The sequence below is a fragment of a genome, unplaced genomic scaffold (genome assembly GCF_019419815.1).
Source record: "Pyrus x bretschneideri cultivar Hongxiangsu unplaced genomic scaffold, Pyrus_bretschneideri_v1 Contig49, whole genome shotgun sequence".
NCBI classification, from domain to species: Eukaryota; Viridiplantae; Streptophyta; class Magnoliopsida; order Rosales; family Rosaceae; genus Pyrus; species Pyrus x bretschneideri.
Window position 1 is genome coordinate 143,583 of NW_025999786.1, and position 144,179 is coordinate 287,761.

The 144,179-nt window shown below is 37.1% G+C and overlaps 10 protein-coding genes, 1 long non-coding RNA gene and 2 pseudogenes across 12 annotated transcripts; 4 read left to right on the plus strand and 9 right to left on the minus strand.

Annotated features, from left to right (window-relative positions):
• Window positions 1-1,560: 1,560 nt before the first annotated feature.
• Window positions 1,561-12,456, minus strand: LOC103956128 (probable protein S-acyltransferase 23). Its single transcript, XM_048568724.1, has 13 exons — window positions 12,024-12,456; window positions 11,574-11,714; window positions 10,242-10,354; window positions 9,429-9,508; window positions 7,608-7,771; window positions 6,951-7,089; window positions 6,760-6,859; window positions 4,162-4,219; window positions 3,278-3,355; window positions 3,053-3,151; window positions 2,864-2,942; window positions 2,634-2,782; window positions 1,561-2,180 (listed from the first exon to the last, which is right to left on the minus strand). Exons 1-13 carry the CDS (start codon window positions 12,255-12,257, stop codon window positions 1,995-1,997), a joined length of 1,620 nt encoding a protein of 539 aa, XP_048424681.1. The 5' UTR covers window positions 12,258-12,456; the 3' UTR covers window positions 1,561-1,994.
• A 7,745-nt stretch (window positions 12,457-20,201) lies between these two features.
• LOC103956127 lies at window positions 20,202-22,698 on the minus strand. Its single transcript, XM_009368070.3, has 3 exons — window positions 22,359-22,698; window positions 21,500-21,659; window positions 20,202-20,691 (listed from the first exon to the last, which is right to left on the minus strand). Exons 1-3 carry the CDS (start codon window positions 22,494-22,496, stop codon window positions 20,504-20,506), a joined length of 486 nt encoding a protein of 161 aa, XP_009366345.2. The 5' UTR covers window positions 22,497-22,698; the 3' UTR covers window positions 20,202-20,503.
• A 230-nt stretch (window positions 22,699-22,928) lies between these two features.
• LOC103967977 (soluble inorganic pyrophosphatase 6, chloroplastic-like) lies at window positions 22,929-26,883 on the plus strand. The gene is made up of 6 exons (XM_009381307.3): window positions 22,929-23,336; window positions 23,800-23,960; window positions 24,327-24,427; window positions 24,529-24,710; window positions 25,000-25,098; window positions 26,559-26,883. The coding sequence occupies exons 1-6, from the start codon at window positions 23,073-23,075 to the stop codon at window positions 26,649-26,651; spliced, it is 900 nt and encodes a 299-aa protein (XP_009379582.2). The 5' UTR covers window positions 22,929-23,072; the 3' UTR covers window positions 26,652-26,883.
• Window positions 26,884-29,718: 2,835 nt separating this feature from the next.
• LOC103967978 (probable sphingolipid transporter spinster homolog 2) lies at window positions 29,719-39,583 on the minus strand. 2 transcript variants are annotated; one of them, XM_048568744.1, is made up of 16 exons: window positions 39,308-39,583; window positions 38,679-38,810; window positions 37,826-37,927; window positions 37,101-37,205; window positions 36,870-36,945; window positions 35,899-35,973; window positions 35,611-35,713; window positions 35,469-35,534; window positions 34,628-34,703; window positions 32,329-32,426; window positions 32,050-32,126; window positions 31,794-31,907; window positions 31,504-31,623; window positions 31,177-31,305; window positions 30,970-31,048; window positions 29,719-30,121 (listed from the first exon to the last, which is right to left on the minus strand). In XM_048568744.1, exons 1-16 carry the CDS (start codon window positions 39,418-39,420, stop codon window positions 29,985-29,987), a joined length of 1,602 nt encoding a protein of 533 aa, XP_048424701.1. In that variant the 5' UTR covers window positions 39,421-39,583; the 3' UTR covers window positions 29,719-29,984. The 2 variants fall into 2 exon arrangements, with proteins under 2 accessions (XP_048424701.1, XP_009379584.2); XM_009381309.3 differs by having other exon boundaries at window positions 35,454-35,534; window positions 39,308-39,581.
• A 5,093-nt stretch (window positions 39,584-44,676) lies between these two features.
• LOC103967986 (disease resistance protein RGA2-like) lies at window positions 44,677-47,706 on the minus strand. The gene has a single exon (XM_009381317.3). The coding sequence runs from the start codon at window positions 47,704-47,706 to the stop codon at window positions 44,677-44,679; it is 3,030 nt and encodes a 1,009-aa protein (XP_009379592.2).
• Window positions 47,707-52,690: 4,984 nt separating this feature from the next.
• On the plus strand, window positions 52,691-55,430 carry LOC125470139. Its single transcript, XR_007252382.1, has 2 exons — window positions 52,691-54,627; window positions 54,713-55,430. It is a non-coding gene; the product is annotated as an uncharacterized LOC125470139 (long non-coding RNA).
• Window positions 55,431-59,427: 3,997 nt separating this feature from the next.
• Window positions 59,428-71,020, minus strand: LOC103956123 (K(+) efflux antiporter 3, chloroplastic). The gene is made up of 19 exons (XM_048568720.1): window positions 70,657-71,020; window positions 69,838-70,221; window positions 69,637-69,738; window positions 68,598-68,678; window positions 67,734-67,835; window positions 66,745-66,822; window positions 65,446-65,514; window positions 65,221-65,271; window positions 64,476-64,589; window positions 64,295-64,396; window positions 64,073-64,207; window positions 63,409-63,611; window positions 63,170-63,305; window positions 62,772-62,843; window positions 62,547-62,648; window positions 61,670-61,831; window positions 60,780-60,869; window positions 60,519-60,677; window positions 59,428-60,023 (listed from the first exon to the last, which is right to left on the minus strand). The coding sequence occupies exons 1-19, from the start codon at window positions 70,690-70,692 to the stop codon at window positions 59,745-59,747; spliced, it is 2,457 nt and encodes an 818-aa protein (XP_048424677.1). The 5' UTR covers window positions 70,693-71,020; the 3' UTR covers window positions 59,428-59,744.
• Window positions 71,021-80,641: 9,621 nt separating this feature from the next.
• LOC108866729 lies at window positions 80,642-86,942 on the minus strand (annotated as a pseudogene).
• Window positions 86,943-89,981: 3,039 nt separating this feature from the next.
• LOC103956142 lies at window positions 89,982-97,146 on the minus strand (annotated as a pseudogene).
• Window positions 97,147-97,169: 23 nt separating this feature from the next.
• Window positions 97,170-102,159, plus strand: LOC103956122 (phosphoglycerate mutase-like protein 1). The gene is given in 12 exon segments (XM_048568706.1): window positions 97,170-97,305; window positions 97,420-97,513; window positions 98,851-98,918; window positions 99,065-99,172; window positions 99,325-99,404; window positions 100,244-100,406; window positions 100,865-100,939; window positions 101,097-101,185; window positions 101,405-101,484; window positions 101,487-101,523; window positions 101,653-101,697; window positions 101,779-102,159. Coding segments are annotated over 10 exon segments (855 nt in total). The 5' UTR covers window positions 97,170-97,305; window positions 97,420-97,513; window positions 98,851-98,858; the 3' UTR covers window positions 101,897-102,159.
• A 210-nt stretch (window positions 102,160-102,369) lies between these two features.
• Window positions 102,370-110,023, minus strand: LOC103956121 (fatty acid amide hydrolase). The gene is made up of 20 exons (XM_048568705.1): window positions 109,729-110,023; window positions 109,497-109,606; window positions 109,305-109,365; window positions 108,991-109,181; window positions 108,788-108,917; window positions 108,606-108,683; window positions 108,380-108,527; window positions 107,918-108,030; window positions 107,751-107,826; window positions 107,274-107,345; window positions 107,022-107,073; window positions 106,543-106,623; window positions 106,384-106,467; window positions 106,158-106,261; window positions 105,360-105,452; window positions 104,559-104,627; window positions 103,859-103,923; window positions 103,497-103,558; window positions 102,915-103,010; window positions 102,370-102,781 (listed from the first exon to the last, which is right to left on the minus strand). Exons 1-20 carry the CDS (start codon window positions 109,805-109,807, stop codon window positions 102,722-102,724), a joined length of 1,824 nt encoding a protein of 607 aa, XP_048424662.1. The 5' UTR covers window positions 109,808-110,023; the 3' UTR covers window positions 102,370-102,721.
• An 11,449-nt stretch (window positions 110,024-121,472) lies between these two features.
• Window positions 121,473-123,049, plus strand: LOC103940797. Its single transcript, XM_048568757.1, has one exon. The coding sequence runs from the start codon at window positions 121,564-121,566 to the stop codon at window positions 122,950-122,952; it is 1,389 nt and encodes a 462-aa protein (XP_048424714.1). The 5' UTR covers window positions 121,473-121,563; the 3' UTR covers window positions 122,953-123,049.
• Window positions 123,050-129,046: 5,997 nt separating this feature from the next.
• LOC103956120 (DNA-directed RNA polymerase subunit 10-like protein) lies at window positions 129,047-131,438 on the minus strand. Its single transcript, XM_009368062.3, has 4 exons — window positions 131,295-131,438; window positions 131,107-131,165; window positions 129,513-129,607; window positions 129,047-129,371 (listed from the first exon to the last, which is right to left on the minus strand). Exons 1-4 carry the CDS (start codon window positions 131,328-131,330, stop codon window positions 129,346-129,348), a joined length of 216 nt encoding a protein of 71 aa, XP_009366337.1. The 5' UTR covers window positions 131,331-131,438; the 3' UTR covers window positions 129,047-129,345.
• Between the last annotated feature and the right edge of the window lie 12,741 nt (window positions 131,439-144,179).

A 144,179-nucleotide genomic window follows, 5' to 3' on the forward strand; every position in this document is an offset into this window, starting at 1 on the left:
TTTATACATGTTGATTTTGATTTGATAATTGATGTTAAAGACTTTAACATCAGAATGAATGTTGTAAAACTGTGCTTGTTGTCAATATGGACAACAATTTGGGATAAAGAAAGAAAGAAAGAAAGAAAGAAAAAAAAAAAAAAAAAAAAAAAAACCGAACCGGACCGAAACCGAACCGAGAAAACCGAACCGAATACAAACCGAACCGAACCCAAACCGATAGAAAACCGAACCGAACCGAACCGAACAGTAATTTCGGTTCGGTTTCCGGTTTTCGCAAAAAACCAAACCGAACGGAACCGAACCCACCCCTAGTTGTTTTGGTCTAGATAATTTTTTTTTTTTTTTTTAAAAAAGGATTCATCTCTACTGCACAGCAGCAGAATCAGACCACCAGAACAAGGAGGGGGTGAAACCAGTCAAGTTTTCCGACAAGGGAAAGGGCTGAACGAGCACTCCAAGCTTGTTTTTCCGGCAAGGGCCACTCACGTGGCTTCGCCGTTGCTCTTAAGTACATAGGTTAGATAATTATATGAGTATAAAGTTATTATGTCCTCTAGATAGTTCATATTTTTGTACCTGTCACTTGACTAATTATAATGTCTTCTCGTTGTATATAAATCAAAATAGGCAAACACGATGTACAAATCAAGATATACTAAAATAAGTACCATTTAATTGAGTGGTTAGCAATTTTGAAATTGAGTGACTTCTTTTAACAATGATCTTTGAGGAGGAACTTAAAAACTAAATTACCTGTTTATGAAAATACACTACAGAGTGAGCCCTACAAAAGTACTCGTAATTAAGAGAACCATGTATATATTTCCATGTCAGGTTAAGCTATTTGTAATTGAGTTAACTTGCCCTATCTACTGAGTACTAAAGCTGGAATTAATTAATTTAAAATGACCCTTCGGAATTAGTTGGTTCTACAATTTGAAATGTACAATGTGTCAACATAGTTCAAACTCGTCATTCACATGAGTTAAACCACAAACCTTCCATGCACATACTAGTGAAAATGAATCCAACTACACAACAGTACCAGTGATAAGTTTGTGTCTTCTTTTCTTGTTTTCCAAGTGTTTAACCACAGAAAAATTATCTGTACTTCTGAAATACAAAGCCATTTACAAAGGAAACACATTAAAAAGCACGTAAGATTTGATAGGTTATTGTATATTTTATCACAAAATCGGCCAATGTCAGATATGAACTTAGCCAAGTCGGCTAAAGCAGTGTGAGCATCACTCTTGACCCAAGTCTAAATCCCTCTTCCCAAATTTCGGATGAATTCACCATAAATTACAGTATCGTCTATGAAAAAACAGAGGGAACTTAAATGAAAAATTCCCGATAATATTCACTTTAACGAAAAACCATATTTTTACACTAAAAAGTCAATCTTGGTACCATTCACTTTACCCTTTATTTTGTCCTTATCATTAAAACTCCAAGTTTTCAAACCATTTCCATTATTTTTTCTAAAAAAATACCACAACCCCACTTCGTGCAGATACAATCTCAAGTAAGCCTAAAGACAAAAACACCAGAAAGTGTAATCAGATGCAGTGTTTTCTATCAAATAACGCATAGCGTTCAACATTTATCTCATGATTTCAGGAAGAGGAAACTCTCCCTTGATATCGACTTCTCACAAACTTGAATGAATTACATTAATTGTACTTGTTCCCGAATTCCACACCAATAATAATCTGAAGCTGAGGAGAAAGACGATCCGTCTCAGAACATAACCATGTCAATCTGCCTCGGCACACAATCGCACGAAAAAAAGCTTTCATTTCTTTTGGATTTTATTGTTTCAATTGTACAGAGTGTCTCGTGTCTGAGAACTGGGTAACCTAGCTACGGTGGCAAACAGTACAAGCAACTACAGGTCGACCGCGAGATGCCAAGCATCATCCATGGCCAGGGACAACGGTCCTCGGCATCATCCATGGCCTGGACAACGGAGAGGACCAAATAATGTTCTAACTGGCAACCTGCTGCAATGGAGGCCAAGCCATTTCATCATCTGTGTGGCCCTGAATGAGAAAATCAGAACAATTTTTCCTGCACCCATGGTTATATGGGTTTCGGAACCGCCCATCTGGACCCCGAAGATACCCATAACGAATAGCATTCGCCAATTCGTTGGTGGTGATATTTCGAGCTATCTGTTTCAGAGATGCAACAACATCATCAGTATATTAAAGAAAATGAACTTTAACTATAAATTAAATAAAATAAAAAAAAGAGAACCAAATTTTGCAACATCCAATCCATTAATTAATCCACATCAGCGATTTCGTTTCTTTTGTCAGTATTCTCTTACAGGATGCGAAAAGGGGCATAACTTTCTTATCAATAGCTATCTCTGCTCCCACATTTTTTTCCCATTATTTAACAGGTTCTTCAATCGCTATTTATCTAGCCCCAAAGAAAAAATCTCAAGAAAGAAGGAAAAGGAGGTAAATAAAAGATAAATTGTATTCCAAATCAATGACCGTATGGGCTGGCTAATCCTTGAATGCAACTGAAAATTGTAGTTTTCACTTTTTCGGAGGAACACATGTTTTGTCTTTGCTAACTAAAGCTAAAATTTATGTAGTGAGGGTTCCATCAATTACCTGAGTTGCCTGTGCCATTGTCAGGGTTGTAACAGCAATCAAAATAATTACGTCCACAAACAGAAAAGCAACAATACTAGGATACTGAACTACCACACGACGAATCCATGACTCCTCTGTTCGCAATCCTGGCAATGCACCCCAAATCCCTGTCATCATGAAAAGACAGCTGTCATCTAGTAAAAAAATGAAGTTCATCACAAGGTTCATAATTTCTGCTACCCACATACTTTGAACTGCAACAGCAGTAGAAATGAGTGACGTCAAAGTTCCCAGGCAGATAAGTATAAAGAAATCTCGCTTGTTTCTCTGCAAGAAGAAAATTAAGAGATAGTGAAGCTGGTGGAAACAACCGTGACCTCATGTATTCATACCAAAGTTACATTGACTTGGACTGTGACGAAGTTAGCACTACTTACCTTTCCAACACAATTAGATATCCATGGACAATGATGGTCAAACTGTTCTATGCATCGGTTACATGAGGGGCAGTGTTTAGAGCGAACAGGTCTAATTATCTGACACAAAAGAATGTCAGAAATTCATGACATTAAACGATTCTACAAAAATTATATGCACCATAAAGATATCCCAAAATACTATTCTACTTAGCTCTTTGAAAGAAAATAGGTCATCAAGTTAACCTTGCAAGTGGGACAAAGTTGAGACCAATTTCCCATCCATACAGCAGAATTGTTCAAATCAACGTTCAACAAGGGATCCTGAAAAATGTTGGCGCACTGTTAGTAAGCTCAGTTACACAAGTTTACAAGTCAACAATATCCCATCTGGAACTGCATTTCTGAGCACCGCCATGTAGAGAGTACAAATGTTTTTACCACATATGCATGCATAATATGCAGGTTTAATACTCGAGCATGTGTTGTCACATCATCTATTTTTCAATTGCATTAGATGGGTCCCCTTTATTAACTGGTTACATAAATATTGCCGATGGAGACTGACTTTTCAGGCATAATTCCAAAATCAAGCGTTCTTTTGTTCCATCAGAATAGTTGATCTTTGAGTTTGGGGAAGAAGGTGAAAGTCTTCTGTAGTTGCAGAACGATTGCTAAGTTTTCAGTGGTGTGCTTGGAAACAAAATAAGGATCTATGAAAATTTTGATGGGGAGGATGTAGAGTTTTCTTTACATGACAATTCCTCGATTTTGGACCTCACTCAGTTTCGTTTCTTCCAAATTTTGTGATACATGATTTTTTTTTTTCTTTTTTTTTTTTTCTTTTTTACCTATGCACATGCGATGTTGTCACTAAAGATAAACTTAAAACATTTTTCCATCAGATGAGATTTAAACTATCAACCAAACTAAGTTCAAATTAAGTTTCATGCCTACCACCTTCTGTTTTACAGAAATTGATGGCTTCAGGAAAAAAACAAAAAAAAAAAAAAATATATATATATATATATGTATGTATGTATGTATGTATAAATTGTTATGGTTAATCATCAGAAAACTACTTATATTGAACGTAGAAATGATAAAGACTAATCGGAAACATTGCATACCTCCGCATTTGTAGGATTGCTTAAATCCCCTGCTCTTTTGATGTAACCTGGATCTTTACTGCAAGCAAATGTGGTAGATAATTGTTTAATGACATCACAATAACAAACTATAACAGAAGATTTGTGGTAGATGTATAAATGTGACAGCCCGTCCCGGATTTTCTAACCGTAGGGGTGAAATGACGTTTTTGCCCCTAGCATGGTTATTTCGTTGTGTGGTTGTTTTTAGGATTTTTGTTGGCAGGTTCTGGGCCACACACACACCCCCACACCTCCCTCACCCTTTCCCTGCCCTGCACCCCTATCCCGAGTCCCCTCTCCCCCATTTCTATCCTATACGTACAGACACAACCCAAAACCATCCCAACCTTCACAGATTGAGGGAATAAAGTACATATTCATGCTCGTGAGGTCCGTAGGAGTTCAACCATACCCATTTTAGGTAAGGATACCTTCGTTTTCACGTCGAACTCGGGATACCCCGATTTGGTCATTGTTCATGCACACATTAATTCTTGTGTTTTTGGGGATTTCAAGCTTGTAGGAAGCTTGGTGAGGTCCTTAGGAGGCTCGGGGTGGTTCGTTTGAAGGTTTTGGACGTCGGGATCGTGAGTTTCAAGGTTGGCCGGAGTTGGTGATGTTTTCCCGGCGAGATTCCGTGGATTTTAGTGCTTGAAAGTGGTATGGATTTGTTCCTTTCGTTGTAAGCTTCATTTTGGTACCAATTTTGTGAAATTTGGTTGAAAAACGAAGAAGATATGAAGTTTTAAAAATTTCCTGATTTTCCGGTGCCGTCGACGGCGCCGGGGCCTCGCCGGAGAAGACGACTGAATATTCCGTTAGTTTGGACAGAATATTCCTAACGGCGTTAACGGAAACTGTTAAAGTTAACGAAATATTCCTGACGGCGTTAAATGACGCCGTCAGTGTGCCAGGCACGTGCCTGCGCGTGGCCGGCGCGTGGGGGCACGAGCAGCGGTGGAAAATTTTTCTAAAAATATGAGGATGTGCCTGAGGTTGAGTAGATCACGTTGGTGTATTCATACACCCCATTTGAGCATTGTATGATAAGTTATTTCTAAAGGTTGGTTATGTGCTTTCAAATTAACGTTTTTATAGTTGTTTCGCATATAGGTGAGACCTATCCCGAGGACGAGCGCGGTCACTCGAGGCAAAGGGATTACGACCCTTCTACATACCAGTGAGTGGACTTTTGGTTTTCTGTATATACCTATATACTTATACTTTTCCCAGAAAGTGAATTGAAACGTTTATACATTTACATGCCATGTTTATTATTTGCCATTGAAATACGCATTATTTGTCGCACATGTATATATATATATGTTTGGTGCTGCGGACGCACAGGTAAGTGGCAGGTGAGTTATGATTTACGTTTATGTTCAGTAGTGATTTGAGATATATAGTGAGCTCATAACCTGCATCCCCGGTGTTAGTGCTCCCGCCCAGAGTTGGACACAGTCCTTCACGTGATGTTCACCTCCCGCACCACACACTCATCTTGGATCCAAGTTAGGTGCACAGTCCTGTCATACAGATCACTTTAGGTGATTCCGACTCGTAGGTGACCCGTGATTCGTCGCCCAGCCTTCACGTGATCGTAGCACTTGAGCGTACTTATTATACACCCAGTCCTGTCGTACAGACCACTTTAGGTGGTTCCGACTCATGTACAGGTACAGCTAGTGAGATGGAGATCTGAGCTCTAGATTCAGCTGTACAGGTCACGTTAGGTGACTCCAGCTGACAGTTTACATCGCATTGATTTGATATTCCTGAGCACTTGCATTCTATTTAGAGACATTTGGCATAGCATATTTCCGAGCATGACTTATATATATGTATATTCTATTTTTCTGAGAAGCATACAGGTTTTACGGCGAAGGGTTAGAATCTTGTATTTGAAATGGTTTTTGAAAAGCTTTGTTTTTGCCCACTCACACTTTTGTTTTGCACCCCTCCAGGTTCTAGTTGGCTAGCACTTTTGGTGGCTCCCTAGAGGATTTCCCCGACATATCTGACAGATTATCACCAGTGTAAGACCACCCTTGGGTGTGTTTACATATTGTTGTGTCTCGTGGACTGCATTAGGTCTTCGTGCTCTGAACTTTGTTTTCACACTTACGCTTGCACATGTATGTTCTTACGTTGTGTATAGCTGGATTTTATTTATTCGTACTTGTATTATTATTTTATTAGCTTCCGCACTGTGCACATGGTTACGTCACTCCCACGTGACGGCCAGCATGCCCTGATCTCGGTCGGGGTGTGTCAATAAAGCACATCTACTATTAAAGTATAAATTTGCCAGGCTAGTAATGTCACTTGACGATGTATCAGATATATTAGGTTCCCCCAAAAAAGGAATGGGTGGGGTTATCTGGTGGCCGTGGAAAAAAACAAACCCTAAGTGCTAAGTGACTACTAAATTGTCCAAACCAGAAGTTCAAGTATCAAGGCACATTCAAATTTTCTTACCGAAACTAATGCAAAATACCCATTTCAGAGAACTGGAGAAGATTAAAAAAAAAAAAAAATTAATTTGAGTTTAATTTCAGATTCTAGAAAAAGGAATACCTGCTGCACCTGTAGAACATAATCAAGGAACCCACTGCTAATGAAACGGCAGTCCATCCCCAGAGACCGACAGCAGCAGTAACCTTTGTCAGATTCGGAGCTAACATGGGTAAGTATGAAGTCAGTGAGGAATGACTAGCAAATGAAAATCTATCTGAAATCCAAGGGAAAACTGGAACAAGCTTTGCTACCTGCAAGGACTGAATTCATAAAGAGAACTGTCTGAAAGACTATTATACACAACAAGACAGGTGCGTAACCAATATCCGCCATCTTTCCACTGCAAAATTTGTCTCTCCAGTAGTTGCTATGAGCCCGATGCTGGTTAGCCTGCACAAGATACAAAATTACTCTTTTTCAACTAACATGATAATATTATAAACATTCCTATTCAATTAACAGTTAACAGAACATTGTAAAATATAATTTCCCCCTTCACATATACTTTTGTCATGAGAAGAATCGAAGGATATAAATAAGGATACATATGATATGACATCTATATTTACAATAACTCCTGCAAGTCTTCCAGAAAAGAGAACACATTCATGTTTGGCGAGGCATGTATGTAAGTTATGGAAAGTACATGAGAACCACTAACCAATTTGTTTACCTTATATATGTACTATACTTGACACTAAATTCTCAACAAAGAAAAGAAAATGTGAATAATAACAAACGCCAAATCTATGAGAAGAACCCACAAGTTATGCAACCATTGCAAAATATGGTCCAGTATAAAACCTCCACCCAAACTCAACCTCATATTCCCATATCTGCATTTCAAGTGCCGTTAGATTTGGTGATAAGAAAGCTACCAGAAGTGCTACAAATATAAAGTTACGTACAAGGAAAAGAGCGACACGCTGATGACCTTTATCAGATGCAATCTGAACAGGAGTAAAACCAGCATTGTCTTTCACCGTTAATTCCTGCTTAGTGCCAGCATAGACAAGCACTGTGCAAGCCTCCACGTTCCCACTTAAGGCTGCCCAGTGCAAAGGGGTACAACCTAATACAAATGGTATACTCAAATCATCAGACCACAAAGCAGAGCACCAAAAAGAAGAAATAAGCATGATTGAAATTCATCTTCTTCAATATAAAAGAGTATTATTTACAGGCTAAGGTAGCAACTTCATGATCACAGCTGTCCCGTATTGCATTATTTGATACCCATCACGAAACATGTTTAATCACTCTCTTCTACTTAGGCTAGGTTTGACATATTACATAAAAGGCTGATGTATAAGTTTTAGGGTGCCTTTATTGGCACCCAATTTTTAGTTAAGTTCACCCAATTAATTTAACAAATTATACTTCCAATTTTACTCTTATGGAATGACCAAAAAGGACATAAATCATTATCACTTTCTCGACCCCAAAACTGAAGTTTGAAAGCACTCAACCACAACACAGATGAATGAATAATTATCTGTTTTGTCCTCTCACCCATATGCATCGAACACTTTCTGAGATAATTGAGAAGGTATTCTAGTTAACATTATTAAAACAGAAATTAGCAAGTGGTTGTGCTTCTCGAGCATCGGTGGAGAAATAACTGTAAATTCCTTGATAAACCATTTCAGCCAGCTTTTTACTTGCATGATTTAAGCCGAGATCAAAGCTTTATATGAAGAAGATAGAAAGCCTTGGAAATATTTTTGTATTGTTGATTTTTTTTTTTTGGTAAAGGTGTTGTTCGCTTGATTTTCTGCAGCATGAGGGTCAAAATTGAAGGAATTGATGCATAAAATTCTGACCGACCCAAGCCACCGAACATGAATCTAAATATCCAGGCAACCAGGCCCGAACCATAAGGTTACACCAAACCTCAGATTTAAGTCGTTACTTTTTTGCATTGGTAATGGATGAGTTAACGGGAAATATTCAAGATGATATCGCTTGGTGTATGCTTTTCGCAAATGATATAGATGAAACGCAAGAGGTAGTAAATGCGAAGCTTAAACATTGGGGGGAGGCATTGGAATCTAAAGTCTTCACCCAAGTAGGTCAAAGACAAAGTATATGGAGTGCAAGTTTAGTGAGAATGAGGGTCCAAATGAGATAGGGGTGAGGACTAGAGATCAGGAAGTACCAAAGAATGCAAGCTTTCTTTATCTTCGATCTATGTTGCAAAAGAACGAAGAATTGGATGGAGATCTCAACCATAGAATACAAGTTGGATGGATGAAGTAGAAGAGTGCATCAGGTGTGTTGTACGACCGTCGTATGTCAATAAAGCTCACGGGAAAATTTTATAAGACGGTAATAAGGCCAACAGTGCTTTATGGCACAGAAATTTGGGCGATCAAGCATCAACACATGCAAAAAATGAGTGTAGCGGAGATGAGAATTCTTCATTGAATGGGTGGAAAGACAAGCCTTTTTGGTGTCTGAGTTCACCTCTGTTGTGGTGGGGGTGGAGATGGGTGAGTAGTTGCGATAGCTTTGGAATGTTAAATGTTTGTAAGTTCTTAAAGAAGATGGGTTAAACTTATTAATTTGGGTGGACTTAACTTAAAGTTGGGTGCCAATAAAGGCACCATAAATTTAATTGTACTCTTTTTTTTTTCTTTTTTTATTTTTTTTTTTTTTAAGAGTTTAATTGTACTCTTAAAATAACCAGAACACAACATATTTGGGTGAATAGTGCACACTTAGTGTACCTTCTTTATCTTGCCTCCCTTGGCATGCATCTCTAAACAGAAGTAATCTAACTGTATCTGCAAAACCTTTATATGCGGCCCTGGTTGAAAATACAATAAATTAAAATAATTTTCCTGTAGACAATCTCACAACAAAAACTTCCTGTTTCCACATACGTAAGACTGCTGCACAGAACATCACAATTTGATCAATGACCTCAAATCAGGAAAAACTTGTTTTGCCAATCAGATGAAGCCCTTTGGCCATTTAAAGGCTCAGCCAAAAATACAGATGACCAAAATAGACCAATCATATAATTAGAAAAGACAATCTAGACAAATCAAGGTATTACATGCATCCTGAAAATATTAACAAAAAGGCAAAGAAGTTGGATGCTAGTATTATGAACAAACCAAATCTAGAAAGAACTAATTCCGGTGCTATATATAGATGTACATAATGAACCACATCTGATAATGAAAGCTTTGTGGAGGGGTACAGACTGGTATTGCACCCCCGCAAGTCCTTACCAGACACCAAGAGTCCTTCCATGGTTCCAATACCAATCTGAATACCTCCACAAGGGGTCACACAGTTAGAAGGCAGGGATCAATTAGCTATTTCCATTTTCCGTAAAAGCAATAATAACTACTTCAATCGTCTATTCACTCATTCTTTACATGTGTGCACAAAACAACGTGGATATGAATAGATTTAATCCATGACAGACCATGCTGTGATGGAGAAAGTGAAAAAGCACGATGCCAATGTCACAGAATATCTATGAACACGTAAACCATGTCAATATGTCATAGTATAGCCTTTCAACATACCAATGAAGAGGACTCCTCCCCTCATTATCAGGTGCATCAAAATCAGCATGATATCTTGCAACAATGTGATTCAGAAAAGATGTTTGCCCATATTGAGCAGCAACGTGAACTGCCTGCAGTAGATTAAACAAATGTTGAGAAAAAAACTAGTGGCAACAAGCATCCTATGATCAAAATATAGGACTAACACCTAATTTTAAAGTATACATCAGCCAATCAAAATTAAATTCATACTACATATAAATCTACCTAAAACAATATGACTATAAATATAATAATCACTTTATAAAAGAAATAATGCTACACATGATAATCACCAGTAAGGCAGTAAAAGTTCCTAAATTTGTTATTAGTTATTACAAGCAATGCTAAGAACATATGTATCAGGGTAAGCATGTATACAGAAAGTTCTCCTCCTAGGAACTCTGGAAACCTAAGGTGCTTAATCTTGCTGAATCTGGACCATAGATCAGAGTGGTTCATTCCAAAATGTTTGGTCCAGATTAATTGCAAAGTAAACTTTTCTTTGTTTTCAGATCAGAGTACATTGCGATAAAGTATGGCAACACATTGCAGACAAGCTGCAGTGCCAAAACTGGTAATCCGCAATGCACCACACCAAAGAAAGTTTGTACATATGTACATCTCCATAACATAGTACGTATGCAGCTGGTATTGAAAACTGGGCTTCATTTTTGGTCGTTGGATTCAGCAGTTGGATACTTAATGGAAATGAAACTACCAAAAACTACTTGTGACCCATGAATAACAGACTTGCTTCCTTGCCTCTGGAATCTCATCCAGTCCCCAAACCACGCCACCTCTCCACTCTCAATTCTTCATCTCCACCCAAATACAATGGTGGACCATGGAATTAAGGCTTTAAAGGTCCACTAGAGTCTTAAAATGATCTCAATCTCAGAACTCAAACAATAGTTTTGGAAGAGAAAGAACATCAGCAACACATAAACAGATACAAGAATGAATAAAATTAGGAAGATCAATAGAACACACATGTCCCATAAAACAAATGCAAGAATGAATAAAATTAGGAAGATCAATAGAACACTCATGTCCATAAAACAGATATACAAGATCAGGGAAAAACTATGGGGAACTACTTTTAAGGAAATGGGAAGTTGGTCTTCATCATTAGCATCACAAAAATTGTATGCAACAAAAAATCATTGAATCCTAATTCTAAATCAAATACCTAGTTTATGTAATATATTTTTTTTTTTTTTTTTTTCCAAAATGGACAAACTCAGCCGAGAAAATTAAGGATGTTGGAAATAAACTGCATTAAAAAGAGAGAGGAAATGAGACAATTACCCGGTAGCCATGTATATCAGCCGCCTCAACCCTAGCTCCATTCTGCAAGAGCACATCCGCCACCGCAATTGCACCCTTCACAGCTGCCCAATGCAATGCTGTCTGCTGTACATTCTCAGTCGCATTGACATCTCCACCATGCTTTGAACACATCAATACCAAGTACATTAATACCAAACAAGCCAACCTCACCACAGAATGCAGCAACCCAATACCAAAAGTAGAACAAAATAAAAACAGACATATGCTTCTTCAACAGCAAACAAACCCACTGCAACTGTTCAACCACCCCCTGACACACACACAAAAAAATTCAAAATTTCCACACAAACCCACTGCAAAACTCAACCTTTCCTCACAAACCCACCACAGACATAGCTCAATCTGCATAAACCCACCACAGAAAACAAGCTAATTCACAGAAATAGAAAGGGTTTAGGGCATAGATACCTGAATTATGTAGTGGGAAATATCGGGGAAGTTATTGAGAGCAGCCCAATGGAGGGCGTAGTAGCCATGGACGTCTGGCTTGGAGAGAGAAGCACCGTCTTGCTCGACGAACTTTCTAAGTTTCTGAAGATCGCCATAAGCAGAGGCAGAGAAAACGTCGAACACGGGAACCTCGGCAGGGTTTTCCTGGGTTTTTGAGTCCGAAGACACCACCTCTATCTCTGAATAAGCCATTGCTACAGAGCTAAAAGCATTAGGGAGAGTAATCAATCACTGTAATGGAGAATTTGAAAGGATAGGTTTTCTCAAGCGAACTGGGTATTTCTTCCTTGATTTTGAATTGGGTATTCTACTTTCTTTGCCCCTGTAGTAATGGTGACTCGGTGACGGAGGTTTGGTTGCAAAATTGCATCACAAAGAGTGAGTCAAACTCACGACGGATATCTCAAACAGAATGTCTAATAAAACAATCATTGTGAAGCAAAATCGGAATTATCAATTTAATCATTTAATTAAAACAAAATATGAATAAGAAATATGGAATAAAAATGTAACTTCGTACAACTAAATTTTACTTTTTTTCCTTCAAAATATCATTTACGTGTAACCCTAACATATTTCTAATTAAAAAAAAAATGATGTGTGTGAGTTGACGGGACACAACAAGGGATTTTTAAAACCCAACAAAATACTTTTTTTAATTTTTATTGCCACTTGCATCAGTCAGTACATGCAAGCAATATCTCTGCACAAGGCAGATTTCAGTGTCCCAAAAGAACCCATGCAGTGGTGTACGTTGCGAAAGAAGAAAATTCCAAGTTTTGAATTTGTCTCAGGTATTTTTATACAATTTTGAACATAACTTGTCTGTTATAACTTTGAACTGAAATTCGTCTGCGGCCACGTGACAGTAAAAATGAGTACTACTCAAAAATAATAACATAAGAGTGGAAAAGTGAAATGAAGATTGAGGTCTACGTGGAAGGCCTACGTGGCATCTCAAGGGTGAGCGGGATTGAACTCATATCACACAAGTGATGACAGAGCATAGATAAATTGCAATAAAAGAAGAGAAATGACATTTATACTGAAATGAGGAGTCTCCTACATAATAGCTTTGACCAATAATCCTCGTAGTCACGAAACCTTTGGCACTAAAAATCATGGAGGGGTGAAAAATGAGGGTGAGTGGGCCTGAAAATAAAGTTTTGTAAAATCATTTCGAAAAGTGTAACCTCTCGCTGTAAAACAAGTACATGGTTTCCCAAAAATATTATAATAATAGTATGTAATAGGTACCTGCAACAGAAATAAGTCAAGATGTAGGGTACAACAACAAGTACCTCAACATTAAATCTCAACCCGTTATTATAAGAATTTAATGCTCATTAATTTATGTAGGCATATAGTCCACTGCAGAGATATTCAAACAACGAAACAGGCGGAGTGTAGGTATTACATTCTAATACTACATCATGTGAGTTACGCAAGTTGTATCATATACAAGTTCAAAACACCACACAAAAGGACAGCTAGCACCTAACTCTGAATCCAAAGTGAATGTAAACAGTGCATGTGAACTGCATGTGAAGCTAGTCCTTGGCTCAGGACAGTACAAATAACTAAGAGTGTGAAATCCTGTTTCCGGATTTCACTGTTATAATTTACGTATTTGTATTATTGAGATTTTATATTATTTTTGGAGAATTTATATTAGTTTATTTGAAATTAGATTTCAATTAACCAAGTTACATAGAGTGAAGTTTGGAAAATTATTATGTACTCGTTGACCTTTTGAGGTCACAAGTAACGTTTTCAAATAGGTCTCGAAGCCACGAGCGCATAGGCAAAAATCGTTTGTGAGTCCAGGTTATAACGGTATAAATACGAACGTTTGAAGTTGTGAAACTATAGATTGTGAGAATTATTTTAATTTCCACTTAAAGGTGAAAGGGCTCAAACACTTTTTCAGATGAAAATGACCGGCCATTTTAAGTGGAAAAGGGGCAAAAATTAGATGGGTGGATTTGTTTCCATTTGGCTAAATGGGCACCACAACACCACATTCCAAACTCAACCATCTTCCACCATATTTTCAGGTAATCTTCAACCATCCCACACCTGCCACATCTTCCATCTCCACCAAAAATCAAGGGTTTTAAGGCTTAATTCGGGTAGAACTCCAAGGGAGAAACTGGGGGTTCTCGACGACAAATTGTCGTTCCGGAGAGTATCACCATTCACCATCAACCTTAATCAACTTCTCTTGGACCCAGGAACTTGACCCAACAGGTTGTAGGGACGTTGGAACACCAAGGAAGTCGAATTGAAGAACACCCACCTTAGGGTTTCCAGTGGTTCGTGGCTAGTTTGAGGTGTTTTTCGGCCAAATTGGCCTTGACCGCAGGTATAAAGTTTACTCTACTTGTTGAGATCTTCATTCTTGTAAAATTTGAGAATTTTTTGAAAAAGTCAAATTTTTCAATATGTAACATTCGACTTATGAAATGTTGTTGGTTGAGCGTATTTTCGATAAGGTCCGCTACTTGAATATTCTAACAATTGACGATCTTACCATTGAATTGACTCCAAATTTTAGTATGCTATTATAGATATGGTTTACGGACCTTAGGGAATTACTAATGAAAATCTAGTGGGTCTATATTGGTTAGATAGCGACTTGAATATATGAAATATGATTATTATCTTAAATTTTTTTATATTGATATCATTTGTGAATATGAATTGGTCTTACAATTATGATTTCTATTGAAATGTGAATTTTATATATTTAGCCATAGACCTAGCTAATTAACTATGATTTGGCTTGTGTATTGATGATGTTTGTGATATAGATGTGTTTAATTAACTTTTTAATAAGGTGAATGATAATTATGATGAATGTTATAACAATTACGAGATCTAAATATTGTTTGATAATTATTTGGATATGCTTGCCAACTGAATACCTATTTGAACTTAGAATTATTACGTAGCATGAGATGGAGATGAAGTCAATAGATGAGTTGAGTACTTTATTAGATTTTTAGTAGAAATATTAATTAAGGGAATTCCTTGTGTTGTGCTTCATATGCCTAGATGCTGGTTGATATGTGGAATCGATAGCTTGTATGCGCATAATTATGTTTAATGTGTGATGATGAGATTGCACCACGTAGTAGTGGTACATGAATAATCCTGCTTGGTATATCCGCAATGGGTGATCATTGCATGCACGATAAGTTTATGCCTATGGTCCTGCTTGGTATATCTGCGATGGGGGACCATACGCATTCTAGAGGTGATGATGATTGGTTGTATATGGTACATTTTATAGGCGATTATATTTGGTTTGATTCCGTTGAGTGGTCCGGAACCCGAAGTTGTTAAATTTCGTGGAGTGGCCTAAAATCCCATTATTTAGAGAAGTGGGTTTGGCTTAACTGTGTCACTCTAGCTTTAGTTTTATATATATTTGTATCAATGATTTCGAGAGTCTTGTGAATTGAGTTAGAAAAGATGTTGGATGTCTGAGTGACTCCTTCGGGATTTCTATGATTTGATTATGATTTCATAAGGTATGAATTTAGAAGATATGAAAATGATTGTTATTACTTTGATCAAATTAATTAATTAATGCGGCTAGATAATGGTTTTGTGTTTCGTCGGCTCTTAAATATGATGTGTGTTGTGAATTGCAATATCATGATGAGACATAATGATTTATATGTTGGATGGGAGAGAAATCATATTTTCATGGGGATTGGTTATGTAGCATGAGTCCATGAATTACATGTTGTCCGGTTATAATAAATGATTGAGGAATGTTATGCTTTTCTGCTTGAACTTAGTGGAATAAACGTCTGATTTTGTGGTAGTGAACTACGAATGACTTGATCCCTATTGAGGGTACGTAAGCAATCTAACGAGGAGGTTAGATGTAGCCATAAGGTAATATATATATATATATATATATATATATATATCTATCTTTGCAATATGATTCTCGAATTGTGATTTGTCATATTCTTGAAACGGGGTATGTGAGATATATGAGTAATTGGGTGACGTCACGTGATGTCAGGATCAGGGCGTGACAAAGAGACACCATGCAAACATGTAATAATGAGCAAATAAAACGCAAGGATGTCATGCCACAAATTTATACTCACAAATAATATTAAAAACATAAAATGTACGAAAAGTCTATTTATAAAGCTAAACATGGCATGTCACATCATAATATATAAAAGCAGTTGTTGGGAAAATCACACACACACACACACACAAAGATATATATACACACACACACACACACACACACACACACATATACGTAAAAACAAAAGACCCACTCGCAGTACATACATGTCTTAACCGTTCGAGCTAGAAAAGCCAAAGTCTTCGATAGTAATTGCACCTAAGCATAATATTGGGTCTTATCAGTAAAACTCAACTAAAACGATTTAATTTGAAAAAATGGACGATGGATTCGAAATCAGCTAGTAGAAATACACTAAGAAGAGTCCCGAGCAAATTTTGTAAAAAGTCAACAGTCAACCTAAAAGTCAACCGAGACGCCCTGGTGGTTAACTATATTAAAACTTCAGAATTTTCCTAAATGGATGTCAAAAATGGACTCGAGACGTCAAAAATAGCCTAGAAGGATATCTGAAAATTTTTTGAAAAAGTCAACTAATGGTCAACAATTAACTTTAACGGAATAGAGGTTAACAGAATATTCCAAAAGAATATTCCCTCTAAATATCTGAAATGGACCTGGGCTAAGTATGGACTTAGGCCCTTTTTTTTTTTGGTACCAGAGCGGATCTAGGTTGGTGTTAACGGGTCGTGGGCTTGGACCGGTTCTTGGATTCAGTTTGGGCACTTTGTTTTTTGTTTCTTCTCCGGCTAGTTGCCGCTGCAATCCTTCGGAATTGACGATTTGGCTGGGAAATTTTAGATGATCATAACAGGTTCATTTCTCAACCAAATTTTGCCCATAATACACCAAAACAAAGCTAGAAAAGTGTAGAACAAGAAGTACCTGTTAGAGTTCAAAAAGTGGCTCGAAAGGGCCAGAAAATGGCCTAAAAGCCGACTGATCCGCGGGAAAATTAGGGAACTCGCTGGAAAAATGGAAAACTTTAAACGTCTATAACTTTATCAATACTCAACAAAATTGAATGATTCAAAAATGAAAATCATACCGTAGGATGAGACAAACAGATTGGTAACCTCCTTGATGGCTACTCGCTATGGTTTGGTCGAAAAATGGCTTGAAAGCCTCGAAGGTCGCCAAAAACTTTAAATGTCCATAACTTTAAACTTTCATAACTTCTTCCATACTCAACGAAATTGAGTGATTCAAAAACGAAAATCATACTTCTCAACGATATGAAGAGAATGATACCTTTCTCGATGGCTAAATCACGGTGGTTTGCCCGGACAATGGCCTGAATGTGACAGCCAGAGTTGAAGTTCTCTGTTTTTGTCGATTTCAAAGTGAATTTGGGCATGCAAACTCAAACCTTTGGCCTAGGGGTTGTGGAGAGTCATCCTACACCTTCAAACTTGACTAACCCAACAAGGTGTGGTCGGGTTTAGCTTGGAAAAATCCTACAACTCGCTGAAAATCATGGTGGGTTAGGAAATTGTCTATATGTTCATCGAAACATGCATGCATGCATGAAACCTCACTAGAACTTGAAGAAAACCTTGAGAAAGAGTTGAAGCTTACCAAGACGGAAGTAGTTTGGTTCGTCGGATTTCGTCAACATGCAAAATGAAAACTTTATATTTTTCCCCAAGTTAGTCACAGCCACAAGATTTTGAACGAGTTTCCTTGATGTTTTGAGTGTTTTTTGGTAGCCTTCATGAAGCTTGGAGGAGATGGTGATGCTTTGAGAATTTTTGGAGGTAGTTATGGTGGTGTTTTGATGTGCACCGAAAGGGAGAGAGTGATTAGAGCTATGGGAGAGAAAACTGGAAAAAAAAGGAGATAGTAGGGAAGAGAGAGAGAGAGAGAGAGAGAGAGAGGGGGAGAGAGAACCGGTTTTAAAAAAGAAAATGATGGTGATGTGTGAGTGATGATGAGAATTGATGATTGAGTGTGTAGGTACGGAGAGAGAGAAAGAAAGAGAGAGAGAGTGTGTGATCGGCTAAAAAAACAAATGAGGAAAACTAATAAAATGGGCTTGAAAATTTTGAGTTTTAACAATAAGGATAAAATAAAGGGTAAAATGAATAGTACTAGGATTGATTTTTTAGTATAAAAATGTTGTTTTTCTTTAAAATGAACAATACCTGAAGTTTTTCGTTAAAGTTCTCAATAAAAAAGAAGGTAAGAGGAAAAGTGGTGTGTGTTTTAATTGCCGCTTGCATCAGTCAGTACATGCAAGCAAAATCTCTGCACAAGGCAGATTTTAGTGTCCAAAAAGGGATTTGGATCCTCTCCGGAGCCCAAGGAGAGGATCCTCCTAACCAACACATGTGGGCTATTGGATTTTCATCCAACGGCTATAATTATTATAACTTTAAAGAGACATCCTTGTTTGTAGCCGCTGCATAAAAATCCAACGGCCCACATATGTTGGTCAGGAGGATCCTTTTCTTAGACTCTGGAGAGGATCCAAATCCTCCCAAAAGAACCCATGCAATGGTGCATGCTGCACAAGGAGAAAATTCCAACTTTTGAATTTGTTTCAGGTATTTCTATATAGTTTCGAACGTAACTTGTTCGTTATAACTCCGAATTGAGTTCCGTTTATGGCCATGTGTCTGTAAAAATGAGCACTACTTGAAAATAATAACATAAGAGTGGAAAAGTGAAAAGAAGATTGAGGTCCACGTGAAAGGCCTACGTGGCATCTCAAGGGAATTTTGATAATTTCACCACTATTAAGAATAAAATACACAAAATTTCGGGACGGGATGTCACAAATATGGACCGTTGGATGACATTCTTTTTGCAATCCAAGAGTTTAGATTGTGCCATGTGGATAACTAGTCTTTTTCAGATTTTTTTTTTAATATGGATTAACACGGACAATTGAATTTGGGAAATCCAACGATCCAAATTCGTAGCAATCCTTGAAGCCTGCAGCGCAGGGCCCACCACCTGCATCATGTCGATCCACTCGTGCTCACGCGAGCATGAAGAAGCCCACGCACTTGGCGCAATATATATAACGTGACTGACATCACCATGGCATCACACTCCCTCAACCTACTTCATTTTCACTGTAGCCCGATTGATTGGGCTTGGAGTATAGCGATTTTGTGCGTTTTGGGGTATTCGATCACCCAATTGCCAAGCAATTGGGAGGTGGACTTGCTCGTATTAGATGGATGGTTTAAATGTGAGATAAAATGCGGCATTTCTATCATCACTTATATTGTGGATCTTATCTTAAATTAATATAATCTAAAAAAAAAATTACCAAGTCATGTTAAGGCAATATTATAAGAGAAATGCCTATATTACACGGGGCACGGCGCATGGGGCACCATGTAATGTTTGAAGAAGGGGAATGAGTTCTCAAATCATGAATAGAGGATGATTTATTCACTCACATGATAATATGTGCCCTTGGGGCTTTTCTATTTGATTGTATCAAAAGGCTAATGAATTGGGCGAAATATACTATTTCACAAGTTTTATGTATTTTTATTAGGGGAACCGGCTTATTTGGTTTCGTTCATTACGATCTAGTTCCTACAAGTTGAACGGATATGTTTTCAATCATATGTCCTATAACAAAACATCAATATAAAACCAATCTCAATCTCTATGTGTTTCCATTATAAAAGAATTACGTATAATAAAACCAATATTAACAAAGTTTGTTTTACTTTTTCTTAGGATCATATAGAAATGGAATTATGATCATGAGATTCATTGTAGACAACTAATAAAATACCAAGTGCTAAGACAACCTTTATACGGTCTCAGCCCCATTAGCACATAAGAAATATGAACTCGATTTTGAACTAGTTTTTTCACAAACCGAACCAACTAGGACCGTTCTGAAAATAAAAATAATAACCGGATGGTTTACATCAGACCGGATAATACGATCCGAACCCACAGGTCCAAAGAGCTGCATGCCCACCCCTAGTTCCTACTTTTATTTTCAAGAAAATAATATACCGCAAGTAAAAATTCATCACCACGAGTGGCAAGGTGAAAATTAATTACTCCAATAAAGCAGATTTTTTATGAGTCTCAAAACAGGGAAAAAAATTATTGCAGATTTACATAATATTCACATTTCTTAAACTTGCTTTCAAGTTCTCAAATGAAAAACCATGGCAGGTGTCCTTAAAACTGAGCTAAAAGTAGAGCTCGAGAACTTGTAATCGACACAGATAACAAGCCGCTTGAAAGAACCATGTCGAAGGAACTCAGCAAAATGACCCCATAACTTCGGAAGAATGTCAGTAAGTGCAGCAACAACTATGAAGCGTAACAAGAGCTGTTAAGTAGATTTATCACTTTCTTGTTGAGATTTAGAATCTTTTGCCTTTTTCTCCATGACCTGCTGGATGCCTTCTTGGTACCCATGTATAAAACTTTGAAGAGCATCCCGATATGCAGAAGCTCTTGTCATGTACACGCGCTGTAGAGCAGGCTTTAGCGTCTCCATTCCTCCTCTTGCGGCCACAGCTATTTGTTTTTATTTCCAGAGAAAAAGCATTAAACATAATCAGATCTCAAACCATTTTAACTGAAAAGTTTATAGATTTCAAGGAAGCAACTGAAAATAAGTATTCTTTTGTTTTTATTAAGTATTCATAAAAAGTTGTCAGGTGTCCAAAGCTTTTTTCATTTGTTTTTTATGCTGTTAGAGAAGGGGGTGTTGAAATGAGAAAAGCTTATTACGACAGAAAAAAGAAAACAACACAGGGAAGAGAGAGCTAGGCCTATGAGTTTTGTCGCAACAGATTGGTAACAGTCATACAATCATAACCCAAAATTTATACAGAAATTTAGAAACACAGGCAATTGACAGATTAAAGTGAACCCACACACAAAACCAGCCAGAAAGAACTGCCTTACAAAAAAGCATATGTAGAAGTTTTTTTTTAAGCTGTTTGGATATACAAACAACTATTAAATCACTATTTTTCCTTTTTGAACAAACAACTACTAAATCATTATTAAAAAAGTAACTTTTTAACATATTGTCCTTCAAGCAGATTTGATGCATGTAAAACATTTGACAGAATCTAATGATCATGTAGCAGGATTCACTGATTATTATTTATTTATGCTAAACTCCAAAGTAAGAACATTGCAGGACACTAATGCAAACCAAATCAAAGAACAAAAAACAAAGATTTATTGGGCATCAATCATTATCTTCATAGTCATATGCATGCATACATTGTATAGAACAAGCAGGCTTTCCACTTAAGTTTTGTTAAAATGGCGACACTAATTGATGTGGCAGCATAATGTATAGATTACTTACCAAGATCCTCTAATGTTGAGGGTTCTTTCCCTTCAGCCGTTCTTTGTGCTCCACCAGGTCTATCTTCACTCTCCTCATTCTTATAATCATTAGGTCGCAGTTCAGGACCAACATCCCGCACCCAGCTGGCGGCATAAAGCCTAGAAGCCTCCTTCAAAACCTGACAACCAATAGAAGGTATAATACTATAAATTACCATCCTTCACGTTAACACCACACGCGTAAATGTACTAAAAGCTTTAACATATTCTAAGCATGAAAGCATAGTCAACATTCAATGAAAACAAGACATAAACTTATCAGAAACAGCCAAATATTATTTCTAGCTTAAATTATCAGAAACAAAATCAACTTTGATACTCAGAAGCTTGAATTTTAAAGCATCTATGGTTGAACAATTGACCTTATAATCAAAATTCATATCAGAATACGCCAAAGAAAGAACAAATGGTTACACCCACCAAAATCAAAGGCTCATATATACCCAACCCACACGTTCGATAAACACACAAACGCTTCTGCTCAATAGCACTTCTATGATTAGTACTTTTACCAAAAGCAATTAAGCACATAAAAATATTTTACTAATAACCCAAGTGTTTCCTGGAAAGCACCTATCCGTTACCTCAATACTACTTCTCCATGAAGGGCCATTTCAGACAATTGTTAAGAAATGTATTTTCTGATATCTGAAAGGTCAAAACAACTCCCCAAATCAACTTGCCAAAAGCATTTTAACAATCCAGTACTTGTAATTACTTCCATGATCCATGAGTGAGTTACATGAATCGGATATGAGCATGATTAACTACACAGCCTATATCTATATGTATAATGAAAATGAATGAAAAGGGCATACCAAGAACCGCTCATGCCAGGTGAGCTTACGACGCTTCTTTATATGAGGAGGGTCCGGTAGCGAAGATGGGAATGCAATCTCTTTCAGATCATAACGAATGTAATCACACACTTTCCGACACACCACCCTGACCTTCATTTCTGTGGCGCCGTTAACGTTTCTCACTTTGGACTGGCGGAGTTGCGTTAGACAGAGAGAGAGGTCTGCACTGCAGCCAGGGATTCTTACGGTGGTGTGTTCGGGCGGCGGGCGGCAGGAGGAGGGAGGAAGAGGGAGGAAGTGGGCGGGGATTTGTGTTTGCTGGGTTTTGCTTTTATCAAAACGGCCTCGTATTGATAGGTTTCAATTTCGCAATTTATTAAGTGAATGTACAGGTGGCAACAATTTAGCAAGGGTACAGAGGAGAGACAGAGGAAACGGGGAGATTTTTTAATATAACCAGAATACAAGTAATATATAACGAGTCGTATAGTAATAATAAAATATATTTATTCATAAAATAATAAATTAAATATTAAAATTTTCTGCTGTCCACGGAAAAACACACGTATTACTCGTGTGCTCGGATTAAATGAAAAAAATTTCGAGGAAACGGGGACGGAAGATTTGAAGTCCTTTCTTTCCTATAAAACTGGAGCGCACGCACAGAGACAGGAGCCAATCAAAGCATACCACTAACAAACTGCCACTCGTCCCTTCACCAGTCAGGGAGCCATGGCCACCGCGAGAGTGCTGACCGCCGCCAATACTTCCTGCTTGATCTCCAAGACGACGTCGTTCCCCACGAAGCTGAGTCCCTACAGCACTACCAGCCTTTGCTTCACCAGAAGAAGAGCAGTGTCGCTGTCGTTGTCGTCTTCTTCCAGGAGGCCCTTCAATTGCACAGCTATCTACAATCCCGAGGTTCAGATCAAGGAGGAAGGCCAGCCCGAAACACTAGATTACCGCCTTTTCTTCGTCGACCGTTCCGGTCAAAAGGTCTATGGTCTTTCCATTTTCTGTTGTGTTGTTTGTTTGGATTCTGAGAAAATGCAGGAAAAACTGGATAATGTGAAAGCTTCCTATAAATGTATCAAATGGGGTTATAATTCAGGAATTCGTATATTTCTTGTACACATATAAAATTTTTTGGTTATTATATGGCAGCTTCTGATGGGCAGGGAAATGTGTGAGTTGATGGCATATATCATTTGCTTCATTGAGGTCTCTCTGTTTCAAATTTGATTGAGTTTTCGGGATTCGATTTGTTTTCAGTGGGGAAATAGAACAACAACTCTGAGTATCCGTACTTCGAACTTGTGTTCAAAAGAGAAAATGTTTATATGCAATTCTAAAAGAAGATTCAAAATGCTGGGTTGTTGGAGACATGGTTGGGTTTCCACACGCCAATTAGTTCATTTTTGTTTCAATCTGCTATAACAACGTGTTGGTTTATACTTAGGTTTCTCCTTGGCATGATATACCTTTGCAAGTGGGTGACGGTGCATTCAACTTCGTGGTTGAAATACCCAAAGAATCGAGTGCAAAGATGGAGGTTGCTACTGATGAGCCACACACCCCGATAAAGCAGGATACAAAGAAGGGAAAACTTCGTTACTATCGGTAAGGTCTAATTTTACTTTTCTTAAGGTTATATTACAGTGTTTGTCCTTGTCTTGGTGCTTTATATGGTACCTGAATCAGTGTAATTTTTGGCTAAGGGTGCACCATGAATATATGTACGCCACTGTTGGTGCTGATTATCTTTATTTGTTTAGTTTCTTAGGTGCACGATTTTTTTTTTCCTGGGTGATAGATGCACGCAGAGAAGCACATGCACATATGAGTAACACTATAGCAAGAGTTTGATATTTAAGTTTAGTTGTTTGTCCTACAAACCATTAAGGTTATCTTATATGTTCCCTGCCCTTTAGTGTAAACGTATTGTTGTATCAAAAAAAGTTATCTTATGTTACCTATCCTTCTCAGCTACAATATTAATTGGAATTATGGGTTGCTCCCACAAACATGGGAAGACCCATCTCTTGCTAACAATGAAGTTGAAGGAGCATTTGGGGATAATGATCCAGGTCTGCTCACTTGTCTGTCTTTTATGTTGCCAACTTTTGCCCGAGGGAAGTACCAACTTTAGAAGGAAAACTAAAGCTCTTGTATTTTCAACAACTTTTAGTTGATGTTGTTGAGATAGGTGATAGTCGGAGAAAGATAGGTGAGATTCTGAAAGTAAAGCCATTGGCTGCTTTAGCTATGATTGATGAAGGGGAACTTGACTGGAAAATTGTTGCAATTTCATTGGATGATCCAAGGGCTTCTCTCGTTAATGACATTGATGATGTTGAGAAGCATTTCCCGGTATGTACTGCATTTTAACCAACCACTATCAGATTTCTGTAATTATGCACTCACCAACCATTGTCACCGTAATTAATGTATCTAAATATAGATGTTTTCAGTTTTTAAATTTATTGCTGTTACATGATATGATTACTGTACGAAAAATGGATAAAGTCTACCTAAACTCTTTTGAACAAAGTGGATGGTTATGATATACATTACTGTTTAGTTACAATTTATCTACCTTCATAAATTAGATCAACTAAGTACTAAGCTTTTTGAGGCTTAATCGTATGGTTTACTTCAGGGGACTCTCACTGCAATAAGGGACTGGTTTAGAGACTACAAGATACCTGATGGAAAGCCTGCTAACAAGTTTGGTCTTGGCAACAAAGCAGCCAACAAGGTAATTTTACAGTGGCCTTTTCAATTCTATCTGTGAATCCTTTTTTATTACTCTATTGGTTTTGTTCCTTTTTTTTTTTTTTTTTTTTTTTTTTTTTTTATCAATTTTATGGAGTGTTTCCTTTTTCTTCTTCCCATTATTCATTCCTTTATTGATTCAGTCACCAGCTTTCGATGGCACTCTGGCCTAGGAGCATAGTGCTCCTTGCAAAGTGCCAGTGTTGCAAGGAGACATGACAAGATCTAATTACAAAATTAGTTTAGGGGGAAGGGTGAAGGTCATCAAAGTATTACTCCTGTTTTATAGCCCAATTGTTTGTTCTAGTACACATACTGATGGGTTTAGAAAATGCATTCGTCCAAGTCAAATGTGATTTTCTGATTTGAAAGTGTTCAATAATTGCATACTTAAACTCATAATTCATGTAAGAATGTCTCTTTATGGTCATCGGACTTGAGTGTATAAAGAGTACTTCAAAACCAGGCAGTGGTATTGGGGGGCAGTGGAAGGGTTTAAGGTTAAGGGTGACATACCAGTTTTCTTTGCAGTTTATTTATTTCTAATCTTGATACGTTTGATACGTAGTATGGACTCAATATTCAGGAATAGGGCATGCTTTAAACAAATTGATGTCCTACAACATGAAGGCAGTCGAAACACGATTCATGATCTACCTTAGCTGGACAGTAATTACAAGTCTCTATTCATGCATCGTTATGAAATTAGTTAGTGGTCATGGCTTGCAGGAACATATACCTCCCATCATAAATAGCTAACTTGGCTCGGGTTCTAGTTACTTTAGGGTTTTAGTTGTTTCTTGTTTTTTTATTTGTTTTGTTTGAATTTCATGTTTTATTTGGTAAACTCCTTGTCTTTTTAATCAATCATCTGACAGTTGTGTGAGTCTAAAGTATTTGCATGCATCTTTTATCAACTTATCACAAACAATCAGATTTATGGTTCCTTTTGTTTTTTCTCTATGTTTTGTTTGTTTTTTTTTTTTAATTTTTTGGATAGGATTACATGATTATTTATTAAGAAATCAAGGGCTATGATTCGAGTTTTAAGTCTATAGAATTACTCTTTTAAGAGGCTTTGTGCATAGTTTTACGCAGCAAATTCAGAAATTTCTGAATATAAACTTCTCTCCCGGGTCTGTCACCTCTAAAACTTAATTATCGATGTTCTAACTTCGTGCGTATTGGTTGTTGATTATCTTTGTTCCTGTCTATTTACTGCTGGAAATTCTTTTCTGGTGTTGATTTGGTACTGTCCACTACACAGTAGCACACACTAATTGTCACACTTCACCTTCTTCTCTTGCTTTTCCTGTATAAGCATAGAATAATTACAATACCACAATCTGCAGAACATTACATATGAATTATACGACCTCTGTGCGCGCGTGCGCGCGACCTTTTTTTATATCTAATTATGGAAGCAATTCATATGATGAACAGGATTATGCTCTTAAGGTCATAACCGAAACCAATGAATCGTGGGCAAAGCTTGTCAAGAGATCAATTCCTGCTGGAGACCTCTCACTTGCATAGATATCAGTAGACTTTGAACTCCATGCGCTTAAATATATTTTGAGTTCCTGGTGATTCATTAGAGATAATTCCTTTTGACGAACCGGAGATGTTATTCATTAGAGATGATGCCCTGAATGCTTTCGCAAGTGAGTTTTTTAACACGTGACAAATTTAGTGAAGGTGGAGATGACCGCGCGATGTTACTAAAGGACTTGATTTTTTTCAGGTAAATTATGTTTGTTGTTTCACACACCCTTTGTTAATTTTTGTTATTTGATCATCTTCAATTAATTTGATCTAAGGGCCTGAGATTGAGAATTCGATGGCCTGAAATTGAGTAGTATGAAAAAGGAAAAAACGAGTGGATAGCACACAAAGAAGGGTGTGAAACCAAAAAAGGTGTGAAAATCAACTCCCAAGTGAAATTCAGGTTTACGTTTACTCGCGGCAAAGCTACATATTAAGCCAACTAGTTTTTTGTTGTATTTTAAATACAATTATATATTTACACTCAGAGTTTAAAAATACATTAGTATCTAATTTGTTATTCATGAAATTCTAACCAACTGATTTTTAGGGAAATTGTGTCCCCCCAGATAGGGATGGGCAACGGTTATGGTGGGTGGGTAACCCTGGTTATTTACTCATAACTGTTTATGCTCATACCCACATAACCATTTACCTGTTAGATAATTGCCTAAACAGTTATACTCATAACCGTTTATAAACAGTTAACCATACCTATAACTGCATACTCATTTAACCATAACCGTTTAATACCCATTTACCTTTTTAACCCGTTTATCTTTCTTTTTTTTTTTTTTTATAAGGAAAACTAAAGAAAATGACTTGAAAACTTTGAGTTTTAATGATAAGAACAAAATAAATGGTAAAAGGAATAGTATTAGGATTGACTTTTTAGTGTAAAAATGTGGTCTTTCGTTAAAGTGAACATTATCAGGAGTTTTTCGTTAAAAGTTCTATTTTTTTTTTTTACCATTACCTTTTTTTCACCCGTCTTCATGTTTTTTAACAACTTGAAAATTAAAAAAAAAATTTCATAATTTTCTTTTTTTTTGGATAATTAAACATCGTTATGAGTACATTTATCATACATTTCTGTATTTTAATTTTTTAAATCCTTATGCCATTCCAATAATTGAAATAATAATTTACAGACGATATTTTTAACTATTACCAATGAAGGTAATATAATATTGAAAACTTTAACAAAAAGCTCCCGTACTGTTCACTTTAACGAAAAACCACATTTTTACACTAAAAAATCAATCCTGGTACTATTCACTTTATCCTTTATTTTGTCATTCTCGTTCAAACTCAAAGTTTTCAAACCATTTTCATTAGTTTTCCTTATAATATTTGCCAAGTATTCTTGGGTTTAGAAAACTGTTTAAAAGACACTATTCTTGGGTTATTTAACCCATAATGTAAAGTATTAACATAATATATATATAATGAGCTACATTATATTATAATTAGCTATATAAACCATGCACTATAGTCAATAGCATTGATCTAAGTTTTGTCCGATAGAGAATATGGTTTATGTTAATTTTACATATATAAAATAAATTGGTAAACGGTTACCCATTTATAACGCGATTAATACCCATAACCACCCATTTAAATTTCCCGGGTAAACGGTTATATTTAGCTAAATGGTTACCCATAACCGTAATCGTGAAGTTTAAATAAGTGGATAACCGCAGGTACCCATAATCGCAGGTATTTTGCCCATCCCTACCCCCAACATCCCTTAAAAAAAAAAAAAAAAAAAAATTGTTATTCTATCATTGCGTTGGAGCGACGTTTGAACATGTCATGACACAGGGCGGGCCTTAACCAAGGCAAAAAGGAATTGAATTATATGTTGAATAAAGAATTAGCTGTGAAGGAACTTGTTAATGCAGGGTCCTTTTAAATCTTTAAAATATATATAGATGTGCTATTTGGAAGTGAGAGGTCTTGGGCTCAAATCTCATTTACAGTTAATTCAATACCAAATTAGGTTGCTTACTATATTGCTTAGCCAAACTTTCATTTCCTTTAAAGTAAAAATATCGATGTTCTCAAAATATATAACTCTCATCCTAGCCCACAAAGGTGGGCTTGTAGAAGGCACATGAAAAGAAAAGAAAATCAAAGAATTGGGCTTGTGAGCCAACACAGTGAAACCAGACGACTGGGCATCACAAGGATTGACGGCAACCGCTACAGACAACCGCCCACCGATATTGGTTTACTATTCACAAAGAAAATGAGCACCTATTCAAAAAGTACTTGCCGGACACTTAAAGACTATCGGCAAATTAACAACTTTACAACACAAAACCCTAGTGACATGCCTACTCAAACATCAACTCTGGACCATATGTTGACCATCAACAAGAGAAGAGGCCTATGAAGTGACATAAAGGTTGTCATACTAAGTTGGACAATGCTTCCTCAACCCCTTAGGGCCGAGCAAAGCACTCATTATGTGTTGGCCCATGAAGCCTTTCAACTAGCCCTGAGCAAAGGCAACTCCACGTGTCGATTGAGTACGGAAGGAGTAGGCAACAAGCTATGTCTACACATGTATTCATTTAATGTAAGAGCGGTGAGCCCAAGACTTTTGGAGCCTATATAAGAGGGACGAGTGCCTCTTATATGCGGTCGGAATCACAAAAGAAAAAAAAAAAAAATCTCGTTGAGCACTTTGTATTATTCACCTCACATATACTACAGTGGACATAAACTAGTTTTGATGATGAACCGCTTAAATCTTATAGTCAATAATCTAAACCTCTAGTCCAAGTCCATCAAGGGTTGACGATATTGGTCGTTATGGACCTCTCAATTTTGAACGTTAAAAGAACTTATTCTTCCAATCCCTATAAAAGTAGTCGGATTGAGAGAGAAGTTCCTCCATGGCTTAATACACTTTCTTCCTTCAACTTGAACAAGGTTTGCAAGTTACATCAAATTTTCAATGCAAGTTGAATCTATTGAGCAATTAAATCCAATACAATTCAGTATTAGACACCAAACGAGGCCGAAGGTTATTTACTTATAAGATAATAAATGGACAAGAGAATGTTTAGAGTTCAAATTATCGAATTGAAAATACATGCCAAAGGCAAGAAAATGGTCGGGTTATTAACATGCATTTTTGTACAACCTTAAAAAATTCAAAATGAAGAACAAATATGAACATATGCATTGGAAAGTAGAACTTTTAAAAGAAAATTACTGCACTTGAGACCGTATGTACAGAACTAAAACAACCTACTAAACAAGGCCTGGATATGTGACTGGTTGCAACGAAAGATAAAAGAAAAGTATCTTGTCTCATGGTTCAGCAACAGATTCAGTTGTTTCCATCTTCTTCCCTTCAAGCAATGGCGTTGTGCTTGACTTTTCGGTTTTGGTGGTGATCTGATGCTCACTTTCCTCGTTAAATCTATCCACGCTGTGCAGAAAGATTCCTGTGACGGTGGCCAAACGAGGATTACAAATCTAAGGGCTGATCTCGATTTCGGTCCATTAAATGTAATAATGATGGTCAATATTCCAATCAACTTCATCAAATTCACACCAGGTGTTGATCATAGTATAGAGTGTATGTATGAAAAGAACACTATTGGGTAAAGAAAAGAAAAAACACTTGCTCTTTTCCAAGAGGGATTTTTTCAAGTACCCAGTACACAAGTTGGTAATTCACATGTCATAATACAAGTGGAGAGAGGATATATTTTTCGGCATCACTCCACTTGTATTGTGACCCATGGACTACCGGCTTGTGCACCGGGTACTTGCAGAAAATTTTCCTTTTCCAGTTTTACTGATGTCACATCTATTTGGGAATTACTCAAAGGGAATTGTTATTAACACTCTAAAAATCTCATTCTACACTCCAAACTTTCTATATTAGGAAAGAAAAATGCACTTGTAAGGAGTGTAGAATGAGATTTTTGGAGTGCCAATAACACTTTCCTTACTCAAATATCCATGCACTTATTAAAATTCCTGACAAGTCATCAAATTCAGAAGTTCCACGATAAAATATCAGGGCCACTCCACAAGCCGGTAATTCACATGTCATAATACAAGTGGAGAGAGGATATATTTTTCAGTGTCACTCCACTTGTATTGTGACACGTGGAGTACCGGCTTGTGCACTGGGTACTTGCAGAAAATTTTCCTTTTCCAGTTTTACTGACGTGACATCTATTTGGGAATTACTCAAATATCCATGCACCTATTAAAATTCCTGACAAGTCGTCAAATTCAGAAGTTCCACGGTAAAATATCGGGGTAACGACAAGAATCTTACCTATAAACCATATTAGAGCTGATGGAAAGAAAACAGCTGTTAGAATAAGAGCAGTCTTCCTCCAGTTGTTAATGGCATCCTGCACAGTCAAAAATCAATCCAAAGCCAAAAGAAAGAAGAATACTCAGTTAGAATGTGCAACTAAGGATTTTTATGAGACCATTTGCAAGTTAAACAACATATAATGAAATAAAAAGGAAGGCAAACCTGGAGAACTCCAACAAGAGGTGCGGAAGGTACATCACCGAAGAGATGAATTGAAACAGTAGAAATAGCCATAGATAGCGGCCTCATACTAGGCTTAACACAGTGGAGACAAATGTAATTTACAGGACCCTGCAAAAGGGAAACATAGAAGACCAAGAGGAGTGAATATTCCATAGGTCTGGCACTAAATATCTATCATGCAAACAGTGTGATATTGTAATTATCTACTTTTTGAGCCATACAAAGTATTTCAGTGTTCGGCAGCATAGGCAAATTGAACAAAACCTAAAAAATAAATGGAGAAAATTTCATTGAATAGGAATGTACCTGAGTTGCAAAGACAAGTAGTTCACCGATTGCGAAAAGAGCTAGGAAAACATACATATTCTTGAAGCAAAAGGCACCGAAGCAAAAGGCACCACCAATTAACGTTACCGCTGAAAGAAGCTGCAATAGAATATAGTACTTAGAGACAAAGGCAAAGAAACAAAAAGGAACACGATGATTGGACAATGACTACACAAGGTATCCAAAGACAAACGGCAATATTGCATATAAACAACTTTGATTTTATAGATTTGTTAAATAATGGTATCAAGGAAAATATTCTAGATTACCTTAAAAGCATTAGAGATAGTGTTAGTCATATAATCCAGAAGAAAGCCTCCCGCTAGTGTGCCCAATATTCCGGACATGATTGTAATACCTCCAAATATCGTATCTGCATCATTCTGCCAAAAGAGCATGAATTTAAAGCAGGTTTTACCATGGAGCTATCTCCTAACTACTTAACATCAACTTTGACTACACGGAATTGGAAAGGAAAAAAATATTGAATGATACAAATCTATACAATCAAAGTAAAACGCTTACCATATGATATATATTATATCCCGCCTTAGGTCCCCAATATGAGTATGCACCTATGACAAAGTTGTATGCTATGTAACCTAAGAATGAAAATTTCACATTTACAGGGAATTAGTATATAGAGAAAGATGAAGGCCATGACGACTAAAATAGTACACCACTGAATGAGTTCTCAGGAAACTAGCCAGTGAAAGAACCATATAAAGAAACAACCATGAACCAAAGAAATCCATATATAAAACCTGGTAGGTAAAGCAGGTGGGGAAAGAAAAAGATAAGTACCTAGAACATTCACAACATAAACCTTATCCACCAACAGCACCTTCATATCATTCAAAAACCTTGATATTTGATTCTTTATGTTTGATGCAACCTTTGACCTGCCATAAAACAAATAGCACGTGACACAACATAGAAAGTTAAACGAAACAATAGTTTGGCGTGTAATGCTTTACTGTCATGCTCATGCAAGTGGAACCCACATATACTTCATTATACGAAACCAGCTATTTGTGCTATTCCTTGCAATGCCTAATGAGACCTCTCACAGTTGCTTTATTTGACACTTATAATGGAGGCTATTAATATGATAAATATGCGCATACCATTTAAACAAGAAGCTCAATTTACCCTCAAGGATATATTAGGAGGAGAAAACGGTGGTCAACATTAAAACACACCTGAGGAAGTTACACCAGCTTCATAGGCTGGTCCAGCTTACAATTAATCTTTCCAATTCTCATAAATGATTCACTTAAAAGTCCACCTGGTTACTGATTCGATGCCAATTAACGTCCAACATATTCAGTTTGATATGTAAATGTTCCATTTAAACGATATTTCATTAATACCCTTTTAATTCTTTCCAAATTTCTACGTTCCTTATGTAATTCAACTATTGTCTCTGAATGAACAGGGTGAGCATGGAAATAATTGACTACTTAAAACGATACAGAAACTCAAGTAGAGAATGAAGTTTATGGAGTATTTTTTAAGTTTCTTTTAGGTGTTTCATGGAATGCATGACCATGTTTCTTGGATCCTTTTGTTTTCTCTAACAAATCCTGTGTTTCTTATCCCTTAAAAAAAGGAGTGTCATTTAGTTAACTGGAACAGTGTTTCATGGACTCCAAGTCCACGTTTCTTGTATTCCTTGCATTTTCTCTAATAAATTTCGTGTTTCTTATCCCTTAAGAAAAAAAAAGGACTGTATTTATGATAGCTGGAATATTGTTTCAAGTTGAGCAAAGCTAACCAAAATTCAAGAACTTGTAAACTTAGTTAATTCTCACATGGTCCTTGAGATTTGCATAACTCCTCATTTTGGTCCCTAAGATTTTGAAATCGATAGAAGTGGTCCCCGAGTTTGTTCACCATCAATTATTTTGGACATTCCGTGAAAAATCTCCATTAAATAAGGATAAAATGACAAAAATACCCTCAAATTTTGTCAAATCATTTTGACCTATTGTTTATTAAATTGAGGGTAATTTTGTCCCTTTAATCTTTATTTAACATAACTATTCATCTATGTAGCATGGATACGGATGCGAATACGGTGATACAGCTATTTTCTAAATATTAGGATACAATACGGCATGGAGACGTTAATTAAAAATATGCATTAATATATATTAATAAATATATTAATAATTGTATATAAATATATACGGCATGGATGCTAAAAAATATGCATTATTTTGTAATATAAATATAAATATATATGGCATTATTTTCTCATAAAACAGAAACCCTGGTTTGAAAAGAAAATGTCACATGACTTCAAAAAATACCCTAAGTACCTAGCACAATAGAATATGCCGCCGTCACCTTCTTTCCAATTGCAGATCTCGCCGTTTCGACACTCTTCTACACAGAGCTCTCCCTCCCCCCTCTGAACCCTCTCCCCCCCTCCCCCTCTGAGCCCTTTCTCTCCCCCCTGGTTAGATCATTTGATGCTGAGCCGCTCACAACTAGATGGGTTATATCGTTGTGTATCCAAAAAGTTGGATTCGCTTATCAAAAGCGTATCAACGACGTATCCAAATGTCCATTGGTCAACGGATACGTTCAGATACGTATCCGGAGCGTGTCGGCACATATTGGGCGCGTATCGTATCCCAAACCGTATCTGATATGGGATACGCTCTTAAGCTGGCATGTCTATGCTTCGTAGCTATTCATGGAAGAACCAAAATGATTGATGGTGGACAATCTTAGAGACCACTTGTATTGATTTCAAATCTCAGGGACCATTTTGGCTAAAAAGCCAAAAGCTTATCCCCATCAAGGTGGTGGCTGTGTGTCTAGGTATATACAAAAACATACAAATTTTAGGTATTATATTACACAGAGGTAGCTTCAATTGAGGGACACCTGTTGTAGGCCCACTCCAGATTGTATTTCAAGAATCCAAATTGTGTAGTTTTTAGAGTTTTGATGAAACACTGTTTTCATCTAATTTTTTTGCTACAACTAGATGTCTTAATGATTTCGTATTTGTCTAATATTTTGCAAGACCTTTGATTGTAGAACTAAGAAATCTATTACATACATATGAGCTCAAGGATGAGTGACTCACTTGGAAGATTTTTGTAAGGTGGAATTTCTCATATCCTTCTTCATCGAATAGGAAGCACCTTTACCATTCGAAATACCTGAATTTGTGCAGAGTTTCAAAACAAAATTAGCAATGTCAAAGGAAAAGAGTAACTATAATACAGTTAACAGAACAGAAACCTTCACTATCCTGATAAAAATAAAAAGTTAATAATACATAATCAGCAGTACTTTCTGTTTCAAGAAAGAGAGGCAGAAACAAAGGAAAAGGCGATTAACTAACATAACAGAAGTTTTAAATTACATATTTTACAACTTCACATCGTAAGAATTTATGGTTCAAAAATTTGTTATTATGCCAAAGAGCACCGCTAACTAACGTGACACATAGCATCATTACTTTATAATGCATAGCACAATGTTCAGAATTTATTCAGAATCATGAGCTTTTGCTCCCTGAAAACTTAAGGAAATGAGGAAACCTACTAGTGAAGCAACTCCTCTTACAGGATAGGGGATTTAGAGATTTTTCATAAAAGTTTATTGGATGGACGTATCCTAACATAAATTTCCATGTCAACTCAACTCAACTTAGTTTTTATCCCAAAAGGAAAATCTGAGAAAAGTTATCATATAAATTAATAGAACTCCTAAAGAATGCAGTTATGCAGTATAAACTGACGGTAAAATCCTAAATCACAAAGTTATTTATCGATGAATGCTTCACATCCACATAGCCCATTAGAGAGGTTCCAATTAATCATAAGGTATTCTGCAGCTACTCAGAGAGAGGACATGGGTTTGTTTTTATAAAGGTCCATTATCTGTAGATACAGCTTCCACATTACCATAAGTATCAGCACCTTGAACTTCTTCAACAGCCGTTTCCACTGCTGTAACTGCTTTTTTAGATTCAGGATGAAAAAAACCTGTAATCACAAATTGCTTAGCAACGACCCTTAGAAATGTGGTGGAAGAAAAATGGATTGATGCCTCAAATCAGACCTTTCAGCTGCAAAGGCTTCATAACAAATCCTAGAATAGCAAATGGTAGCATAAGGATTGCTTCCCCCACAAATGCATAACGCCAATTGGTGTGACTTCCAACCTATGTAATATAAACAACAGACAACCAAAAAAGGATCAATGTGATTCGTGGAAACATGTGAGGACCCTCAAACTGTAAACAAACATGCACTTTTTATATAAAGAGTTCTATCTAGAAAATTTATTTGGGTCAAGACACCATATATCCCATGAAACTAACCCATGTTGCAATTAAGGATAACTTACCACCCCACCATAAACATAGCCAAGTGCATATCCACTTGGTATGCACATGTAGAATATAGCAAGCCACGCAGTTTTCTGAAATAATAGACAGCATAAATCACTTGACAGCAAATCTAAAAATATATATGATTTTAAATAATAAAATAAAAAAAGCAATGAGGTGTATACAACATCAAAAAGAATATCTACATGATTGGACAGGTGGTGGGTGTTAAAAGAAAACCTACTGCTAAGAACATATCGAAAAGCTATTGATAGTTTAGAAAAAGTCAACTACCACTGCAACTCTAACATATTTCTGACAGGGAATCGTACACGTTCCATGGCACACTACTGCAAAGTGATAACACATGGCATTCTAAGAATGAGGCAGCGACCAAGTTACGTTACAGTGGCTTTATATAGGGAAAGAAAAGAAAAAAAACAGGAAAACTACAACTCGACATAAAGTACAACTTGAACTTTTATAATCCGTTAGATGCCGTATTTTAAATGGGTTTGGTCACAATATTTTGCTTATATATTTTCTTTAGTTATAAAATTGAGATAACTACATGTGAAACGAAGGCCTACTGATGCCCTAGTTAGAAGATGCGATTATGGGACAAAGGTTCAAGGCTGAAGGGGTAGAGGAAGACCTAGGAAGACTTTGGAAGAGACTCTAAGGAAATACTTAAGAGTACTTGGATCTTACGGAAGACGTGACACAGAACCGAGCGCAATGGCATTATAGGATTCATACAGCCGACCCCACTTAGTGGGAAAAGCCTTTGTTGTTGTTGATGTTGTATAAAATTGAGATAACTACTTATCTTAAGGTAATGTAGTTTTTTCTTTCAAGTTATTTGCTTTTTTTAATAAGGTTCAAAATCTTCAAAAGTATATCCCACCGTCATTCTTTTGGAATGAAAATCATAATGAAACCAACAAATTTAAAATGTTAGGCAGCCGTGAAACAAAAGATACCATACCTGAGCAGCTGGGGCATTATCGTCAATGAATGGAGCTGCAAGACTAATAAATGAAGCTTCACCAACACCAACTAGCCTTTAGAGAACAGAAAAGTAATTAAAACAAGCAAAACAAACAAACATGATCAAACAATAACCCACATTACGGGATTGCTCAAAAATGAGCCATCAAGGAGCAACAAACTGGGGAAAAGATATATCAATAAAACAAGAAGGATATAAGTTACTTACATGCGGAAAATAGTAATGGACCAGAAACCCAATGAACAAGCACAACCAACTATCGCAAAGGTCCAAACTGATAATCCAACTCCAATGAGCCTAAAGGGACTTACACTGAAAAATTTAAAATTGCATAAATAAGAAATCCAAATGCTTCTGAATTTATACATATCTGCACGCGCACACACACAGAGACAAATATATATACACACACACATACATGTAGTACACTTCTTATAAGATAGTGTGTGCACAGAGGCGAGTCTTTTAAAACTAAATATAATTATTATCTTTGATTTAGTTATAATTATTTGTTTAACAAAGTATTCTATTTTATAAATATAATGATTATATAACATATATTAAAATTTTAGGTACCGTGAGGCTCGCCTCACGCCTAGGCGGGGCTATCCATGGGACGCCTTTGCCTTTTAATACATTGACCGCATCATAGACGGCACCCTATATCTCTCCAGAAACCCAAAGCCCGAGTGCTAAAATTTAAACCCACTTGTCAGAAGAATGGGGCAAAAACCAGCCTGATTTTCAAATGAAACAAGTCTGCATGTAGACTGTTTGCACTTGAAGCTTATCTATATGTGTGTATCCAATTATTCATAGATGTGCACATAAAGGGGTGTGCGCGAGTGCGCACAACAGAATTGTCTTCATAGACAGACATAAATGTATGACTGTTGTTTGATGTTTAGTCTATACTAACAGGTGACTGTTACCTCTTTGCTAATGATGCAAATACAGGAGAAGCAATAAGAAGTCCAACCATAAAAGCTGATGATAGAACTCCATCTTGAAAGTTGTTCAAGTGAAACTCCCCCCTACAAACAAAAAGAAATTAAGGATATTAGTACAGTCAAGGATGATTTCTATTTCTATGGAAAGTAAAACATTTATCAGAAAAGAGGAAAAAGAAAATGGAAAACAATTATCACATGCAGGACACATACAAGAAAAGGAAAAGCCCACGAGTAGCTTAAAAATAACCAAAACAATGGCATAGAATGTAAATGAAGTATAAAAGGTGACCTGGACAAAGCTTTTCAAACAATTGTTCGAAAGCATTTCTATGCAAATCGTATACCCAAGGAACTTGTGAGAAGGGTTAGACAAATATTATATTAGAAAGGAAGATACTTATCTCAAAAGACTGCATGTTGCAAGCACCGTGTAGTAAAAAGAAGAGAAATTGATTAAAAATGGATAAAATGCAGACAATCCACAACTGCCTCGACCTCAAAGTCTCAATACTGATGCAGACTGTAGTTGGTGGTATGTTTCACACACCACAGCTAAGTATATTAATAGGAGAACAATTTTGCACAACTTCTCAAATACAGTGCTCTTAGAAAACCAAATGACATTTTTTATATCAATAACAAATTGATACGGATACACACTTGTTTATTTCAGAAATCTCAATAACGTTTCTGTACCGTAGCACTTAGAACATGATTACAGGCAAAAACCTGAAAACTTTGTACATTCAAGTAAATCAAGCAATGCATAAAGACAACCAAATATGAAAACCAGAGAAATAAGGAAACCATCAGATAGTTCTTAGAATCTTACTGTATCCCAGTACCAGCCGTGCATATACCACTATCTGTACATGTTGTGCGGCTCCCATTGACACCATTGCTTGCTATTGTTCCTCGGTCCACATAATTTATCAAGTTAATCAAGCAAAAGATAACAAGTAACCTGCAATCAGAGCAGAAAGACATTTATTACTCACCGAACAAAAAAAGAGATAGTGAAGTGGTTCAAAAGTCTTGCAAAACCTTCATATGACATTTGACTCAACCCAGCTGAAAGCTCAAACTTATAAATATATTCTAACTCCACAGCATTCATTTACATGATACATCACCTCATCCTTTCAATTTCAAACTAGTTTAACTCATTAAGCATCCAACAATTCTCACAATTTTCCCCTTCCATCCATAATTTTCACAGAAAAAGCATTAGTGCCCACAATGGAGAAAAACCGAATTTCCAGTAAATCACCAAATTTCTGAAACCTACATACAAATACCGTGTATTTTCCAGACCCAAGCAACAAAAACAATCAAAAATCCAAAAAGATATAAAAAGGTCAAGACTTTCTCTTGATTTCCATATTTTCTCAGCAACCAAACAGACCCCAGAACAGAACCCAATAAAAAAAAACAACACAAAACTGTAAGAGAATCAATGACCTCTTGGGCGTGAACCAGGAAGGAGCGGGAGCTGCTGTTGAAGCAATAACCATGGCTGTCTCCGCCAGACGGGGCTTGGCTTCTTCGGAAGACTTTGTTGCCTTTTGAGCCATAGAGGTGGAGTAAAATATACTTTTAATACTCTTTAATCCGGTAAAAATTATCTTTAGTTAAAAAGTAATGTAAATGGTTTTATTTTTTCTGAGTTGAAAGTTGGAACTTGGAATGGTAGTTGTGTGGGAGATGTGTGCGTCTTTCAACCCTACTCCCTCCTCCCCGAAGGCTTCGTTTCTTGCGAGTTTTACAGTAAAGCTCCACGAACTTTAATGTTTGACCGCTTTTGGAGTTTGAGTTTGACAAAGTTTCATCAATGTTTCCAAAAATTATTATTCTCTTCACCACTGTTTAGCCAAAATGATTTTTGAAATTGTTATATTTTCCCTTTGGTCCCTGTCATTTAAAATTAAAAAAAATGATCCTTGGTATTATCCACCGTCAATTATTTTAATCATTCTATGAGAAATCTCCGTTAAATTGAATGTATTTTTATCAAATCAACTTCTCCCTTTGAACTGGTGGTTTGACAAAAATATCTTCAATTTAACAAATTTTTTTTTATAGAACAACCAAAATAATTAATGGTGAACAATCTCAATAACCACTCCTATTTATTTTAAGCCACAAAGACCAAAGTAAGATGACATAATCTTTAGGGACCATTTTGAATATAAAACCTTCTCCCCACTCGTATCTCCTTCCCAGAGAAATAAAACAAAATAAAGTCGGAGTAATTATCTGGATTTTGGAATCATATGTTGTTTGTGGGGATTTGGATTCTCTGTGTGTAGTTGCTTGGTTAAGTTGTGTATCTCATCTATTTAAAAGATGGCCTAAGTATTTCTGCGCTCATATAGTTCGGCATGAAAATCAATTATTTTATATCCGCATCTCCTAGCAGAATTGATTTTGTTGCACCAATCACTACTAAAGGTGCCCGTGATACTGGGCTCTAGCAAAAATATAGGGTCTACTAACTTTGAGGAGGTGGTTGACATGAGCATGGTATTGGTAGCAATGTTAGTTGGAGTGGTGGTGAGGTAATGGGGTGGAGATGGTGGTGCTGGTGGTTGTGATAGTGGTCGTAAAGGTAGAGGTGGTGATGGTCATGGTGGTGGGGGTAATGGGGTGGAAAATGTTATGATGGTGGTGGGACGTGGTGATTGATGGTGATGGAGGTTGTGGTGGTGGTCACAAGGGTGAAGGTGGTGATGGTCATTGGACGGGGGTGATGGATGATATGGTAGTTGGTGGTCTTAGTAGTAGTGGCGGGATGGGCAAAATACTTACGAGTATGAGTAACTGCAGTTACTCGTCAATTTTACGGTTATGAGTAACTGTTTAGATAAATAAACGATTATGGGTATAACCGTTTACCTGTAAAATTTAAATGAGTGGTTATTGGTATTACCCATGGTTATAACGGATACCCATTTATTTTAATATATGTAAAGAATTTTTTTTAAAAAAAATCTAAAGCATTAAAGTGTTTGAAAGTTTTGTTTTGAAATATTTTGGAGCTTTGAATTATCTAGCATTCAAGATAATGACTACGTTGAGTTTTTAAAAGTTTTATGATTATTGAAATGGTATAAGGACTTAAAAGATTAAAATACCGAAATAAATGCTAAATGTACCTATAACGATATTTAATTGTCAAAAAAAGAAATTTATGACAATTTTTTATTTTTTAAGTTGTTAAAATAAACATATAGACAGGTGAAAAAAAAGGTAAATGGGTAAAAAAAAAAGGGATGAACGGGTTAAGAAACTGGTAAACGGTTACGGTTACGGTTAAATGAGTATGCGGTTATGGATACGGTTAACCATTTATAAACGGTTAAACAATTACTCAATAGGTAAACGGTTATGCGAGTATAAACATAAACGGGTATGGGTAAATAACTGCGGTTACCTGTCCGTTGTAACTGCTGCCTATCCCTAGCTATGACCCATTATGTAAGTTATTATTATTTTTATTTCCAAAGGTGGAAAGTGACCGGTTGGAAGAGGATAGTGTTGACTTCGATCGACATTTTCGTTGTTACACCTATGACTTATCAAATTAACATATTCTTGTAGCATTCGGTGACATAAACGTGTGAACACAAGTAGAACGGACACATCCATGACCTCTGTTTTTTCTATAATTCAAACTCGACATGCCGACTCGAAGACTACGAAGCGGGGTTAGCTTTTCGGTGAGAATCCCGTCGTTTCTGGCAGAGGTAAGTCACGTGGCCCCCACCATTCTCTTCCTTATGTTGAGTAGGTTATGTTTCATGTATTGCACGTGAGGATTGATGTAGTAGATCCAAAGAGTATAGAACCTCATTCGGGCTACAACTTCCAGGCCGTTTTCAGGCAATCTTTGGCCACATTTTGGCCTCAGGTTAGGTGTAATCTTGTCACTCTAATTCCAAACTTCATTTTGGTATATACCACGTGAAAAGTGGTTGAGAAATGGTCGAAGAGGAGAAGTCTCTAGGTTTTCCGGAGAAAATACCTAGAATCCGGTGAGGATCCCAGCTTGCACAGCAGCAACTCGACGACCCAGTATAGACAGACAACCCGATCTGACCTGAATATTCTATTACTGATTACGGAATATTCCATTTACGGTAGCAAAATATTTTTTCCAGCAATGGAGTATTCCTTTTTTCGGCCACCACCTCAACCACCCACAGGTGGGGTCGTATGGTGGTGCATGGCGGCGATCACGGCTTTTTGGACACCGATTTTGGCAATTCGAGTCTCGTTTTTCAATAGTCTTCATAGTGTTCGATAAATTGCCGTAAAGGTTTCAAGCCCCATTGTTTGTTAATTGCATACAGTAGTGTTGAGTGTAGAAGAGCTCTAGTTTTTCTGCTGCAATAGCTTCACAAGGTTAGTGGTTATCTTTAACCCTATGTGAAAAGCACAAGAAATTGTCTTCTTTCTTTTGCAGAATACGAACTGGTTCGAGTCCATAAAGAAATAAATTATGGGCATGTATTAGCTAAAGCTCTTCTTGCTCATATGTTGTACAAAGAACTGAACACCAGTACTTGCGCTGAATATTGGAAACATAACCGATACTTATCTAAAGAAAATTACATTCATATTTTTTGGTTTTCAAGTGGCATAATGTTTTATACATTCTTGTTAGAATCCAACCATGTTTACTAACCGCAAAGGCATGTTGATATGACCATAGAAATTCAAACAAAACTATGATAGTATTATGATTAAGAAAAAGGTTCACGAGTTCTCTTCGATTCAAAAATGTAGAGACTTGTGACATAAGGTATTGGGGCATAAAGATTAAAGTTTTTTGCATGTTGTGTATTCAGTGATGAACCTCAATTCCATGAGCCTGAATACGGTGGAACCCTTAACTGGAGTTAATTATAAAATGTGGAAGCAAGATTTGGAGATAGTGCTTGGTGTGATGGACTAGGATCTAGCATTGAGAACTGAGGAACCATCGGTGCCTATTGATGGAAGCACAGCAAGCCTGAAATCCAAGCATGAGAAATGGGAAAGGTCCAACAGAATTTGCTTGATGATTATTAAGAGATCAATGACCGACGTGGTGCGTGATGATTTTCCAGAGACATCAATGGCAAATGACTTCTTGAAATCCATTCAAAAAAAGTACAAGGAGTCAGACAAGAGTGAAATCCGTTCATGGTTGGTAATGTTAGGAAGATCAAAATTTTAAATCTTAATGTGTCACCAATAGAAAATAATTACATTAATCAATGCTTAAGTAATAATTTAATCATCAATAACCATATCATGCGATTTATAAATTTAGTCTCCCTATCATTATCCGTTCACAGTATGCTAAAAACTCTCTAATTTTTTTAACAATTATTTGGGTCCAACTCCAAGGATCCAAATCCTCTCCGAATCTAAGGATCTTGAGCCTAGGGATCAATTGATCTGACCCATTGAAATTTAATCCAACAGTTACAAACAGGGAGTCTCACTAAAAGTTATAATAATTATAACTGTTGAATCAAATTTCAACTGACCGAATCAATTGATTCCTAGGCTCAGGATCCTTAGATCCAGAAAGAATCCTGATCCCAACTCCAACTACCAAATATAATTATAAATAAATAAAAATAGATTTAAATTAGTATTTTTTTTATTATCTCTCTTTCTTTCTTGCTTCCTCATTTTTTTCCTTTCGGATATAAAGACCTGGAAAATTTCACTGGTTCTCTCAAACCATGAAACCATCTTCTTCTTCTTCTTGAGAAAAGAAGGCGAAGAAAAAAGCGTTTGAGAATATTATCTTTAAGTTTCAATTGTAGAATTTCTGGATACCAATGTCTTTCCAAACTTTGATGAAAATTTGAGTAAAAACCAAAAGAAAGATGTTATAGGGAAAAGAAAAAAAAAAAAGGTTGCACCCTCTGTAAAAGCAAAGGTCAGTTTCCTTTTGCAACTTTTTACCCTGTAAATAAATAGAAAATCCAGGGAAAATTCTTTTTGTTTTTGCGTGTACCCTAAGTAATTTTATTTTATTTTCGTTAATATTTTATGCAAGGTTTTTAGGACTTTATGCCTCATTCGATAGGGAGAACTAATTTGGATAGAACTATTCATTACATTGAAGGCATTTTTGAAGGAGGAAAATGATCGATGAGAATTTTTATATTTTGTCCAAATCGAAGGATACGCATATAGAGATAGTCACCACAAGAATGGCAGAATTAAAAGAGACAATTTTTCATAATGAGTAATATTAAACTTAGACAAAATAGGAAAGTTGTATGCATTTCTCCCTTTAGACTGTCTTCAATATAGTGAATAGTCATCTTCATATATTAAACGAGGCTTAAATTTCAAATTACATCAATTTGGTGTTTAATTTTGTAAGTTTTCTGTAATCATAATTTTAGGTTGTACTAGATCATAATAAACACTGATTGTATCTTAGCAAAATTTACCTTATGCAACAAAGTGTAATTAACTGAGAGCAAAATCCTTTAATTTACCTAATTCCATTTAGGTGCAAAGTTTCAAGTTTAGTTTCTAGTTTGAAGGTTAATGCCTATCGGATACTCCAAACAAGGTTTAAACCCTCAACATGAAATGTAAAATGGCGACAATTTCAACAAAGTAGCAAGTTGATAAACAAGAAAGTTCTTAATCCCTGTTGACAACTTCATCCATATAAACAAAAACGTACGGGAAACACACACAACAACAACAACAATAACAACAGAGCCTTATCCCACCGAGAGGAATGACGATTATAACGATGATAGCACATTGATGATGATATGAAACACAAGTTTTGTTTACTGCACAGATGTTCAAAAAGAAGAGCTGCTGGATGTGCTTGCTTTGTCAGACTGCATGGCTTGATCAGGTGAGCCAATGTACTTGTGTGGGACATGAGCTATTTTCAACCAATCCTCACCACTGCCTTGTTTACATCTTTCTTCTAGCTCGGGACATTCCTGAATGGAGAGGTGCTGGAGTTCTTTGAGATACTTGAGGCCTGGTGGCAGAACTCTTGAATTAGGACAGTCTGATATAGTTAGTGATCTAAGTGAAGCAAGATTCTCCAACCAGTCTGGCAAAGCATCTAGGTTAGGGCAGCTACTAATTTCCAAGCAATGCAGCGTTTGAAGATTCATTAATCCAATAGGTAGAGTATCAAACCAAGGACAGTTCAAGATAGTGAAACTTCGAAGTGAAGAGAGGTGTTGCACGCCCTCTGGAAAAGAACCAAGCTTTGGACAATACATTATTGTCAAGTGCTCAAGAAATTTGAGATGCTCCAAACTCGATGACAAAAAAGTCAGATTGCTGCAGTTCTCAATAGACAAAGTTCGAAGAGAACTTAGACTTGCAATTCCACCATTTGGCATGGATATTAGACTATGACAGTCACTAATCTCCAGTGTCTCCAGACTCTTGAGGTTCTGCAAACTTTGTGGCAGATAGGACAACTCATCACACCAACTAATAGTCAGTGATTTCAAAGCAGTGAGGGTTCCAATCTCCAAAGGCATTGAACGAAGCTTGGGGCACGATAAGATCTTTAAAGAAGACAGACTAGCTGATGCAAAGAGCCCTTCTGGCAAAGAGAACAAGTTTGGAATTTTTTCTAGAACAAGCACAGAAAGCAAACTTAAACTTGATATGGACGTCATCGTTGGATTACAGTCCCGTAGCTCCAAATGCTCAAGGAACTGAGGTAATGGCATATGTGCTAACTTGGGACACCTTTTGACAGTTAATTTCTTCAATCTAGAGAATGCACTTCCACCATTTGCATTTGACCACTCTTCCAAGTTAGGAAAATCACTTATTAATAGTTCTTCGAGTGATGGAAACCATACGTCCGTACCATCACCATATAACTCTACACCAATTCTCTTCACACCATCCATTCTATGCAGAGAAAGAGTCTTGAGTAGCAGAAGATTCCCAAGGGCAGGAAGATGCTCACAATTTGTACAATTGGTGAAATTGACGGCTACAAGATTTGGGAGAGCCCACTGAGGAAATCTGATTCCTGGGTAGCCATCTATAATCAGCTTTTTCAGATTTTGGTGAGGTTCTAGACCTTCAAGAATTTTTTCCACAGTGTCACGTTGTCCTGTCACGGTCTGATATCCGAAAGAAAATGCTTCATGTCGGGCTTCAGGTTTCCCAAATGATTCTTGACCGTCTTCAAATCCACTACGTGGTCCCCAATATAACCCTAATGACTCAAGATTTTCTTTCAACTTCAATCCAGCTGACTCTGCATCGACTCCATGTCTTGCATTCTCCAAGCGGGTAACATTCAACTTTCCATAAAGATTTAAACGTTTCAGCGCACTAAGGGCCATTGGAATCCTGTTAACCACAAACAATGGCAGTGTTTGAAGTTTCTGTAATTTTCTAATCTCAAGAGGCATGGAAGCCAAACTTACACATCCAATTAGATTGAGATGTCTTAGGCTGATCATCTTTACCAAGCTTGGCAACCGTATAAGATTCTGACAACCAGATAGGTTCAAAGTTTGCAAAGAGCAGAGATGCCTTGTGCTGTGAGGTAACTCAAAAATAGGTGTGTATGATAGGTCAAGATACCTCAAGCATATCAAGCCACCTAATGATTCTGGCAAATCAAAAACACCACAACTGCTTAGGTCTAGTAGGCGCAAGTACCCAAAACTTGAAAACATTTTACTTCTGTTATTTAACAAGCCGGATTCCCCAATCAATAAGAGAGTTCGTAAATGTTTTGCTTCAAGTAGCTCCTTTGGAATTCCAATTGCCCTGTACTTGTAAACAACAGATGCATGGCGAATCTGTGCTGCACTATGTTCAAGCATCAAAGATTCGTTTCCTGCTACATATTGTGCAAGATCATGAATAACATCATTCATCTTGTATCCAACTAAGGCCCCACCATCACCCTTTACTTCTTGAAAGAAAGACAACCACAACAAACTGGCAAAGTATTCATCAGCAATGTCCTCTGGCCGCCGGCTCCCATCTTGTAGAATTAAGCCTGATGCCATCCACATATGAATTAATTTCTCCTTCTTGAATTCATAATTTTTTGGAAAAATTGAGCAAAACGAAAAGCATTCTCTAAGATGTGATGGTAGATGATGATAGCTCAGCATAAGGGCAGGCAAAACTTTATGCTGTTTTTCATCTAATTTCCAAAGTTCGCAATCTCGCATAGACAGCCATTGCTTTTCGTCTCTTTTCAAGCGCATTGAACTTCCCAAACTTTTTGCTGCTAATGGCACACCTCCACATTTTCTGACAATCTGTTTCCCAATCAGCGAAAGGTTCGGATAATTCTCTTCTTCTCCTCGTCCAAAAGCGCGTTGCTTGAACAAAGCCCAACAGTCATCATCCGTCAAACCACTCAAATACATTGGGGAATTTGGGAAGTCCATCATGAATGGGATCTTTTTACTGCGGGTAGTGACAATGATTTTGCATCCATCAACACCCTCTCTAAACAAGGGTCTTAGTTTGTCCCAATCATCCTGGTCTTCAGTCCAAACATCATCCAAAACGATCAGATATCTTTTGTTCTGCATCAATTGCCAAATCCGAGACTGAAGTAGTTCAATCTCCGACAACTTGCATTCATCATTCGTTATAGACGCAATAATTGTCTTCATGATCTTCTTGACATTGAAATCAGAAGAGACAAAAATCCACATCCTAACATCAAAGTGTTGAATAACCACCTTATCATTGTATGCTAATTGAGCAAGAGTGGTCTTACCAATTCCTCCAATACCGATGATGGGAATACACGATGCATACGTATATCCCTCATGGTAAACAGTATGAGAAGACATCAACAGTTGGACTAACATCTCTTTGTCATCATCTCTTCCATATATCCTCGAGTCGATGAAAGAGCTAGTCTCCCTTTTGTCCGATTATCGATCTGACCTTGGCTGAGTAGGCTCTCTAATCTTCAACTTAGAAGATCCTTCAGCTACAGTCACTTCTAGCTTCTGGAGTATCTTCCTGACTTTATCGGTAAGAACTGTATAGCTTTCTACTGTCTGCTTACCAAAGTCTTGGTCAATCATGGCAGTTTGTTTAGCAGTAAAGACGTTGAGAAGATCCTCAGCATCACAAACTGTATTCTTGAGATCAGCCAGCCAGAGTCTGACAGTTTTGTTGGTGAATTGTTGCACTTCTGCATCTTCAAGAGTAGCTTGAGCCCGCACCAGTGCATGCTGCAGGCTTTGGAAGATGTCAAAATTGAAACCCAGGATATCAGCAAGCCCTTGTAGGACTGGGGATGCCAGTCTGTCAAAAAGAACCTGCAAAGCCGGGGACAAAATGATGCCTACAACGACATCCATATCCAGGGGCAAAGAAAACCAGCTAAGCCAAAACGAGGATCAGATGAGAAACCATGTCAAACCGAACAATTTGATAACTTCAATCTCAAGTTTCAACTAAAAATCTCAAAACTCAAAACTGGTATACAACTTTGGCATGTTTAGCAAGGATAGCATTATTGCTAATTCATTGGTGGCCAGTGAGGTAGATGTGTGTTCCTATCTTTTGACCATTCTCCCCTTGACTTCCCCACCACCCACATCAGCTCCTTTCTCACTAGTACTCGGTTGTCGGTTCAAACTCTTCTGATTTTTTTTTTCTTTTTCCACTCAAATATTGGGTCCCTTCTTTTTACTAATTGGTCGAGAAGAGGACTATCTCCAACTCTTAGAGTAAAACCTAACATTTTTAGCCCAAAAAATTTAGGTTTTACCATATAAACAACTTTTCTGCTATAACCTTTCTGACCTAAAATTTTAGCTCCAGATTATTAAAGAATAAATTTAAGCTAATTTAATATATATATATATATATATATATATTCAGACTATTTTAAATTAATTTTATGAACTTTTTGATCTAAAAATATTTAAATTCCGATAACTATTGAAAAATTACTAAATCGACACATGAAACTCATGAAGCACTATGAAAGAATATGAGACACATGACAGAGATTGGAAGAATTGTAAATGGGAAGAAATGGTTTTGGAAGATGATAGAAAGAAAAATTGGAAGAATTGTAAGAGAAAAATGAGTTTTGTGTGGATGTTTGAACAAATACATAGATATTTATAGAGTTTTTAGGTGAATTTTGAGTTACATAATTTTTTTTAAAATTATTTTAGCCCGTTTGATTTAAATGTGAGTATTTAGGTCTTTTTTTTTTTTACAGTTAGATTTGATTATATTCGATCTTAACCATTTAATTCAATAAATATATAAATATAAAACTAAAAAAAAAAAGTTTGAATGTGGACCGTTGGGCTCAGTTACCCATCAGACATCAGGGTAGATAGTCCCATGTGGGTGGGCCATATTCTTTGGGCTCCACTAAGTTTTTTGGGCTAAATCTTAAGGGGAATTTGAGTTTTTTTTAGGTTTTAATACTTAATCCAATTTTAGAACACGGGTTGGAGAAAACTAGAGGAGGAATAGAAGGGAAAATTTAGAACTTACTTCAAGGGTTGGTGTTGGTCTTAATACAATTGTTTATTTTTGAACAATAAAATAGATAAATAAAAAAGAAAAAAGTGTCCCTGTTATTGGTTAGAGGACTTGTAATTTTATTGTTTCTTTGCAATACAAATTTGCTTCTTCTATAAAAAAAAATAAAAAAAAAAAAAAAAAAAAAAAAATCCTTCCAAGGTGGAAGGATAAGAATTGGAAGTTGATATCCTTTTCTTACTTCAATGCACATTGAATCTAGTTTGTTACTATTTGTCCACTCCAATCCAATATCACCCACCAAATTAACGAGCCCTTAATGAGTAATTAAAAATTTCAAACCACACGTTGCTGCACAATTGAAAATTGCATGAAAAATCATGCAACTTCATAATTTTCATAAAATAAATATAACAGAACTAGGTTGTTAACTTAAAAATATATATGAGATGATAGAATAACATACTTTTTAAGTGAGATTGCATGAATATTGCGAGTTAAGTGGAATAGTGTGATGTCATGAAAAAGAATATGATTTAAAAAACCTCACTTTAGAGGTTGAAAGTGTTGTTGCTGACCCCATGTTGGTCTTCTTTTTGAGTGTATTTCCTGCTCAAAGCTTTCCAAATCATGCTTTTGAATTGTTCCATTGGCGTACAGCGTATTCTTCCAACCTGTAATAGTCTCTGGCAAACGCGTTTTCAGATTTTTGTAAGCTTTTCTAGAAACACACTTACAAATTGCAGCGATGAGTACCTGTTGCAGCAATGAATCTAAATTAGTTTTTAAAATCGTAGTCAATCTAGCCTAAACCCAAGTTTTATCATTTTCCCCTGGACTTCCCCCACCCACATCCGCTCCCTTCTCAGTAGCACTCGGCTCCAACTCTCTTCTTTTTTTCTTTCTTGCACTCAAATATTGGGTCCCCTTTTTTTAGTAACTGGTAGAGAAGAGGACCCAAATCCTGTCCTATTTGTGTTTATTCTTCTTTAATACAATTGTTTCTTATCAACAATAAAATAGATAAATAAAAAAGAGAAAAGTGTCCATGTTATTGATTAGAGCCTTAGAAAACACCATGATCGACTAGGAAAGCAAAGAAGAATATTGACGCAGGAAAAACCAAGGAGTCTCTGGGGACGACGGGACTAGATACCCGGGAATCATTCAACAGGAGCAACAGAATCACTTGCGTCGTTAATCGTAGATTTGTTCGACACGATCAAGCCAAATACTTGTTTAGGAAGGAGAAAATCACTCTCTTCTTAGATTACTTTTTTTTAATTCGCTAATTGGCTACTTAATCTTACATATGGAGCCCTTTAAATAGGGAGATTACTATACATTGATAAGATAAATATTTAAGGGAATTGTTATTGGCACTCCAAAAATCTCATTCTATACTTCAAACTTTCTAATTTGGAAAGAAAAATACACTTACGATGAATGTAGAATGAGATTTTTGGAGTGCCAATAATACTTCTCATATTTAATACTAAAACTTATGGTTTCTAGACATCTAATTAAAACATGACTTTGAAAGATGAAAAGCCACTAACAACATGTTTAATACATAGACCATATTAGTTGTCTTGGGCTGCATCATACCCTCTTCTCGGAAAGAACTCGTCCTCGAGTTCGAATCGTTCTTTTTTCCTCGATCCTTTGGATGACATTTCAAATCTATCCCAGCATCCATACCAAAAGGAAATTCAGGGTTGTTAAAGATATTAAACCCACAAAACATACTCCACTTCAAATGGGGTCCTTGATTAATGACTCCATCCAAATACTTGGCAGCATCATAAACATCACAATCATGGTAGCTTTGAGGTGAATAACGAAGTGAAAAATGGTCACCTCGAAGCTTCCGAGAAGACTCTTGGCTTCCCACATAAATTGTAAAGGCGTCATCATCTACGCACTCATCATAAATTGGTGCGGAGTTCCAATCAACCAATCTATTCTTTTCAACCATTTCATATTCAAACGGATGAAAAATCTCACATACGATATTTTTTGTTGTTATAAAAGACACTCTTCTATAGTAACAATAATAAATTTAGTATGATATAAATAGAACAAAAGAGGTAATAGCAAAGAAACAAAAAGGTTATACAAGGCGATATACAAATCATCCATTTTTTTAATTTATTTCATTAATTGAATTTTATTTGTTGACTAGGGCGAAGTTTCGTAAAAACCCCCGCCCTTGTTGAAATATCATGAACAATTCTTGTAGGTTGAGCACCTCCAATACCCAACCAAAGGGCTACTACAGTACCAATCAAAAAGGTGATTGTCGCTATGGGACGACGAATAGCGGAAAACCTACTTTGATACCACTTGACGTAGTAGAGGACCAAGGGAGTCTCAAGGAAACGGGGGATATAGACCTACGAATCACTCAACCAGGAGCAACAGATTCACTCGGGGTTGCTCCGGGGATAGAACTTGAAAACCACTCAACCAGAGACAACGGAATCACTCACATTGATAATCGTGATTCACTCAACACGACCATGTCTAACACTTGGTTTGTGAAGGAGAAAACTCAATCTCTTCTTGGATTAACTATAATTCACTCAATTGACTACTTAATCTTATATATGGAGCCTTTTAAATAGGGAGATTACAATACATTGATAGGATAAATATTTAATAATAAAACTTATAGTTTCTAGACATCTAATTAAAAATGGCTTTGAAAAATGAAAAACCACCAACAACATGTTTAATACATAGACCATATTAATTGTCTTGGGCAGCTGGGCTGCATCAAATATGGATTAGTAATTTCCGAAACTTCTCCCTTTCATTCCTGCTACGATATCAGTTGGGTTTTACTCAGACATTGTTATTCTCTTATGGTAGAGAAAAATTGACATTGTTATCAGAAAATGAGAAGAAAATTAAGTGAGAATGTATAGTTTCAGCTATCTTTTGGATCATTTGGATAGAACGAAACAAACTTAATTTTGAAGACTACAAAGTCAATAAACTTTGGGACAAATTCAGTTATGATCATTTACGTGGGCATCGGTTACTACATAATTTAGAGAATTGTCTTTTTTAGAAATTTTGTGTAACTAGAATGCAGTTATTAGTTAGTTTTGTGTTGTTTTCATAGTTTCTAAGCGTCACGGCAATGTTGCTATATATTCTGTTTTGTTTGTGCTTTTGCGAACTTCATGTCCGCTCTTGTATTTTTATTATTTGTTTACAATAAAAAATCTTTTTTTTCTTTAAAAAAAAAAAAATCGTATCAAGGTGGAAGGATAAGAATTGGAAGTTGACATCCTTTTCTTACTTCAATGTATATTGAATCTACCCACTCCAATCCAATATCACCCACCAAATTAACCGGGCCTTGGTGACTATACCCTTGATAGACAAGATGCAGAGCACGAAATCATCTGTCTAAAAGATGGTTTGATGATCACATTCATTTTGCCTTATCAAGCATCACTTTATGTAAATACTGATTTGTCGAATCTTTCCTTGTGCAAATTGTCAACCCTTGGAAAGCCTCTGTAAAACTGTATAAATACTATGTACTGAGATCAATGTAAATTATCAAAAATTTAACCAAAAACCTGTGTCCTCTTGATGTTCTTTTCCGCAGTGCTTAATCTTCCATGGCATCAAAGCACTTGACTCATCGTCCAATTCTTCTCTGCTCTCATTGATGCTACTACCAACGCTCCTCTTCCACCGATTCTTCCACCTTCCCCAATGTCTTACCCTCTTTGGCTTGCTCAAATTGTACCCGGTCTCAAGGGTTGCCGCCTAAAGCATTTTATTAATGGTCTTCAGAATGGCCTGCCTCCTTTCTCAAGGATGATGCTAGCAACCTTACTATACTATCAATCTTGAATATGAAGACTGGATTCAGAAAGATCAATTGGTCCTTTCTTGGATAATGGGTCACCATTAAGCTAGAAGCTCTATATCTATCTATAATTTAAACAAATTGTGCAAACAATTATCTCCCTCTAGATCCTCCCAAAACATTTTTTCTACAAATTATCTCATGTAAATATATAACAATTTAAGCTAACAAGATGTTTGCACGTACATTCAGTGGATTCATATGGTCGAATTTCATTCTCGACTTTCTTGAGTACCCTCTTGAGCTTGCAGCAATACCTATGTATCCAATGTGTGTTTTTCGATTGCCGGACAAGGTGTGCAATGAAATTGATGCGGTGGTGGCGAGGTTTTGGTGTGCGGGGGCATACAAAGATCGGGGGATACATTGGATAAAATGGACGGACATGGGTCGCCCTAAGCGGGATGGAGGAATAGGGTTCCAAAACTTCAAAGATTTTAACATTGCCTTGCTAGCAAAACAATGTTGGCAGTTGATTCACGATCTTGATTCCTTGTGGGCTCGAGTATTAAAGGAGCGTTATTTTCCTAATGTCTCTTTTCTGGAGGCTAAGAAAGGTGGAAGGACCTCTTGGGCTTGGGCCAGAAGGGAGAGACCTCATCCTCATGGGAGCTAGATAGAAAATTTTGGGTGGGCACGAAGTTAGATTCTGGATGGATAATTGGGTCCCGAGCATTCTTGTGGGACACCCTTCCCCTCCCTTACATTCAGATATCTGCACGGAGTCAAAATGGCTGAGTTCCTTGATCCTGTATCGAGGAATTGAGATCTTGCTAATGTTTTTGACTATATTTCGGAGGCGGACCGTGTTGCCATTTTAAATATCCATGCCGAGCCGTATACGATTCCTGAGAAGCTAATCTGGCATTTTGAAAGGAATGGCTCCTATTCGATGAAGTCCAATCACTGTTGGTGCTATAACAATCATCCCCCACTTAGACATGATCACCCTACCTCATCTTGTACCATTGACCCTCGGGTGTGGGACTGGATTCAGAGATGTAAAGTGCCCTCCCCCCCCAAAAGCAGTTTCCTTTGGAGGGGTTTCTGTGATGCTTGCATAACCAAGTTCAATCTCTTTCAACGACGATGTGCTTCATCCTCATATGCGTTAAACATGATGAGACCATTGAGCATATCATTCTTCTTTGCCCGTGGGCTTCACAAGTGTGGTATGGGGCCCTTTGTGCCTTCAAATTAATCGGAGTTCTATCACCACTTTGGCAGATTGTTTTGCTCAGTTGTCAATTCAGTTCAGGGGAGAAAGTAAGACATGGACCGTGTTATTTCACTCTTGGCGTTTACTTGTTGGTTTATCTGGAGAGCCCGATGTGATGCAGTTTTCAATGCGACCAACCTTTCTCTCTACAGAACTATTCGGGTTATTGCCACTGCTCTGGATTCCTTTGTTATGGCCTTTACCCTTCTTCGTATGTCGGCCTTTACCAAGAGTTTTCCCTTATCAGGTTTTCCTCGTCCTTCTTTATGGTCTCCTCCCCCAGTTAACAAGATCAAGATTAACGTCGCTACTTGCTGGAAGAGGGATTCTCTATGCGGTTCCATCGGGGCAGTTGTCAGGGATTGTTCCTCGGTTTGTCGGGCGGTGCGTTGCATGAGGATTCATGCGGTAAATGCGACGATGGCGGAGGCTTTAGTAGTACTAGAAGGATTCATACTTGCAAAGAACCTTCAATTACATGAAGTGGTGATTGAGGCAGATGAGCAAGTTATTATTCAATCTCTTAACTCTTCCTCTTTGAGTTGTGATTGGGATCTCCTCCCTATCCTTAGCCTTGTAAGGAAGGTGAGGAAGACCTTTCAATCATGCTTCTGGTCATGGATTCCATAATCAGCAAATAAGGCGGCTGACTTTGTCGCAAGGAACTTGCCACCGGAGATGTGTGGCTTCGGTTGGGTTGTGAGACCTCTATCTCTTCTCTCATGGGGATTTTGAACAATGATGGTCTTCCGTGTCCTCCAATGTAGGGGTTGGGGGTTTTTTTTGCGTGGGTAAACGGGTTGACGCTGGTTTCCTTCTTGGAGGCGTCTTATGTGTCTTGTTTATCTTTTTCTTTTGGCCTCTAGGTTAGCCGATTGGCTTTCAGTGTTCTTTTGGCCTTGTGCACTGGGTTTCTTCTATGAATCCATGTTTCAACCCAAAAAAAAAAAAAAAAAAAAAAAGAACAACAGCTAAGCTTGTCTACAATGCACCAAGTAATTTCAATATCGATGAAGGTGTCAGGTCAAAATAGTTATAAAAATAACATTCATGCACATCCCAGCATAATTGATTTTGTCGCACCATTTACTACGAAAAGGTGCTCGTGATAGTCAGCTCTGGCAAAAGTATGGGTCTGCTAACATAGAATTTTCACAACAATATTTGATAAATTCTTTGAGTGTTTGATTTATATTTTGTGTGATGTATTTCTGGGATTGAAAGGAACAAGAACAAGAGAATTTCAGAGGAATGTGTAGTGCTAATTGTAGCAGCATAGCACAAATATTTCATTTAGGCCATCTCCAACTGATCCGACTAAAAGGCCATAGGCCAAAATATAGCCCGCTTTGACACAAATCCGTCTCCAATCGAGAGCAAGGTCAAAAGGCTTGCAAGACCCACTGGGCCATAAAATAGCCACGAGGCTTGCGGGCTGGCCAAAGGAAGCCAGCCAGCCAGCCCGATTTGAGGGGCCCAATCTGTCACAGCCCACTAGCTAGCTAATGTTAGCTAGTCATTAGATTTTGATTTTTTTAGGACGAAATTTAAAAAAAAAAAATTAAAATTTTTTTTTCTCTATAAATACCTAAGCTATTTCTACACAATTTCTCTCGGTATTTTTCCCCTTCCATACTATCTTACCTCATTTTATTTCAATTCTTCACACTCTTTAAACTCCAAATTTGTTGTAATTTTTAATTTCTAAGTTGTTGTAGTTTTAAAATGTAAAATGTTGTAATTCAATTAAATTGTGATCTTTGAATTAATGTCTAAGTTGTTAGCATGCAAGTAAAATTAAAATATTTAATAACATGAAACTTAAACAACATTTAGCGATACGTGTCACTCGAAATCATATTCGAAAAATTATTAAGATTATATAATTCAATTAACCAATAGATTCAAGAACAAACTTAAAATAATAAATTATTGAGGGGGCTGAAAAATAGTCCCCATCAGTTGGAGATGGGTTTTGTGTCAAAACGGGCTATATTTTGGCCTATAGCTCTTTGACCGGCTTGGTTGAAGATGGTATATAAATATAGTCTGACACTGTTCATTAAAAAATAAATTCTCGCATGGGTATAATCTGGACGAGGGTAAACATGGCCCTAACATTGGATATCCTCATACAAGCTTATCCTAAGGCCATCTCTAATGGAAATAACTAAAGGACTATAAAGCTAAAATATGACCTGATTTGAACAAAATCCATCTTCAACCGATGATTGGACCAAAAATTAGTGAAACCCACAATCCAAAACATGACCGAAGGGCTACCGGGTTGGTCAAAGTTGGCCTGGTACCCAGCCCGTTTTATGGGCCTCAGCAGCTGCAAAAGGACCCAACCGTCTCTGTCCGACAAAAGGTACCCTACCAGTTATACCACTCGTAAATTTTTACCATGCATCTTTCCATAACATCTTACCTTTTCCACAAATTCATTTAGAATTTCTACATTTTCTATTCAAAAGTGGATGGAAAAAATCAACTTAGTTGACGGATTTGAAGTTCAACAAGTTTTTAATTCAAAATTGTGTCACAGTTGACGGATTTGAGCAAAGTATGCAACAGAATAATTATAGGGGCGAAAGTGAAAATTCAAGTAGAATACAAAATATGTAACAAAATAATTATAGGGGCGAAGACGGAAGTTGTCGGTTGTGTCAGTTCAACCCAAGAAAGGGCATGGAAGTCTTTGGACATCTCATAGTAATGCAATAATCAAATCTTAATAAGACATTGAAGTTGACTTGTTTTTCTTTTCTTTTGCTAGTTCCAGTAAATAAAACTTGTCGTGTTGTACTTACTTTTCTTTTCTTTTGCTAATTCCCTTCAATGAAATTTGTTGTGTTGTACTAACTTTTTTACATGTGTATGAATATAATCCAGTAACGCTTTGAATTGAACACCACCAATCCGATCAAGTAGGATCAATAGGTCCACGTTTAGGAATAACATTTAGTGAAAAAAAAGTGTAAATTAAAATAATAGTTATGAAAATCTTAAAATGATCAAATAAAGTGAATACGATAGATGCGCAACCAAAAAAACTATAAAACCTAGAGATGGACCGTTTTAATTTGTTGGAAGATATGGAAATTCAAAGTTAAGAAAGGGAAGGAAATTACTTGTTCTCGTTGGATTGCTGTGTTAAATTAATCAGATTCTTTTTCAGCAAGGGTCTTATAGTTTGACCATGAGTCTAATCTGGGGAGCAGAGCAAAGGTCTTTTGGAGTTTGACCATGAGTCTAATCTGGTCAATGAAACTTAAACAACATGAAACTTTAAACAATATTTAGCGACAAGTGACACTTCAAATATGTCCAGAAATTTTATTTTAATATGGTAGTTTAATTCAATTAACCAATAAAATTAAAGAACAAACTTAAAATAATTAGGCCCCCTTCGGTTGGAGATGGTATATAAACATGGTCTAGCACTGTTCATTAAAAAAATAATTTTTTATAGGGCTATAATTTGGACAGGGCTAAACATATCTCATTCTGTTGAAGATGACCTAATATGTGTCCTTCACTAGACTAAGCAATATGAGGCCTTTGATTTAAAACAGTAATTTGAAGCATACACTTGTCGTATGAGACTAAGCATTCACTTAGGCCATCTCCAACCGAAGGCTGGCCAGATGACTCGTTTTAGCTCTCTAGCCCTCCAAGATATTAATATTTTAATGAACAGTATTTGCCTCCATCTCCAACCGAGGGCCAAAGGGCCATATGGCTCGTTTTAGCCCTGTCACAAAAAACCCATCTCCAACCGAGGGCCAAAGGGTCATAGAGCCAAACATAATTTATTATTTAAAAACTACAACTTAAATTCAAATCCAACGGCTAAGTGACGTCAGCATGAAACATAAGTGAAAAAAAATAGAAGTTATGTCACTTAATTTCAAATCAATTGGCTAAGTGACGACTAAGTGACGCCATATTACTTAATTTAATTTAATGTTGTATAATAGCTTAGGAAGTTATAAGAAAAAAAATAGAATTTAAAAAATATATGAAACAAATTTTGTAAAATAAAAGTTATAGGGAAAAAAATAGAATTTAAAAAAAATATGAAACAAATTTTGTAAAATAGAAGTTATAGGGAAAAAAAAATATAATTTAGAAAAAATATAAGATAAATTTTGTAAAATAGAAGTTATGGGAAAAAATTGTGTAAAAAAAAAAAATTCAAAAATAACGGCTATTTGACGTCAGCTAGTCGTTGCATTTGAAATTTGGCCTAGAATTCCTGTCAAATATAACAAACAAGAATATATTCCTGTCGGTTATATCCGACAGGAATGCTAGAATTTCTGGCCCAGCTCGGGGCTGGCTAGCTGGTTGGATTAGGCCAGCCGGTTGGCCCTTTGGCCCTTTCAGATTCCGTGGGGCCCATGAGCCCTCTGGCCTAGCCCTCGGTTGGAGACGGTTTTCGAGCTATTTTTGGCCCTCTAGCCCTTTGGACCCTTCGGTTAGAGATGACCTTAACTATAAAGCAGCAAACTAAAAACTAGCAATTGGAGACTTAATTCAAACTGACAGTTGGTTTCTTCCTTCTCAAGTATCCGATCAAAACCCAATTCTACTTAATTCCAACACTCCCCTTCATGGGAAATGCTTAGAAAATTCTCCTTTTTCTTTCAATTTTGTGGGTGGATAGGAAAGAACTTTTTGGGACCGTCAGATTTATAATGTTGCATGTAATTCTCATGCACACCATTTTTAATTGTCCACACACCTTTCTTTAATTATGACCGTTAGATTGAATAAACCAAATGATGAGATTGAACAACATTAACCGCTAGTGTGTATGAAGCTGTAAAGCGTGGGTATATCATTTCTCTTTCTTTTTTTTTTTTCTTTTTTTTTTTCCCAAGTGCACCTTTGTTTTTGGTTTGGTGGAAGTAAAAACCACATGGTTTAAGACATAGGAACAAAAGAAAAGACCACTAAAACTAAAGCATTCTATCTTATATTTCTCGAGCATTGTCAGGAAACAACAACAAAGCCTTACCCGCACTAAATGGGGTCAACATTTTCAGGAAACAAAGAATTGAAAAAAATATACAAGCATGTGGTTTGATAAAAAGGATTATCACTCCTCGCTCTGTTTCCTGAAACAAAGAATATTGGTATCGGAGAGTTTAGTTTGTTCCAGTGCGCATTGCTAGTCTCAAGCAAAACAGACTAGTTTTCGACACCTTCATCAAGGAATTATGATTTCACTGGACCGAAAATCAAGCTTATAAACTATTTTCCCGCCTTTCTTACAGTTCATCCTTTGTTGTTTCGGAAGAGGTAGATCCCTCAACGTCTTGTGATTTCATTGCAAAACCATTCTCTGTATCAAAGCCACGGTGTGAAACTTCTTCATTTTCTTCTGTATGCTCTGACTGGTGGAGCTTACTGTCATGCTTTGCTGCATCCATATCCCCCTCAAATGTCAAGCTATCAGAAGCATCTTCTTCGTTTAACCCCCATGATTTGTCTTCTGATGGAGTTGGCGAAAGGGGTACAGCGTCATCAATTAAGTCCGCAACTCTCACCTTGTCAACCAAACCCATTCATTATTATACATAGATCATTCTACTGCATTGCATCAATAAGCTTTACATAATAATTCTAGTAGCTCAACTTGATGTTGCTATAAATTTTGCGTCTTCAAAATGTCACGAAATTATCCAAGGTTGCATGATTATATAAGAAACAATGAAAATGGGAGGAGGTGGGGAGGGGAGGAGGAATGCATGTTAGCAGAAGCAAATGGACAGTTTACATTAGTTCAGGAACCCTATCAAACTCAGAAAAATGCCTCAGCGAAACTGAATACTATAACTTTCTCATAATGTTTGAGGTATCTTTGGTTCGACAAACCATCATGTCCATTTTAAATGCCAGTGTCATTCTTGAAAGATCAAATTACCACAAACATCTTAACTTGAAACATGAATAAAAAATTATCAACCAATTAAAATGCATGGCGTGCCACAATGCTGTAAATCAAGTCTAAATCAGTTTCAGTGTAGGATATTTGCAAGTACCTGCATAGGCTGCAGATCATTAAGTTCTTTCTCATCAGTCTTGCTCACTCCTTGAGCTTGCAGCTCCATAGAATCCCGAATGAGTTGACGAAGAAAGTTCACGTCATCAGACCTAACTCCAAACCCTTTCAAAAGCTTGGAGCCCAGCTGCAAACTCGTCTGCAAGAATTAAAACATTAATTAGGTGTCAAGTTGTAATAAAAAGACTTGCTAGTTAATGTATTCAATAACACAAACAATACCAATGAGTTAACTTGATACCTCTGCACTTTCCAGAATAGCATCTGTTGCACCTGATTTCTTCAGTTCTAAAAGGTGCTTGAGATCCAGAGCTCGGGCATAAATAGGGATCTGCCGATACAGAATTCTTACCATATTCAGACCACAGTGGAGAAGTATACAAAAGGGTTTAAAATCCGATAGACAGGAAATGATATTGGCAGGAATTTAGCCTTCGTACTACTTGAGCTGGTGCAATCAATGTATAGCCAAAAAAGACAGGGACTCTCAAATTGAATTGGATGTCAATATCAAATTTAGAGGTTTCTACAATGCCCTTCAAATCAGAGTTCAATGGGAAACTCCTTTGAGGCACAAATTGTACGATGTCACTCTGTGTGTATAAATAAGTAATATTTCTTACTCTTGAACTTTCTATGATTGTAAGCTGTAAACTAAACCACGTCAGGGTCCAGATGAATTTAGAAAAGCTGGAATGAAGATAATGCATATGAGAACCCCATCCCCACACGTGTGCACACAGAAATGTAACAAAGTCAGTGGAAAACCGTAAAAAGAAGATGAAAACAAAAACAGTTTCAGGCTTCATATAAAAATGGGTTTAAAACCACTGAATGTCCTACATTGAGTTGAAATCCAAAACAAGAGAAGCTCAATTCAAGGATAATTCATGCAGCAATAGCAAATTTGAAACTTGTGCTTTTAGCCCAAGATTGGATGACATGGACAAAACATGTTTAAAAAGGGACAATGTTTCTATGACAGGTACTGAAACTTCACAAGCTCCTGAGAACAAATTTTTTCCCTTTGCTGTGGTTTCTAGTGAACCCAAATAAAGTTTCTGTCTACTTAGCGTGATTGCATCCTATGTTCTTATAATGGATTGACAAGAGAGAGAGCGAGAGCATTACCGCTGGGAAAGCAAGTCGAAGCCTTTGAACGGCCTCAGTAGTTCTACTCCTTGCAGTGTACAAAACCATGACGGCTTTGGGGGAAGAGATGCCAGCAGATTGCAAAACTGCTGGACGTGATCCATCCCCATACAGAATTGGAAAACCAAGTTTCCTGGACGCCTGTAAATGGAATGGTGAAAGGAATTTAATGTCATCACCAAGTATCAATTTATCTTTAACCTACTTTTAAAAAATAATAATATAGAACTGCCATAAATATATAGATTTTTCATTTGTTGAAGCTGTCAAACTTCCTCCAAGTGTCAAAAACAAAACTAATAAGGTTTAAGGAGAATTAAATGGAAACAATAATAAACTTTATCTGGGTAGCAAATTCCAATCTGCATATTAAGCATATTTCACTCTTTCATCACTGATTCCCAGCTTCTAATGCAATTATGCAATTAGAGTCCCCAAACAGCATATGATATCTAGATTAGGTGTTTCTACCATAGTTTAGCTCTTGAGGCTTGTTAAATATAACGTTTATGATATCAAGCTTACTGCATTGGTGATGAGATCCTTAGTGTTTTCATGCTATCAGAAAATATTACAACTATTCAAAAACCAATTTGGTGGGTGGCAATCATTTCATTCTAATGGTGTGTAAAATTATATAGTACTTTATAACTGACAATTCAAAATTCACTTCTGTTGTAATTGTTAAATCCAGACATCCTCAATTAATTATGGCAATTAAGAAGATTTCACCTGCTTTATTACGAGTTATCAACTATTTCAGACTAAACAGGTCCCAATATTTCGGACTGAGCTAGCAGTCATTCATATAAAATCCTCTTTAACATAGAAAGCAACAAAAAGAAAATTCATTGACCTTCACCACAGAAGGATCCATATCGAAAGCTACAAATGGCAATCCCCGATTATCGCTATCTATCCCAGATGCCAATGGAGTGGACAAGAAATTGGCAAGGACCTGGACATGAGAGAGAGAGAGAGAGAGAGAGAGAGAGAGAGAGAGAGAGCAATTACAATTGGATCTGAGACCTGCAGCTCACTTGCAATTATAATACTGCAGAACAACATAAGTTAAACTTACCTGGCCCATTTGTCCAAATCCAAGAATAACAACAGGTTCACTTGAATCAAAGTTCACCACCTCAGCAGCTTTCTGTACAAATTTGTTTAAAATTCAGGCACTAAACTGAAATCGAAGATATGGGAGTATTATAAATCAAAAACTAATTTAGAAAACACTGGATGGTTATACTACTTGATGATTTATCATAAATAAATTATTAAAAAGAAAAGTAGAAAAAAAAAATTGATTAGAGTGAAGAACATTCAAATGATTACGTTCAGTTTCTGATAAAACGTTAAATGATAAATGTTATAGCCTTGAGCTGTAACTTAAAAGGTTGATGCATATAAAATCAATCCAGACACATCAATGCCAGACTTTTCATCAATCAATTCCTACATGATGTAGAAACTCACATCCTCGGCACCAAATTTGTCATCAATCAATTCAGCAGCCCTTCTTCCAGCTTCATTAAGCAATGGGGTCAATGCCATTGACAAGACAACAACAATTATAAGCAACTTGTTAAGCTCGAGTGGCAGCACACCAAGCCTGTTTCGACAAGGCAGGAAGTTATTTAAACAGAGAGAAATCCTGAAATGTTAAGTCATACTATTTTCTGTTTGATATAACGAGTTATGAGTCTATAACTCACCTATTTGCAAGCGAAAAAACAACAAATCCAAACTCGCCTCCCTGAGATAGAAGCAGCCCTATTCTTACACTTTCCTGTAAGGTAAGTCCAACACGTGGGCCTATAGCTGTTATTATCAGTGTCTTGATGACAATCAAACCTGCCAGGAGTGTAAGCACATTTGGCCACTCTCGAACAGAAGCTGCATATAAAAGAAAATATGACTTGTGTAAGAGAAAAGGCAGGCTAAATTATGGATGATTAATGATTATTCTGCTTTTTCTATTATTGGTGCATCTGTAAATGTTTTATATGAGAACCGAACACAGAGAGATAAGTTCACGTCACATAGGCCAAAGAAATAAGGACCTTAAATTTCATCATTATTGGTTTATTTTTCAAGACATTAGGACCACTTACAGATCAATAAAACAGTTAAAGGAAACAGAATAAAATGTATAGTCATAACCAAGTTAACTTTTTTCATACAAAAAATAAATTATTTGGTGCCTGGGTTCACTAACAGTATTCTGTCACCGAAACATTAAACAAAAAGAGAACCGTGTCAAAACAAGCAGGCAGCCAAACAGTTTCCAAAAATTGCTTTCAGAGAAGAAAAGTTTAGAAAACAAGCTTGAATCCAGAAACATAAATTGATGTTTGAAACTAAACAGTACTTCTGTACCGGCATGTCAATGGATGTCCCTGTAGTTACAAAAAATAATCCAAGAAGTAAGCCTCGAAATGGCCTTATATCAGCTTCAATTTGTGTCCGGAAATTTGTTTCCGCTAACAGTGCTCCAGCCAAAAAAGCTCCAAGCTGCACATACAGTGAAACTCAACTATTACATGGATAGAGGACGTGATAATCTCAGATATTCTCCATCTATGAGAAGGAATGTCAAACCGTATCACTGAAACCCAACTTCTGGGTGAGAAGTGAGGTCCCTGCAACTGTCAATAAGCAAAGTGCAACAAAAGCCTCAGAGCTCCTTGCTTCTGCCACAAACTGATTTTACAAACTTAATTTAGTGGCCAGAAACAAAATATACAAAAAGAGTTTAAGCTGTTCTGTTTGCCATGCCCACCTCAAAAACTCGTCTAAGAAGGAATTTTCCTCCAAGAGAAAGAATACCAAGTCCACCTAAGGCTTTTAGACTTTCCTTCAGAAGCGTTGGCCATATACTTTCCTCTGCTAGGTTCTGAAGAAAAATAAAAATGAAGGAATGCTGAATAAGTGACTAGTATCTGAAAGCAGGGTAAAAAGTTTAAAAAAAAAAAATGAAAAGAAATAAAACATCATAGTCAAGATAAAAGGTGTAAAAAGTGACGACAGAAATCAGGGATGGATGATAAAATAAAATTCCCTCAAAACATGAAGGCGTTGATAATAAAAACAGGTTTCCTGTATTAATAATTTAATATAATAGAAGGCTAGAAGCTTCATCTAAAAATAAAAATCCCTACAAATATAGAGTGATATTTTCCAGTATTAAGTATCCTTCACTGATGATATATTTTGGATCGGACCTAGAAATTAGAATTGAAAATTTCCAAATCAGTTTGAGCTTTACGTTGGGTTTTCACTGGAATTTCTTTCTTCCATGCTTCACACTCTTCACAAAAGACATTGCACAGATCACATAATGAGATAAACAGTGGTCTACTACCACCCAGTACTCACAGCCATACAATTAATTTTTTTTTTTTATTATATAGAGGAGACAATGATTTTATGTTCTACCATCAATATTCAGTAATCCTAATGACATTAACAAAATTGTACATTCAACTACAACCAGTTGAAAAATATTAGTTGAATTTCTCGTATACCTGACTTTCCAGCACTGGAAGTATGACTAAGAGAGGTACAACTGCTATGTCCTGCAAATATCAAGTAGTGGAGGGCCAAAAGTTATTGACATCATACTCTTGTTGTATATTTTGCATGGCGATCTTATCAATATCCAGAATGGGAAGTAAAAGAAACTGCAACACCATTGCTTATTCCATTCAATTCAACAAATCAAAACAAACCAGCGTGGCTTGGAATAGAACCTGTAGAAGAAGTATCCCTAGAGTTGCGGACCCAAATCTTGTAGGGAGTTCACCTTTCTCTGCAAGTAGCTATACATTATTCTATGTAAGCAGCGATATTAAATGGTCATTAATCTATTACATATAAATTAACAGAAATTTTTTTGGTACGAGGAATAAAGTAGACATTCTGCATTGTTGTCCATTTAGAACTTGTAAAGGTAAAAAGTTAATGAAATTGAAACAATGGATACTGTCAAAACCATCTAAGACACTGAATTCCCCAAACTAGGATCTTAAATGTGTTACATGGATTAACTTAAGAGTTGTTGGTCTAGCGGTCAGGTCCTTGGTTTGCTCCCAAGTGGTCTGGGGTTCGACTCTCTCCCATGGTACCACCTAGCAAATACTACAGTTTCTCCCTCCCCAAATGTTGTGGGTTCAGGTGGGGGGCCTAGTGATTAGTCGGGTCAAAGACTCAGATACACTAGTTAAAGAAAAAATAAACGTGTTACATGGATTATACCCATTCAAGGGACCAAAATTTGGATAAAAGATATGATATAATGGTAAGCGGATGATACACACATGCATACTTATTGTCAATTCTTACTAAATTATTATGCTTTATTTGCTGGTGAGGTGCTAAAGTCAAGTCATACAAGCACCATTAATACCAACAATAAAACAGAAAACTCTTCCTACACTTCCTTAGACAACTATTTTATATTGTTAACGTTCAGGTGTCTATGACAATTCATCAAAACCAGTTAATCTCCTTTTTAGGTTAATGTTCAGCTTCGATTTAAATATGTGAAAACATTTGTTATAAAGAAGATATGTAATAGACAGCATACAAGTACTACATTTCATAGTTCATACAATATATATGGTGATTGAGATTTTGAGTAACTAGCTTAACAGCATGGTTTTAAAGCTTGACAACAAAGCATCCTTAACTGTGAAAAGGACTTTTAAGTTTAAAGCCAGTACAGCCAAGTTCCTGGTCAGTTTAACTTTAACCCAACAACTGAAATGTCATGGTGCGATCTGCAACTATATAGATTGCCTATTACCCCTGGTAAGAAGTAAACTATCATCAAAGCGTTCTTACTAAAACTTAGAAAGCAAAAGAATAGGATAAGAAAATGAAATATATAAAGCACGTGACTTTAGCTTAGCAAGGGGGAAGAGAGAAAAAAAAATGATCACTTTTTTTCTCGAATATAACTAACCATTTTCTAGCACCAATCATTAATAGCAACTAAATGAAACAGATTTCTTCATTTGAAAAATTCTGCAGTTCCCCATTTAAATTACCTGAAGTACAAAAGCTGAAGAAGACAGAGAGAGAGCAGCACCAATCACTACGGCTTCATCAATGCTTCTGATGTTGACCTATTACGAAAGGAAGAACATAAAATAAAAATTTTAAATGGCTTGGATAAGGACAGAGGTCTGTCTGTATCACAATCCAGTTGGTGACACTGAAAGACAAACCAATAGTGATTTTAAACATCAAAAAGGCTTACTAACTTAACGAAACAAATATATCATACTTGAATATTTTACCAGGACAAGCACTTGGATAAAGATAATAAAGAAAATTGGATTTCCACTATAACTAAATTAGTTGTCAAATCTTTACGAAAACTAAATTATACTCGTAGAGTTAGCCCAAGATGTGAGGGAGGGTGGAGTAATGGGTTAGGAATAGGATGGGTTCAGAGCTTGAACCCCTTCAATGTATAAAGGACACTTGGGCTAAAAACAAAATTATACTCCTCAGGTTAGTTGTGAGGTAGGGTGGGGTAATGGATTAGGAATAAGCTTGAACCCTTCCAATGAACCAAAGACCAATAAGATATAAAGCAAAGAACATAGAAGTAATACCATCCTGAATTTATGGATACAGGACAGATAAGAATAATATAAGACCAGATATGTGCAACTAGCCACTAGCTTAGTAACCATAACCATCCTGAATTTATGGATACAAAGGACAGATAAGAATAATATAAGAATATGTGCAACTAGCCACTAGCTTAGTAACCATGCCCATTAGCTCAAATCGTAATCAAGTTAGAAAGTATGGTTCGCATAAGTTGAAATCAAAAGAAGAGAATTATAGAAGAAAACTGTAAACACTGCACCAAATGTGGATGCAAGCCTGAAAACTATATAAAGTGGAATCAAACAAGTAACTAAGTCAAAAGATTCAAAACATAACAGGAGCAGATGAATGGTGATATCGTGTTACATATAGATGAAACAAATGTTAAAAGTGTTCTACGGAACAGAGCTCTCACCAAATCAGGCCTTGAGTTAAAGAGGAACGTCAAAATTTGGGTTCCAACAGCACCATTAGGTGGAAGTTCGAAGGCTGTGAAAGCAAGAGTAGATAATACGACCTTCAAGAGGGAAAAAAAAAAGGTCAAAATTTCAAGCAGCACTATTTGTGTTTTTCCACGCAATTTGTGCAGCATTCATAAACTGCAAACAGAAGCTTAGCATAAAAGATCAGGGCAAAGAGCAATTATAGGACTACGTAATGACAATTGTACTATTCGAAGGTGTTTAGAATTATATATTAACAGCACTAAGTACGCTTCCAGCTCGACGAAAATAACTTTTCATGAAATTCTCCCACAACAAAGGTGTTGCAAGAACCTTAGCCCTTAAGCAATGCAAATGCCCCTATGCCTATTCAATAAGAAGTTCAGAACTTACTTTAATTATAACTTATCAACCCTTATTGATCAGAGAGAGAGAGAGAGAGAGAGAGAGAGATCTAAAAAATGATATTTGTTACTGAAAAGTAATTTGTTTATATAAATAACTTTTCACAAAAATGAGATATATAAAAATATAATTAAATTATTTGGTTCAATGCAATTAATTTGTTAAGCAAACAAAACATTGAAATGCAACGTCCATTTCTTCCTGCTTCTTATTAGCAACTCAATTCCTATCTTATTCCATTCCTTATGAAGAATCACCTTTTTCTTTCTTTTTTTGGGTGCCTTAACCATGAAATCTGAAATAACCTCAAAAAGTACAATTTTCAGTTATATGAAATATATATCTGATGACAAACTACTCCAGTTTGAACTTCATTATTATCCTCAATATATACTAGAAACACCAAGTATTGCTTTTTGTCTACAAATTACCTGAGTTAATCCCATTCCGAAGGCATATTTTGCAAGAGCCTTTAGACGCGAAAATGAAAGCTCCAAGCCCATCTCAAACAGCTGAAAGGGAAACATAACAGTCAAACAAAACGAAAAGAGTGTAAAAGGTATGCACCAACATATCACCATGAGAGGAATATAAGCTTCTTTAGAAAATCATATTCTTTTAACTTTTGGGAGAATGCAAATTGCAGAAAGAAAAATGGCACAAGCGTCGAAGAAGACTATGCAAAGCAGAGGACACTTCATCCAAACACCTTCCCAGGTATTTTCCCTGTCCATAATCCTCAATATGTCCAGCCAGTGAACCCTAAATATTTATCATCCTTCTTCCTCTTAGTGTCACAGTTAGGTAAATCCGGTAATTAACCAATAGAAATTTTTTTTTAAGATGGATGTACTTATGTTTGAGCATCAAAAGTACACACGAGAATAAATTATTTTCATTCCTTCTATGAAGTACATACGGGTGGCCCTAAGGAAAAGGAAAATGTTCTGTCCTTGTAATGGAAAAAGAAATTTTTGGCTTATCTCAAGTGGTAGGCAACCACTAGACCTCAAAACTTAAGTTAGAGAATGATCCAAGCATGCATATCGAGCCAACACCCTCCCTCCTCACCTGCACCTCCCTAACCAGCAAAAGATGGTGAATGCCAGTAGGAGGTTCTAGGCATGACCTCATGTGATCAAGGGTATGATATCATGTTAGACAACTATTGAACCCCAAAAGGTTAAGTTGTTGGGGAATACACAACTACGTATATTGGCAATGACCATTTGAATAATGGCATTTAGTCTCCACTTTGGTCTTGAGTCAAATCTCATAGATGACAGTAGTTGAATATGACAGAAAATATACCAATAATGTATATCAAGCTAACACTAAGGACTATCACAGGTTCACAAAGCAAGGTGATGAATTTGCAGTATTTATAGACATGGTACAGGTACAGCATAAGAATAGAAGGCCAGATATTATTAACTTTTCCGACAGTACACATCAACAAAGAATGCTTACCAAGAAAAGAATCCCCCATTCAGACAAAACTTTCACATCTGTAAGATTCCGAATCAAGCCAAATTGATTGAGTACTATCCCCGCAAAAAAGAAACCAAGTATCTGAAAACCATAGGGTATACTGTATTTCATCTAAGAAGAGATTTCATGTAAATTTAGAAAAGTAACAACAATATAGGTACGATCCAACAATAGTCTTACAGGGCTAGCTTTAATGATCTTGAATGCCGGAACGATAATGACAGTAACAGCTAAGAACGTCAAAGTATCAAATCCCAAGTCATTAATGACATCAACAGCACTCGCAACATCAAGTCCTGCATGCGTTCGCAATCTTTTTGAATAGACTCGTCTGTGGTTTGACAAATAAAGTCCCCTCCATCCGCAGACAGAGGAAGCTAATAAAGGATTTCCCACAAAGTTTCTTGCAGCAAAAGGGGGATGCCTTGTGTTGTAATTAGTGGCATATGATAATGGATGCACTTGATGGTTACTGGAATACGGATTAAAAGAACGCCCAGAAAGCCGTGATATGGATAGAGAGCAGGCCATAGATGGGCTCTTTTGTTTGATAGTGTTGTATCCCTGCAAGGAAGAGAAGACAAGATATAGGCTAGATTAACTTAAACAATTTAACTAGCTTACTCTACTATTAAAATGCAGGAGCAAAGAAGAATGGAAAACTTAATGGCTTTCGATTTTAAACAAAAATTCCGAAACTTCGGCTGATTACATGTTCTGGTTTCCAGTGGAGGATTGAAAACTTGACATAATAATATTAGGGCAAAATTGGCAAAAATTTGAGCACATAGATGACAGTTTGAATTATTTGACAAATTAGTCATCATTTCATCGCAGATTAGATGAGCTAGAATACTTCTATAAAAAAAACTCCAAACTGTTTTAAGCTGTTCCCTACTGATGGTGATGGTCACCAAAAGAAAGACAACATCTTTTCAGTTCATCATTTGGTAGGCATGAAAATATACAGAAAAGGAAAAGATGTAGGGGCCAATTTACCTTAGAGCTTTCGAAATAAGCCACCGACTTCAACATAGTGCTGATGCTGATGACAGAAGAAAACCCACATTGAAGAAAAGAAAAACCCCCAATTTATTTTGCTTTTCTTACAAAACCCACAATTTACTTTTGCAAATATTGAGGAAAACACAGAGAGCTAAGTCATTTGACCCTTCCGTGTAAAAGCTGAGAAAGAAAGAGAGGGAGAAGCAAAAGATGAGGACGAAAAATGCACACGAGAGAGATTTAATCCAGTAAGCTTGGATTGTATGCGACTGCGTCTGTCGACAACTCGACAGTTTGTGGAGGAAAGGCAGGCTGAGGCAGGCGTTGGATCAACGAGAAAGGGGGGGCTTCAACGTCAACTAAATGACAAAGGCCGATATGCTTTTTCCGTATACTGCGTCTGTCCACCTGGCGATTTACCATAGGCTGCAAAGACCTTGCCACTTGTAATTATCTGACACAACTTTTAGCAGATAAGGCAGAAAAAGATAGAATCACGGTAATCACCACCAATGTTTGTGCACGTTTTCTTTTTCGTTGTTGAAATTGGCTTGGCTTTACCACCAACATAGGTATGGAAATACGAAGGAATAAGGGATTGCACCCGGCGAGGATGTGAACGATTGGGGGTATAAAATAAACAATTCCGTATGTTAACGGGATACTTTCAACTTTCATTTTTCAAGTTTTGTATCTAAAATTAATGGTACCATTCATATTTTCATACGTGATAAGTGAATATGCTCTCAAAGTAGTGTAGTAGGGCACCTCAAGGTAGCGTTTGGTACGCGGACGGGACGGGACTAGACGGGATTGGTCGGGACGGAACGGATGTTCTGTGTTATGTTTGGTACGCGTAAGACGGAACAGGACGGTTGTTCCGTCCCGCGTTTGGTAACACATGGACGGAACGGAATCAAAAGATTAAAATGACTAAGATACCCATGTTCCGTCTGTTGTTTGGTACAATTTTATGCGCGGAAAGGGACAAGACTCATTTTTTTTTATTTTTTTTATTTTTTGTAAGTTGTTCAAATTTGAACACTATTATCCATTATTTGTTTTTCTTGGTCCAAATTTTAATAGGTATATGTTGTGTTCCACATGCAAATCCCTTTAAAATTTGTAATTTTTCCCGTTTTCTACACCTTCATTCAAATTTTCAGCACAAACCCATCAAATTTTATTATGCAAATTGCAAAACCCACACCCCAATTCAATTTTTAGTCCCTAATTTTGGTCCTTTCTATTGTGGGTTGTTGTTGTTTAGGAAGTTTAGGTTCTACAAAAATTAGAATTGGCTTTGTTTAGAAGGGCACCCCTCTAAATATTCCCCATTGCAGGAACAAGGCAAACCACACAAAAACACAGGAGAAATGTTGAAAAATATATAAGTTTAATGATCGTGCATATCGTAAACGTTTTAGGGTTTAAACATTTAGAACTTAACCAAAGAAAATGAAATATGCATAACTTAAACATGAAATATCCGAAATCAAACATTTGTCTTGACTTAAAAAACAAATAATGTCTTGCTAAAGCAATAATGAAAACACTAGAAGTTGATAAAGTTCCTCATACTAAAACCACAAATACTAAAACTTCAAATGCTCAAAGGCTCTCCATAAACACTTTAATGAAATATGGCTTCTGTGAATCATCCAAGGTGGTCCAAATACCCATCAGATCGGTATCTTTCACTAACTTCATTGAAATTCTTAGCACCTGATCGTATGGAAGACCCATGGCCTGAAGCTCAGAAGGTAGTCTAGCTTTCGCTTCTCTAAAAGTAAAACTTTTACCTAATTTCTTCATTTCAGTAACAGCTTTATTCCAACCTTCACTGATAACAGATACAATATTTGCATCACCATCATTCCTACTCCTCTTCCTCTTCCTAACAGGTTGAGAAGCACTAGATGTAGCAACAGAAGGAGATGGGGTGGGTGAAAGTAGAGGCATCTCAGAAGTCTCACAATCCTCACTTTCCAAACCCATATTTTCGATTGCATATGCTGCTGATTCAGCCATACTACCCGTGGCTCGGTCTCTCCCAAACACCGTACATAATCGTAGATACAACGGGAATGGCTTATTTGGTTTGCAAGATGCATTAGGATGTTTCTACAATAACCCAAAGAAATCAAGGTTAAAACTTTCAAAGCAACTAATTGATAAAGAATAAGAAAAACAAATTTACCTTCACCCACTCCTGTAGTATTTCGTCACCATCCACAATAACACATTTTTTCTCATCATCCCAGCCAAATCCAAATGTATTCATCATGTCATATGCAGACGAATACTTTTCTTTCAGACACTTCAATTTGTTTTGTATATGTTTCGGCTCTATTTTAATGCTAGGAATCTGTCCCTCATCTTGGAGGCAACCGTTACAAAAGTACCAGCCTTAAAACTGCCGGTCTCACACCTAACACCATCAGCAACCATCTCCTCGAGGATGGTAAGTAGTACATCCTCCTCATGATCAATCCAATTACGTGAGGTGGTCATATAATCTATCAAAGAAGCCATATATTACATAAGTAACACAAATAAACATAGATATAATGAATAAAAAACCACATTCATGTGTTGTTGTTTCCATTGAAATCTTTAAATTAGAAACACAATCAAATGACAATGACTAAATTTATATTAGTTGTACTAACTACACCCTAATTTTAAAATTTATTAAAATTTAGTAACACAAATAAACATATCAAAGAAGCCATAACATCCATATAACTCCCAATTACCACATAACAATAACAAACATCTCAATAGTCCTGATGTTACGAATTTTCAAGCCAATTACAACTACATTGAGTCCACATCTCAATAAAAGACAATTACAACAACTACCATGTCAACCAATTTTCAAGCCCTCCTTCCTCTCCACTCATCATAAATTTCTCTTGCAAGATCATCTCTCCATTGAGTCCATATCTGGCTTGACTCAATGGTTTCAATGTAGGCTAATACTTATGGTAAATCTTCCCCTATAGGTAATTCATCAAATGCAAGCCTTGCATTTTCCTCAGGATCAACTGCCATATACATGCTGATAAAATTATGAAGTAAACTACATGCGGTGATCATTCGTCCCTGAATCTTGATTGGATAGTGGGAAGGACTTCGTAAGATAGCCCAACGTCATTTGAGGAGGCCAAAACATCTCTCAATGACATTCCTAGCACGTGAGTGTTTCATATTAAAATATTCTTCATGATTCCTAGGTGCACGTGAATTGTCTTCCCACTCTTGCAAATGGTATCTAGTGCCTCTATACGGTGCCAGAAAACCCTCACCATTCGTATATCCGGAATCAACCAAATAGTATGTACCTATATTAGTTGATAATAAATTTTAGTTGTTGGCCAACAAAGGTAAGGAAAAATACTAGATGCTTGTCTATCTTACCAGTTGGGACCTTGAGGCCATTAGCTCTAGTAACAGCATCACCAAGAACTCTGGAATCAATAGCTGATCCCTTCCAACCAGATAACACATATACGAATTTGAGGTCGTGTGTGCATATGCCTAACACATTAGTTGCTATATGACCTTTCCTTGTTCTATATCTTGGTCTATCGACATCAGGCACAGTGACCCCTATATATGTTCCATATAGTGCTCCTAAGCAACCCTAAACAAAAGAAAAACTTAAATTAATTAGCAACTACAAATAATTATGTTATTAATGATTTTACTATGATTATTACCTTGAAGCATTTCCATCTCGATTCCGTGCAATCCTCTGGGATAGGAGTTGGTTTTGCAAACAACACATCTTGCAAATTGAGCAACGCACGCAATACTCTACGGACATACCGACTGATAGTTTCACCAGACCTAAAAAATCTAACTTGCGTTGACCTATTTTTATTGTGGTGGGCTAATATGTTAACAAAAGTAGCTACTTGCTCCTCTATTGTAACATGACCATCATCTACCAATCCACCACGAGTTTGTAGTAAATCACATAAAACTGCAAATGCATTCCTATCAATTCGTAACTCCCACAAACAGTTAGTATCAATCAATCACGTGATACGATTATTTCCTCTCTCCTAACATGAAGTCTAAAAAATGTCCTCTGCTCTAAACTAGCTATTTCCCGCTGTCTCCTTTGTTGTTGTCTATACCTCAACAATTGTGCATTCATAGTAAAAAATTGTGCCATTATAATCCAAACGTTCAAAAGAACAAAGAATTGAGTCTCATATTCATCCATACCTTCACATGCAAAAAAATAACACATGAATGAGTGGAGCATCAACATACGCTAAATTCATTTTAGATACTTGGACTTGGTAAAATTAAGCAAACACATACAAGAGCTTCAACATGAAAAATATGACAACAAGGTCCCACACTTTTTGCAAGGGTAATGGTCTACTCAACAACATATCAATTTTTCTCTAACTTCAATTTATATTCACTTTTCCATCCATCTAAAGAATTATGAACACACAAAACCGATGATAATATGGAAAGGAAGAAAAAAGAAGGGAGATGGAGTGAAACCTTGAGCAATTTGAGCACGCTGCTTTTCTTTGGTTGACTCTTGATAAGCCTGTTATAGATAACAAACCTTAAGTTTTTTAGAACAAATAAGATATTGATTGCATAACAAAAAAGTTGACATGAGATTTATATTCACATATCTAGCTAAGTTATGTTTTTACATTACTTAAAGTTATTGTTTATGAGAAATCATGTTTTAGGATATGGCCCTGATTTATAAAGTTTGTTAAAATAGTAAATCAAAACGCAGTAACATGTTAAATCATGTCGACACAAACATGAAACGATTAATCAATTCGAATGCACACGTACAAAATGTGGTACGTGATTAGACCGTTTAATATTCATAAGTATAAAATGACATGTAAATATGATATTTCATCAATAGTATAGTTGATGCAACTGAGCACTTCAGTAGTAAGGTTAGACTAATCTTCCCAAGACCAATAACAATACAGTTTATTTTTTAATTGAACATGACCAATTATAAAATCAAAGATGAAATTAGATGCAAGATTATTTGGGGCCACATATTTAAATAGGTTACCCAATAGAATTGTTACAGTGAATATGTGTAATGGAAGGTCTAATTTTTTTATTCAACCATTTTCACTATGAGGTACGTGATTAGACCGTTTAATATCCTTCTAGAGACTTGGCTCTTCTTATTTGATAGGTCCTCGTCCATAGGAATTTGACATGCTTTCAAGTATTGAGGAACTAGAACTATGAATAATTATTATTATTTTTTAAAAAATGATGTTGCTAAGTCTACACAACCTAGCCTTTTACATCATCCTCTTTAATCACAACACTAGCTAGTGCATATCATTAGAAGTTTGATATTACTTTAAGCAATACTAGTGTCAATCATTCATGTAGTTGTAACGATTGCAAGACTGTAAGTTGTCAATGCACTACAAATAAGCGACAATTATTTACGGATGTGTAAGCGACTAATATATTAAAGACAAGTCTATTGAAGACAATTATTATAGATGGACCAAGTGTTTCTTTATGCCATTGGCATTGGAGCCAATATGGAAATGATAGTGGCATATGCCCTTATCATATTTCAGAAAGTTTCCTTGTGATTTCATGGATATAAAGTTTGAATTATAGAGTATAATCAAGCAAGGACTCTCTATGTTCTTCAATCAATTTGGATAAGCCTTAAACTAAGGTGGTCACCAATGAAATGCAGTCAAAAATCAACAAAAGATCACACTATGTAGTCTTCCATCTTACATGCAAAGCTATAAATTAAATTAATGCCTTGAAGGCAAAGCATATAGCTAGGGTTAGTGGTTTGTTTAGGTAAACAGAGTGGATCTCTAAGGATTTTTTTTTTAAAGTGCGGTAAAGCAATGAGGGAAGCTTGATTTGGAAAAGCGCCAACCTAAAAATAAGGATAAAATTTCCAAATGAAAGTTCATGTTTCCCTGAGACCTCATTTGTAATGAGTTAGATATGGTTCTTGTAGAATTTTACAACCCCTTAGTTTTATGGTTAGAATTCAAAACTAAATATTAGGCTTTATAACCAAGTTAGTGGTATTTCCATAAAATTTATGAATTGATTATGAAGCCTTCTTCTTTTATAGCTTCCTCATATACATAGACAATAATACGAGTTATTTAAATATATTGTTAACTATGTACTGATGTTCTTAATTGGTTGCAGTTTTTCACTTTAACTGGTTTCCCATGCCCAACTCTCCAAAATCCATCGGATCACTTCCTTAAGACCATAAACAAAGATTTTCAGCAGGTAAGAAAATCTCTTTGGAAACAAGAAGTCACACAACATGCTAATAAACCTTTAGAAATCTAATAGAACTTTGTAACACACCGCAGGACATTGAGCCAGGCGTAACCACACCAACAGAAGTAGCAATTGATACTCTAATAAGGTCCTAATAAAGAATCTGAAACCTTTCAGCAAGTTCAAAGACAAGTAGCTGAACTGTGTAAACAGGTAAACTAGTAATCAGATTCGTACAAGTAATTATGTATGAACCTTTCTGAATAAAATTTCAAATTGCAGTAGTGACCCCAGGACCCTAGGCCTCGGTACTATCTATCATGAGCATAGATCTATTCAGGTAAGTGAGCTATGTATACAAGGAAATTGTCCCCTTAATAGGCAGTTAACATTCGTATTCGTATGTTGCAGGCAAGAGTCTTGCTGCTCGCGTATATATCTAGTTTTCTAACTTTCATTTTAAGAAGAAGATGACTGGGTAGTGGAAATGTCAAACACATAAACAGAGAACAAATAAAAAACATTTGAACAATCGAAGAAAGAGAGACCAAGAGCTACACAAAAACAGATCGAACCTGGAACAGAGATGCAGAGCTGAAGATGCTATCGAAGAGGATGAGGAGGAAGGTTCACAGAGCTGCTACACGGAAGATGCAGAGGTGAAGAGGCTACAGGGAAGAAGACGAGGAGGAAAGGGAAGATGCAGAAGGAGGAACACGACGGCTGAGAAGAAGAGGGATAGTTTTTAGGGTTTGTTATATGATTTTTTATGTAAATTTTGAAAAAGACAAGGGGCATTTTTTTCTTAAAATTTTGGAAATTTCTGTCCTACAGACATGGAACAACCCGTTCCAGGATGGGGGTGTGGAACAAAAAATCATCCAAAACTTGTTCCGTGGAACAGCGCGTTCCACTTATTTTAGGCGCATCAAACGTAGGACGGAACGCCTCGTCCCACTCTGTTCCGTCCCGTCCCACGTACCAAGCGCGACCCAAGATTCACGGTGTTTCGGCTCCCATCGGGTGTGCTTAAAGCCTCCCCATTTTTGAAGCGGCTGTCAAACTTTATCATCGGGTATTGGGATCAATGAGTGAGGTTAGAGTGCATATAACTTTTTTCAAAGTGCTAATAACAACTCTTCTCTCTTGGGTTCTTGTAGTACAATTATGACTTCTTGTTTTTTTTTTTTTTTGGGTTTCTCATCTTGGGAAACCTACTTGAAACTGTATACGAAAAAAATGTCTACACAAAACCAAGCAAAAGAAGGCATCATCCTCAGTTAGAGCATTCCCAATCGAGGTTTTATCCTTCATTAGGCTACTATATTTAAAGTCTTATGAGAATTTTCATCCCCAATGAGCCGGAAAATGGGGTTAGATCCAGCATTTGGGCTAGCAACTTCCTTTTTTGGGTAGCATAAAATTGAGCTACATCCAGCCCCAAAAAACAGTTGGGTCCCATAAGAAAAGTAGAAATCTATGTCAATCACTCTCCCTTCATTTGCGAATACACTTATACTCTCATTTTACTATTTTTTTTTAATTCCTTTTTCTTACATATTTTTGTTCCAAAGATCCTCCTACATTTTATTTGTATGTTTAACACTTAAGACATAAAATGATATAAGCTATTCTACTAAAAAGGCTCATTTTTATTAGTCTAAAAATTTAAATTTCCCCCTTAAAACTTTAACACATCATATATATTTTTTCCTAACTTAAACTCGTTTATTGGGTTTTAACAAAAAAAAAAAATGTTCATTAAATTTGCTTTATGACTCAGATTACAAATTTTTAAACCTAAATGCCCCTTGTTATATGATGAAATATTTGGTTGTGTTTGTAATTTATTGCAATTTAGCTAATTAATGGTTGTTTTAAATTCCATAAGAATTAAAATTTCAAATTGATTTAACGTTCCTGAGCATTGTTGTGTGAAACTTTCAAATAAATTTTTTGAAAATTGTATGATACTAATTTATTAATTGGTGCTAGGTAAATTGTTGTGCTGTACCTGAAAATCAAATTATTTCTGAGCGCAAAGTGAGGGTTTATATCTTTTAACGGATGAGATTGAGATAAGAGAATCTAATCCAACGAACGGTTTATAAGTGATGAAATCTAACTATCATATTTTGAACTTCTTAGGTTGAAAGGTTCTTAAATTAAAAAAATTAAAAAAAAAAATTAAAAAAAAAGATAACACGTCTAAAAATCTACTTAAGAAAAGTTAACACACAAAAAAAAATGGTCAAATAATCAAATTACTACATAAATAAATATTTATAGCCCCTTAGACCATAGCCAACCCTTAACCTAAATCCTAAAATTTTTAGCCCATAAAATTTAGGTTTTAACCTAGAAACAGTTTTTATGCCCTAGCCCTTATGACCTAAATTTTTTAGCCCGAGATTATTAAAGAATAAATTTAGGCTAATTTTTTCTTTTAAGTAATTTTTTTAATTATGTACACTATCATAATTTAATTTTATGAACATTTTAACCTAAAAATATTTAGATTCTGATAAATATTGAAAAATCACTAAATTTGGTGAATTTTGAGTTAAATAATTTTTTTAATTATTTTAGCCGTTGGATTTAAATTTGGGCTTTTAGATCTTTTTTGTTACCGTTAGATTTAATTATATTCGATCTTAGCCGTTAGATTCAATAAATCCTGAAGAACATGCCCACGTGAGTGGGGTCCCGCTGGTGGTGCCCACACCATTTTCTGGGCTAAATCCTGGGCTATTTCTAGTTTTGTTTTAGATTTTAGGTTTTAGGTCTAATTTTAAAATTGGGTTGGGTTGGTTTTTTTTTTTGTGTTTTGGGGGGGGGGGTGAAGTAGGTTATAGGCTAGGGTTGGAGTTAGAGCCCGAAAGAAATGACCCTTCATTGTGAGAGATTCAAAGATTTCTCGGAACTTTAAAATGGGTTATATTCACCACTTTTCCGGCCCCATATAGAATCTCTCACTGGAGATGCTCTTATCCATCTAGAAAGTAGAAACTTGAGGAATCTGTCATTAGCAAATAGCAATAGCATTCAAGTTAAAATATAGAAGCTCGCTGTGCAGTGTTGTCCTTAATCCATGTCTTAGTTGTAAATCAAACCTTAACAAGCTATTAGCTAATGTCTTATTAGTTCAAGTTCGTGTACCCTGATTCCGAAGGTTGTCTTTCTACAAAATCCTTTCAAGTTCTAACGCACGAAACCATTCAACCGTGCTATCAGTCCGTAAAGAAATTCACGCACACAATGTATGTATATCACTTCAACCCTCTCACAACAATAAACCAGACCAGCACCTGAAGTCTTTACAATGAGGACGCACACGAGATTTTCTTTTTACGCAATAGACATCGTATAAGGGTTTCCCCACGACAAACGAACAAAACCATGTTACCCTTTTGCACAAATCTTCCGTTAAAGCAAGAATGCAAAGCATAACTACAATACATGAGTCCATCCCTATACATCAGAACTCAGACGGAACATAAGCTGCGATTGCTGGAGGAATGGGAGCAACAGAAGACCCATTTGGTGAAATTATGTTAGCTAAAGCATACAAAAAGAAGAGAGACAACATTAGCACAAAAAGTTTCACCATCAGTCTTTATTCCTTACATAACAACCACTTTATTGACAGTAACTTACGATATTGAAATGTAACATGCAAAGGGCTTCAATGAGATGAATTAGAACTGGGAGGGACAAACTTGAGTGAAATACTATTAACGCAATGGCGTTCATTTGTGGGTGTTCGAAAACCTTCTCCCTTGAATACATGACCCTGGTGTCCACCACAAGCCGCACATGTAATTTCAGTCCTCATTCCATCTGGGTCTGGCTGATAGCATAAGAATTTCATTAACAATAAAACTGATAGCTTGAATTAAATTAAGATTAAGAAACAAAAAAATAAGGATTAACGCAAGGAAGCTTACTCACGTTAAAATTTATCGCCCCAGGAAGACCCTCATAAAAAGCTGGCCAGCTACAACCCGAGTTAAATTTGGTTGCGGATCTGTAGAGAGGAGTCCCGCATCCTGCACTGGTATAGATTCCCTCCTCAAAGAACTTGTCATATTCTCCTGTGCCCGGATACCTTTATAGCACCAAATAATGTTCAGATCACAAGTCAGTCTTCACTCTTGTATTTACATATCATCATGAAGTATTACGCATGTTAGAATGTTACATTACACCTTTGTAATGAAAGTTTTAAGATAGATTAATTTAGATGTTCAATGCAGCAATTCATGTTATTTCTGAAGATCTTGCAACAGCAATTTCGATTGAAGCCTATCGTGGATTTCCTTTGCTGTTTTAATTGGAATTTGGAAGTAGGAAAAATAAATAAGTCCCGCAAGTTTCTCGCGCAGAGTTTCAGTAATGAGAATGAATCTAAGGGTCCTCTTGAAATTAACAAAGAAACCAAATAGAAATTACAGACATTAACTAAACACTTGCTACGTCAGAGCCTACATATCTGATATCACATTTCCTAAAATTTCAAGAGGGATCGACAAATTGTGGGTCTATTTGCTCACAGATTAATTCTTGGAATCTTTATGCAAGTGTACAGATATAACCGTTGCAATTTAAATATAGCAGCATCCCCTATTGCAACTCCACTTGTATAATGCTTAATGTTTGATGTCTTCAGTCTATATTAATCGATCCCAAGGAGAGAAATGTCTACAGTAGGATCACATTCAAGTTTAGTCTCAGTCATACATTATGAGCATGGACCTTTTTGCGCCCATTTCAGTACCGAATCTGAATTATTTGGCTTTTGGATGCCACTCATATAGTCTCTCATCTCATATTAACCACTTTCCCCGAGTAAGTCGCGGTCATGGCAATCAACATGCCAATGTTTATAACATTTTATATGACAGAGGTACAACAACCCTAATGATGCTTGTTTTCGCCACTTATATTTAGATAAAAACCGGAACTTGCTCATTTCGTGAAAAGCAGTTGTCTTTGTTATACTAGACATGATGAACTTCATTTAGAATTCCATAGACCCAAGCTAGTATTTATGTAATCTCCAGATTAGATATGATGGATAAGGAGATGAAGAACAATAATTAATATACTGCAAATCTAAATCAAAATAAATAAGCAACTAAACTAACAATTGCAAAAGTGCATCTTACTTTGTTAAGGCACAACTCCCAAATTCCCCATCTCAACCTGCTAGTAGCAGATAGCAATGGTGGTGAAGTGGGGGAGAGGGAGAGGGAGAGAGAAAGGAGTATTTTTTGTAATATTGTTTTCTAATTCAATTTCGTTGGCAGAACACTGCCACAATTGGTTCTTATACAGCCATCCTTCTCATAGTGCCAACTGGCCACTAACAATAACAACATTTAGCTAAATAATATTCCACTATTATTCTAACCACTATTATAATCGTACACTACCCATCCCTTACAAGATAAACCTTGTCCTCAAGGTTAGAATTAAAGGCTAAACTCAGGAAATCTGGCAGCAAACTCGTCATAATCCTCCCATGTAACTTCATCCTCTTTGTTGTCCTTCCACTGGATTAACAACTAAACTCCAGCAGCTTTGCCCTTCTTATAGACCCTTCTTTGTAGCACCTTAAGTGGTTCGAGTGGTAGAAACCCATCATCAATGACAATAGGCAATAATGGAGTTGCAGTGACTTTGTCTCCCAAGTGCTTCTTCAAGCAACTAACATGAAAGACTGGATGAATTTTTGAATCCTCAGGCGGTGTCAACAGGTAGGCAACCTTCCCAATCTTTTCCGAAACCTCATACGAACCATAGTACCTGGGATGAAGCTTATGGTAAGGATGAGATGCGAAGGATTGTAATTGATAGGGAATCAATTTCAAATACACCAAATCTCCTTCCTCAAAAACCCTTTCACTCCGATGCTTATCAGCTTGTGTTTTCATCCGGTTCTGAGCTGCCTACAAATTGGTCCTGAGCATTGCTAAGAGTTTGTCCCTAGCTAGTAGCTCTTGCACCATGATATCCAACTTAGCAGTGCCAAGCTCATAAGACACGATGTGTCGTGGTGGATAACCATAGACCACTTCGAAGGGGGTGAACTTTGAAGAAGTGTGGTGGCAAGTGTTATAGCTCCATTCCGCCCATGGAAGCCAGTGGAGCCACTTCTTAGGTTGACAACTAGTGAAGCATTGCAAGTATGTTTCAAGGCACCGATTCACCACCTCGGTCTGGCCATCGCTCTGTGGATGGTAACCCAAGCTCATACACAACTTGGAACCTTGCAATTTAAAAATTCTTTCCAAAAACAACTCATAAAAATGGTTTCTCGGCCACTCACAATGGTAGAGGGCATCCCATGGAGTTTAAACACATTACCAACAAACTTCTGAGCTACCATGCTTGCCGTATATGGATGTGCTAAGGGAATGAAATGAGTATACTTGGACAACTTGTCTACTACTACCAGGATCACTGACTTGCCTTTGCACAGAGGTAAACCAGTGATGAAATCCATGCTAATATCCTTCCATACATGTGTAGGGCAAAGGTTGTAGCAATCTAGGAAGGGAGATGGTTTCGTACTTATTTTGCTCACATTCCCGACATTCAGCCACCCATGACCTGAGATTTTTCTTCATCCCTACCCAATAGAAGTCCCTCTTCATCTGATAAGTCTTTAGAACTCCTTCATGGCCTGTACTTGGAGATAAGTGATGTTCCTCAAAGACCTTCCTTCTCCAACTTGAATCTAGGCTAAGCACGATTCGACCCTTGTATTTGAGAAAACCATTGTCTAAATGGTACTTAGACAAATTGGGGTCAATTGCAGCAGCTTGAGAATATGCTAGCACCTCCTGCACCTTTCTTTAGATCCAACTATCTTGTTCAAACCCTCTTCGAAGTTCATCCGGCCACCAGAAGTAGGGGTATGTTATAGCTTTGCACTTTAATAAGTCACGGAGAGGTTCATCTTGTAATTGAGATTATCCAGCTACTCGAAATAAGGCATCAGCCACTATGTTGTCATTGCCTTGCCTATATTGTATCTCGTAATCGAATCCCAACAATTTGGCCACCCATTTATGTTGGAATGGGGTATCAGTTCTTTGACTCAGAAAGTATTTCAAGCTGCCTATGATTTGTCTTTATGATGAAGTGGCGCCCTTGAAGGTAATTTTGCCATTTTTTTTATAGCACTAACAATGGCAATCAACTCTCTTTCATAATGCCCTTGGTGAGTTAGGAATGTAGTCTTGTCCACGTCTAAGGGGTACATATGGATCTAGTGATATCCAGACCTAAGATCAAGCTTAGAAAAATACCGAGCGCCATGCAATTCATCTAACAAATCATCCACTAATGGAATATGATATTTATCCTTAATGGTGATGTTGTTAAATTCACGATAGTCCATGCAAAGCCTCCAAGTGCATTCCTTCTTCTTGACCAAGAGAACTAGAAATGAAAAGGGGCTATAACTTAACTAGATAATCCATCCAGAATCCAGCTTCAAGCTCCTCCCTAGCATTAGGTCGTTCAATCTCAATCTTTTGCATAGGTCCATAGTGGTACGGTCGAATACTCAAAGGCTTGGAACCAGGAAGCAATGGAAATCTAGTAGGAGTCCTAAAGATCTCTTCAAACTACCCGAGCACACCCTACAGCTCGATGAGTTACTGAGGACTCAAATTTGATGCCTCCAACTTATCAGTTTCCATTGAATACAAAAGGACTCCCTAATTAGAGTGACAAAACTTTTTTTCAAGCTGTTGACAAGCAATATCTTGCACCAAGTATGCTGGAGTAGTGGAATGAACAAGTTTATATTGGGCTTTCCCTACAGAAAACTCCATGGTTAAGTTTTGAAAATCCCACAAGATTGAACTTACGAAGAAGAGCCATTTCACACCCAGTAAAACATCGCAGCCCCCTAGAGGAAATGCATAGAGGTTAGTGTGGCAGCCATAGGTTCCCAATTCTAAGGGAATTTGTTGGCAACAGCCTTGACTTCAAACTCTACCCCCATTGGCAATCATAAGATCAAAGGGTTTGGTGTTGTGACATGGCCACCTGAGCCTCTTAAGCAACATGGAATCCACAAAATTGTGGGTGTTACCTAAGTCAAGGAGTATGTTGACAAGGAAAGTGTGAAGTATACCAACCACTTTCATGGTTTGCATCGTGGAGTGCTCAGTAGTGTCATAGAAATCACAAGCACTTAACTTCATGCTTGAGAGGGAATGATCAACAGGTTCTGGCAAGTCACACTCTGTAGGCTCCAAACCATCACAGACATCAAGCATAAAGAGCTGTTTACGGACACACTTATGCCCGCAAACCCAATTTTCGTCATAGAACCAACATTCGCCCTTGTCCTTCTTTCGAACCTCTTCAAAAGTGAATTTCTTATAAGGGAGGGTTTGAGGCCGAGGTTGAGTAAGGAAAGGTGGAGGTAAGGCGATAGAAGGTTTAGGTAAAGGAGGAGGTTTGGGTAAGGGATGAGGTTCTGGGGAAGAGGTTTTCAATTCAGTGAGTTTAGCATCTAATTGGGCAGCAAAGGAGATGGCCTCATGAACTAAGGAAGGGCGAAGCAATTTAACATCATAATGAAATTCCTTTTTGAGACCCCCCAGAAAACAACTCTTCAAAAGAATAAGGCCAACATCAAAGGTGCGATTGGCAAGGCGCCTAAATTCCATAATATAATCACGAAGATGACCAGCTTGGTGGAGTTTAAACAGCGACTTAGTGCAGTCCTCAAACTTCGAGGGACCAAATTCCTGGCACAAAGCAGTCGTGAATTCACCCCAGGTTGAAGTGGAATGGACACAATTGTGCCAGCAAAACCATTGCAGCGGTTCATTGTGAAACAATGCGGTCAGCACATTCTGACTTTCCGGAGTATGGTAGTAAGTAAAATATTGTTTAGCCTTATAGATCCAAGTTGAGGGACCATCGTCATTGGAAAAATAGGGAAAATCCAAACGATGCGGCCATTGCGGACGAGGAGTGAACCCACCTCCTTCAAAAAAATCATGACGCTGAAACCGGGGAGTGTCGAGACAGCGAAAATTGCCATTATCGCTCACAATTAGAGGATGAATTAGTGGATATGGCATCGGAGGAGGTTACGCGGCCGAAGAGCCAGTACCTCCTTGAGAACCAGGGTCGCGATTGAGATGCTTCAGGAGAAGGGCGAACTTCGTTTCGAGGGCCATGAATCTGGCGTCCGAAATGGCGGTGGAAGTTTGGATCAGTTGAGGAATGGCTTCCATATTAGTTTTCACGGCGGAGAGGCGCGATTTAACAATAGATATTAGAGAATTGGTGGTGTGGTGGGGCATACAAGAGGGAGACTCAAGATCGAAAAGATGATACCAAATGTTAAGGCACAACTCCCAAATTCCCTATCTCAACCTGCTAGTAGCAGATAGCAATGACGGTGAAGTAGGAAAGGGAAATAGATAGAGAAAGATAAATGAGTATTTTTTGTAATATTGTTTTCTAATTCAATTCTGTTGGCAGAATAATGCTACAATTGGTTCTTATACAACCATCCTTCTTATAGTGCTAGCTGATCATTAACAATAACAACATTTAGCTAAATAATATTCCACTACTATTCTAACAACTATTATAATCTTAACAGGCTTTATGTCTTTCTACCTCAGAATCCGAAAATGCTCAGGAGAAAGCACGGTCCACCACTCCTCCTCACATTTCTGGGCCGACCTAGGTGTAACCATGGCTACAACTACCCCACCTCAAAAGCTCTGCTTGCTGCGGTGCAAAGACCCAGCAAACCCAACAATGGGTATAACGTTTACTGTGTGTTTTGGGGGTAAAGTTGTGAAATGGGTTCGAAAAAGAGAACTGAGTTTAGGGTTTGGAGGGTCGAGGAGGTTGCAAAGAATGGGTGTAATGGTGATACTATTGAAGATTTTGGTCTTGGAGGAAGAAAGGGGAAAGGACCTCAGAACATGCAAGCCCATTTCAAGATAGGACTAGTTCAACTGCAATAGAATATGCACCTTATTTTGGGGGGGCCTATCATTTTATTATTTGCTTAACTGCAATTTTTTAAATCAAATGATATAGTGGTTGGTGGTCAGATAGCTTCTTTAATGATTTAAACAATAAATTCAATCAAGAACTTAGATGAGTCATGAGACAGTGTAGAGCCTACCAAAGTACCAACCTAAACGTCAAAACCAACCCTGGTCGCTCCTCTTTTCTTGCACAGACCCTCCCCCAAAGCCAACTGCTCACCGCCGACTTTTTCCTCTCTGGTTAGGGTTAGCAAGTGACCTCCTATCTTCTTCCTTTTCCTTCTCCCCTCTAGCCTACTAACCCCCTCCCTCAAACCCCTTATTTCCCTCCGTCCTGGTCTATCCCTTCCTTCTGTATTTTTTTTTTTTTTATGCTTTCTTTCCAGTTTTCTTTCTTTCCCTTGTCTTCAGTAGCATATGTTATCCTTTAGTGTTATGCTCTGAGCTTTTGTCTCATTTTCTTTTGAGCTCTTGTCTTAAGTTTGCTCTGAGTTTATCTCAGCTTATTATGCATTTTTCCTCCCCAGTTGTTGTTCCTCTTCATAAATCCTCTATCATCAACCTTGGTTACTCATTCTATCAGATGGCTCTTACAAGTTTCTCCTTCAGAAGAGTGCTCTGACGTTCAGTGGCTTTTAAAGTGCTTTTTGCACTATCTAGTAAGATTATGGGAGTGCTCACCACGTGGGTGGCTTGGCCACCCTATTTTCCGTTCATCCGTTTGGTTTCTTGGTTCGTCTTCTTAATGGTGTTGGCGTTGTGAATGTGCTACAACTAGCTTAGAGGAGGCGGCATTTTTCTTTTTTCACATCTAGGGTTTCAATTAGAGTTTTCCCTTTTTTGAGCCTGTGATCTTTCTTTTTCTATTTATTGTATTTTCTATTATGTTGGATTGTGCTTTTGCTTGTTTGTTTTAGGTTGCCTTTCTTTTTTGCTATCCTTCTCTTGTGCTAGCCTTCTTTATTAATAAATTTTATAATGTTTGACCAAAAAACAAGAAATTCAATCATTGTCACTTAATACTACGGTCTAACGGTATTCTTCTTCACTTTTAAGTGAGAGGTCTTAGGTTCGATTTTCGCCAAAGGCGAATTCGAACCACGTTATTACTAGCTCATTGTGAGACTAAACTCACCATCTCCCCCTTAATGTACATAATGTTGTTTGTTCAATAAAAAAAAATTCAATCATCAATTGTCAAATCACAATGTTAGTGAATTAAATTGTTAATTATTATGTGGGAGGGAAATCAGTCCCACACCATGATACATAAGCATGATTGATTTTCGTTACTTCAGTAAACAGGGTTAGCCCTAACCCAGTACCAATAAGGCACTTGTCCAGGGCCTAAATTTGACTGGGGTACCAAATTATGTTTATAAGCCCATAAATGGTATATCCAAAAAGAAGAAGAAAAAAAAGAAGAAGGTGTTTTAAGTCAACAACGTCAAGCATGTTCTCTTTCCAAAGTTCACTTCTTCCGAGTTCGAAGTTCTAACACTCTAAAAACCCTATATTATCCTTCTTTATACATACCACAATCGTCACCACGGCCACCACAACCATAAACACCAGTACACCACAGTTGTTGTCACTGCCCTTACCACCATTGTAACCACTACACGCCAACCACCACACTCCTCTATTGGCACACAACCATACCCCATCACTACCGCTACCATTACCACCGCCACCACCATAATCACCATCATTGTTCTTGCCACCGCTGTCATTGTCATTGCCTCATTACCGTGCCATTTTTTTCATTATATACAATTATATAACTTTTATATTAAAATTCACCAAACATTTTTACATTGCTTTTTATACTCCAAATAATTAAAAATATGTTATAAAAGTGGATGACCCACATGAAGAAATAAGCACCGTCCATCACTCCTTGTCAGCCAACAAATGTTGAAGGTGTGTTGCTAGCCAACAAATGTTGAAGTTTAGAGCTTATGCTGAGAGGATCAGGACTTCTGAGGTTGAAAAGTGTTTGTCTTCAACATCACAGTGTCAAGTGTCTCTGGTGGAGATGTTGAAACAGTAGAAACAAATGTTGCAATCTGACCTTTCGCTTTAGTTCTCTTCCACTAAATCAAAGTATCAAGAAAGTAGGGCATGACTGATTCTGAAGCTTGATGGAATCCATTGTAGCTTATACATCGTTGTTGGAAGAAAAGATTCGAACCAAGGTGGAACGAATCCAGAGATAGAGGTCCATTGTTGGTGTGGAAGTTTAGAGATTGGTGGGGGTGTTTTAGGAAAAGAAGATGGATTCTCAATGCCATTTTCAGAGGAATTTAGGTTGTTTAATGTTTTTAAGGTTAAGAACTCGAAAGTAGAAAACACTGAGTTTTGGGCCAAAGCCCACATGCTAATATTATTTGTGGCCCTGGCCCTAGCCCTGTTAAATTCATTGGACTTGTATGACACCAACTCTCACATCTCCTCACAAACTGAAAGAGATCAAAAGTTTGAATACCTGTACAATTGGGTGTAAAAGCTACTGTTTAAATACAAGCATTTTAAGCAACGCAAAGTTTGAATTACATGCATAAACCCCGTCCTGAATGCTTCACAATTATGTTTTAAACTAGAGGATCGAGAAAACCATGATCTGTCCAGGAATCACCTTCTTTGACTCCGTAAATAATTTCAATGAAAAATGATGAATTATAATGCTACTCACTTGTTACAATTTTTTTTCTTCGTGGTTTGATTTTGTTACGCTTCAGTTGAATCTATACCCTGTCATTCTCCTTCACAACAAAGAGAACAGATAGCCACCCTCCTTCATCAAAAGATGTCAACAAATTCCCAATTAAACTTGCAACGCCATTGTATGCGCCCAATGCCTAACTTTATCTTGGCCTACCTTGTGTTACAAAAAGAATATTATGATTCTGCTCAACTCGGCTTCTCAAAAAGTCATCCTTGTATGCAATTTCCAGTCATCGGTGTACCTAGTGTTGTTCATCATCTTATCTCCAACCCAACGTGAATCAATTCCAATAATATGTCAACCCATGTATCTAGTACACCAGGTAAGCACTAGTGCACGCAATTCTAGCCCCAAACTAAAACAGCATCCTTTTGTCCTAACCAAATCACTGGATGGGCATATGCTCTAAACTCACTTAGTTGAGTCAGGTTAAGCAGTTGAATATCGGTTCCTTGTAATGTGCCTTTAATCAGACGATTCAATAGTCTTTCTTCTTTGTTTGGTCCATTGTTGTTGGGGTCAAACCATAAGTTAAGCTGTTGAGACATTACTATGACTTTCTCGAGAAAACACACTAAACAAAAATTAAAAGTAAGGAAAAAATGCAAGTACAAGATCTGCTTTCACATTCAAGCCATTACTTGTTTATGAATTGTTTGTGACATGTTCTAGAAAGTATCAAATTCAAAAGAAACTCACAAACTTTTATAGTTTTGTTTCACAATGGACAGGTGTATGAAACCATGGTCAATGGAATAAGGGTAGCCATAATGAAATCATACTTGCTGTTTGTCAATGAGCTTATTGAACAAGCAACTACCGTTCTGATTCCAATCACCTCCATAAAAATGCCTTGGTGATTGTAAACACCATATCTTAAGTGTCTTGTGAGGAACTTTGTTTTGTACGTATGATACCATATTCTCAAGAACAACTTTAAATCTATATGACATATCAATAGGCAGTAGGTAGTATTGGTTTGCCCGCACAATAAAAAGTGAAAGGACTTTCTTTTGGAAATTTATTAGAATTCCACCTAATTAAGCACAAATTCTTTAGTAGTTGGTTTCTGCAGAATATGAACTGATAATAGAGGCCAGACATGTAACAAACTAATGACGTGCCATATCAAAGTAACAAACTCAACAAGAGATTTGAGCGTAACACTAGTGTGTTCAATATCAAATGAATCGTAAATTTAGGGTGATCGACCCTTTTAATCCATATGATGCCCTTTTAGGGCGATAGAGGAAATGCTTCCTATGTACACCAATTAGGATTAATGTCAAATACTTGTACAGTGAGCTTTATGATTTGCTTTTTAAAAGTTTTTCAATTACTTCTAATTATTTATGTTATTTTCAAAAACCAGACTGTAACCTTTCTCTCTGTCTGAGTGTGTGTGTGTGTTAAAAAAGAAATTAATTTATCTCCATGTTCACAAACTTTTCCTGTCATTGATTAATCAATAAAATCACATTGATGATTGGGGACTAAACGGGCCATTTCATCAATGAAATAGACTACTAAAGAGGACCATACAAAACATGACGTTAGGGAAATTGGATCTTAGGACCCTTATTGTCAAAACTCTTCAGACATGCCACAACTTTAAAAAAGATAGAAATAAATCAATCAATTCGTTAATCAACAACTTTGGTGAATTAGCAGAAAAAGAGAAGAGTAATACCAGTGCCCTGTATTGAAAACTAAGACATCACAAAAATCAGAAATGCTGGCCCAATCATTGGCTGGAATATCAACATCTACTCGATACGTTCCTTTCAATCCATCTTGATCCCCACACGCCACCTGTTTTGGCTACCACCTTGATTTAATCAACTATGAGCATGTGAGGTTTCCATTTTCATAACTCGCTTGCATGAAAATGAAACTCAGAAAAAAGAGACAAATAACAATATTCCAGATTAAATTCCAGTTTAGGGAAATACTAAAACCACCACCGATTCCCCTTAAGCAAGAATAAATCAAAGTTCCAATGACTTCATTAGCATGCATTCCATATACAAAATTAAGTAGCTCACAGTTATATCCCGAAAACTCTTAATACAGTGCCAACAAATGTCCAAATATGCTTAATCTAACACAAAAGTTGCATTCTTCTCATAGACTAGACCAATCATCAATCTGGTTTACAATAACAAATTCACAATCCAATCAAATTTCATAGTCGTAGAAAGTTAAAAAGATAAATGCACGGCGCAATGCATGCTCATAAATCAAACAAAATAGCAAAAACAAAACAATCTCATGAAATCTTACTAATATTTGGTCAGCAGCACTGCCCGTACCCTACCGTAAAATTGAAGTTAGGAAAATAAGTTCATCTCCAAGCCCTCTTCCTCTTCCACTTCTTAGCACCTGCATCAGCCACTCTCAGAATGTATAGAAAAGGACACCAAAAAATTCTCATTCTGTGAGTCCCTGCGAACCCAGCATTCATGTTCCTCATTCGACCTAGAAACCGAGCCAAGTTGATATGATGCAAAACGCAATCTTAAGGGACCCATTTCCAAGAGTTCATGATTCCCATGTTGTCCCTCTTGTTCCTCAGGCAGTTCCCAAGCAGGTCTCATCATACATGGGTGTGCGGTTGGGGTCGTGGACTCAATGCCCTTTGAAGAAATTGCAAAAGGGGAAAATGGGGATTCTTTTAGAGAGAGAGGTTGGTGGATAAGGTGTGTGGAAGGGGAGGATTAGGAGTAGAGGAAAATGAGGAATAAGGTTAGTAGAATAAGCCATGGGAAGAGGGGAGAGAGGAGCTTGGGTGCCATTATGGACAAGCATTTGTCTTCTGTAAGGTTAGTTTGGTATAGGATGCCAAACCGAAAAACCATGTCCTGATTCCCAAAACAAAGTTTTTGGGAATCCCAATTTTAGGATCGATCCCAAACCAAATTTTCGAGAATCCCAAATTTTGGGAATCCTGAAATAATTTCGGGAGTTCGGGACAAATTGGGAATCCTTAAATAGTTTTGGGCTTTTGGCTTTGGCTATTAGGCTAAAACTTGACATATTGGGTTTTTGGGCTAAAATTTAGCCTTTTATATTGAAATTGTCAGCCCAATTTCGTTAATACCAATCTGTCATACATACAAATATGTCATATGCGCATTTGTGCAATCCATTTTGAGCCACTAATGCAATCTATTTTGAGTCCTTAACTTCATATATACCAATCTGTGCAATCATTTCCCAATCGACGTCAAGCTAATTTTATCGTATCTTTTGTTTATGTAACAAACTTGATCATGTGTACTGTGTTTTTGTCAAATTTATATGTTGCCCTATTGAAGTTGTAATACACATTCAGATAAGACTTAACTTCATCGATAGTTTTGATTCATATATAGTTTCTTAAAGTAAAATGCTTATGTTGCCATACATTCTATTAAGAAAACAAACGCTGTGATTGTGAGAAGAGAACATTTTTATGTATCAAACAGTATACTAAAAGAATACTTCCATAATAGATCATTATGTTTCCAATTTCCATCAACATTAACAAGGGTTGATTAAGGTCTTAAACAATGCTACCAAGTTCAAAATCTTGAAGGTTTTGAAAAGAATCAAACTTTTTTATTAAACACAAAACGAATAAGATGCATCAAGCAATGGAGAAGGAATACACTAGAAACAGAAATATTATATCTCGGGTCCATTACAAAGATTAAGAGCAACCATAAATCAATGTAAATGAACCATTATGGTTTCCACTCACTAAATCAAAGATCGGTGCATGATAATGTTCTTAAAAAGACTCATTATGTTAGTGCCAAAGCAATCATAATAACATAGAAGACTAGGAAATTGCATATTCTTTATAGACCAACATTTGAAAAGTTGAAAACAACAACACCACTAATAAAGCAATGCAAAATGCTTACCTCCAAATCCTCGGAGGCAATCTTAAAGACCCCAGAAACTAGTTGAGAAGAACGTTCAACCAGCAACGCTTTCTTTGCTAAAGCTAAGGCCTATAAGAACGGTAGAATCGATTATTTATGAGCTCCAACGTCTAGCAAATTTGTGACAAATTCAAAATGAAAGACAATAAGAATGGAGTGTAAATGTTCGAGGAAACAACCAATGGAAATTACTTTATTTCTTATGAAAACAAAAACCATTAGTGAGAAGAACATGCTCTGAGGGTAGAAACACTAAAATTTCTAATACTATCATTCAGCCTATTACATATCTTCTACCTTCATATAAGTTCTAAGTGCTAAATTTCACAAACCCTAATCTAGAATTTGAACCCTAAATTAATTCCAAAATTTACTTGATTTGGGGGAGAATCGGTGCACAATGCACTGGAATTTGGATGAAAAAGTCAAGAGAGAAAGATCAGAGAGGTAAGCGGTGCCGATGGCCATGGCTCTGCCTATTTTTTATTTCGGTTTGGTTTGGGATTACCGAAAGAATGAAAATATGAGACCGATTCTCGTACTGAAGGTTCAAGGTCGATTCGGTATTGGGTACCAAAATTTTCGGGATTTTTGGTTTGGTATTTTTTTGGTTCGGATTGGAATATTCAGTTTTTTTTTTCCACCCCTAGTCTTTGTTTCTATTTTTGAGAAGAAGAAGAAAAAAAAAAAAAGATACAACAACAAGGCTTCTAGTCATTTAGTACTCTTCATTTGTAAGAGAGGTCTTAGGTTTGATTCTCGCCAAAAGCGAGTTTGAATTACACTATTGTTAATTCATCATGAGGCTAAGCTCACCCCTTTTGTAGATAATACTCGTTTGTTAAAAAATAAAAAATAATAACAACAACAACAAGGCTTCTCAAGTGGTCTTTGTTGAAGGCTTCTGGGTGAGGAAAGGTTCTTGCCACAGAGATCGGCTTTTAAAAGAGCGCATTTGTGCAGAGTCGTCTCGATAGACTGACTTAAATGCAGAAAAACATAACACTTCTTTATATATGAAAAAGTTACATCCTATCTTAGGGTTACACATCCGTACTATTAGCTTTGTACATATCAAAATTAGGATAATAAAACGTAAAAGTAGCTTGATATATATCAAATAAAAAAATACATAACATACCAAAATTTGTCTTTTAGTGTACTAAAATACTAATACGAACCCAAGTGAAGATACATAACGTACCCAAGTTAAGATACATAACGTACCAATAATGTTATATTTAATGTATATGTGCATGCATATATAGACCCGGCAATTTCTTACATGACCTGTTAACACAACACATAAACAACACGAAAATAACGGGTTTCAGGTCAACACGATAACTAATCGGGTCATTATCAAGTCACACGATAATAACCCGTTAATAATGGGTCCTTAACAGGTTTACACGAAAGTGACACATGGGTAACCTATTTCGACACAATAAGAAAAAGTTATTTTGATGATTTTAGTTTTTTAAACTACTAAAAAAACTTACTATAAAATACAATAGATATAATGAATATGTATATATTAGTTTATTAATTATTATTCTATATAAATTTTAAATTTTAAGTTTTATTTATTTATTTTTATAGGATATTATAGGCAAAGATTGAGATTAAAAATCATACAACACATTAAAAATAAAAATATCAAGTAATTTAAAAATACCAAACACATTAAAAAAATTATAATAATTAATTTACATGTACGAAAAATATGAAAAAAAATATGCAAACCCTCATAGTTGCATCCTCTATGCTTTAAGGATGGGTATATGATCGTTTGAATTTTTAAAACCATACAACCTCTCATGAATAGTATTTTTAAGAGAGTTCAAAATAAACAAAATTCATAATCATTAATGTATAAGTCTGAAAGATGTGAAAGCATAATAAACGTTCATAATTGCATCCTCAACTCTTAGACGATGGTTACATGGTCGTTTAGATTTTTAAAACCCTCCAAATCTCATGAACATTGTTTTTTATTTGAGTGCAAAATTAATAAAATTAATAATAATTATTGTAGAAGTGTGAAAAATGTAATCACTCGTAATGACAAGTTTTACAACTTTCATGAAGGGGTCAACTCCGAAATTTAGTATTATGTTTTATATTTTTTTGGGTCAAATTATGTTTTTTATTTTCATTTTATTGATTTAAAATATATTTTTCTTAATAGGTAACGGGTCAGGTCATATTACCTGATAATATTAACAGGTTGATTTCAGATCAGGTCATGTTACCCGTTTACTTTAACGGGTTTACACGACATGACCCGTTAAGCTATCGGGTATAACATGAAAACGACATGAACACGATAAACACGACATGAATATCAGGTCTATGCATGTGATATCCCACATCGCCTAGGGGAGTGATCCTTATATGTATATTCTCATCCCTACCTAGCACGAGGCCTTTTAGGAGCTCACTGGCTTCGGGTTCCGTAGGAACTCCGAAGTTAAGCGAGAAGGGGGCTAGAGCAATCCCATGATGGGTGACCCACTGGGAAGTTGCTCGTGAGTTCCCAAAAACAAAACCGTGAGGGAATGGTAAGCCCAAAGCGGACAATATCGTGCTACGGTGATGGATCGGGCCTGGAAAGTGATCCCCCACGGGCCGGGATGTGACAATTTGGTATCAGAACCTAACCTTGGTCGTGTGTGTGCCGACAAGGACGTCGGGCCCCTAAGTGGGGTGGATTGTAACATCCCACATCGCCCAGGGGAGTGATCCTTATATGTATATTCTCATCCCTACCTAGCACGAGGCCTTTTGGGAGCTCACTGGCTTCCGGTTCCATAGGAACTCCGAAGTTAAGCGAGAAGGGGGCTAGAGCAATCCCATGATGGGTGACCCACTGGGAAGTTGCTCGTGAGTTCCCAAAAACAAAACCGTGAGGGAATGGTAAGCCCAAAGCGGACAATATCGTGTTAGGATGGTGGAGCGGGCCCGGGAAACGGTCCCGCCCGGGCCGGGATGCGACAATGCATCTATCATGTTTCATGATTATATGTTAATAGCGTTTGTTGTGATTTTAGAATTTCAAAAACCTCTATTTGAGAGATAATTTCTTTTAGAAATGTTATATGACATATCTACTAGAATTTAGGAGTTTTGTGATTAATTGGCAAATTGAAATGAAAAGTCGTAGTTTTTCATTGATAATTAGTAGAAGAATGTTCAATAAAAAATTTAAAAACTACAACATAAGTGGGTCTCCCTCATGCCATGTTTACAATTTTGATTTGTTTACGAACTTAAATGGTATGAGGAAAAATGAGACTAAATTTGAATTTCAGGAGCTGCAATGACCAATTTAAGATTTATGAAGCAAATAAGAATAATTTTGTGTTTCGGAAAGCCTCGTCGTAAATACAAAAAGAAAAAAGAAAAAAAAAAAAAACAATAGCCTCCAGTTTTATGGTCCACACAATCTACACGAGAGACGAAAACATGCATAACAGTCAAACCAAAAAATTGGGAGGTCCAGACACAGTCAGTCAGTCAGTCCCTCACTTGGAGTAGAGATATCACCATCACAGCTCCTCCTCTTTAACATTCCTCTCTTCCCCCACCGCCCGGATATCACCATCCCTTTTCAGTTTGCGTATATTCTGTGTCTGTCCCTGCCCTGGTAAACTCTTCCATCTCCAAACTATGTTCATATTCTTAGTTTATACTTCCAATTCCTTTACTTGCAGTTTATTTTTGGTGAATTCTTTAACGTGGGTTTGTTTTAATATCTCAGATTTCTTACTTCCTGCATTTTTGGATATATAATATGATTTCGATAATAGCATCTTAGATGGTCGTTTGGTATCTTTGATTTGTGAATTTGGATGGTAAGATCCTGGCTTTATTAGAATTACATCATCAAGTGTGTTATCATTTTATGTATTATAATGATCCAATCAAACTGCATGAATGATTTTGGTTTTGGATCATCTCGTTGGGGAATGCTGATCACTTTTTTGTTTTTAAGTAACTGGGTTAAACTCTTAAATTTGCTTTCTTTTTTTCATTTTTTCTGGTTGAAATCCAGTGCTCACGATTGTTTAAGCAACTGAGGGACACGGATTGCTATTCCAGAGGTCCATTCTCATTTGTTTTATGTTCAATTATTTTTAACCCAATCACTATAGAGGCAGACAAAATTACAGTTTCAAAGTTTTTCGCATAAACAAATGCGTATGTCAGTGGATTGAGTTGTCGATGATAGTTTATGATTTGCGCTTTGGATGGTGATATCACCCAATGCTTGAAAATGTACAGAACTAGTTCATGAATCATGATATCTGATAAAATGCACTTTGGTTGGTGCTAATAACTGATTCTTGACAATACACTGTTGTATAGCACTTCGCTTCCATAGACTCTGCTTGTACTGTGACAGGCTTCTGTTGTAGGTAATTTACTCCTAGGAAGAATATGTCAAGTCATGAATGCATCCTAGTAACTACAATTTTTTCCCCGAAGTCTTCACTATATAAAATGATGAATTTGAAAAGAGATGGTTCTGGGAGATTTGGGTGTTGTTGAGAATGAGTCCCACATTGATGGGAGGAGGGACCTTGCATGGTCTTATAAGAAGTTGAGCTATTTTCCATATTGCCAATTGGTTTTATGGTGGAACCTCAACTTTCTTCATGCTATCAGAGCAGGTTGTCCCACGTGTGAAGCCAAACGGCCACATGTGCTCCACGTCACCACGTTGTGTTCACCACTTGTTAGGCTTGAAAATTCGTCTCACATGAGGGGGCATGTTGAGAATTAGTCCCACGTTGATGGGAGGAGGGACCTGTCATGTTGAGAATGAGTCCCACATTGATGGGAGGAGGGACCTTTCATGAGCTTATAAGAAGTACCTCAACTTTCTTCATCGGGTTCTGCAACAGATGATGATTTTGAAACAGTAACATGCTGTGTTACTAAAATTTATACTGTAGTAATGGCTGATTGTAAGATCTATTAACTTTGTGGTTGGACTTCTCATGGGCCAGAGGTACTGATGCACATGAATTTCTTCTTTAACATGCTATTATCATCATTGCCAAGCTTCAAATTCTTGAACTGCGGCTGTATACTTATGTCTATAATTTTCACAAATACTGGATTGAAGTCCTCATTTTGATTGTACTCCCATTCTGTTCTAATGTTAAAGTAACTTTTACTGGTTAAGCTGCAGATATGGACAATGGTTCTGGTCCAAGTTTGTTTCCGCTGCACCGATGCAAAACTCTTCACCTGGTTGGTACCGACTTTGATTTTGGATTTGCATACAGTTTGTAGCTGTTTTGAAGCTGTACTTTTCTTTGGTTTGAGGGACATTCAAGATTGTCTTCGTTCTTGTCTTTTTGCTCGCGAAACATGATTTTACAAATCCATTCATCCAGGTGAGGCATGGACAAGGAATCCACAATGTAGAGGGAGCTAAGAACTACGAAGCATACATGAAACCTGAATATTTTGATGCATGCCTGACTCCATTAGGCTGGCAGCAGGTGGGAAGAAAATCAACAACTTTTTCTTATACAGATACTATGTTACGAAAACTTTGAGAACTACGAAGCCTGTAACGAATATTTTCCTTCTACAAGTAAAAGACATTGTCATCAAAGATAATTTATGAATTGTTTTCTTACTGTGGTGACAGGTTGATAATTTGCGTAAGCATGTTCATGAATGTGGGCTTTCCAAGAGGATTGAGTTAGTCATTACATCTCCTTTGCTAAGGTAATTGTGCCATAATTCTGGAATCTAGCCTACCTCTCTGTCTTTTTCTTTCATGGATAATGCTTTTTATTAATCTCTCTATATTTTGTTGAAATATTTTCCGCTTGAAAGGTTGAGTGCAACAAACAAAAAACTGTAGAAAAGGATCGATTTCATGAATCTTTCTCATGGAAAAAAAATTGAAAAACTGTAAAGGCATAATCTGGTTAGTTGGACTAAGTTGTGTGTATATAGGAGCTTGAGAGGAGAGATGAAACAAAAAGGTTGGGTTGTACTTGTATTCAAGAATCTTGGTCTTAACACTATGTTTTTGGAGTTGAAAATATGGAAATTTCAGAGTTGTCTAACATATCTATTTCTTTTCAGAGAAATTTTTGGTGTATGATTCCTGGACATGGGTATTATATTCTTTCTGACATGAATACTGATAGTCAGTGACGGCAACTCCCAGAGTTCTAGTTACAAGATGACAGAAGTGTGAAAATAACTTGTTTTATTTATGATTCGGATTCACGGAGTACATGATAACTAGTACTTAGAGTTGTAGAGGTTACGCAAACGGAACCTTTTCTTTGTTATTTTATGTTGAAGAGATGAGAGGATTTGAGCCAAATCTTAAATTATCTTCTTCTTCCAAGATACTGAAAAGAAAAGAAGTATATTACACTTGTTTCTTTGTAATTAAGCTTGGTTTTTCGGGAAATTTCGTTGTTAATGCGATAGCCAAGTTACAATTGATGAACTTGCTTAATCTGTTCATGAAGATTCTTCCTCCCTGGAGAAACATTTCCATTTTTAGATTCTGTTAAGCTGTAATTAAAGTTGGTTTGACTGATTAGGACTCTGCAAACGGCTGTCGGAGTATTTGGAGGCGAGGGTTACAAGGATAGAACGGACGTACTGCCTCTAATGGTGGCAAATGCAGGAAATAGTGAACACCCATCAATTTCAAGTCTCAACTGCCCACCAATCATTGCAGTAGAGGTTTGTCGAGAACATTTGGTATGTCAGTTAAGAACCAAATTATTTTGACTTCTTTGATTTTATTTTTCATTTGAACTGGACGTGAGTGAATCCTATGCAACTTAATGTGGGTCAAGTTTAACCTCAATTGTTGAACATTATTAACCTAGTGTATATCTTCAATATCTATGGACGAAAGCTAAGTTTTCTTAGGCAAGTTTGGTTATTTGATTTGTCCCTTGATAGTTACGTTGTTGTGGTGTAGCGTCGCTTAACTTGGCTTGTCTTTGCCAAGTATTTATAATGTCAGAATTTTCTGATCAAATTGATCAGAAGAGATGTCAAAAAAACCTCTTTGTTTATTTCTGTATGTTAAATAACAAATTGTTAGAACTCATCGTGAACTTGGTCCTTAGTAGCGTTGGTGCGTAGTCTTGATGTTTTATTGATTTGATGCTCTAGGCTTTAAATTTTATGTTGTAAATTTCTGGTTGCAGGGCGTTCATCCCTGTGATAACAGGAGGAACATCAGCGACTATCAGTTGCTATTTCCTGCGGTTGATTTTTCGCTGGCAAGTAGTTGGATAGCTAACAATTACTGGGGGAGGAATTAGTGGTTTTAAGTTACTTTATGGTGCTTTTCATCTTTTGGTGGCTGTACATTTGGATTGTTATACAATATTTTTCAATTTTTTTATTGTTATATGCTAATATCTTTAGTTTTTACAGATAGAAACTGATAAGGATATATTGTGGAAGGCCGATGTGAGGGAGACGACAGAGGAAGTTGCAGCTAGGGGATTGGAATTCATGAACTGGTAGCTTATCTTGTAACCATCAGAAGCAAGAAGCTATCATCTGGAGCACATGCTCCGTTGGTGCTGCTATCTTTTGTCGTTTCATAAACTTTCGAGTTTTAAAGCTTATCAGCCCTTTTGATGCTCTCATCCTCCATAAGATCGATACATTTTTATTAGTCGTTTTCTTTTATGATCAAACTTATACGGGTTTGGTGCCTTCTTCTTGTCACTTCACAGGTTGTGGACAAGGAAAGAGAAAGAAATAGCGATTGTTACTCATAACGGGTTCTTGTCTCACACGCTAAACGCACTAGGAAATGATGTCATCCTTCGATGAAAAAAGAAATGTCCAAACAGGTAAGTGCACTCTATACAAGGATCACAAGCTTAGTAGATGTTTCAATAGTACTAAAGTTAACACACTTGTTAGGCATTTGTTTTCCGAGTTATCAGGCTAACACTCTTATTCTTTTATGTCATTGCAGCTTTTCAAATTGCGAGCTTCGCTCCATGATCATTGTTGACAGAAGGTGAGCGTGTGATTTTTCGTTAGTTACGAAAGGGATTCCTTCTGCTTGATTAGGATTCTTACGATTTCTGTTTGTTCTCAGTATGGCAGGGTCCGATTCATCAACAACTGATTATACAGGAAAGATTCCTTCAGGGCCGGATCTCCCTAGTGATGTTGCTGATGAGAAGTACAGTGGGAAAGAAAAGGTCCGAACTTAGTGTAAATTGCACTAAAGAAAGGAAGATGCTACAAGCTGTGAACAAATTCGGATATTGTGCTTGCATAAAATGGTAGTGTCTGGTTTGTCCATGAAAAAGATCACAGCACAGGGTTGCATTGTATGAGACCTGTATGGTTGATGATGGTAAATGGTTATTTCAAGTACAAACAGCAGTCTCCTGTGATCGGGCATCGGCATTTTAGTCCTTGAACTATGAGCATTTGCTCATTTTATAGACAAAGAGAGTAATTCTGGTTGCAATGTTATGTTTGCGTTTTTCGGTCTCATTGCTTAACAGTCGACAGTAGTGAATGACCTGTTTCAATTTCAGACATTGTTGGTACTGGGTGTCCAGCAAACAAACAGCTGAAACTGTTGGTAGTTTGTAGTCGGGAGCTTGGCGAATCAACAGAGAATTAGATAGTAGGGAGGTTAAGATTCTAGGTTTGATTTTCGACTTTCGAGTATAGGTTCAAGGAAATACAGGATCAATTTTGTTTAAACGCCAATCATCCACCAATCAGCTTGTAATTCTCCATCCTCGGTAATAAAACTTCCAAGCATGCTCATAGGTCATGACAAATGACATACAAAAGAGCAGAGGCATTTGGTAAGACAACTTGAGTGAGAGATTGTAGATGCATCCGACGCAGGCGATGGTTGCGTTATTAGACACTGCAACGGCGGACCAACAGAAACTAAAACTAAATAACGTTTAGCAACGTATCATGTTGAACGAAAAGGTTGTGGAGCGATTATTATAGGATATTGATAATTTTTAGTCTTCCAAACGTGAATTCAGCCAGCAGGAGCAGCTGTTCAGTTAAGACTGCAGAACATCAAAATATTGTACAGGCCTCTTCTTAGACTTGGCACAGAGTTCCTGAAAAACATCATAAGAATGCTTTAGTTTCAAACTGTTCTTTACTTCTACCAACGGGTTTGCGGAGTGCCCAAACACTTGAAGCACTATCATATAATTGTTCTTCATTCACTGAAAGTTGAAAAGTTGATACCTCTATTGCAGAAGCCAAACGCAAAATTGAAGATTCACCCCATGGGCGGCCAATCAGTTGCAAACCGATTGGAAGTCCTTGCTTGTCGTAGCCAACCTGCACATAGTAAACAAGTACAGAAAAGTAGAAAGTCAGCCACAAAGAGAGGAAAGAAAACAGTTGACATGAGGAAGGTCGTAATAACATTTGAAATATCTTGCTTCGCCTTTGACCTAAATAGGTGAAGGCTTGAGAATAACAACATGACATAATCAAGTACAGAAAAGTAGAACGTCGCTGAAAAAAACTCAAAAACAAAAAGGTCCCTTGAGTTACAGCTAAAAGAAATCTGCCCTTGATACTTCAAAGATATAATTACTTGCAATTGCAAAAGTATGGCTTCCATTCCATGAAGTTGGTATTAGATGGCCTCAAAACTGGAGGTTTTAAGAAGTATTGTGTCTGATGCAAGCATTAGAGTACTTTGAATAATTTGTCGAACAAAAGCACAACAGGATATAGTGGACAATTGTTCTACCAGAGTAACCATAACCAAATTAGGGCGCTTGAAATATGAATCCAAGAAAAAAGAAAGTTACTCACTGGTACAGAAATAGCAGGAAGTCCAAGAAGATTTCCCGCAATGACAAACCGCATGAGATAACCTGAAACCAAGGAAGCCATGCATCAATGCAAGTATGAAAGATTGCAAAAAGTGAATTACATTTCTTTTTCTCGTTCACTAGTGTCTTTTGAGTGTGAGATAAAAACTTCAAGAATACCACATTTCAAGTTCTTCCAACTACAACGAAGTAATACTAAATTCTCAGTGTGGCTAACAACGACTTTAAATTCAATGATTTTGACATTCATCAGGAGATTGCTATAAAATTTTCCAGACAGAGAAATTAAAGAACAAAAATAATTATCTTCTCAAGCTTCAATTCAATTGTAGAACAGCTGACCTGTGACCCACATATCCGTCTCCCCATCTTTAAGAGCAGCTGGTGGAATTATAGGTGCTGTCATGCTGTTTTGCACAAAATAATTAGAGAAGGGAAAAAGTGTGCATATCAGTTCAATTCTGAGTTTCTACCAAAGAAAAAAAAATGCATGATTTAAATTGTGGTCATTCATGACAAAGGTACCCACACTCGAAAAACAAAAAAACGCGCTACTTATAGAGGTGGAAAATGAGTAAGACCACTGACTAGTGATGACATCTATCTTCAAACACACAAAAATATAACTAAGACCTGTTTTGCAGAGTTTTCAACAGAAGATGTTTCCCAAATTGAAAGTGGCATTGTAAAATTTTCCCAGAGAGTTTGTATAAAATTCATTAGGTATTTCGAGTTTTTTTAACTTTATCTGTTTCAATAACTCTGAAACGGTACATCTAAGAAAAGTAAACGAAAGAGGCCCAGGAAATGGAAATAACATGTCACAGTGACTGTATTCAACGACAAGAAAAATTCACAGTACATATAATAAATAATTAACAGGTCTTGCTCATCAATGTTTCTATAAATAAACAAGAGAAACATTTTAGGACCGAGACGGTAACACCATCTAGTTTAGCTATATATATATTTTATAAGACTACATATAAGGAGCAGACAGGTGCACACCCATTACTTTTGTTATCAGTTAGGCTTTACATACCCTGTTGTGGGGGTCACTATGACATCAACCTTCTTGAAGATCTCCATATGATGGTACATAATCCTTCTCCTGAAATAAATTAAGCGAAACTAAAGCATACATATGGAAAATTTTAAGATTACAGATTCACTAGGAAACATATTTGTCAATATCTCATCCACCAAATTTACGTGTTCCCTTAAAAAAATAATGCACTAATGACCCTGTCATACGAAGTTACTGTATATTTTCAGAGATCTTTGAAACATTTGCATACCATGCCATTCCAAATGAGATAAACCAAGTATTTCTAAATACAATGTAATTCAATATCAGAGAAAAGTTATTAATGTAATGATCCATGAATCACTTCTTTTAACAATGATCACAATCTATGTGCCAAATTTCAGGTTACAAAGAATTGGAAACTAACGACAGTTTAATAGGCACTGGAGCATTGTTTTGAGAATCCTCCAAATAAATATTACGGTAACACTTGAAATTTGGGATTGGGAGCATGACAGAAACCAATATTGACAAGCTTCAGAACCTAACATGTCCCTATAAAGAAAAAACGATTCCAATTCCTCAGGAATAAAAAGAATCCTAATGAAATATCATAAAAATATTTAGTCACTTTAGTCAGTTTTCAATTGATATAGGATGCTTGTATGGTTCCTAGAAGCTTGCACTATAACGACGAACTTAAACACATCTATGACATTACCAAACATCCCAAAAGAAATTTCCCACTCCATTGTGCAGCAAAAGGTATTAAAAATTCAGCCATATAATTGTTTTCCGATAATTAGTTTGCCTCACCTAAGACATTGGGCAGCAATATAATCTGACGCAGAAAATGATCGGAAAAGAGCCACACTAGTGCGTGAGTCATATGACAATTTTGCACCATATCTACAGACAAAGAGTGAGAAAAAAAAAATCAATAAAAATAACATCAGTTATAAATGAAAACCGAAGAATTAGGATCATAAAAGGAACAGGAACATTCTTTCATATGTCAACCTCACACCATTTCTTGAATTTTCTATAAATAAAGTCTCTGGTTTTGTTTTTTCAATAGTAAAATTGGTTTTTTTTTCCTAAACTTTATCTCGAGTGTCTTTTGCTCCTATATTTAAGTGTATGTCTATACATTTTCCCCTTTTACATAATTTTTTTTCTATTAACTTCAAATGCTAAATAATTGTTTTTTGAATTACACTTGAGTTGCTTCTTTTGTAGCAGATCTAATTTTTCAAGTGATCTCGTACCCTGCATGCTTTTGAAAAAAAAAAAACATAATTTATTCACCTTACTCAAGTTCATTCGAAAAGAAACTTCCGATGTAGATACTCGATCAATTCAAAAATCCTAGTCCTTTATACGTGCTTAGTAGTGGCTTTTTAATACTGAAGGAAATTGAAGACGTTTAAAGATTTTAGTAATGAAGTTATAGTGAGATACTTCAAAAGTTTGAAGCAACAGACAATTATACACATAATATAGAAAAAGATTCTCAAGATATTGAAGTTTTTGTGTATATTATGGCTATGTTTTCTTTCGCTTTTATGTTATATAAGTTCGCTGCCAGTATAGATAACCCAAACAGAAACATACCCATCCTCACAATATGCATTCAGTGCATTGAGAAACTCAGCTCCAATTGAAACGAGATGAGCAGTACGCATTTCATGGAGCTCAGGTACAACAATCTCCACCATCTACGATAAATGGACATGGACATGCAAAGTCTCAGCTAACATCAAAGAAGTTATTCCTCAACTTAAGAAACAATAATGAGTTTCAAAAAGATACGAAGTATATGACAATGATGCTGACTTACTTCACAACCATGGGTCTTCGATAGAAGACTAAGAACATCCTCACACGTATCAGATATATCAGTCGAATGTACGTCATTAAACCACTGCAGGAGAACGTTTGTATATTCATAAGAAGTCATGTAACATCTAATTGAAATGACCATAGAAAGGGTAATTACCGCTGTATACTTCCCCAGTCGCAAGGATCCCAGAGTATTCAAACTGTCATACAATGACAAATTTGGCACAGAAGGTGGGGACTACAAAAATAGTGAACAGAAACTGGTGTCAGATATGGAAGAAACTAAGAGGGTTCACACCTTATATATGTAAAACTGCTTGTAAAATTGAATGAAACAAACACACGTCTTACCAATTCACACACTGATCAAACCATCTCAGCAATAAATTCATTTATAAATACATTTAAAATTTAACTACAGAGAAGATAGTACATTTTTGAATCCACTATCAAAACACAATCTTATTATATTACATGCACTAAGTTTCTTTCTTCCAGGAAATAGAATTCCCTTTACTGGTCAAGAACGAGGTCTCTGTTCAAATGACTTAAGAAGGAAAGTAGACTAAGAGTAAAGGGGAATTATGAATCTATTTTGGTGTATCGTTTAAGCCAGTAATAACTAATTACACTTACCGGTTTCAAACTAAGTCTATCTGCAAGAGAGGTGCCCAAAATTGCCGAGTACCTGATAAATTATTATTTTGGTCAGAAAACATTAGAAATACTGGAGGTCTTTGGCCAATGCACCAAACATAAGACTGAAAATAATTAGGTTTAAGTAGGAAAAGTTTATCACACATGAGTCACATGGCACATCCTGAGAAGGATGGAAGCGAACACCAGCAAGAGTAATGGAGTACATGTTCACAAGTATGAGTTACTTACACTAACATGACATCCTCCACTGTAGAAGCAATTGGTCCAATAATTTCCAGAGTCCCATCATCACATAATGATCTGTGATGTAAAAGTGCACAAACCGTAAATCAATTTGGCATGAAGCACATGGCACAACATCCCAGTCTGACGCTTGTTGCTTGTCTACATGATTGCATGTGTCAAAATTTTATGAGTTATCAATTATCCTACTATTTCGATAGGGTTAAATGTATAAACCATCCTATAAAAGTTAGAGAGAGAGAGAGGGAGAGAGAGAGAGAGTAAGCAAGCATACATTAAAACTAAAACATGAAACAATCTTGTCCATTAATAAATTTTGTGTTACATGAGAAAAATCTACAGTCAAAGCTGTTTTTCCTATTTAGATGATTTATATGCTTTTAATATAGTTCTCTTAAGAACTGAGAGTAATGTGGTAGGTCCTAGAAAGAAAAGGATCCCCTTTTCAAAGTACCAACTCACCCTCCCATATCTGTCCGTCCATATGTTGTCTTCAAGCCCACTACACCACACAGAGAAGAAGGAATACGGACTGAACCTGCATTTTTACATTGATTTAAGCATCCCAAATTAGTATAAAGGAAAGTAAGAAACAATATTAAGCCCTTCATAACTAGTTTTTGCACAACCTCCACCATCAGTTCCAAGCGCTGCAGAGCACAGTCCAGAAGCTACAAGTGCCGCAGGGCCCGAGGAAGATCCACCAGTATACCTTTCTGGTGCATGGGGATTTCTTGTTGTTCTAATGAAACAAAATTGGGGAAAAAAAATCAGCAATATAAGAAAACCATGCTAATTATGTAACAAAAGAAAAAAAACTCTATTTGTATTTATCTCTCACACAGGAAACAAATACTGCATAAAGTTTGGTCACAGTATAAGAGTGGTAGTTGGCCCACATCCTAACAACTTAAGCGTTTGAGATTATCAAGTTTACAGTTTAAACCTAAGCACACAGGAAAAATGCACCGTATTTAAATCAAAGGATCAAATTGTGCAACTATGACTTTGACATGTTAGACACATTGTGTCTATGAAAAACACTGCACATGCAAAATCCATCACATGGTTGCTGAGAAAGGATTGTTTACCCATAGTTCGAATTATTTCCGGTTGTACCCATGCCCAACTCATGCATATTTGCCTTCCCAATGAAAATCACGCCACAACTACGTAATCTTGAAACACAAACTGCATCCTTCTTGACAGTGCGAACCTCATGCATCCATGTTGTTCCACCTGTCACCATGGAGTGATTAGTTAAGTAGGGTCAAATGTTTAACATATATTCTTAACACAATGGTGACGTTTATTTACCCTTAGATGGATGGGGACAGCAGTCTATATCATCCTTGATTGCCACAAAAATACCGTCTAAGATAGATAAGGGATTCCCTGCACAACCAAAACAAAAGGGCATCAAAGCTTACTACTGGGACACTCTACCCTAGGTTAATAGTCAAGACAATCATTACAGCCAATTATCCTTCTACTAATACCTTCCTCAAACCTCTTTGTCGAAGCTGCAGCTTGGCTCCTGACATCTTCAGGGTTGAAAGTAATCAACAGAGGTTGTGGCGGTTTCTTATTACTGAATTCATCTATAACTGAAATTATATGCTCCACGACCTGTGCATAAGAAAATAAACTCATAAAAAAATCAATTTGAGGTGAACCGAGTCATAAGATAGTATCAACTTACCAGTGATGGGGTTGCAAGCTTGGAACGATAAGCATAAGCATAATCACGTATCTTCCAGTACCGAAAAGATTGAATTGAATTCCCATTCCAGCAGCTAGCAGGATCATACTGTGGAAGGCATTTCAAAGCCACTTCAACTCTGTCTTCTGGTTTTCCATCTTCATCAAGAACAACCACCCCGGCTTCTAGTTCTAATTTTCACATCACATTCACCAGGTCAGTGATCCTTACATCCAATTCCATTAAAACAATGGAGTACAACAAAAGATAAAATCTTTTGAGACCCAAATTAATAAAAATCAAACCCAAAAAACCTTGAGGGGGAAATTCAGGTTTGAACATGGGTCCCTCTGGTATCAGAGTATTCCTCAACAACTGTGGATTGCAATAACAGATAATTTACTTTCAGTCTCTTCTAATTCGAATCGAAAATCTCGAACACAGTAGAACATTTCAACAAGTAATTGAATTACTGAAAAAAAAAGCAACACAGAATTTTGAAAGACCTGAGTCATCTTGTTCTGCTTCTTTATAGCTGAGACTATGAAAGAACCTAAGATGGGGGCCTCAACAATCCTCACAAACAGCTTGAAAATCAAGCCAGTCAAATGTGGAGCTGCCAATCCAAAAACCCAACAAAACCCAAATCATCAAACTCAACAACAATCAAGAATTCATCTATAAATTCATAATTTGATATGATCATATGAGTGCGTGTATTGCTATTGGCTGACTGACCCTTGATTTCTTCTTGCTCGTATTTGACGGCGGACAAGTCGACGTCCTCGGCGGCCACCATCACCCGCCTCTTCCCCATTTTTACCGGCAGGAACAAGTTCGGCGGAAAGTCAAACAAATTTGGAGTAGTTTGAGCAGTGGTAGAGAGAGAGACGGTAAACGTGGTTGGGAGACAGAGAGAGCGAGCTACTTTTTAGATTTTGAATTCGTGCTGCCGTCCCTGATATTGTAATGAGGTAATGCATGACTGGGTCATCTAAATTATAACCCCTTTTTGTCTTGCTGCATTGAATTGTACGCAAGAACCAGTAAGTACATTTAAAATTCTGAGAGACCAATTCGAACAAGAAAAAGTAATATTTTAGAATATTGTTTGAAATTGTCCGATCAATCAAAAAAAGTCCAACTCAAGAAATAATATTGTATGGACCAAGCTCAACAATGTTTTGAAGCATTTTTCAAGACATTCAAATTGGATTTTCATTGTTCTACAATTCTATAGTATGATTACCAGTTGACGTAATATCCAAACCAAATTCTTTCTCTTAAAAATCAATTACCAAGTTTCAATTTGAAAAGCTTGTTTCTGAACCTCGAGCATGATACTTTCAAGGTCTAAATCGTTTCAAAGTGATTCGTGTTGCTCTGTTATACTTTGAACACATGTAACAACTTTCATGCAAGTGTCATGTTGTTGTTGTAGTTCAATTTACTTAATTTTGAGTTAGTTTAACTTCCCAAACTCAATGGTACAATCTATTACTCAATATGGCACAATCCCTAAATTAAAAGTTTAGCTTTCTTCAGTTTTCATGTGATAATCCGTCCCTAATTTTATGTTTTATAAATTTTAAAAGCATGAATCGACGAAATGTCCTAGAGGCAAGGATTTTGACTTCCGTTGGCCATTGTTTAGAGAGATGTATGAGTCATTCTTTTGGAGTATTTGCATAGTAATCATTGCCACGAACGCATAGGCGAAAGCCATTTGCGAGTTTCGATTATAACGGTATAGTTACGGACGTTTGAAATTGATTATTTAAAGTTTAGCTATAAATAAATTGAACTCCCATCTTGTGCGAAAGAAACCAATCAGATTTAAAGCAAGAATAGGGGGACCAATCAGCTATTTTGTTTAAGTGACCAATGAGATATGTCAGAAGGTGGACCAATCAGAAATTAGAGAGAGAGATCAGCCAATCAGGAAGGAGAGAAGAGAGAAAACCTCATCCCTTTCCCTTTCAACCCATGCACACCACACAACCTAGTTCGACCTCCCATTTTTCAAGGCCGATTTCGGCCAACTCCGCTGGAGTTTTTCGATGCCACCACCACCATCTTAAGCTCTCATTCCCCTCTACAAAACCCACTCAAGAACCACCTTGATTACACTGTATGTGGCGGTTTATGGCCATGAAAGTTGACGAAAATCAACAGTGCTCCGGCCACTCTTTTCAATTTTCTGGCGAATCGACAAGGCAATGGCCGATGCCACCACTTGGGCTTTGTAGCCCATCATCCCAGGAGAAAATCCCAACCAACCTTGACCTCGTTAGACCACTGTAGACGACGAATCGACGTCGAGAAGCTTTAGGCACCTGCCAGCTTTGTGGGCAAAATTGACCATCTTCTGTCCACTTTTGGACTTCGTGGCTCGTATGAAAGTTGTTCCTCTCTTTGAGATCTTCATTTCTGTGAAATTTGAGAATTTTTAGAAATACTGGAATTTTTCAGGCAAACCGTGATGGCCAACCACCGTGTGCGGCGGCGCGTGGGCCGAGACCCCATCTGACCATCTTTGGCTAATTTGGATGCTCCAATTCTATATTTGACATCTGTTTAGTGAAATTATGATGTTTTAATGTAGTTTTGTAGTTGACCACCTAGTTGGCCGTCACAGGGTCTTTGCATGAATTGATGATCCGACCGTTGGATCGTTACCAAACATTAGTACCTTATAGTATGTATATTTGAGAACCATAGAACTTACGGATCGGGAATCCAACGTATGGATATTCGAATCAGATTTGTAAGTTTGTAAAATAAAACATCAGCTGCCACTTAATTTTAGCAATTGGCGGAGATCCGACCGTTGGATCGTTTTGAAACTTTAGAATGTTGTTCTAGAAGTATAATGTGGATCTTTGGAAGTTACGGATCGGAAATCCTAGGTACAGAATCTTCCGGATCGAGTTACATAGGGTTGTGGACCCTACCGTTGATCTTTGACCGACAGTGTTGACTTTTGATCAATGGGTCTCAAATCATTCTAGAATGTCCTTGGGATGTGTTTTATGTAAGTTACGTGTTTTATTGATAAGAGTTAGGAGACGTGATTGAATATTTGTTCTAGGTGATGATCATTCGTGACGTCTCGATATTCGTTCTAGGGAATCGTGGTGTAGACCTCAAGTGAGTGGGTCTTTTCCTTTTTATAGTATATATATGATTGATAGTTCCACAAATGCTTTTAAAATTGATTTATGCGTTTTATGCCATGTTAATATATATTTTAAAATACTATGATATGGTTAAGTTTTAGATTGCATCATGGCATATCCATATGCATATTACCTGCATATAATTGTTGTGAATGCTTGGAGGTGCTAAGGTGAATGCGGGACGCGCATGTAAGTTCAGGTGAGTTTATGGTGTTATTTGAAATGATTGAGTTATGGCTTGACTGTATTTATGTTTTATGCAACTCTGACACTGTCGTACAGGTTACAATAATAGACAACTTCGACATTGTAGTACAGGTTGTGATAGGCAACTTCGACACTGTCATACAGGTTGCAATAATAGGCAACTCTGACATTGTCGTACATGTTGCAATGCTAGGCAACTCTGACACTGTCGTACAGGTTGCAATACTAGGCAACTTTGACACTGTCGTACAAGTTGCAATGCTAGGCAACTTCGACAACTCCGACACTGTCGTACAGGTTGCAATGCTAGACAACTCCGACATTGTCGTACAGGTTACAATACTAGGCAACTCCGACACTGTCGTACAAGTTGCCTATAAGTCATACAGGTTGCATTAGATAACTTCGACTCATGTGTTATCATATATTGATTTATGAGTCGTACAGGTTGCGTTACGCAACTCTGACTCGTGTGTTATCATAGATTGATGAGCATTTGATTTTTTATATACTGCTGCCGATATGTAGTGATTTGGAATATTCCTGAATTTACTGTTGATTTACATTTGATTTCATACTTATACGTATTATGATTTCCTGGAAACTATACAGGTATTACAGCGAGGGATTATAACGTTTAGAAGGTCTTTATTAAAGCTTTATTTTCAGGCCCACTCATTCTTATTTTTTATCCCTCCAAGTTCTAGTAGCAGAGTTTTCGTATCAACAAGGATTCGTGGCAAATCTTGGTATTGGAGATTACCTTCGAATGTATGATTTTCAATCCACTCTACTGTACTTTACTTATGCTCTAACGTCACGTGTGAAATGGGTTCATTTCTGCTCACAACACACTCTCGTATTTAGGCACTTTTAGGTTTAAATTTATTCACATATTTCACATCACTATACTTTATGGTTTCGTCACCTTCCAGGTGTCGGCCAGCACTACTCGATTCAAAGTTCTAGTGAACAATCCGGGTCGGGATGTGTCACTTCAAAATTTAACTTTTAGTTTTTAGTTTCTAGTTTCTTTTTTCTTCTAAAAACTAAAAATAGTTATCAGACAAGTTTTATACTTTCAATAAAATAAAAATTAATAATTAATAATTAAAAAAATAGTTATCAAATGGCACATAAACTTACTTTATTAAATTTTGTTTGTGTGATGCACCTTGTACTATGATATTTTGTAGAAATCATCAAAGAGTTTGTTTGTATTCAACACCATTGAGGTTCTAGGTAGATCTACTTAACTTAGATCCTAATTCTATTTTACAATTTCTTAAGTTTGTTTAAACCATTTGAATTAGTTGAATTATTACTTGAGGTAACATTGTACGTAATTGTACTCTTTTGTACCACTTTATTCTTATTTATACCAACTTATCCCTTTTAATTAGGCTATTTCTAACCTAAAGGGTTAAAATTCCAATATTTAGTGTCACATCCTAGGCCTGCTCCACCACCGTAACACGATATTGTCCGCTTTGGGTCCCGACCACGCCCTCACGGTTTTGTTTCTGGTAACTCACACGAGAACTTCCCAGTGGGTCACCCATCATGGGAGTGTTCTCGCGCGCTACTCGCTTAACTTCGGAGTTTCCATGGAACCTGAAGTCAATGAGCTCCCAAAAGGCCTTGTGCTAGATAGGGATGGGAATGTATATATAAGGATCACTCCCATGGGCGATGTGGGATCTTACATTTAGTCTTGTATTTTCCACTATTTATCTATACGTATGAGGTTAGGCGTATTTTTCCTCCAATGGTAAAGGACTTAGAATTCCCAACCAACTTTATTATTTTGTTAAACTTTTGTATTTCGTTGATTTTTTTTTTTTTTTGTGCTAATAATTTGGAATTAGTTTTTCTATAATCTATCTTGCTCTATTTTTGTGAACATTTTTATGTAAATAAAAATTCAAATTCTGAACAAAAAAATTGTTGAGAAAATTGAATTTTTGTATGGATTAGTGAACAAATGGATGTGTATTTATAGAGTTTGGTATCATATCTGATTTGGATTAATTAATAATATTATTTTGACAGTTGAATTTAAATTTGAGCCGTTGGATTTTTTTTATTACTGTTAAAATTGATTGAATGGAATTTGAGTCGTTGGATTTAAAAATGATGTAACTAGATGTAACTAGGTGCGCCACACTGGATCAAAACCCAGGAGACGTGACAACCATTAGATGACAACGACACACCAATCTGCATCGTAGGAACCGTGATGCTGGTGCAGTCACCCCAACTAATCGCTATCTTCTAGTCAGCTAACTTGCACAGGTCCACGTGGGTTGGCCTGCTGCTATTGGTCTCACGTGCCCCCCCCCCCAGCACACTTGTAATCTTACCCATCTGGAGTGGGAAGCAATCCCAAATTTCCACCCCCAAACCCAAAATCCCAAATATTCCACCTTAAAATACACCTCTCATAGAGGTTTTGGGCCCAAATTTTAAGATCTTTTATTTTTTTGTTTCCCATCCTCCATTGGTGATAGCCTTATACTTGCACACAAAGTATTTGGAAGTAGAGCACTCCTAACCATACCTGAATTGATATTGTTAATATTCTTGCTATCCAACATAAAACCACCATTAGTAGGTATCTAGGCATACACAATATTATTTTCTGGAAGTATCAAACTAATGCAAAGGAACTAATTATCAAGATAAAAAATAAACTAGTTGGTTGGAAGGCAAATTCCCTTTCTAAAGTTGGAAGACTAACTCTCATTAGGGCTAATCTCATATGTGTCCTCAATCATACTATGTGTTTGTTTTAAGTGTCCTAAGAAAATCACAAAGGCTATAGATAGAGAAAGTAGGAATTTTTTTTTGGGGAAAAGATTGCAAACTTGTCTTGTGGCTTGAGATAGAGTTTGCAGCTCTAAGGAAAATGGGGGATTGGGTATTAGGAAAAGTGATCACTTTAATAATGCTTGTTTAGCAAAACTTGGCTTGGAAAGTCCTAACGGATAACCAAAATTGGTGGTTACAAATGGTTAAGAATAAATATTTGAAGAGAGAGGAGAGTATCCTCTTCTGGACCCATAACTAGGTTTTTCCTTTCCCACTATCCAACTTTATTTCTCCCGGTCTTAATGATATCAATTTGAATGTAAAAGTGAGTCAATTCATTATTAATCGACAATGGGATAGAGATCATCTTCGATCGCTAGTTGATGAAGATATTGTGAATAAAATTTGTAGTAATGCTAATGGGGGCCTAATGCTAATGGTAAGTTCTCAGTTAAGTCGGCAACTTGGATACAAAATAGCGATAATAACAATGAGAATTAAGAGAGCTTCTTAAGAAAATGTGGAAGCTTAAACTCCCTAATAAAGTTACAATTTTTAGTTGGCTTCTCATAATTGGAAGGCTTCATACAAGAGACAGATTATCAAGATATGTCAATAATATCCCGTCCACCTGCCCTATGTGTAATTTAGAGGATGAGAACATATCTCACTTATTTATAAATTGTAATTTTACGAGGCTAGTTTGGAATTGTCAAGCTATCTCTCACAACATAAGATTAAATCAATCTCTCCCTTTTAATGATTGGCTCAATGAATTAACTGTTAAGAATGATGCAGGTTTGTGTGATCTTAGTAAAGTTTTACTAGTTTGCTGGCAAATTTGGGAGGAGAGGAATCTGGTGGTATTCCAAAATAAAGTTCCAAACCCTACATCGATCGTTAAGTCTGCCCTCAATCTCGGAAAGGAGTTCATAGATGCCAATGGTATAAATCATGTGGTTTGCACTGGTAGCAGGTCCTCCTCGCCATCTTTTATCCGGTGGTCTCTTCTGAATGTTGGTTTTGTTAAACTTAACTTCGATGGCTTAGTGGTGAATCAAGGTGCAGTTGCTGGGTTTGTGATTAGAAATGAGAAAGGAGAATCTATTGTTGCGGGGACTAGATGTATTGATCAAAATACTATTTCGGTTGTGGAATGCCTGGTGTTGCGGGATGACCTATGAATGGCTAAGGCCAAAAGCTAGGCTCGCATTGTGGTGGAGGGTGATTCAAAGATGGTGATTGAATCTATCAGTGGAGCCTATAATCCCCCTTGGAGATTGAAGTTCATCCTGGAGGATATTCGCTAGCTTGTTGGGTCTTTTGAGGATATTTGCTGGAAGCATGTCTTTAGGGAAGCCAATTTTCTAGTAAATGCTATAACTAGTGTGGGTTATTCGGTCACTGATTTTCATGTTTGGGATAGAACTCTTCCTTTGAAAGCCCGTCAAGCCTTCTTCTTTAATTGCACCCAAATTAGTTAGCCTACTGGCTTCTCTCTTTAATGAAGTCTTTTTCTATAAATAAATAAAGGTGTTTGAAAGATATTTCATTCCACTTGTCCCACTTTGAAATCTTGGCAAACTAAGATAAGAATTGGCCGGCCTTTTTCTTCCTGAATGGACTTGACCCTAAATGTGGGGTTGACCTGGCGCAAAAAATTTAGACATATATTAGGACTTAATAAAACTTACATATAGTGAACGTGCACTTCTAATTTCTCTCTCTTTTCTCATATTACTGAAGGTGTCGATAGTATGCTTTTTCTGTTTTTTTCTTTAAAAAAAGATGAATAACCGGTGTCAAGTTACAATTATTTACTCATTTAGAGTTCGTAGAGGTTATAATGGATTTCACCCTGCTCATGATCAGAGTCAAGCAGACTCACCATCTCGAAGTATCGAACCCAGAACCTCTTGCATTTTTTAATTTATTGGAGAGTCGCAGTCCGTACCTTTACCATTGGACCACTTGTTGTGGTTTACGATAGTATGTTTCTCGACAGGACTAGATGCGCTCGCATTGTGTGCGTGTGTGAAAGACAGAAAATTTCAAATGGAAGAAGATTTGGTACTTCTCTCAAAACTTTCAAAGTTTTTCTACTTACTGACTGGAGACTTTTGAGGCTAAATACCTGACATTCAGAAAAAATTTGACCCAAAAAAACACACATATATATACGTAAGTCCTTTTACTGTATGTTTTTTCGTCCTTAGTTTAAACACGTGAGATAGATTCTGAAGTAGCTAGTATAGTAATACAGCGTATGCATAATGAATGGGAAGAATATGAACATAGATTGAGTAATACCCATAAGCTATTTCCCTCTATCCTACCATTTAACGGAACAAACACGTAGATATGATCTATAAGCTATTTTTCTATTATTCACCCCACACGTGGATAGGAAGTAACATTTACATAGAGCTAATTGCATGATTTCACAGGTCGACATGTTTCGAGCGCTTACGCTCATTAAATTGTGGTTGAAAAATACTTTACCCAAGGGCTAGGCCTAACGGTACTTACACCCCTGCATAGACATTTTTTTTTTTTTTTTTTTCATATTAATGATCAACATGTGGTTTGGAGTTAACGCTTGGACATTCATGTGCTTGAAACTTCGTACCAGAAAGCTGTCAAATCTGCCAGCTGACTTGAGCGGTCGTCTTTTGTTCTCATTTTTCATACATCTTCATATAACTTATACCAATATAGTTATGAATCTGAACACGAAGTAACTAAAATTAATTATTTCGAAAGCTATTACTAACACTTTTGAATTGAAAAAAAAAATGTTCCATAAGATGGCTCCACATGGTCGGAGATTGTGATGAAATTTTGAATTTTGGAAGCTTGTTTTTTATGAATATAGTGGTCACGTCCAAGAGTTGCTTTTGCGTGGGAGATTGTAGTACCTTTGTCGACATAATTTCCCATATTTTGGACACACACAAAATAATTGAAAGCATATCATTACTATGCCTCTTCTAAATTGTACCGTCTCACATTGATACACCCATAATATACATGTGTGGTTGCTATTGACAATTTTGCAACATATATGGTTTACCTTTAATTGGATCAAAATTGAAAAATGATTTCAGCACATATTTTTTCTCATTCTACAAACTCCTGTGTATTTTTGTTCTTGAATTTCTTTCAGTTTCATCAATTTAAAAGTTGAAATTATTAAGTATATGGAAGAATAAAAACTGTGTAGGAATCGCTTCCCAAAGCATTCGACATATTTGGTACCAAATAATTACTAAACCGATTATGCTTGAACAACAATTGACAAAACAACATTTAAATAAGAAAAATGCTAGCGACACTACGTTTTTAAACCATATTTTTTTAAGAAAAACTAATGAAAATGAGTTAAAAACTTTGAGTTTTAACGATAAGGATAAAATAAAGGATAAAGTGAATAGTACCAATATCGACTTTTAATGTAAAAATATGATTTTTCGCTTTCCAACAATCATTGGAGGTTTTTTTTTTTTTTTTTTTTTTTTTATCAATCAAAGTAAAATTTATTGAAAGAAAAAGCTAGTATAAGGTAAGGAGAACTCAAAAAGAGTCCAAGATAGCCAAATAAAAGCCCGTTCCACAAAAGAAATTTACAATGAAATAGGCCCAAACTGAGCAACCCATAGCAACATATAAACAGAAAAACTTAGACATGAAAATGTAAAGCAGACACCTCCACCAAATCAGTTGTAGCCACCACCTGGAAGAAGGACCAAAGAACTAAAAGGATGAATGAAAAATGGGAGTACGCAAGCTACTCGCGCTGAGAGCACTCTCATAATCCTATTAAATAGGGCAAATTGCAATTCAAATGCTACCAACCACCAAAGTGCGCCTTTGAATGAGGTATCCAATGAAATGAGCAGCAAGGGTAGATGGTTGAGGATTCACTGTAAAGAACGATTTTTAAAGAGGAACGAGACATGGTTGGAGATTGTGATGAAAATTTGAATTTTGGAAGCTTGTTTATATATATATATATATATATATATATATATATATATAGCGGTCACGTCCAAGAGTTGCGTTTGCGTGGGAGATTGTAGTACCTTTGTCGACATAATTTCCCATATTTTGGACACGCACACAAAATAATTGAAAGCATATCATTGTCATGCCTCTTCTAAATTGTACCGTCTCACATTGATACAGCCATATTATACATGTGTGGTTGCTATTGACAATTTTGCAACATATATGGTTTACGTTTAATCATATCAAAATTGAAAAATGGTTTCAGCACACATTTTTCCTCATTCTACAAACTCCTGTTTATTTTTATTCTTGAATTTCTTTCAATTTCATTAATTTAAAAGTTCAAATTATTAAGTATATAGAAGAATAAAAACTGTGTAGGAATCGCTTCCCAAAACATTCGACATATTTGGTACAAAGTAATTACTAAACCAATTATGCTTAACAACAATTGACAAAACAACATTTAAATAAGAAAAATGCTAGCCACATTACGTTTTTAGACCATATTTTTTAATTGAATTTTGGATTTCACCTGCTTTATAAATTGGGGTACGTTGAGTATGACTTTAAACCTACTCCAACGATCACTGGAGGTTTTTTTTTTTCAATCAAAGTAAAATTTATGGAAAGAAAAAGTTAATATAAGGTACGAAGAACTAAAAGAGAGAATCCAAGATAGCCAAGTAAAAGTCCGCTCTACAAAAGAAATTTACAATGAAATAGGCCCAAAGTGAGCAACCTATAGCAACTTATAAACTGAAAAACTTAGACATGAAAATTTAAAGCAGACACCTCCAACAAATCAGCCGCACCACCACCGCAAATTCGTAGCCACCACCTGGAAGAAGGGCCAAAGAACTAAAAGGATGAACGAAAAATAGGAGTAGGCAAGCTTCCCGTGCTGAGAGCATTCTCATAATCCTATCAAATAGTGCAAATTGCACTTCAAATGTTACCAACCCCTGCGCCTTCGGATGAGACATCCGATGAAATGAACATTAGTAAATGGTTGAGGATTCACGATAAGGATCGATATTTAGAGAGAAACGAGACATAAAAGACAAAGATGAGATAAACTAAGCACAAATTAAAATAAATTTCAGAGCAACCTGCGATACAAAATGCTTAAGAATCAGTCGTGGTTTCTTTTGTTTTTGCTGGTTCACTTCACTTCAATTGGCATTTGCAAATTTATTAATCCAATACCAGTCAACCCATCACTCTCTTATCCCTTCTCTATCTCGGCTTCCCAACTCCACGCTGAGTGGCCCCACCCCCAACCTCATAAGTCTTGCAACCACCGCACTCCAAATAATTTTCCTTCTAAGCGTGCGACTGTCAGATCATTAAATAGTACTACAAGATTAATACTATTGTAATATTTTTATTGGACAAGTTAGAAAGATTAAATTTTATAAATTAAAAGACATGATGGTGGTGATGAATTATTATTATTATTATTTTTGGGATCAAATGATATTATCAACATTAATGGGTGAAAAACTAAATCTCACAATAGTCTAAAAATAATGTGATTTTATTTCGTCTTTGACGAAACTCAAATTTAAGACCTCTCACTTATAAGTGAAGATGAATACTACTAGACTGTAGTACTAAGTGGAGGTGTTGAATTATTATTTAAGTATTGATTAACATGTGTATTTCTTATTATTAATAACATGTCATTTAATTTACAAATGACAGTTTAGTTTAGAGTAAATTGTAGCAATAGTCCCGCAACTAAAAATCCATTACCATTGGTCCCTCAACTTATCAAAATGTGTAGCTATAGTCTTTTTCATCAATTTCGTCAAAATTTTGTCAAAATAAGTTATGTTGAAATAACCATTTATATAATTAGGATCTCTCAACTCATCAAAATATGTAATTATGGTCATTTTTGTCAACTACGTAAAAAATTTTGTCAAAACGAGTTATGTTGGAAGGATCACTGCTACAATTGTGTTAAAGTTAATGGATCATTTCTCCAGTTAAATTAAAGTTGAGGGATCAATGGTAATGAATTTTTAGTTAAGGGACCATAGCTGCACGTTTTGATAAGTTGAGGGACCAATGATAATTGATTTTTAGTTGAAAAATCATTGTTCCAATTAAGTTAAAATGAAGGGACTATAGCTACAATCAACTCTTTAGTTTAATCTACTAACATTATTATTCATTAGTTTACGCAAGTCTCTTTATTTACAAAAAACCAAAAAAAAAAAAAAAAGGGAAAAATCTACTAAGTCGTCTCCAACCTCCCTGGCCCTTTCTCCTCATGGACTCAGAAACCAAGTGACCTCTCTCCCACTCTCTCTCTCTCTCTCTCTCCTCTCTAGCGGCCCAAGCTCTTATCGCCATAACAATGGAAAACTACTCATACAACTCCTATCCCGAGTCCGGCAACTCGTCCCCACGGTCCCGAGATATCGATTTCGAGAACACTCCGCCATGGGAGGTCGACGCAGCCAATTCTCAGACCCAAAGCTACAAGGCCAAGTTCATGTGCAGCTACGGCGGAAAGATCCTCCCTCGCCCGCACGACAACCAGCTCTGCTACGTCGGCGGTGAGACCAAGATTTTCTCCGTCGATCGCAACATCAAGTTCGCCGCCATCATTTCCAAGCTCTCCTCCCTCTCCGAGTACGACGTGTCGTTCAAGTACCAACTCCCCGGCGAAGACCTCGACGCCTTGATCTCCGTTACCAACGATGACGACTTGGAGCACATGATGCACGAGTACGATCGCCTCTACCGGGCTTCCACTAAGCCCGCCCGCATGAGATTGTTCCTCTTTAATGCGAGCCCCAACGGTGGATTCGGGTCGGATGATGGAAGGTCCAATAAGGATCGGTTCGTCGAGGCTCTTAATTCGGGTCCCACCCAGGCGCCCTACCTAAATTCCAAGCCTCCGGTCCAAAATAATGTGGAATTTCTCTGCGGCATGGAAAAGGGTGTCGTCCCTGCTGCCGTGGCGCCTCCTCCTCCTCCGGCGCCGATACCGGAACAAGTTGCGCCGCCGCCTGACTTTGTCAGATCGGGCCACACAGAACGGGTTATCGGATCGGATCCGGTGGTGAGTCCGGTGGAGTTCCAAAGGCAATTGCAGAGGCTACAAATCGGAGAACAAGATCAGCAAGCTATGTACGGGAGAAAGAACGACGACAATCTCGTTGGAGGCTATAGCGGCTCTGGAGATTATTACGTACAGAAGATGCCGGAGAAGGCTCCTCCGATGACGGCTGCGCCGCCAGCTGGCTACTGGCCGGAGATTACTAGCGGGGGGTTTCCGGGGATAGGAACTCCGGAACAGCCGATGTACATGTTTACATCCGCTCCAGGAGGCGGGGCAGTGTACCACGCACAGCCACCGATGGTACGACCAGTAAACGGGCCACCGGGTCAAGAGTACTACCACGTGCAGCAGCGAGTGGGGTCTGAAATTTACCGGGAACAGCCGCCGAGGTACAATGTAGTGCCACAACCGCAGCAGCAGCAGCCGAATACTCTCCCACCACAGCCGCCAAAATACGTGGCGACGTACGCCGACACAACACCGTATGCACAGGTGGCGTACGATAGCACGACGGGGAGGCAGGTATACTATAGTGCGCCGGGAGGGGTTGTGCAGCAACAGCAGCAGGTGTATCAAGCCGTGGGCCCCGCAGCGGTGGGCGGAGAAATGCGAGCGGCTGGCGCGTTGGGTCAGGAGGGTAAGGTGGTGGGTTCAAAGCTCCCTCAAGCTTCAGTGTGATTATTAATTATTTAGAAGCTTCTTTTATTATATACAATATCATCTTGATAAATATTATATATGACGACATAAATTTGAAAGTTAATTTCTTGCTTTACTAGAGAGAGATTAATGGCCTTATGCTTTGTGTGTTTGTTTAAGTCTTGTTGCCAGTAATTAGCTTTAGAAGTTTACTTTTGAATTCAAAGAATTTGAACTCGAGATATCTTCGAATTTTGACAAAAAAAAACTATTACGTGTCTAATTTTTAGTTAGTAATTTGAATTCGAAGTGCTCATGTTTATGAAAATTACAGTTTTTTTCTTTTCTGAGACAGTGAAAACTTTGGTAATGAAGTTAGTAGAAAAATGTTATTCATCATGTTCCTTTTCAACTTTGTAGCTCTCTCTAGTCTATTATTTACAATCTTGAAAATTTGAGAAGCGAAAATATAATGCTAAACTCTCTTTAATTATTAAGTTTTTAGTTTTATTAATTTTTTGAAACGAAATGATAGCCTTTTTTTTTTTTTTTTTTTTGAACAAACGATGTTATTGTTAAGAGTTTCTTCTTCTTTTCCTTTTTTTTTTTTTATGGCAAGAAACGATAGCGATTTTCTATTACTAAACCATAACAATTACAAGAATTGTCAAATGGGTACAATCTCTGGTGACCAAATCTTTGATCTGGATATAATTCGCAAAAACAAGCATTAATAATAATCTCCTAATTGGCTACACAAGTGCACACACATTAGAACAAGCACCGCCAGTACAAATCTACTACAAAGACGACAGATGTAACAATCATATACTAGAGCACACGTATATACAAAATGTTACCATTAAACAAGTGAGATCACATAAAACCATTGCTGACAAGCGAGGTCACTCAAACCATAACTCACAAGTGTGGCCACATCAAATCATCGATCATAATTGGGGCCACATCACCCGCTAGGCTAGACATTACCCGCTAGGTGTGGGACAAACAAACCTACACAAATCCGTGAAATGAAATCTTTTTGGTTGGCTTGGCTCTATCGATTGGCTCATCTCCACTCGCAACTTTACATCTTTGAGTAGAACTTGTCGCTGCTGCGAGTCAAGCAAGGCAAGTTCACCAAAGATCTGCCCAGAGAAAATTTAGTCAAAAGGAGCCACACATCCATGAAAATCAAGCCATAGAGCAAAGATCTTGGTGACTTTATAGGCCCATGCTGATCCACCACCAATATCATTAATCCTGTTCCAACTTAATCACCTATTACTAGATGTTGTGTTCTATCACAAAAGACCTTAGTGATATTATGAGTATAAACTCCCATATATTAATTGTACATTATTTCATTTTATGACTGATGTGAGATCCTATTCTTCAACATGCCCGGGTGGCCCCACACAGGATCGCAAGGGAAACCAATTCCCACATTGAGAACTAGTCAAGTCATCATACTGGAGCTAACGCAACTTTTCGAAAGCCCCGTCATCATTTAAAGACTAGAGCCAACACAACTTTCCAGGGGCCCATTCATTCAATAGCCTTAAGCTGAATCTAGCGCAAGTTTTCGAGAACCCAGCTTAAGAAGGCAAATTCGAGCCCAAGACATGTTGAAAAGAATAGCATGCTCTATTACCATGATAAACTTTATAGGCTCATGCAAGTCCACCACCAATATTGTCCTAACTTAGGACTGGTTTGGTATTGTTGTGCTTTGAAAAAAAACTACTTCTGCTGTGTTGTGTTAATAAGCAGCTGTGAAATAAAGCAATAGAGTGTTTGGTAAACTTTTTTGTAAAAGTGCTTTTGAAAAAAAAAAAACAGTATTATAGTGTTTGGTAAACTTTTACGTAAAATATATGTGAAAAAAAAACCAGGTTTTCATAGCTGGGTTTTGCAGCTTCTTGTTTTTGGCTTTTTTTCACCCAAAACGATGAAAAAATGTTGAAGCTGAATGTTTACCAAACACAATAACAGCTTTCAGCTTTTTTTGATACCAGCTTTTTTCAGAATCACCTCAGTACCAAATCAGGCCTTAATCACCTATTACTAGGTGTTGGGTTTTATCACAAAAGGCCTTAGTGATATTAGGATGGAAACTCCCATAAATTAGTTGTATATTATTTGTCATATGACCTATGTTGAATCCTATTCTCTAACAGATTTGACCCACCAACAACCAATAAACCAACCAAACCCGCTTATCTTGCCCTAAATCAAGGGAATTGGCCCTGAGACAGTAGATCTCAACTTTTAGGGCGAAGGCTGCATCAAAGCCATGAAAATTGATAGTCCACAAAATGGTGAGGGGTGAAGAGGTGTTGCACAACACAAAGACAAGAGAGAAAGGGAAAAGGACACCAGAGAGAAAGGAAACAAGAGAGGAAAGGTTGCAAATGAGTGGTTGGAACAAAAGGAAGGGGATGGGAATGGGTGGAGAGGATAGGGAGATAGAGAGGTTACAAGGAGGGGGAGAGACTGCCATTGCCCCAAAGCTAAAGGAAAGGACCAGCGACTAAGATTTGCAGATCAATTAGAGTTATTGTTTGGAAAGGGAAAGTAAGGAGGCTCGGGAGAGAGCAAAAAGGCCAAAAAGACTTAGCAAAAAGGCCAAAAAGACTTAGGAATATAGGAATTCTTCTTATCTTCTTTGTTTTCTTGAAGTAGACACTTTAAACAAGATATTACTTCGGAAAGAAAAAAAACAACAACAAATTATGTATTTTCTGCTGCCAAAAAAAAAAAAAAACACTTTGTTGATTTGCAAATAACGTATATTTGTCCTAACGAAAGATGCCCATTCAAGACCCAATAAATATATACAAGAGTTCGAATTTCCACGAAGAGACAAGCGTGCGATGATTTTAGCATGAATCAAACATGAATAATAACTATCAATAAGTAATGATAACCCCATTAGGAGAGTTTTTTCAGTGTGTTGAGAACACGGCCCGTACACCAAGTGTAATAATACAATTGGTTGGAATTTTTTTTTTTTTAATTTCCAACTAATTGTATTATTACACTTAATATACCGAACGTGGATTACACTTAATGTACCGAGCCGTATTATTGGCAGATTGAAAAATTTCTTCCCACTAAGCATTTGGCAGTTGACACATGGCAACTTTATCTGAATTCAAGCATAAGTTAAGGATGCATCATTGCATGAGGAGTCCCTTTCTTATCTTATTTTCCTAGTAACTTTGTCCATCATCATAATGTCCATTGATACGATTGATACAATTGGTTGATACACACACACTAACTCTAACCGATGAGCACACACTCTGTGTATGTGAATAATTTCATTTTATTTTTTATTTTTTTTAATTAAGGAAGGTGATTAGTTTTTAAAATTTTAAAAAGAGTATGAAAAAATGTTGGTGAAACAATTTCTCTTAATAAACGCATATTTTATCTTAATATTATGTTTTTTGTCCTCCTTATTTAAATAGTGTGTATCAAAAGTAAGGGTAAAATAAGAAAAATAAGGATATGATTGTCATTTTGTTAAAAGGTACATAATTACTATTTTACCCTCCTCATGTCAATATTGTGTATTCAAAAGTAAGGGTAAAATTGAAAAAATGGGGAAAAAAGCTGACAAGGGCTCTTGTCTTAATAGAATAGACTAGCAGAGAGCATAAACTTTGTATGTGTGAACAATTTCTCTTAATAAGTATATTTTTTTTTAATATTACATAATTACTGTTTTGTCCTCGTTATGTAAATATTATGTATCAAAGTAAGGGTAAAATTGGAAAAATAAATACAAAAAAGAGGGTAAAACTGAAAAAAAATATGATTGTCATTATCTAAAAAAAAGAGGGTAAAATAGAAAAAATAGAGATATGATTGTCATTTTATCAAAAGGTACAAATTACTATTTTTCCCTCATTTTGTCAATAGTGTGTATTAAAAGTGAGGGCAAAATAGAAAAAAAGTTGACAAGGAGGGTTTTCTTAATAATAGTAATAGATAGATAGATATATATATATATATATATATATATATATATTCTTTCTTTCTTTCTTTTTAACAAAGCCATGGAAAACTTTATTGTTTAGACCAATTGGGTGCAGCTACATGTTAGGGTTAGGTTTTTTTTTTGCTCTAACATGTTAGTGATAGTTTGTCGTTCATTAGTATTTCCTTTTCAAAGTTTGATTCGCTATTTCTATGTTGCATTATTACTAATAAAACAATGCTCGACTATTCAAAATTATATAAGAATTCTTCCTCAAAACATTTCGAAGTCAATCTACAGAATTTCGAACTTATGGTAAAAATATTTTATTGTATGTAGAAGCTTCTTATACTATAAAGTGTTTCAATAAAATCATAAAATGCAAGCGCATAATTCAAAAGAGTTGTTATTATTTTATATACAATTTCTTTAAGTGTTATTGGTGCTTAATTCCTAACAATAATAAATTTCCGCAATGAAAATGAGGTGGTGAATTCAAGTTGTCGCTTCACCACAACACTACGGTAGACTTTTGGCGTTTTGATGATGTTTAGTAGGACAACCATCACTTGAAAGTGAGAAGTTTTAGATTCGAAACTCGTGGAAGGCGCATTCGATACCAAATTAGGCTGCCCATAGTGTAAAAATATCGATATACTAATAAATAAATAAAAAAAAAAAAAACAAACAAACCAACTTGTGTTATATAGTCCTATCAGTGAGTGACCATTTGTGATCCCCTTAACGGTTAAACTATAACTTCCGCCGTGCCAGTTTATTCTTCACGAGCTTAACCATAATTCGAGTTGAAAAGTGATGACCCTCGTTCCCATAATTTCCTTACAAATAAGTATGTCAGGGAGATGCATTTTCTGAAGTTCAGTATCATTGAGACATTGAATGAACAAGCCAAACCAATTGACATAAAAAGCCATAATTGTAGCAACAGGGAATAGCCATAATGCCCCCAACTTCTCTTACATGTCAGTAAGTAAAATATGACGGGTGATGCTATCTACACACTAATTTTTGTCATCTGATCCCCTTCAGTTCCAATTTATTTGATTTGACGACCCAAAATTAGAACTTTGGGGAAGATAAAAAGAGGCACGTTGGTATCACCACCCTATATGAAAGATGTTTCGTCAATACAACCCGCCCGGTGCAAACAACCAAAATGTGACGGGGGCAAATCATGAAACGTTATCAACCAGATCATTCAATAGCATACATACCATCACCTTCATGGCTTAATTAAGTGACTAATCCACCTGCTTAGCATTCCACAATTAACTATCCTACGACAAATATGGTCCTCGTTTGGAATAGATTAGTACTAATCTAATTTCTAATGACAATGGTTGCCTTTGTAACCGCGTGAATTGAAAACCTAACACTGCCACTGACAATGTAAGTTGCAACCAAATGGAAGTTGTTCATCCGAAAACTGGGAGAGATTCAAAACCCAGAAAGAAAGACAAACATAAAAACACAGCATAATTAATGATTTACAGTTTAAAGTATTCACTCAAATCTAAGGTTGGTCAGAGTTGGGAGTTAAATTTACTTATGATGATTTCGATATTCAGCCACAAGAAAAAAAATCGAATAACGTAGGAAGCTGCTATCTGCACTTCAAACTAATCCTGCTCTACCTGGTGTAAAAAAATATGAGAGTGCGAATACTAGATGACCATTCCGGTGTGCCAGTAACGATAACTGTAATTCTAACAGGTAAGAAGAAAACACCAATTCTTCCACTTGGCGTTACTTTTTTTTTCCGCAAAAAGAACATTTAAATTTCTCAGAAGAAAACATATATCACGTAGCCAAAAGAGCATTGAAAAAGGAGAGAAGAATAAACACGAGAACTGTTTCTCGGTGTCAACACCTAATGCCCTAGTGACACCTCATCCTTTCTAAGAATGAGAAGGGAGAATGAGTTAAGGAGAGAATGAGTCAAGATATCAGGTACAACCGTGTTCCTGGCCTGTTTCTTTCCCCAACATTCCACCATTTTTCTAAAACCTATGCCCTGTGACTAAGAGCAATTCAAACCATGTTCCTGGAACCTAAACATAGAAATCCTGCATCTATAGTAGCATGACGAAAAAACCACAACAAAGTTATAGCAAGGCAAATGTATGCATACCATAATCATTTTAGATCAAGCAACGCTAATAATAACACTATTGTTTGTTAGAAGCATTCAGTCTTTCATTCTATTTAATAAGTTCATAAACTAGTGCAGCAACATAAACACCTCAAGTGCATGCATAAGTATCTCCCTACATAGAGATAATCCTATTAGACATTCCAAGTTTCCAAGTATGGTAATAAGGATTGATCATGATCCAGACAAAACAGCACAGAACATTTACCACACAAAGACATGACAAAGGTCACATCAAACGAGCATCTGGCACTTGTTACACCAAGCTTCCTCAACTGGCGTCAGACTTCTCCAAAGCTGTAACAAAACGTAGTGTCACTGTGTCAGTACATAAATTTATTGGACACCTTTGTAGTAGATTTTGTGCATGTGCAGAGAGAGAGAGAGGGAGGGAGGGAGATAGAGATAGAGAGGGAGAGAGTGTGCGTGAGAGATTACTATTGTAGTTGAGAAGCTTCTCAATAAGATCAACGTGAGTCATAAGCATACGCCGGCAACAGTAGCGGACCAGACCCAATGCATCAAGTGCATCTCTGTATCCAGAAGATTCAAACCAGTAAGTAAATTTTCTTCCAGGACAAACTGATAGCTTTATTCCTACACTTCAGCCTGGCTGTCTACAACCAGGGAAGAGTACACTTTTAAAATTATTCATAGCTATTTGTCTGCACGTTAAACTCCAATATGTACACATATCTGTATGCACACAGATTCAAAAGAAAAAATATTGGAAACATATTATCATTCAAGAATCTATAAACTACACCCAAATGATTACTCTGTAAAAACTGAAAAATGAGCACTGCCCATCGAGAAACCTCGTACCCATGTCATTTAAAAGCCTATTTTATTATGCATGCAGATGCAACAGTACAAATAACGGAAACAGATTCACCGTTCAAAGATCTATAAATTACACCCAACTGATTACTCTGTAAAACTGAAAAATGAGCACTGCTCCTCATCTAGAAGCCTCTTATCCATGTCATTATAAAGCCTATTTTATTATGCATGCAGATGCAACTGTAAAATTGTTGGAAACAGATATGCACCATTCAAGGATCAATAAACTACACTTAACTGATTAGTCTGTCAAAACTGAAAAATGAGCATGGCCTGTCGAGAAACCTCTTATCCATGTCATTACAAGGCCTATTTTATTACCCACGCCGATGCAACAGTAAAAATATTGGAAACAGTTTACACACTGTTCAAGGATCTATAAACTACACCCAACTGATTAGTCTGTCAAAACTGAAAAATGAGCATTTCCCGTCGAGAAACCTCTTATCCATGTCATAACAAGGCCTACTTTATTATGCACACAGATGCAACAGGAAAAATAATGGGAGCAGATAATGCACCACTCAAGGATCGATAAACTACACCCAACTAATTAGTCTGTCAAAACTGAAAATTGAGCATTGCCCATCGGGAAACCTCTTATCCAATATCCATGTCATTACAAGGCCTATTTTATTATGCACACAGATGAAACAGTAAAAATAAGGGAAACAGCACCGTTCAAGGATCTATGAACTACACGACTGATTACTCAATCAAAACTGAAAAATGAGCATTGCTCGTTGAAAAACCTCTTATCCTTGTCATTATAGGGCCTACTTTATTATGCACGCAGATGCAATAATAAAAATAATGGAAACAGGTAATGCACCATTCAAGGATCTATAAACTACACCCAACTGATTACTAAGAACTGAAAAACTAGCATTGGTCATCGAAAAACCTCGTATCCATGTCATTATTAAGCTTATTTTAGAATGTCTTTTCCGCCAATCGTACAACATACATATCATCATAAGCCCCTCATAATCAACCCAATTAAACCCTAGGTTATGCTTATGCCAGGCATTACAGAACTGGTTTTTGACATTATATTGTGCAATTCACAACATGGAACGACCGTAAACTTTATGCACGTTCTCCACCATTACCACAAACAAAGTAAGAATCTTTGATATTATTGAATTTTAAAAATCGGGGGAAAACACCTGAAAATTGACCAACTCACCCTTCAGTGTAATCGGCCTGCAGCAGGTCGAGATACGTATCCCACTTGTTCCCGATGACCTAAAATTAAACATATAAACCACCAATTATTCAATCATCCCCAAATTCAACCCCATCGAAACGCTGAATGAAATTAGAGGAACAGAAAACCCTAGGCCTAGGATTAGGTTAAGGGCGAGTTGGGGGTACCTTGCCGCAGGTGAAACAGCGCACTGGGATGATCATTTTGATTTACCCTAACTCTGCTTCGCGTGTCCGAATGTTTCTCAGTCTTCGACAACCACGGGGGAAAGAGAGACACAGAGAAGGGAGGGAGAGAGTGCCTGAGTGCGGGTGCGCGAGAGGTTTAGGGTTTTTGGTTGATATAATAGGCTTTTACAGGTGGGCTATTGTTATTAAGTTTCCCTTCTCAAGTTTCAAGTATCAACCCAGAAATTAAAAAGTTGATTTTTTTTTTTTTTTTTTCAAAACAAATTACTTTCATTTTTTTTAACAATATTATCGACACTAAGTGAGAATGAGTGGCTTAGCCTCACAATAGGCTAGTAATAATGTGATTCAATTTCGACTTTGGCTAGAATCGAACTTTAGACCTCTCGCTTATAAGTGAAGATGAATATCACTAGATCGTAATATTAAGTGACAACAAATTACTTCCATTAACTTGTCCAAAAAAACATTACTTTCATTGTAAAAACTAGTACAAGGAAGATAGAGACCAAAAGGCATCTCATAACCTAAATACAAGCACAACAACAGAAAAAAAAAAAAAAAAAAAAAAAAAAAGCCCAAAAGGAGTCAACTAAACAACAACATATAAATTAAAAGACTTAAGCAAAATGATAGCTTCCACCTAAGATACAACGGGAGACCCATACAAACCTAAACCGTAGGCAGCAAAAACAAATAACAAAAAATCCTAATCTCAAGCAGCATAAAGCAACCTACTGCACCGCCACATCCTCGAAGGAAGCCAATGTCACATCCACGCCCTCGCGGTTTTGTTTTTGGGAACTCACACGAGAACTTCCCGATGGGTCACCCATCCTTGGAGTGCTCTCACACGCTACTCGCTTAACTTCGGAGTTCCCATGGAACCCGAAGCAAGTGAGCTCCCAAAAGGTCTCGTGCTAGGTAGAGATGGGAATATACATATAAGGATCACTCCCCTGGGCAATGTGGGATGTCACAATCCACCCCCCTTAGGGGCCAGATATCCTCGTCGGCACACACGCGACCAGGGTTAGGCTCTGATACCAATTGTCACATCCTGACCCGAGAGGGACCACTTCCCGGGCCCGACTCCATCGTAGCACGATATTGTCCGCTTTGGGCCCCGACCACGCCCTCACGGTTTTGTTTTTGGGAACTCACACGAGAACTTCCCGATGGGTCACCCATCCTGGAAGTGCTCTCGCGCGCTACTCGCTTAACTTCGGAGTTCCCATGGAACCCGAAGCCAGTGAGCTTTCAAAAGGCCTCGTGCTAGGTAGAGATGAGAATATACATATAAGGATCACTCCCCTAGGCGATGTGGGATGTCACAGCCAAACTTCGAACAGAAAAAGTAGATAAAAAATATATTCTCCATTCATCTTTTCTTCATGCATATATACATATACAAATGTTGACATATCCCTATCGAAATCAAGGCATGCTGGCCGTCACGTGAGGGTGACATAGCCATGTGCGCAATGCGGAAATGATAGTATTATGTAAATGTGGGCTAACAAAAACCAAACTAGCTAGCTTACACTAGAAAAATATATAAGTGCGAATGAAGGTATTTAAAGTGAAAATACACATATTTAGAGCATAGGTAACCTAAGTGTAGTCCAGCAGGCTAAGTATTAATTATACTTTATGAAATAAAGTTCCTACATTAATTGAAGTCTGTCAGAACAGTCGTAGAATCCTCATAAGCCACCAACACGAACGACTAACTAGAACCTGAAGGGGCACAAAACAGAAAACGTGAGTGGGAAAAAACAAAGCTTTTTAAAACCATTTCTCTTTCCAAAAATAGTAACCCCTCACCGTAAAACCCCTATAATTTCCCAAAAAATAGTAATACATACGTATGTAGAAATCATGCTGAAGAATAGTGGAAACCAAATATATGCCTTGTCAAGTATCTCAGCAATGAAATAAGTAAGCCAAGTGAAATAATTCAATGTAAACTGATGTGTCAGCCGGAGTCAACTAATGTGACCTGTACCGCTGAGCCTATAGCTCATCTACCAATTCCTGTAGACGAGTCGGAACCACCTAATGTGGTATGTACAACAGGCTGGGTGTAAATAGATACGCTCAAGTGCTATGATTACGTGAAGGTTGTGCGAAGTATCGCAAGTCACCTACGAGTCGAAACCACCTAATATGGTCTGTACGACAGGTTGGCACCTGCCTTGGATCTAAGCTGAACGTGTGGTGCGGGAGGTGAACGATCACATGAAGGCTAGGCCTTGGCCTCGGGCAGAGTACTAACACCGGGGTGCAGGATAATGAGCACTAAGGCCTCATTTGGCAGCTCAGACTGTATTGACTATTTCAGTCGGATAGGATATATAGTCATCGGATAGTATAGACTAAATTAGTCGGTCGTTTGGTGAATGTCGGACTAATAACCATATTATTTATACTGTGTTTGATATTTTTTTTTGTGTTTGGTACTTGTTAATAATATTTTTAAATTGATAATTCAAAAAAAAAAAATTACAAATGTGTTTTTAAAAATAAAATTTCACAATCCCAAAAAATAAAAATAAATAAAAATAAATAAAAAAAATAAAAACTATCAATTCTTTCGTCACCATCATCGTCTTCCTTTTCTTTCATCCACCAACCAATCAAATTTGCAGAAGCAAATCTCCAAATTATTGATCGGAGCTTGCTCACCCAGCAAGCAAAAAGTCCATTTCCATACTTTTCAAGGGAGTCACTGCAGACAAAAACGCAGGTGAAATAAAAAAACCCAGTTTTGAGTTTTTAATCCATTGAAACCAAAACTCAGATGAAATCTTTTTCCAGTTTTGAGTTTAATCACCGAACATCATCAAAATCAAATAACAATTAAACGAAAAACTCAAATAATGTCTCTCCACAACGGGAACGGCGTGACTTGGATTCGATGTGCCACCTCTGGTTTTCCGTTCAAAATCTGCCTGATGCTAATCAGAGGTGGGGATGGAGAAAGAGGGAAAGAAGGAATACCTTAGTTGAGAAGGAATTCCTGATGTGTAGAAGTAGATGGCAAGATGATTGGAGCAGTTATTTTTGCTTTAGCATGAAGTTCATGAACCCGACTAAATAATACCAAGGTATTGGACGGGATAAGCAAGCGGGCGTAAGGGGTATAAAAAATGGTGGGGTCGGATTAATAATCCGGTGCTTATTTAGTCCAAAACTCACCAAACACCTGTTTCGTATTATATAGTACAATCCGGTGTCTTATGCGGTGTGCCAAACGAGGCCTAAATGCATCTAAACATAACCATACACACTGCAATTACTATCATCAATATGCACTCACCTGAAGCTTACCTGGGCGTCTGCAGTGTCATGCAATAATATGCATATCTATACTAATGCATATACTAAAATGTAATGCAATTGACATGACATTTAAAAACGTAAATCCATTTAAAACAATTCTTAGGAAAATGGAAAACATATATATACATATATATAGAAAACCAAAAGCCCACTCACTGGTATGTAGCAGGGTCGTAACCCCCGAGTCTTGCTTGGTTACTCTCGTCCTCCAGAAACGTCTCATCTATATGCAAAACAACTAATTTAACGTTAATTTTAAGCATATAACCAAAACCGTGTAATAACTTCTCATATGTTGCTCCATTGGGGTGTTTGAATATACCATCGTGGCCAACCCAACACCAAGAGCATCCCTATATTTTTAGAAAAAATTTCTGGTGTCTCACGAGTTGGCCAAGGCACGGTCACACGCGTAGGCATGTGTCTGGCACGCTGACGGAATCCCTAATCGCGTTAGGGAATATTCCATTAAAATTACCTGACGCCATCAGTATATTCCGTCAAGGTTAACAGAATATTCCCCTTCCTTCTCCAGTGACTCACCGGGAACCGTCGCCAGCTGTCGTCTGCAACACCGGATTTTGGAAAAATTTAAAACTTCATTTTCTCATTCATTTTTCAACCAAATTCCACAAATCTTATATGGACTTGAAGCTCTCAACAAGGAGAACATAACCTTACCTATTTGAAGTCCTAAAACCGACGAAAAGTAGTCGGAAAATCCTTCGAAATTCCGGCAAGGTCTGCAACTTTGCGAACTAGCTTATTCCGATGTCCAAGTCACTTCAAAACTAACCTAGGGTCCCAATATAGTTGGTTAGGACCTTTTTTGGACCTTAAAACCTTGAAAATCTCAACGATCACATCAGAGTAACTTTTACCCCACCGGAGCTAGCGAGTTCTCGGGTTCTCGACGTCATTTCTTTAAACCAATGGTACCACCAGTCTTGTGAAGTCAAAAGATGAGTGATGATGGTCTTAGAAAGGTCGATCTGTGAGGTTTGGAGGGTTTTCTGCACAATTGGTCTATGGTTGAACAAACGAAAGAGAGGGTTCGAGAAAGAAGGAGAAGGGGAAGGGTTTGGCACGTGTGTATGTGTGTGTATGTCATAGGATAGGTCAGAAATAAAAGGGTCTCAAGCCCTAGTTGGGCTACAATGTTTAGGGCTCAAACAATTGAGTCCAACTAAAAAGAAACCAACCCAAATTTCACTTATTCCTTAGTAACATTTTCGTTACGAACCCGATTTGGCCCTAACTCGCGTCAACAGTCTCTTGGCGTCGAGTACAATTTGATCACATTAGCAGGAAAAATAATTTAAAACTATATATGTACATCCATGTCACTAAGCCAACGAGGGCATAATCGTCATTTTCACACATTTGGGGAGAAAATATATATTTATTCGAGACGGGTCGTCACAACCTACCCGTTTTAAGAAAATTTCGTCCCTGAAATTTCTGTACACTAGCATAACGACATATTAATATCCATAAAATAGGCCTGGATATAAATCTCGCATACGATCCTCCGTCTCCCAAGTGGCTTCCTCCATTGAATGGTTCCTCCACAAAACTTTCATCATGCGAACAGTCTTGTTCCTAAAAACCTTATTCTTCCAGTCTAAAATCGTCACTAGCTCCTCGTCGTTTGTCAATTCTGGATTAATTTCTAATGGATGAGGAGGTATCACGTGTGATGGATTAAAGACATAATGATGAAGCATAGAGACATGAAAAACGTCGTGCACTCTTGATAGTTTTGGAGGTAACTCAAGTCTATAGGCGATTTCACTGACTCGCTCGGTGATCTGGTACGGTCCAATGTAGCGAGGACTTACCGTACTACGTCCTTCCATGGAGATAGCTTCAAAAATACCCAATCTCCAACTTTACACACCTTATCAGTGGCGTGTTTATTAGTAAGGCTTTTCAGTCGATCTTGGGCCGCTTTCAGGTTAGCTTTAATTACTTCAATATTTTGCGTAGTCTCATCAACAATTTCAGGGCCTACTAACACCCTTTCACCAACTTCTGACCAACATAGAGGAGTACGACAGGATTTACCATAGAGTGCCTCGAAAGGTGACATACCGATACTAGAATGGTACTATTATTGTAGGCAAACTCCATCAAATCCAAACGCTTATGCCAAGCATCGCCAAATTGCAGTACCGAAGATCTCAGCATATCTTCTAGTGTCTGGATAGTTCTCACAGATTGCCCGTCTGTCTGTGGATGGTACGCCGTACTATAAGGTATCGTTTGGTATGCAGACGGAACGGGAGCAAAGATGCCCTCGGATGGAAACGAGGAAGAAGAAGGAGACGGAGAGGTTATAATTTTGTGTTCCACGGATGTGGAATGAGTCGTTCTAGGGGGTGAGGTGGAACGAAAATTCACCCAAAACTTGTCCCGTGGAACAGCTCGTTCCACCCGTTTTAGGCGCACCAAACGTGGAACGGAACGCCTTGTCCCACTCTGTTCCGTCCCGTCCCACGTACCAAACGGTACCTAAAGTAATCTTGAACCAAAAGCTTCTTGTAAAGCCACCTAAAACTTAGAAGTAAACCTAGGATCCCGATCAGAAATAATACTAATCGGAACCCTGTGGTACTTAACAATCTCCGATAGATATAGCTCAGCTAATCGGCTTAAAGAATAGTTCTCTCGAACTAGTATAAAGTGTGTTGACTTAGTAAGCCGATCCATTATCACCTAGATGCCATCATAATCATTTCACGTACGAGGAAACATGTACATGAAATCCATGGTAATATTTTCCCATTTCCACCTGGGGAACGGGAAGTGGCTGCATTAATCCAAAAGGCTTCTTCTTCTTAGCTTTGACTTGCTGACAAATTACACATCGACTCACATATTCAGCAATCTTTATTTTCATGCCAGGCCGGTAGTAGAAAGGTCGAATAGTGTGATACATCTTAGTACTTCCAGGATGCATCGCATAGGCCAATATATGCGCCTCATTGAGTACATCTTTCTTTAGTTCTGCAATATTCAGCACATACATCCAACTTCCCTGCATAAGCATGCCATTAGATTCCCGAATTTCGAGATATTTCTTTTTCCCTCGTAACACTGCCTCTAATAATTCCTGAGACTCTAGATCCTCTACTTGAGCTTCAAGCACGCGATTTATCAAAATCGGTCTGACCTGGAAACTAGCAAGTAAAGCTTCTTCTTGACCTTCTACCCCTAATTTCACTCTAGTGGACCTCAATTCTGTGAGGAGAGGAATGTGGCTAGCATGTAAAACATTAAGTTTGGCACATGATTTTCTGCTAAGTGTGTCTACCACCGTGTTCGCACGACTAGTGTGATACTCAATTGTGCAATCATAATTACTAAGTAGTTCTATCCACCTCCGCTACCGAAGGTTAATATCCTTCAGGGGTGAAAATATACTTAAGGTTTTTATGATCTGTGAAAAAAAGTAAAATTTGGTTGTGTGAAATTATATTTATGTCTCATATTTCTTATTCATGTTCTGTTTTAATTAGAGGGTTAAACTGGTAATTTCATAGGATTTTGGTTGACAATAAGTGTTTTATTAATTAGTAAAGATAATGCCTCCAAATTTTCAGGGTGAAAATAATGGCTGCTAGCTCAAGAACATGGGTAGGGTAATTCATCTTGTGTGGCTTCAACTATTGCGAAGCATATGCAATCACACAACCATGTTGCATTAATACGCAGCCTAAGTCATTTAAGGAAGCGTTACTATAAATCTCAAAATTACCACAATCGTTTGGAAGTGCCAAAACAAGTGCGTGAGTGAGATAATAATTTAGCCGCTGGAAGCTCCGCTCACAATCATCATCTCACTCAAATTTAACATCTTTTCTAGTCAACTTCGTCAGTGGTAAAGCTATGGTTGAAAAATCTTTAACAAACCGTCGGTAATAACCTGGCAACCTGAGAAAACTTGGTACCTTGATGACGGTTAGCGGCTACTCCCAATTTTCAACTGTAGCTATTTTCTGTGGGTCCACCTGAATACCCTGAGCTGATATTACATGCCCCAAAAATGCCACTTGATCTAACCAAAACTGGCATTTACTAAACTTAGCATATACTTGATGTTCCCTCAATTTCTTCAAAACTAGAATGAGATCTCGAGTATACTCTGCCTTAGACTTAGAATACACCAAAGTATCATCAATAAAGACAATAACAAACTTGTCGAGGTATGACTTAAATACTCGATTCATCAAATCCATAAAAGTTGCAGGTGCATTCGTTAACCCAAATGGCATAACGAGGAATTCCTAATAACCATATCGAGTCCTAAAAGCTGTCTTAGGGAAATCTTCACTTCTAATCTTTGATTGATAATACCAGACCTCAAATCAATTTTGGAGAACATGAATGTACCTCGAAGTTGATCAAATAAATCATCTATACGCGGCAACGGATAACGGTTTTTAATCGTTACCCGATATAGCTGTCGATAATCGATACGCAACCTCAAAGTCCCGTCATTCTTTCGTACAAATAAAACTGGAGCTCCCCAAGGTGAAGTACTAGGCTGAATGAAACCCTTATCAACCAATTCCTACAACTGTGTTTTCAATTCCCCCAACTCAACAGGAGCTATTCGATAAGGAGTTAAGGAAATAGGATCTGTAGTTGGAAGTAAATCAATAGTGAACTGTACTTCTCTATCTAGTGGTAATCCAAGTAAATCATCAGGGAAAACATCAGAGAAGTGCCTAACTACCCGTACATCCTCCACACGGATAGAAGTATCCTCATTCAATACCATGTGAGCCAAATAACCCTGACAACCTTTCCTCAGTAGTCGTCTAGCCTTCACGGAAGAAATAACGCCGTGTTTTAGTCCACTACGCACACCCACAAAGGTAACCACAGGCAAGCCTGGTCGATGGAAAATGACTGTCTTCTTGTAACAATCCAATTTGGCATGATTGTAATGTAACCAATCCATGCCCGGAATAACATCGAAATCAACAATATCTAATGGAACTAGATTAGCTGGCATAACAATGTCCTCCACCAGAACAGGACATCTTTGATATGCCCAGCTAACATGTCTCATCCCTAGGCATAGAAAACTCTAATTCATAACCAAGAGGTATAGGGTAGGGTTGTGTCTTCTGAGTAAACATATGAGAAATAACAAAATGAGTGGCACCATAATCAATTAATACTCTAGCAAAATGGCCAAGAATATTCAACGTACCCATAATAATAAGATCAGGATTACTCTGCGCATCATGCAGAATAATGCGGTGAACACGGCCCTATGGCTGCTGCCGTCCTCCACGACCTCTGTTAGCTTGATTTCCACGTCCCTGCAAACCACGTCCTGACTAGGCTGATTAGGCTGCCTCGATGATCATGCACTGCTAGAAGCAACCTTAATGTTCTAGGACTGCCTTCCTGGATACCATTGTGATCTACCACATGGATATGGTGGATATGGCGTGTAACCTCTTGGGTACTGAGCGTAACCACCCTGGTGATACAGATCATGTGGGTACTGATACGGTCCTCCAGAATATGGGGCTATATCTCCCTGATAATGATATGCACCCTCATAACCCGTCGGGATATAACCACTAGGCCCTAGCACTTGCTGAATAGGAACTAGTGGTGGCAAGGCAGGTGGTTGGGGCTTTTGCTGGCTCTGAGGGCATTGATTAGCTCGGTGTCCCATCTGACTACAAACAAAACATCATTTGTTGCCTTGTTTACAATCCCCAAAATGTCGACTATTACATCTACGGTAGAATGGACCACCAGAACTACTAAAATCTCTTTGTCTCTGGAAGCGAGAACCTCTTGAACGGCCATGCCTTCGCAGCGCAGTGGAACTCGAGCCCCCACTAGAAGAACCACTTCTTTTAAAACACTGCGTCTTGCAAGGTCCCTGTGATGATTGTCCTTTATCTTTATTATTATTTTTCTTCTGGTTATTATCTTTTTCTTCTTCCTCCTCACTACCATTTGGAGCATTCTCAAAGTCTTCAACCCGAAGTAGAACTTCATAAAACTCCTGATATGTAGAGCAAGAAGTCGTAGTAGCCATAGAATGCCACTTCTTTCGAGTACCCCACTTAAATCGTTGAAGCATTTCGGCAAGATTTTCAGCAATCTCTGGACAATATCGGGACAAATTAGTAAACTTTCTATACCACTCATTAGCTGACATTTTCCCTTGTTTCAAACGCGAGAATTCTTCCTTCTTACGATCCACATACTCTGGAGGTACAAATCTCTTATGGAATAGATGCTTAAAAACCTCACAATCTGCAACTTCTTCCGGTGACAACTAAAAAGTTTCATGTCTCTACCAGGATGCAGCCTCCTCACCCAAAAACCAAGTAGTCGTCTTGATCTATCTATCCTCAGGGAAATTCCTTTGTCGTTGCATCACCCGATAGATTTTCTCGACATGATTGAGCCAACGCTCAGCTCCTTTGGGCTCTTCAGTACCAACAAAATTATTCAACTTTAAGTTATATACAGTCTCCAATGGAGTTCTTTAGGGAGGGCGAAGTGTGGATTGAATGGCATTAGCTATGGCTTTACCAAGTTAGGTAATATCTGGAAAATTAGACTCGGATGAAGTATGTGGCTCTCTACGTGGCGGCATGGTTCTGACATAAGACATTCAAAATGAGTAGAATACCCACAAAATATATAGGACTGCTAAACCTGGCTTTGATACCAAATTAACACACCCCGACCGAAATCGAGGCATACTGGCCGTCACGTGAGGGTCACGTGGCCATATGCGCAATGCGGAAGTGATAGTATTATGCAAATGTGGTTGAACAAAAACCAAACTAGCTAACTTACATTAGACAAATATATAAGTGCGAGTGAAGGTATTTAAAGTGTAAATACACATATTCAGAGCATAGGTAACCTAAGTGCAGTCAAGCAAGCCAAGTATTAATTACACAGGTTATGAAATAAAGTTCCTACATTAATTGAAGTCTGTCAGAACTGTTGTAGAGTTCTCGTAAGCCACCAACATGAACGACTAACTAGAACTTGGAGGGGCGTAAAACAGAAAACATGAGTGGGCAAAAACAAAGCTTTTTAAAACCATTTCTCTTTCCAAAAATAATAACCCCTCACCGTAAAACCTGTATAATTTTCCAAAAATTAGTAATACATACGTATATAGAAATCATGCTCAAGAGTAGTGAAAACCAAGTATATGCCATGTCAAGTATCTCAGCAATGAAATAAGTAAACCATGTGAAATAATTCAATGTAAACTAATATGTTAGCCGGAGTCACCTAACGTGACCTGTATGGCTGAGCCTATAGCTCATCTACCAATTCCTGCACAGGAGTCGGAACCACCTAATGTGGTCTACACGACAGGCTGGGTGTAAATAGATACGCTCAAGTGCTACGATCACGTGAAGGATGTGCGAAGTATTGCAAGTCACCTACGAGTCGGAACCACTTAAAGTGGTATGTACGACAGGCTGGCACCTACCTTGGATCCAAGGTGAGTGTGTGGTACGGGAGGTGAACAATCACATGAAGGCTAGACCCTGGCCTCAAGCAGAGCACTACCACCGGGGTGCTGGATAATGAACAGTATATGCATCTAAACATAACATTACACACTGCAATTACTATCATCAATATGCGCTCACCTGAAGCTTACCTGGGTGTTCGCAGTGTCATGCAATAATATTCATATCTATACTAATGCATTTACTAAAATGTAATGCAATTGACATGGCATTTAAAAACGTAAATCCATTTAAAACCATTCCTGAAAAAATGGAAAACATATATATATATATATATATATATATATATACACGTATATATAGAAAACCAAAAGCCCACTCACTAGTATGTAGCAAGGTCGTCACCCTCGAGTCTCACCTGGCTACGCTCGTCCTCCAGAAACGTCTCATCTATATGCGAAACAACTAATTTAACGTTAATTTTAAGCACATAACTGAAACCGTGTAATAACTTCTCATATGTTGCTCAATTGAGGTGTTTGAATATACCATCATGGCCAACTCAACACCACGAGCATCCCCATATTTTTAGAAAATATTTTTGGTGTCTCACGCGCCGCCCAAGGCACGGCCACACGCACATGCACGTGCCTAGCATGCTGACGGAATCCCTAACGACGTTAGGGAATATTCCGTTAAAATTACCTAATGTTGTCAGTATATTCCGTCAAGGTTGACGGAATATTCCCCTTCATTTTCTGGTGACTTGCATGGAACCACCGTCGACCGCCGTCTGCAATGCCATAATCTGAAAAAATTTAAAACTTCATTTTCTCATTCATTTTTCAACCAAATTCCACCAATCTTATATGAACTTGAAGCTCTCAACAAGGGGAACATAACCTTATCTATTTGAAGTCCTAAAAGAGACGAAAAGTAGTCGGAAAATCCTTCGAAATTCCGGCAAGGTCTGCAACTCTACAAACTAGCCTATTCCGACATCCAAGTCACTTCAAAACTAACCTAGGGTCCCAATAGAGTTGGTTAAGACCCTTGTTGGACCTTGAAACCTTGAAAAATCTCGATGATCACGTCGAAGTAACTTCTACCCCACCGGAGCTAGCGAGTTCTTGGGTTCTCGACGTCCTTTCTTCAAACCATTCGTACCACTAGTCTTGTGAAGTCAAGAGAAGAGTGATGATGGTCTTAGAAAGGTCGATCCGTGAGGTTTGGAGGGTTTTCTGCACAATTGGTCTACGGTTGTAAGGATGAGAAAGAGGGTTCGAGAAAGAAGGAATGGGGGAAGGGTTTGGCACGTGTGTATGTCACGGGATAGGTTAGAAATAAAAGGTTCTCAAGCCCTAGATGGGCTACAATGTTTAGGGCTCAAAAAATTGAGTCCAACTAAAAATAAACCAACCTAAACTTCACTTATTCCTTACTAACATTTTCGCTATGAACCCGATTCGGCCCTAACTCGCGTCAACGCTCTCGTGGCGTCGAGTACAATTTGATCACATCAGCAGGAAAAATAATTTAAAACTATGTATGTACATCGACGTCAACAAGCCAACGAGGGCATAATTGTCATTTTCACACATTCGGGGAGAAAATATATATTTATTCAGGACGGGTCGTCACAGACGTAAATATCTATATGAGTACCTGAACCATATTTATATAAACTTATCAAAATATATGTAGTTAGTGTTTCTCCGATCTGGTGTTTTCACTCAATCATTGTGTTTTGTTTTAATTTATTTTTAATTTTTAATTTATTTTTTATAGTAAAACAATATATTTTACACTAAGGGAAGAAAGAGTTAGGCTAAGCTGCACAATGGGTAATCTAATTTGATGTTGAATTCGCTATACATGAGATTTAAACCCAAGATCTCTCACTTACAAGTGAAGAGGAATACCACCAGATCGTAGTATTGAGTGACACTCGATCATTGTGTTGTGTTAGAAATGAATGAGCATAAGTATGGTTACCCTTGTCCACCTCCTCAAGGTAAGTACGTGCATATTTTAC

Bases quoted from the DNA above. Each gene is read 5' to 3' on its own strand.
- LOC103967978 (XM_009381309.3), bottom strand. From the start codon at position 39,420: ATGGCTCAAAAGGCAACAAAGTCTTCCGAAGAAGCCAAGCCCCGTCTG. The intron at 37,928-38,678 runs GTAAGATTCTAA...TTTTGTTTGTAG, and splicing joins ACGGCTGGTACTGGGATACA to GGGGGAGTTTCACTTGAACA. The intron at 36,946-37,100 runs GTAAGTAACTTA...TGTTCTCTAAAG, and splicing joins TCCATTACTATTTTCCGCAT to GCTAGTTGGTGTTGGTGAAG.
- LOC103967977 (XM_009381307.3), top strand. From the start codon at position 23,073: ATGGCCACCGCGAGAGTGCTGACCGCCGCCAATACTTCCTGCTTGATC. The intron at 24,711-24,999 runs GTATGTACTGCA...GGTTTACTTCAG, and splicing joins ATGTTGAGAAGCATTTCCCG to GGGACTCTCACTGCAATAAG. The intron at 25,099-26,558 runs GTAATTTTACAG...TATGATGAACAG, and splicing joins GCAACAAAGCAGCCAACAAG to GATTATGCTCTTAAGGTCAT.
- LOC103956120 (XM_009368062.3), bottom strand. From the start codon at position 131,330: ATGATCATCCCAGTGCGCTGTTTCACCTGCGGCAAG. The intron at 131,166-131,294 runs GTACCCCCAACT...GTTTAATTTTAG, and splicing joins GCTGTTTCACCTGCGGCAAG to GTCATCGGGAACAAGTGGGA. The intron at 129,372-129,512 runs GTAATCTCTCAC...GTTTTGTTACAG, and splicing joins GAAGCTTCTCAACTACAATA to CTTTGGAGAAGTCTGACGCC.
- LOC103967986 (XM_009381317.3), bottom strand. From the start codon at position 47,706: ATGTTAGTCCAACTGTTGATGTCTTCTCATACTGTTTACCATGAGGGA.
- LOC103956127 (XM_009368070.3), bottom strand. From the start codon at position 22,496: ATGAAGGTCAGGGTGGTGTGTCGGAAAGTGTGTGATTACATTCGTTAT. The intron at 21,660-22,358 runs GTATGCCCTTTT...ATTGGTTGTCAG, and splicing joins CCTGGCATGAGCGGTTCTTG to GTTTTGAAGGAGGCTTCTAG. The intron at 20,692-21,499 runs GTAAGTAATCTA...AAAAACAAATAG, and splicing joins CTCAACATTAGAGGATCTTG to CTGTGGCCGCAAGAGGAGGA.
- LOC103956123 (XM_048568720.1), bottom strand. From the start codon at position 70,692: ATGTTGAAGTCGGTGGCTTATTTCGAAAGCTCTAAG. The intron at 69,739-69,837 runs GTAAGACTATTG...TATGGTTTTCAG, and splicing joins AGATCATTAAAGCTAGCCCT to ATACTTGGTTTCTTTTTTGC. The intron at 65,272-65,445 runs GTTCTATTCCAA...TGATATTTGCAG, and splicing joins TAGGGATACTTCTTCTACAG to GACATAGCAGTTGTACCTCT.
- LOC103956121 (XM_048568705.1), bottom strand. From the start codon at position 109,807: ATGGGGAAGAGGCGGGTGATGGTGGCCGCCGAGGACGTCGACTTGTCC. The intron at 109,607-109,728 runs GTCAGTCAGCCA...TTGGATTGGCAG, and splicing joins CGAGCAAGAAGAAATCAAGG to CTCCACATTTGACTGGCTTG. The intron at 103,559-103,858 runs GTCAGCTGTTCT...CCTTGGTTTCAG, and splicing joins GACGGATATGTGGGTCACAG to GTTATCTCATGCGGTTTGTC.
- LOC103956128 (XM_048568724.1), bottom strand. From the start codon at position 12,257: ATGGCTTATTCAGAGATAGAGGTGGTGTCTTCGGACTCAAAAACCCAG. The intron at 6,860-6,950 runs GTAGCAAAGCTT...TACCCATGTTAG, and splicing joins TATGAATTCAGTCCTTGCAG to CTCCGAATCTGACAAAGGTT. The intron at 3,152-3,277 runs GTTAACTTGATG...CTTTTGTGTCAG, and splicing joins AACTTTGTCCCACTTGCAAG to ATAATTAGACCTGTTCGCTC.
- LOC103940797 (XM_048568757.1), top strand. From the start codon at position 121,564: ATGGAAAACTACTCATACAACTCCTATCCCGAGTCCGGCAACTCGTCC.